Source organism: Pseudochaenichthys georgianus, chromosome 24 (genome assembly GCF_902827115.2).
Source record: "Pseudochaenichthys georgianus chromosome 24, fPseGeo1.2, whole genome shotgun sequence".
NCBI classification, from domain to species: domain Eukaryota; kingdom Metazoa; phylum Chordata; class Actinopteri; order Perciformes; family Channichthyidae; genus Pseudochaenichthys; species Pseudochaenichthys georgianus.
Genome location: NC_047526.1, coordinates 26,116,466 through 26,226,827, shown reverse-complemented (window position 1 = coordinate 26,226,827; position 110,362 = coordinate 26,116,466). Strand labels below are relative to the sequence as shown.

Genomic DNA, 110,362 nt, shown 5'->3' with positions numbered 1-110,362 from the left:
GCAAGGACTGTCTTAGGTAAGACAGCTTTTATGTGCGCAGCTCCACTTGCTTGGAACAATCTTCAGCAAGAATTGAAACTGAGCAATCTCATTCCTCTGCATGTTTTTAAAGCTAGGCTAAATGAAATGCTTGCTGATACAATGGGCACTTGTAAATGTCTATAACTATGTATCCTGTAAATATAATGTATAATGTCCTTTATTGTTTTATGTTTCATGTGGAACCTATATGCTGCAGGTCTCCCTTGAAAAAGAGATCTATGATCTCAATGGGACCAATCTGGTTAAATAAAGGTTTGAAATGAAATGACACTGTTGAGATGTCCAATCTGCCTGTTGTACACACTTTGACCAACAGGGGGTTTGTGTTCAAATGAAGCCCATGATGAAGCCTCATGAGATGAACCCTTTTGCGAACCAATTGGCTCGAAAGCTTCAAAGCTTCATAAGGCTTCATCTCGCCATCACTAGGTCCCTCCATTAAAGAGGCTGTTGTTAAATTACAGGCTGTTTTAAACACTATTCAGACTCAGCTCTCTGAATTAAAGCTTCTTTTAAATGTGGATAAAACCAAGGTAATGCTCTTTTCAAAAGCAAAAAAGACACCAGAGCCAACCTGATCTCACCAGAATGCGTGACTCCACCACGACTCATTAACACCACAATGCGTGGTGGAGTCACGAACGTTGTTACATTCACGTGTCGGCACCACGCAAACAACCCCTATGTAAAGTGAATGAGGCTCCTTTGTCGTGGTGCACACACGCATTTCTACAACGTCCCGCAGTGAGCTTTTATTCTATAAAATGGTTTTTTAAATCTACTTTATAGCTTGTAGTAACTCACGAGAGGCTTCTTTTATTTTATTTGTATTCATAATAAAAAAAAATTTTTCGTCAGAATGTAAAAATTACATTAGTTACCAATTTTTGTTCTTAAAAAACTGCATTGTGTGTAATACAACTGTGATTTTCATTAAATTAGTTAGTTTTTAAGGAAGGCCAGAGCTTCAGCTGTGTCAAATAGATTGTTCCCTTTAGTTAACGTTATTTAAAAGATAATGATCATGTCCCCTCTATTGTATTACGAGCGTCCATTGGATAACGGAGAATTGTACACCCGGAAGTAAGTATTCTCCTTACTGTCGATTGATTTTACAGTGATATCTGCACTACTCATCGACTACAAAAAAACAGATTATCCTTGTTAATTACACAACATTGATTGGTTTGAATTGTGTGCAATGCTTTTGTATTTTCCCCCTTCGATTTGGAGAAACAAATGTTTTTTCGGAGTTTTAGGATGGCCGAAGACACTACACTACCCAGAATCCTCAGCTCAGAATCCTCAGCTATCGTTTGGGACTACACCATGTGCTTAGCTTGACAAACCCATGATCAGTCCTCAACCTCTGTGATTGGATGTTGGAGTGGCAGTGTGCTAAATGTACACAGAGCGTCAAAAAGGACTTTGAAATGGAATGAAACCCATCGACGGCACACTATTCAAAACAGGAAACGAACGTGTTCTACCCCCCCCCCCCCCCCCCCCCCTAGGTCACAGGCTCCTCCAACAGTGCTACGCAATAAAACAGATAGGCCTACACAGAAAAAATAGTGAAATAGTGCAATAAGAGTCTATATACAAGTGATTGGAATATGATATATTAGATAAATAATTTCTAAGTAGCAGCCAGATGAATGTTATGGATGTTGTTTCTAAGTTCAGGTGTTTAATAATCGTATAGCCTGTAGGATGAAGCTGTCTCTGTGTCTGGTGGTTTTAGTCCGGATGCTGCGGTACCGCCTGCCAGACGGCAGCAGACAGAACAGTTTGTGGCTGGGGTGAAGGGGGTCTTTTATAATCCTGAGGGCTTTCTTTAAGGTTAACCTGGTATGTTTACTCCACTACATTTATTTTAGTTACTTTACAGATTTGGATTAATGAGGTGAAATATAAACAACCCTTAAATCAGACTTTAGTTATACCTGAGTGAAATTCAGTGAAGGTGATTGTCAAATGCCAACAATCAGGTGAGATATTTGATAGTTGGTACTTGAGAAGACTAAATATTTATCTGCAGATTCGTTTAAAGCATATTCATTATTCGTTATTCTCTAATAGTTAAAGACTGTATATAATTGCTATTTTGCACATCCCTTTCAAGATTTCAAGATTTTCTAAGGTTTATTGACATATCATATATACACAATAGTGTAGTTATGCAATGAATGAAAAACTGGGATCACAGGTTCCGCAACAGTGCATTACAAGACATCTATCAATATGTGTGTATACTTCCACCATTACACTGTCGTATTCTGCACATTTCTTATACTATCTACATACATAAGATTATAATTAATGTGTATAATATCAGTTAAAATAAGTGCTTCAACATAGTTAACATTGCAGGAAAGTTGATTGTCAAGTTCCAAAACAAACCATGCAATTTAGACTTTGTCAGGCTTAATATGTATCTGTAGATAGATACCCCCAAAGCTTTTTTGCTATTTAAAAGAAGACCTTAACCTAAAGTATTCTTTAATGTTTAAATAAAGCCTTATTAGTTAGCACATCCTCACTAAACTGTTTTATTCTAGATATCATTTGAGTATCTTCTTGATATTTTCTATTCTATATTTATATCATTGACCTTCTACTTTCCCACTATTTTGTATGTACTCTTAATATTTAAATGTTTTCATAAAATATAACACGTTCAAAAGTGCTTTACAAAAATGAAAGACATTAAGAAAAAGGCATTTTAAACAGTCATTAACAAGCAACACAATCTTCCTGCAGTGCAATTACTCTAAACGTGCAATAACGTGCTTTAACCAGTAGGTGGTTTGGGTTAAAAAGCTGTAAAGTTTACAGTGTAAACAAAATAAAATATACTGCTGTTTCCGGTTTAGTTTACGACGAATATTATTTTGTTATTGTTTTGATATTTGTAACACAAAAGCGATGGAAAAAATCCATAGCAACACAGAAAAGATGGTCTTAACATGACCCAGTGGTCTAGTAGTTAATAAAAAACAATAATATCAAAACAATATATGACTACTAACTTTATTGTGAAATTAAAACAGAACGGTAAAAGAATAGTTTCCGGTCTATTCTGATGCCCGATCTCTGGAGATAAATAAAGAACTACGACAGATGTGTAATATTTAATGCAGCCAAACCATTTATTACAATGCATTCATGTGATGACTTTCAAAGAGTAAAGCAAGCACTGCTGAATAAAGTATGATTTTCTCTTTTCCGAAACCTTTTTTTTTTCATATGCAATGCAGTTGGAGGTCAACCAATCAAAGAGCTTGAGGACTGATCACGGGATTTGTCAAGCTAAGCACATGGTGTAGTCCCAAACGATAGCTGAGGATTCTGGGTAGTGTAGTGTCTTCTGCCATCCAAAAACTCCGAAAAAATCTTTGTTTCTCCGAATTGAAGAAGGAAAATAGAAAAGCATTGTACACAATTCAAACCAATCAATGTTGTGTAATTAACAAGGATAATCTGGTGTTTTTTAGTCGATGAGTAGTTCAGATATCACTGTAAAATCAATCGACAGTAAAGAGAATACTTACTTCCGGGTGTAAAATTCTCCGTTATCCACTGGGAATGGACGCTAGTAATACAATACAGGGGACATGATCATTATCTTTTAAATAACGTTAACTAAAGGGAACAATCTATTTGACACAGCTGAAGCTCTGGCCTTCCTTAAAAACTAACTAATTTAATAAAACTGTTTTGCACTGTTTTTTGAGAACACACATTTGTAACTAATGTAATTTTTACGAAAAATAAAAATTATTATGAATACAAATAAAATAAAAGAAGCCTCCCGTGAGTTACTACAATCTATAAAGTAGATTTAAAAAAACGTTTTATAGAATAAAAGCTCACTGCGGGACATTGTAGAAATGTGTGTGTGCACCACGACAAAGGAGCCTCATTCACTTTACATAGGGGCAGTGGCGGTTCTAGAACATTTTACATGGGGGGGCAAAGGGGAGGCAAGAGGTCATGCCAGGGTGGCATAGGAGGGCGGACAGTACGTGGTATTTTATACTGTATATAACCTATTTATTGTTAATTCATGCCCTAACACAAGTGTTCTTAATGCACAAGGGTAGTGATGGCGAGATGAAGCCTTATGAAGCTTTGAAGCTGTCCAGCCAATTGGTTCGCAAAAGGGTTCATCTCATGAGGCTTCATCATGGGCTTCATTTGAACACAAACCCCGCTGTTGGTCAAAGTGTGTAAAACAGGCAGATTGGACATCTCAACAGTGTGCTCCATCATCTCATACCGAGTTCCCAATGAGTAAAGCCTTAGATTCGAATAACTCTAAACAACGAACATTAAATCATATTTTCATGTTAACAATATTGTATTTATTCCAGTTTAATGATTGTGATTGAAAAGCCTAAGGAGGCTGGTAAACATTGCAAAGAGGGATTTGTATTCCTTAATAATATTCGTAAACTTAAACATGTTGTAAGGCTAAACCATATCAAAGAATCCATTAACTACATTATCTCATTTAGCTGTAGCTTTTATAAATAAATAAAAATGACGTATTGACCAGTCGTTGAACCAGGAACCCTGCTGTCGTGAGTCAACTGCTTTCCAGCTGAGCCACAGCACACACTCTAAAGCTCCCTGAAAACACTGCACGCTATTTATTCCTGTATTTATTTATTCATTTATTTGTTCATTGATGTTTTTATTCCTACTTTTATTTATGCTTTTATTTATTTATACTTAAAACATGTTCCAACCTCTATAAGTGAGGGTCTGAGCTCTCTTAATTCCATCGTGTCACCGGGCCCGGGTACAGGAGGGGTAATATGGTACTTATTATACATCAATGGGTAATATGAGCGTTGTGGTTCAACCGATCTAAAGCACTTTCTGCTTCCAGCAAATCGGTTCACTAAAAGGTTCATCATGAGCTTCATGTGCACACGAGACCCCCTGTTGGTGAACAGGTGTAAAACAGCCAAATATTATTTGTAATCTTTGACATACTAAAAATACTGGAAATTATGATACAAAAGTGTAAAAGATGTAACATTTATTTGTAATCCTGTATTAACAGAATTTTGCACCAGTAAGTGTTTTAAAATGACTGTATATTATAATAATAAAAACAATGTATCAATACAGTATATTGTTGTTATATCTATAAATAAATGTAAATGTCTGCTGCCTTCTATAAAGACAAAAGAAGCAATATATGTTCGAAAACTGGAAAAGAAGAAGGGTTTAACTTTGCAGAGGGCAGTGAATGTGCTTGTGTGACTTTGCAGAGGGCAGTGAATGTGCTTGTGATTCATGGAACAATTGTATTGGTTTTTGTTTAAAAACAATGTTTTTTCCACAGTTTTCGGGCTTAGACGATTTATTTTCTTTGACACAACTTATCCTGCCTTTGAAAAGACCCTTTCACACGGGACTGAGGAAGCAGGTGTGCACACAAAAGTGACTGCAAGTTTATGCAGGTTTGAATAAACATGTTTTTGTGTCTGCCAGTAGTTCAGAGGGTCCTACAAGCGTCCGATATTTGGTTCGAACAGATGCGTCAGCTGTGCATTCTTGGTCTTCCTGGACATCTTCACAGTCTGATCCAATTTATGCCAGAGTTTGTTTCCTGAAAAGTATACACAGAGTGTCAGTGGATGTAGTAATTACTTCAAATTGCTTTGAAATTAATAAAATCAAGCTGTGTTAAGAATGAGTATCTTGTAACTTTCTTTTATTTGCATGATAAAGTGAAGTTAACATGGTTAAATTATAAAATATATTATTCCAAAATATTAAATGACAAACCTTTAGTAGGTCCACCTCCATGTCCCTCATTGTTCTCATGTATGGTACGATAATGCCTGTCAAGCCCTTGGGTATATTTGCAGTTTTCCCCGCTTGAAAGGGATGGTACAGTCCATAGGAGGTTTTCACTGGGTTTCACTCGTACAATGACCACAACTTTGTTTCTTTTGAGTTTTTCTTTACTTTGGTATTTGTTGTTGCAGTACAGCTTATGTTGTAAGTTGTAAGATGTAAGTTTTAAGCTGTAAGGTAAAAAACCGGCCGCTTCTCCAGCTTTTTATGGCTGCACCAGTGCTGCTTCTTTGACGTTTCTTCTGCTGGTTCGTTGCTGCTGGACGCACGCTCTTTAGTTTGTCCCTTTCCAGCTTGGATTCCTGCCCTTCTTTCAGGTGCGGTGCTTTTAAAGGTGCAGCGAAGCTGATTAGCAATTAGGGAATGATTTCAGACAGCTGCCACTCTGTCAATCAGCCCGACTTTTTAACCCCTTGATCTCCTGTGAGGATTTTTCAAGTTGACTTCACAATGCCTTAGCATGGAAGAAGTATTGTTATTATATCCCAGTTCCCTGGAGCACAATAAACACTAAACATTTGAATGAAATAGAAAAAGTAAAAAAATGAACCATACAAAATCTAACATAATACATCTGTTGTAATATACTATGTATGCAACCTACCTTATTGGGTGAAATCAGATCAAAGTATTCCCACACAGGGGAAGTCCTTCTCTTCTTTGCTGGCTCCATTCTAACGAGTTGCAAAAATATCGTGCAAACGACAGTGTTGTCCTCTCACAAGGTTCACACATCTTGATTCGAATCCCATGGTTTTTATCTGTCAGAAGCACGCGCCAAGATCTGAAGCGCTTCCTGAAGCAGTCACGTGGTATCGACAGGCAGCGAGGCTTCGTTTGTCATCGATGACGTCACTGGCCCAAAACGATACAAGCCTCGATACAGGCTTCACAAAAAACTTCGGGGATTACTCGACACACGCTCCGAAGCCTCGGCGCAATACGTAACATCACTACACAAGAGAAACAAGGTGTTCAGACAAACAATCGGGTGCCCTTTGAGTCCCCCAAGCTTACTTCGACCATTTTAAATGAAAGGAAACTACAAAATGTATTTTAAAGCAATGAATCAATGGAACAGGTTGTTTGTTTTGCATTATAATGTAAAATTAAATATATATTTTGTTTTAAAAAAAATTGGTTGTCTTGACTTAGACAGACATGTTTGCATGTCCTCACTAAGCATTATTACATTTTAATTTAATATTAAAAAATCAAAATGGCCAATTATCCCAATATGTTGCTGCTAATATAATCATATGCTTGTCAACTTTAACTGATCAAAAATCAATTCTGAAAAAATACTTGAATTATCTATGAAATTGCAATATTGTCCCTCAGTTTGTTTCAACCCCGTCACGCCATACCATTTACCCTCCTATTAAAATAATGGATCAGTCCATGTGTGATCTGCATTGAGGGAATTACATCACAAAAGTGTCAGTTTCTTCTCTTACCTATATTTCAGTTTTTGTATTTTCAGATTAAGATTGACAAACTCAACATTTCAACTATGTTGTATGAATTAATAATAGTAAATAATTAATAGTTTTGCAAAATATTACAATTTTGTAATGTCCTTGACTTCCATGTGGTGCCATATCTTAGCTAAACAAGGTCTCATGCCTACTTTTTGTCAAAAACTTCAATCCTGTTGAAATTCCTAGTAGGCCTAATTATTTATATGTTGTGACTGAGGTGGGAAAATGTAAGTAGTCCACTACCAGATGTTATGACCAAACATTTTGGTTTTATTTTTCAAAGATATAAAGACCCAAAAGGCACCCGATTCAGAGAATACTCAGAATTCTGCAATGACATCACCCATCTCTTCAGAGAGCTAAAGGTGACCTGTGCAGCAACACATTTCAATCAATATTTGTCAATACTAAGAGCTGCTAGATTGTGCTGCTGTGATGGAACATGTAAGGAGAATAAGAACATATACCATGTGGTCCAGCTGGAGTTTCATCTGCCTCCTGATCCCTGCCTCTGGCCCTCTTTCTGATACTTCATCTTTATTCCTCACATATATTTCTTCTTCTTCACTAATGTCTTCATCTCCTCCTCTTCCTCCTGCTCTGACCCTCCTGGTCTCTTCATCTCTCTTTTCCTTTTCCTCTTTCTGTTCGTCCTGATCACTTCTCATATGTCTTTTTGTTGTTGTTGAATCACTCCTATACTCTGGCCTGCAAGAGTCTACTTATGAAAAGCACTGGTACAAATGCTTTTATAACTTTACACGTTAGGACCATGTAGCCTAGCTAATAGCATATCATAAATATAACATCAGAAAGTATTGATCAAGCGCACACAGGCAGCTGTGTTTGGATCCAGTTTTTACGGTAAAGGATGTATCCTGGTTTCATTGATCTGGCCTCATGGCTGTGATGTGTAGTTTACGTGGATTTAATAGTTTAGCAAAGTGATCGATCTCCCAGCTAACGCTGTCTGCGTAGTATTTTGTAACGTAACGCCCCACACAGCGCCTGTCTGTTAAACGCTATCGATTCAAACGGCAGCGTTTTATTAATATTTAGTTTCAAGCTCTCGTCCTTAGTAAAAACAAAACTAGTGGAAAGGGAAATGCTCCCAGGGGAAGCTGATCCATAGGTGCTGGGACAGCACGCTCCCTCTCTGCAGCGGTGTGAGCCGCGGTCTGTGTGAACGCCGCTCCGCAGTTTAACGCAGGGCCGTAGCTGCGTTTTTAACAGGCCTAAAATGATATTTAAAAAAAAAAAGCCTAAAGCCTACAAATAAAGTGTGAAATGTAGGCCTGGTATTATTGAGCGATATATATTATACACACTGTTCTGCTTTCTGCACTGACCTCAGCAGTTGTTTTCACTGTTAACATCGCCTCACAATGAAAGCAGTTGTATTAAAAAAAAAAAATAGCCTCACATCCAGGGGAGATGTGATTAGTGAGTAAACAAACGGTAAAGGGCAGAAAGTCTGATGCACATTTGATCATCTTAAATAACTTATAATCACAACGGCAACAGTTTGCAGAGCTGTGCTTCGTTGACATAATTCCAGCCATGCGTCACGCCTCTTTTAAACATCACTGTTGGCTGAAATCGACTCCGGAGAATACATCGGTTATAGCTCCTCCAGAGAGACTCCTCGCCGTGGAGGTTTAATACTTTGCTGTTGTCAGATGACAAATGTAATACATTTATTGCAACTTCAATTGATAATTTTATTACAAACAATCAAAACGACAATGAACCCATCTCTTGTTCTCTGCTGTGGGAATCATTAAAAGCCTACCTACGGGGCCAAATCATCTCTTATTCTGCGCAGTTAAATAAAACTCGTTCTGCCAAAATTAATGATATATCGTGCAAGATAAAAAAAAATAGATCCGCAATTAGCCATTTGTCTCTATCCCAATTTACACAAAGATCGAGTTGAATTACAGACGGAATTTGATCTCATAACTACTGATGCAGAGCGCCTTCTTTTACGCTCACGTTCAATTATGAGCAAGGTGATAAGGCGAGCTGCCTTTTGGCCCACCAATTGCATCGTCAGGCAGCCTCACGTTTAATCCTCCAGATAAAAGATTCATCACGTACGGTGCATACCGATCCTAGTACCATTAACTCAGTCTTTGGCTCATTCTATTCTTCTCTATACAAGTCTGAATCGCCGTCCGACACTTCTGAGATGGGCGCTTTCTTTGACAATCTCAATTTCCCTACTATAGGTCCTGGTGTTTCAAAAGAACTTGATTCTCCATTAACCTCAGATGAGATCTCCCTCGCTATAAATAACATGCAAAATAAAAAAGCTCCTGGCCCTATTTACTATTTACTTACTGTACTGAGTACATTTGGGCTGGGTCATATATTTATTTCATGGATACGCCTTCTTTATACATCCCCACAAGCTAGTATTTCCACTAATGGCATTCAATCTCCTTATATTACTTTATCCAGAGGAACCCGTCAGGGATGTCCACTATCTCCTTTGCTTTTTGCGTTAGCCATTGAGCCTTTGTCAATATATCTGAGGACCTCAACCACTTTCACTGGGATATCGCGGCTGGGGATGGAATTTAAATTGTCCCTGTACGCGGATGATTTATTGTTGTATGTCTCAAGCTCCAGTAACTCTATACCAGCAATTGTATCTTTTCTTACGAAATGTGGTTCATTCTCAGGTTACAAAGTGAATATTTCCAAAAGCGAATGTTATCCTGTTAACGCTCTGGCATCACAATTGAACCAGTCCGATGTCCCCTTCAGATTGAGCCCCTCTGGCTTTATGTATCTAGGTATCAATGTAACAAGAACACTAAGTTCCCTTTTCGCTACCAATATCTCCCCTTTAATGTCTAAAATCAAGTCAGACCTTCAAAGATGGAAGAGTTTACCTCTGTCGCTTATGGGTAAAATTAACACGGTTAAAATGAACATTGTTCCTAAGTACCTATTTATTTTCCAATGTCTCCCCCTATTGCTACGTAAACATTTTTTTAAGACTCTTGATCAGGTTATTTCTGGCTTTTTATGGAATGGAAAGGCACCCATAAGTAAATCTACTACTACTACCAATTTAGGAGGCATTTTAAGTTTACTTCTGCATCCACTTTAGCTCCCTTATTGGGAAACCATTTATTCCGACCTGCCTTAGCCGACCCCACTTTCTCTGTATGGCATGAGAAGGGCCTGAGGACTTTTAGAGAGCTTTATAAGGATAATACCTTTCGTAGTTTTACTGATATATCAAGGGAATTTGAACTCCCAACATCTCACCTTTTTCGTTATTTCCAAATTAGACACTGTACCAAATCCCTGTTTCCATCCTTTCCCTCTCTACCCCCTAATCAAATATGGGATGAGTTTCTTTGTTCCGATCCCCTTCAAAAGTCACTTATTTCAAAAATATATAACAAACTCCTGACTGATGACAACTCACACACATACCACTAACATCAAGGCTGCCTGGGAGGCTGAGCTAGGTGTGAGCTTGGGTGATCACTGGTGGGACACTGCTCTTAACAGGATTCATACGAGTTCATCCTGTGCTCGTCTCACTCTCATACAGTTCAAGGTGCTGTACAGGGTTCATTTCTCAAAGGCACGATTGTCACAAATATATCCCACTGTTATTGACATCTGTGACAAATGTCAAGCCTCTCCCTGCAACCTATCCCATATGTTCTTCTCCTGCCCATTAGGGTTTTCCTTTTGGCAGAAGTTTTGAGGATATCTCAAAAATACTCACGGTGAAAGTCTGTCCCCATATTGCCATATTTGGGTGCCCAGAAGATTACAACAGATACAACTCGGGGCAATTTGATATTCTGGCATTTACTTCGTTATTGGCAAGACGACTTCTTCTTCACTGGAAATCCAAAAAAGCAGTACATACTACATTTAAATATATGTGATTTGGAATGGAGAATCAGTTAGGACCTCCCCATAACCATAGAAAACACAACTATAGATGAAAAAAATCTCCAATATTCCCAAGTAAATACTATAAGTGTGAATTATTTTAAAATATTTTATTAGGACTTTGTTTAGGAGCGCATTATAATGATTGGTCCCGAAGTCACGCTTTTGAAACCAGGGTCATCTGAAACGGCAAGTTTTTGACCTGTGGGAGAAAAAAGAAAATATATATATATCTTAGCCACTTTATTCAAAAGCCATCGTCACATTTGATAATTTGAGCCAACACGTGTAAACCTTATTGTACATTACTGGATAATGAAATCAGCATGTATGAGAGCATACCCTTCATCGTGTTGTCCTGGTCTGAACACTGCACATCCACTGGATTTCTAACATCACAGATGACCACCTCACAGTGGACAAAGACCCACAAGATATGAACAGATTTAAGGGTTGTTATAGACAGCGTACTTTTGTTTTCCAAAATCTGAACATCAAAAAATAAAAAACAAGACCATTTATTCTTATGACTGATAGTACCTGGCGGTTCAAGTTATCCTTGTCTTCAGCAAAGGCAAACATAGGGACCTCAAACCGCTTGAAGTTGGAAGGATTATGAACTCTGCCCTGAGGCAAAACAGAGTGGAAGATCACTGGGTGCGGGTCCCTTGAGTTTGCACAACTGATGGAGAAAAAATATATATTTTATTTGGGTAAAGATGTCCTAAAGTCTGCAACATTAGCACCCTATTATTTTTAAACCATCCCTTTTGTACAGTTTGACAAACAGTTCATTGGGACAAGAAAAAAATATATATACACAAGTTACCCGTTAACAATGAGGTCCCATTGAGGGAGGGACATCTTGTCCTCCTCCAGCGTCGCCCAGCAGTGCGCCAGCTCAAGAGATACTTTAGGGTTGTAAGATCCCATCAGTTCCACCTCGAAATACAGCGGCTGTTGTAGGTACTTTGTGATGGGATCGTCCTCTACGCGGTGAAACGCACTGTAGGAGTCGTCTGAAGTGAAGCAGAACATGTTAGCCCGAATTATTAAGGATTCAGACAGGAATAGAAACATTAAGGTACATAATGCAGAAGAGTTTAACTTGGATGTAGTCAACATCCCAGGTGCCAACTCAGTTCATTGGTTTAAAGAATAACTTTATGAAAAAAAAAAACATTCCAATTACTTAAAGTAACTAGATTCATATGAACTGTCTCCAAGTTACCCAAAATCCTGCATTTTGATAGAAAGTGTTATCCTGTCTCTTTGCATTAAGCTTTTTCAACGTGTTGACATAACTCTTATTTCCCCCAGTTTCTAGCTTTGGGAGGACTTCAAAGACTTCAAAAATAAATCTAATCCTTGGCAAGCATGCGAGAAAAAGAAATAAAAACACACAAGGCCTGAAGAACTTTCTTTACCCAGAGCAACTCTCATTTCAACCTGCATCTCGCCTCGTGCATCATCAGCGTACCATGGAGATCTAGCCTGCTAAAAAGAGAACCAGCATCGTAGGACCGGAAACCCTGAGTTTTCCCTGAAGTTAGCCGGCTAAGCGAAAATCCTGCTTCGTAGTACAGGCCTCTGATATTAATCCTACACTGGACAAATATGATATTGCAGCCAATAAAGAAACTGCATAGTTGTCATGACAATATTCATATCAAATAGAAAAGGCAATTTAAATGTACAAAGAGGTGTGTATCCTTCTCGTCTAGTTATGTTGTACAATGGTGCATTGATTTGGGGTCAATAGGTTACATATGGAAGCTATTTAAAAAAAAAAAAAATGTTTTAATTGTTAGTTTTATATTAATCTAAAAAAATCCACCATAAAAGAGGTTCCGACAGTTAGTGAAGCAGACCTAGAAAACACAAGTGAATATCAATCCAATATCCAACCTAAATATACAATTATTTTGACATTTATTTTGAAGCAAAGCGGAAGTGAATTTGTTTACTCTGTCAGGGTTGAAAATAACAGATAACTCTATCTCCTGTGTACTTTGGACTAAAAGGGGTCTCTGTACCCTTACCTACAGTAGTCTATAGTGGATGAGTCCTCTGTTGTAGAAAGGTGTCTCAAAGCTGCTGTCACTCTGTATCGCTAAAGAGAAGTCCTCCACCGCTTCACCTAAATCCACCCGGAGGTACTTTTTCTGTCCGCGGTTGTTGTAAGCAGTGGCCAAATGACTGGCTTTACAATCCCTGTGGAAATATGACAGCGTTGAAAGTCTCTAAAACAATACATGTAATGAAATTACAAAGTGACAGAACACGATGGACGTTAGCTTCAACCGGGGACACAGAATTTGACGGGTAGCAGAATACGCTGCAACACTAGTACACAGTACTCAAGTTGTAAAATAAAATCAGGGGGGATGGTGGATTTGATCATATGGGGACATAATTTGTGCTGATAACCCGCCGAGAGTGGGAGACCAACCAGCATAAGGATAATTATTATACTCCTAAAACAACATGCATGTTATGGATGTTCAGATACTCCTTTCATTGCTCTTGACCAAGGCACCTCAGAATTAGAGTCGGTCCCCGTCAAATGCAGAGGACAATTAGTGCAAAATCTTTTTTTCACTTTAATTTAAAGAGGAAGAGGGGATACAAAAATGTGGTTATAATGGAAGTCTATGGTACAAATCTCGTAGGTTAACAGTCCCTCATTTATTATTCAGATGGATCAACTGATTATACTAATAATAAAGTCAAATTTGTTTTTAGAATATTGAATTATAGTGTATTTTTTCAAAAAAGCAGTTACTGGTATACGATCAAAACTGGTATCTAAAGGGTTACATTTTTATCGTAATTAATTAAATCATTATGTAAATTAAACACTTCATGAAAAATTAGAGGAAAAAAAAATTTGAAAAATATTGATCCGTCATCATTTTATTGCAGTTCAAATACAAATATTTTATGTTTACATTCCCAATGTTACTTTTTTTAACAGGGCATTAAGTGCAAATTGAAATTGTTTACAAAATATGAAAATATATTAAAAGATTATACAGATAATACAAAATAGGACCAATGTTGTCAATGGCTGCCTACTCCACTCTCCCCCATCTCATAGAAGTTTCCAAAGATGTTCATAATCATGCTTTTTGGTCTCAATTGTTCTGGCTCTTGCTTTCGGATTGTTTGCTTAGCAATGGCTTTGAAGCCAAGTCTTAACATATACCTCTGGTCTGAACTTGTTCAGTGGAGGGCCAACACACTAGATGAAAACCATGGCTGACATGCTTTTTACCTCTAGGGAGATTCTAGTTACGGTTACAATGTTCATCTGACTAAACCCACGTTCACACTCAGCTGTGGAGATGACCAGAGTGTTCACTGCTTGAAGGAGGGGTTTCAGCTCTTCTGGTGCAGGTGGTATCATTTCATCAACAGTTTTGAGTCTTACCAGCTAGCTAACACGAGAGAGAAACGTAGCTAAACTCCAAACTAAGTTGTTATTGCCGCTTATGTCCATAGATTCCACCTTTGGTGACTAAAGTAATGAGTAATGATGACTAAGATTACTGACTTGACTTACCTGAAATGTTATTTTTAGTATTTTTAAATATGAAGTCCTTCAGATCGCGTTGTCCTCCTGGTCGCTTGGCCATTGTGGTGACAGTTACCTGCGCTTCTGGCATTGATCAAACGGGCACATCACGGCACCCTCTAGGGCACTCATAGTGTAGCGTCAGTGACTTAGTAAAAATGTCATTGCGTGTGTGCGTGCTCCCTCGCCCACAGTATTTTACTCAAAATGCGCAAAATTAATGTTGAAATAGCAGTAATACCAGTGCCACATTCATTGATAAAATTACATAAGGGATGGAAAGGGGGATGATTTTGACCGTTTTTATTTCAGGGGGGGGGGTGCCATCCCGCCTCAACTCGAGTACTGCTACAGACATCGCCAACATTTGAACAAAGAGTACCTGGACTGTAAGTAGGAGATACACTTTGTATACAGTTGTTCTGCACATTTGAAGTTCTAGTTTTTAAACTCAGAGTGAGCATTTGCGGAAGTATTCGAGGGTTGTCTTGCTCCATTGGCTGTGAATTCTGTTAAGGTTTGTTGTGTTCCCTAAAGGCGGAAGTGACTACATGCAACAACAAAAAACGCTCAATCATGTTTTAGTGCGTCTCAAGTAGGCGGGGCAATAATAACTTCAGAACGTCTTTCATTTAGCGCCTACATAAACTTATCATTTTTAGTTGTTTATTATATAGGATATCATTGCTACATATGTTGATGCTTCTCTGCATTTTCTTGAAATTATGAGGGTACTGGTTGACACAGAACCTGCTTTTATTAATATGTCCCTTAAAATTGACCACAGACGATGCAATACATTGATAAAAGCGACTATATAAATAAATGTGGCTATTTTTTTAAAATTCGTTTATTTTTTTCACAATACACGAGTCGTTACTGTCATCCATCAATATAAAAGGCAGTACAGTACATTCATTGATAAAACTGTTCCCCTGGTCCCAAACAAAACAATGAACACAATTACATAAGGTGCAAATGACAAAATGTAAACACTTGTAGAACATTTTCAAAGGTTAGACAGAATAATTGCCCCAGAGGAGATCTGCCTTTGGCGTGTTGCGTCGGTGCTTCTTCGCTCTGCAAAACAAGTAAAGATTACCAACTGCACATCCAGATCGACTACATTTGTTCAGACTCGGTCACTTACCCTTTTTTACACCTGCAGGTCTTGAGTAGCTCTGACCTGGAGGATGCACACACTGGCCCCTGCAGGGAGCATCTGCCTGGCTGCTTGTGTCACAAATCACTGCATCACAGTGGACATAGATCTGTGGACAGACAGGATGATTTATTGCACATGGCTACATGCAGCAGTGGCCAAAAGACTCCAGATTTGGATTTACAAGTCTTACCTGGTCTTTCAGAACCTCGTCATCTTTAGTGAAAGTGAACATCTTTACAGAGAAGCGCTTGATGTGGGACGGGACTAAAACTCTGGAGTCACTCACAACGGGATGGAAAATTGTTGCATAGCTGTCATTGCGATTCTCACAGCTAGTAAAGGAATTCGAAAGTTAATAAAGCAGCAGTTAAACAAATTAAATGAGTAGTTAGTAGTTAGTTTTGCACAACATTACCTGTCCACAATGATGTCCCAGCTTGGCAGAGATGTCCTATCTTCATAAAGGGTTGCCCAACAGTTCTCAGCAATGAGTTCCAAGTGTGGGTCGGTAGAATGCATCAGCTCCACCTCAAAATACAGAGGCTGCTGCAGATATTTCACCACTGGATAATCCTCTGCTTGGTAGAAGAGCTCGTAGGATGGATCTGCAGGAGAAGAGTCCCGTTAGAGACAGGAGGCCTGGACATTTACAGTTTCATGTCATGTCAAACCTTTATTTAATCAGATTGGTCCCTTAAGATCATAGATCTCTTTTTCAACGGAGATCTGCAAACAGTGTTTTGTATGCATGAACAAGATGTTGTAAAATTCCACCATGCCTTGGGAAAGCCTCATCTGGACCATCAGCTGCCCAGTGCCGATCTCTGCAGCGGGCTCATAGGTTCTTGGTTTAGCGCTGAAGGCAACAGTCCGAGTCTCATTGACCACATAGAAGCAGGAAATTGTTTGCCTATTAGGGGAAAAAATAATTAAAAATGCATACATTGAAGGTGTTCATCTCCAATTATACAGAATCAAATATTTTACCTGTAATCAGGATCAACTGGTGATGTGTTGGCTGCTCCTTTGGCGTTGTTGTAAGACAGGCGGATCTCATTTTCATACATCATGTAGTTGTCAAAGAACTATTTAACAACAAAAACGCATTAACATTTGACAAAAAAACCTTTTGATATTTAAATGCGATTCACACTCACCGTTCTGGTGGTTCCACAGGTATCCACACTGAAGGAGAAATATGCAACGCGATTGTCGCTGAACTGTGGTGTGCAGGACTGGTCCTTTAGCGTCAGCTGACTTGGCTTCAGATTACGAGTCGATTCAACCTTCACAGCCACAGCGGTCATTGTGCCATTGGGGTGGCACGCTGGAGGAAGAAGCAGGCAATGTGTAAAGCAACACAAATCCACCAATTAAAGCAGCAAATATACTTGCATGTTCCATCTTACCTGTTGCTTTCAAGGGGAAGTAGCAAGCCAGATAGAGATCAGCAAGCACCCAGTCGTTTGCACGATCCAACAGAAGCAGGTCAATTCTGGATTTGACTGATTCTGCAGTGAGCAGCTGTGGAAAAGAAAGTAAAGTTAGCCAATGCAGAAGATCTATGGTGGGATTTTGTAGTTTTGACATACCTCGAAAACAGCGTCCTTGGCAGTGTATGGCAGAATGAGGCTGAGGTCTGTGCCGTTCTCATAGAAATTGTAGTCTTCAGCCATCTCAGCCGTCAGCTCTCGAGGTCCAACGATAGCCTTGAAATTAGAGCCGTGACTCCCGAACTTCACGCTGATGTAAAACTGGTTCTGGTCACAGGTGCCAGCCATGATGGGTAGCACTAGAGCAGCAAAACATGCATTATCCATTTGATTGTGTAGCTTTTACTCTTATATACGTTTTATTTAATTTTAGAAAACACAATTTGCATGAAGATATTGTCAAAAGCAAATTCAATATGATCTCACCAACATCCTGCAGAGAGGCCCGCAGGTCGACCGGGAGAGCAAAAGGAGTTTCTTCAGGCAGGACGATCAACCCAAAGATCAGAGGGAGGAAGTAGGATGTAACCAAGCGCTCAGGATTCTGCAACAAATGAAATAAAAGCTCAGCAACACTGAAAATATGTTGGTACAAAGTGATATTTTGAATCTATAATGTCATACATGTTTTAAGACAACATCGGCATCAAAGGGCACTTGAAGAGAGAAGCTCTTGGAGCCATTAGCCAAGCTGTGTTCCTGGACTGTGAAGCCTTTGGCATTGCTCTCCTCAACAGTGAGGACCCCGGTGGAGAAGGTGATGTTCCTCAGCTCAACGTCATGGAGGAAGGTTCCCAAGAGAACGCTGAACACCCGAGTCTCTGGGACAGTGTCTGAGGAACAGAAAGTGGCAGGTTTACAACTTCTAAACCAGCCTCAACATTGAGACAAATTTAGTAGTTGGATTGAGTGCCATTTAAAAAAACTAAAAAGTGCCCTTTGTAAGCAAAAGTAGATTTTGTACTTGGCTTCAAATCCCATCCAAACACACCATTTTGCAAAAACTGAAGACTTTATTTAATGGGTTTAGCAGTCTTTAGGATATATCCGAGCAAGCCCGAGTTCAAATGTCCTTTTTTTCATACCTACTAGAAAATGTGACTTACCATCCTGGATTTGGGGAGATTGAGGCATCAGAGGGGTCATGATGGGGAACAAAACCTTGTATCTGGTATCATCTTGGGTGTCATCTTCTCTCCACAGTACCTCAAGCATGGGCTCCACAAAGTAGGTGATGTGGTACTGGTAATCTGGGGCATGGCTCTGCAATAATTCATGACATTTCAATAAAACATGCAAATGCACTAGTGACTCTTGCATTTCTAATCTAGAGATTTCCAACCTTGTAGTAACCATCAGGCGAGCCCACTGGGATCTCGACGACGATGTGGAAGTCTGTGGTGCTCAGTGTGTACCCCCGTGCGGCCATCTGAGATCTATCAAGCCTCTGCCCGTTGATTCCCATGTGCATTTCTGAGACTGTAATTCTGCCGTCCAACAGAGGAGTCACACGGCGAGGTACGTGCCAAGAGATCATATCCTCGGTGAAGAGGACGCCACCTGTTTGACAAAATTGAGCTGTTGAGGTTAACTGTGCAACAATTAAGCTTACTGTGAATGCAATATGTTGCTCAGGACTCACCTTTGGGACAAGCAGCTGCCAAGTTCACTACATTCAGACCCTGTGGTGCCATGTAGTAGGCGCTCACCCTGAAAACTTCCATGGGGACTCCAGCCACCTAAAGAGAGGAGAGGTTTAATATAATTGACAAGGAGGGAAAGGAAATAAACACTGTATAGGAGTGTGTTGCTTACATCCTCTGAATAAGTCTCTGCTGTATTGTACGGGCTTCGCATAACCAGACGACTAGAGGTAGTTTTGGCAGCGTAGCCGGCTTGTTCAGCCTCTTGCAACACCATGGCCACTGGTTCTGGGGTGTAAAACGTCATCTTCCAGATACCTTGTGATGCACCAGAGGCCTACAGGAAAGAACAAATAATGAAATCCTCATTGGTGTAGGGAGGAATTAAACTGTAGTATCTGAACAGTTTAATTCAACATACTTCAAGATTGGCGTTGAGCTTCTCGTCTTTACCATCCCGAGTCTGACCCTTAGCTTCAGCATCAAGGTTAGCCATGTGGTGGGAAACCTAAAACAGAAAATGGTGGTTTTAGCATTCGTTTCCATACACAAGATGGTGGACTCATCAATATAAAGATGACCTACTTCCATGTAGTTCCTGTCGCAGAGGATCTCCCTGGAGGCCCAGAGAGTGTAGCTGCAAGTCTGAGACACATCATGACTGACCACGTCTGATGGATTCTCGCCGTACATCTGAAGTCTCAAGCCAACGTTAAATGTAGCATCATCCTATAAATATATTAAAAAAAACTAAATTAAGTGAAACTCCCTAATATTCTTTGGTTCCAGCTTCTTTGTCATTTAAAATGTTATATCCTTGCCTTCAGGAACACATTTGAAGTCTAAATGGATATTTGTGTATGTAACAAACAAGTCAAGAAAGTACCTAGTAGATTAATAGAGGAATACAGTTTTGAGTGGAGCAGTGCTACTATTTTAGGGATGTACCAAACAAAAAGGGAAATGTACTTTGGGTCTTTTAACGGTAAGGGGTTACAAATAAATTCAGGGAAACACAAAAATGGGAGCAACCATGTGTTTGTTGAGCCATTAATTCAGTCACTTGACAGAATTAGCACAGCTAAACTTGGTAGAAAATTACATTGAATGCTGTTAAACCACTTTAGCTCAAAACAAACCTTGTTGTCCACAAAGCAGCCCATCAGGGAGGTGTAGATTCTGGTGTTACCCCACGGGTCAGACTCCATGCTGTATCCACACTGAGCAGCCATGCTAGGTGTTAACAAAATGTGCTTGGTGCCATCTGAGGGGAGACAATAAGCTTTGTCAGGGACCCCTTTCCTCAGTGATGAACCAATCAGCTGCATTATTAGCAGTTAATACTTACTGATAGCCTCCACCTCAAGCTGGTTTCCCACTGCTAAAGCCTTGTCCAACGACAGTCTCATTACATTTGCGGCACAGTCAGACCTTAACCCACTGCCTGTTAAAAGAAAAGGCTTGTGAGGAGAATGTAAACCGACTTAATATGCCGTGTACAATTACTTAATGAGAATTGAAGCTTACTTGACTGCGAATTTAGCTTCACATTAGGCCTGGCTTGACCCAAGATGATAGCTGCAGCCATCCATAACAAACTTGAACAAATAAAACACATCATTTAGAGACAATTAAGTACACACATAGAAATAAATCTACAAGAAATGTAACTTACATGTTCCCAAGCCTCAGCATGTTGCACTTTGTAAGAAGTAAAACCAAAAAGAATACAGTCAGTATCAGAGCTTGGCCATGTCCAGCACACCTTCCAACAAAAACACAAGTCTAAAAGGAAGGGGACTGGATGATTAACTGAGACATCAGCAGCTGCTTTATATTCCACTTAATGACAAAGCACAGGTGAGGCTTGTTAAGGATTCTACACACACACACACACACACACACACACACACACACACACACACACACACACACACACACACACACACACACACACACACACACACACACACACAGGGTGAGCTGATGTATGCCTAGTTTATTAAGAACATATTGTAAAAACATATGTATGGAAAGGAAAAACACACATTTTTAGTGTAAAAAAAAGTATTTATTGTTCAGCAAAAGTAGATTTGTATTTGATATTATACATATATTACTTTTTTATATTTGAAGAAGCAACAAAATAATCCACAGTTAATAATAAATTAAACTTTTCCTTAAAATCACATGTGCTTTTGATTTTTCCTTTGAGCCTCCTTATAATGACTGTAATCTAACACTTGATTATTGTTTGTATATATTCTCAAACCACTAAGGATGCACTAACATTTATTACAGACAGTAAAACCCGAGCTTATCGTTTCACCCGGGTCGATTTTTCTACTCTGTCCAATTATGCAATGATATATGTTCATTTATGAGGCCATAACAATATGTTCCAACTGGAAGAGTGTTGAGTCAGTGCAGAAGAAGGAATAATCAATGCTCTGCTTAACAAAAACCAAATCAAAATGTCGCACCCATCCCTGTGGGATTTCTACTTGGTTTCATAGGCTCAATCTGAATGTTTTTGCAGCAATAGTTTTATTTTCATTGTTTCTGTTCCTTGGTTATTTTGTATGTGGTTTGTGTTTACTTTAAGGTTCATCTTCATTCTGATACCTTTAATCAAAGGGTTCATGTTCAGATCAAATACAATTCCAATATTCTATACGATAGCTGTACATTATTGTAAATAATTTGACAAAACTTGACAGATTGTTTCTTCAAGCCAACAGATTTCAGGATTTATAAAAAGGTATATTCTATAGTTTATGGAGTTGTCAGTATCCCCTGTCTATCTTGTGCTGCTGGTCCAGAAGTGTCTGTTTCAGGCTCACTTTGGCATCTTCAAAATCTGGATTCATCTTCAATACTTGTTGGAAGTCAATCTTGGCGTCGTCGAAAAAACCTATAAGACATTAAAAATGTTCATAGATAAATGTCATGGTATGTAATGTACTGCCAAACTAGCTCATTAAGAGTCAGCAGTTTTATGTTCTGGGCATCATGAGAACAAGTGAGTACACAGCTCCATCTGGTGTTAAAAGAAGAACATACCGACTGACTCAAACACACACATTAACCCATCTAATGATGGGACCGCACCACAACACAGTTAATGACAGATGTTATAGATCTATATTAAAAGAGAGCAGGTTGACTTCTCAAGAAAGAGTCACTGCCACAAGGTATTCTGCTAAAACAACCAACAGGAATCTTGTGGAAAGGCTATTTAAAGAATGCTTAGTTTCTATAGTTCACTGAGCCAGCGCTGTGCTTTTTTGATTGATCATTTTACCAATCTATGTAACTATACCACAATGTGACTCCAAATCAATGCAGCATTGGATTAATACACCTCTTTTTTTTTTTATAGGATTTTAGTCATTCTATTTTATTTTGTTTCCTTTCTGGCATCATGTGAAGCATTGTCCCCCCAAAGCAAACCAGAGGCCTGTACTACGAAGCTGGTTCAACCTAACCTGGATATGTTTGAGTTAGCCGGTTGGCCTAATCCAAAACATACGTGCTCTCGCTAAACTGTACTACGAAGCGGGTTATCAAGTGGATCGCTCAAGCCAGCCGTGTCCTATCTAGTTAGGTGTGCGTTCACATGAAAGGAGTGGTATTTGGAGCATTCGACCAATCACAAACATGGAGAAGCGCACTGACAGCGCACTGACAGCGCAGCGCGTCATACTTCCTGAATGAAAAGTGAACTTTAATATTAGACATGAAGAAGTTAAACTTTAAACATCCATGACTTAAACACTTTATCCAGGATCAAAGCCACATAGCTGCACCTGCAAGGTGAATACAGCTGGTAACAGAAAAAGTGTTTGAATGCGTACATTAACAGGTTTATGATATCACTGCCCCGTCTAAGACACGAGTGGATCTGACTTGGCTGCAACAAGTCATCCAACTCATACGACCAAATGGGTAGATTTTTCAAGCCAAATATGCTTATTACGACCAAATATGTCGTTTGTTCAAGCGCTTAATACGACCTATAATTACGTTTGAAAATTGTCGGCCTCTAGTGCTCCCGTTCAATGCAAACGTTACAGAGGGTTGTTTATTCACAAATAACCCTCTCTGTAAAATCCTAAATTGTAGGATAGTTTGGCCATTAAAACGCGTTATGATTAGATTTCTAGCGAGAAGTGTATATTGTACTTTTAGAATCCACGTCCAGTCGATATGTAGGATCTATAGTTTGATAGATATATTACGAAGATGATTTGAGGTTTCATCAGGAGAACGTGTATGCGGCAAGAATCCATGTAAAGTTACGGGTTGAAAACAGTATTTCCGGTCTCGATGTTTTCATAATAAAACCAATGATCAAATGATTTAACAGTGATATCTGCAGTACTCATCAACTAAAAAACATCAGTTTATCCTAGTTAATTATACGACATGAATTGGTTTAAATTGTGTACAATGCTTTTGTGTTTTTCCCATAGGTTTTTCTCTTTCGATTCTGAGAGACACATTTCTTTTTTCAGAGGTTTTGATAGGCTAAAATCACGCCGCAATGCACGTCGGGATATGGTGTTTATGTGATATGAAATCGGAAAACATTTAAAAAAAATTAAATAATACTTTATTCCGAGTGTTCTTGCTTTTCTCTTTGAAAGTCATCACATAACGGCATTGTAATACACGGTTCGGCTGCATTAAATATTACATATCTGCCGTAGATATTTATTTATAGAGCCCTGATCAGAAGACCTTTTGACAAACTGGAAGAGATGCCCCCAAAACTGAATACGTGACGTGGACCATAAATATATCAACAATTAAACATCTTCCATTTCTTTTCACACAATACGTCTCCTTGCAGTATCAACACTAATTCGGCTGACTTTTATATTTGATCCAATTGGTAGATAGTCTGTATTTACACCATAACGGTACACAGCTGATATAAAGGGACTTTTTTGTAGTTTTTAAAGATATTACTGATTTTCTGAACTACCTTTCCAACTCCTCACGCAGTTGACTGTTACAGGTCTATACAAGTTCATGGTACAATGCATAAGCTTCACATCGAGAGACTGAAACTGTATTTTCCTTTACCGTTCTGTTTTAATTTCACAATAAAGTGAATAGTCATATTATGTTTGATATTATTATGTTTTATTAACTAGACCTCTGGTTTTTTAAACCACACCTCCTAGTGGTTAAAGCACGTTATTGAATTTAGTTGTTGAATAAGTTATATTTGATGAAAACATTTAAATGTTAAGAGTAGCCTACATACAAATTAGGGGTCAATGATAGAAATATAGAATGGAAAATATCTAGAAGATACTGTAGTGATCTCTACAATAACAGTTTAGTGCAGGACATCCAAAGATATTAACAGGAGGATGTGCAAAACAGACAAACTGATAAGGCTGAATTTTACTCAGGTGTAACTAAAGTCTGATTTAAGGGTTGTTTATATTTCACATCATTAATCAGAATCTGCAAAGTAACAAAAATAAATGTAGTAGAGTAAAAATACCAGGTTAACCTCTGAATTGTAGTGGAGTAGAACAAAGTAGTACATGCTGCTGTGATAAAAACATTTCCCAACTTGGGATCAATAAAGTATCTTATCTTAAGCTGATCGATGGCTACTGCCATATTTTCTAAATGTGCATCTGAACCTTGACAAGTGCATGTTTCAGGCTTATCAATTAACAACAGGAGGGGTCACAGACATAAGACCAGCTGTTAAATAAAGCTCTTCTGACCTTAGCTGTCATGTGGGTATATTAATGCTGCCCATTATGGACACAAGCAATTTTCACCCATGTATTAATTATATGTTTTAAATTTGATAACACCAATGTGTTTCGTGTCCCCTAAACCTCCAGGGATGTATACAGTTTAATACTGGCAACTTCTAATTGTGGGAAATACGAAAACGTCTTTTAAAACTACAATTCCCAGTAGAGATGTGCCATAGAACATGTTGCGAAACACACAATATCCAGCATGTGTAATTCTGGGGGAGGGAGGGCTGGGCTGGACCCGTCCAAGTCCAGTTTTGGATAGTCTGGCGTGGTTCCATTCCATTTCAAAGAGCTGTTTGACACTCGGCGTAACCTTGTCGCACTGCCACTCCAACATCCAATCACAGAGCTTGAGGGCTAATCACTGGGTTTGTAAAGCAAGGCGGATGTTGTAGTCCCAAACGATAGCTGGGGATTCTGGGTAGTGTAGTGTCTTCGGAAACTCTGTAGTGTCTAAACTCCGAAAAAACTATTTGTTTCTCCGAATCGAAGGTTAAAAACACAAAAGCATTGTACACAATTTAAACCAATCAATATTGTGTAATTAACAAGGATAAACTGATGTTTTTTAGTGGATGAGTAATGGAGATATCACTGTGTAATCATTTGACAGTGTGGGGAATACTTCCGGTTTTATTATGAAAACTTCGAGACCGGAAATACTTTTTTCACCCACGCTAATTTTACATGGAAGCTGCCCCATATACAGTACACGTTCTCCTGGCGAGACCTCAAATCATCTTCGTATATCTATCAAACTGTAGATCCTACACATCTACTGAACGTAGATTATAAAAGTACAATATACACTTCTCGCTAGAAATCTAATAAGAAAGCATTTTAATGGCCAAACTATTCCACAATTTAGGATTTTCCAGAGGGTTATTTGTGAATAAACGACCCTCCGGAGCGTTTGCAATCGACAGGAGCACGTTGTTTCTTACACGACCACTAGAGGTGCTACACTTTAAAACGTGACTGGGTCGTATTTAGCTGCTGAACAATCGACCTCTATGGTCGTTTTTTGTAGGAGGACAGGCTGCTTTAATTACATTTGACTCGAGTGTTTCGTCAACTTAATGTGTTGCTTAATAATAATAATAATAATACTTCTGCATACAGTATGTGACGCTGTGAGTGTTGCACGGATACGGCTCAGCTGACTCAGATAAGGAAATATATGATACATTATGATGCGATATGCCGCGGACTGTACTGTTACTTTGATCCGGTTACTTATGTTGTGGCAGATATTTAATTAACCTTTCTTAACGCTAATGTTATAATAGTCAGATTGCTCTGAAGATGGGAGGTGATATTCTATTAATGTTCACGTTCACACACTCTGTGATTTTTGCCGGCCGTCTTTCCTGCAACGGCAGTTTTTCTGTATTTCCTTTCTCCTGTAATATGACTTGATCGCTTTAAACTCCGCACACTGAGCTCTGATTGGTCAGCAGGCGGTGCTTTCACTGAGTTGATCTCTTAGCCAGCAACCTAACCTGCTCCGGGGCAGGTTAGCCGCTCAGCATAAATTACCATGGAGATCTAGCCTGCTAAAAAGAGAACCAGCATCGTAGGACCGGAAACCCTGAGTTTTCCCTGAAGTTAGCCGGCTAAGCGAAAATCCTGCTTCGTAGTACAGGCCTCTGATATTAATCCTACACTGGACAAATGTACAAAGAGGTGTGTATCCTTCTCGTCTAGTTATGTTGTACAATACTGCATTGATTTGGGGTCAATAATAGGTCACATTATATGGAAACTATTGCAAAAAAAGTGTTATTTATTGTTAGTTTTATATTAATCTAAAAAAAAAAATTGACTAAAATCCACAAGAAAAGAGGTTCCGACAGTTAATGAAGCAGACCTAGAAAACACAAGTGAATATCAATCCAATATCCAACCTAAATATACAATTATTTTGACATTTATTTTGAAGCAAAGCGGAAGTGAATTTTTGTTACTCTGTCAGGGTTGAAAATAACAGATAACTATATCTCCTGTGAACTTTGGACTAAAAGGGGTCTCTGTACCCTTACCTAGTCTATAGTGGATGAGTCCTCTGTTGTAGAAAGGTGTCTCAAAGCTGCTGTCACTCTGTATCGCTAAAGAGAAGTCCTCCACCGCTTCACCAAAATCCACCCGGAGGTACTTTATCTGTCCGCGGTTGTTGTAAGCAGTGGCCAAATGACTGGCTTTACAATCCCTGTGGAAATATGACAGCGTTAAAGAAAGTCTTCGAAAATGACACCGAAGTGAAAGAAACATCAACGTTAGCTAACAGTTAGCTTTAGCCGGGGACACAGAATTGGACGGATAACAGAATAAGCTGTAACACTAAAACGACTACAGACTTGCTATACATCGCCAAAAAACGAACAAACAGTACCTGGACTGTAAACAGGACGAGATAAACGTTGTGTACAGTAGTTCTGCACATTTGAAGTTCTGGTTTTTAAACTCAGAGTGAGCATGTTCAAGTATTTGAGGGTTGTCTTGCTCCATTAGCTGTGAATTCTGTTAAGGTTTGTTCAGAGCACTGGGTTTGTTGTGTTTCCTAAAGACGGAAGTGACGACAAGCAAGAAAACATCCAATCACGTTCTAGTGCGTCTCAAGAAGGCGGGGCTTATCAATGGGGCAATAATAACTTCAGAATTTCATTTAGCGCCTCAAACAACTTGTCATTTTGAGTTTTGTTTATTATATAAGATATCATTTCCACTTTACATATGTCGATGCTTCTCTGCATTTTTTGGAGTTATTATGAGGGTACTGGTTGACACACAACCTGCCTTTATTAACATATCACTTAAAATTGACCACAGAGGATGCATCACTTCATAAAAGTGACTATATAAATAAACGTGGCTTTTATTTAATGTATTTGTTTATTTTATTTTTAAAGATACGCGAGTTGTTATTGTGATCCATCAGTATAAAAGGCAGTACAGTACATGAATTGACAAAACTGTGTTTCCCTGGTCCTGGTGCCAAACAAAACAATGAACATACATACATAAGGTGCAAACAACAGGATATAAAAACGGATACAAAATAAGATACAAATTAAATACAAAATACAGGTAGAGTAATGTAAAAACATGAAGTCAGTTATGCACCGAGGATATCTTTCAAATGTTTTGTTGTAACAGCAGGTGGCAGACTTGACTCAGATCCTTTAAAAACCAGGCCTTAAAGACATCAAAGTCTGTAGGTGCATTCAACCAAAGATCCAGTCAGTGGCTAACTACCTGGAAAAATATGTTCCTATTTTTGCATCAATGGACGTGTTTTTCAAAAAGAAAAGGCTTGTGACCCTCACACAATGAAATATCTGTCACACCGCTCTCAGGTCAGTATGACACTCGCTGCAGTAAATACACAATTTAGCATACCCATAAGTAAACTGGTGAGAAATTCTCAGACCATCTCCCAGGTGAAAAGTCAACTTAAGGAAGCAAAGGTTGTTCAGTAGCCGCGCACTTCCCTTTTGCGGTCCATTTATCTTCAAGACGAGTTGAAGCAAATGACCCTGAGGAAGAGAGTGCATACCGCTGGCTGAGGCAAATAACAAAAACATACAACCTGTGGGAATGTGGGATAACTTTACATATATAACATAAATCTTTGAGTTTCTGCATCCTAAAATCCGGAAGCCCAAGAAGTCTGAAAATATATAAAAACAAGGGAGACATCTCCAAAATAATTCAATGCAACTTAATTTGTATAGCACAATTTTTTACAAAAGCAGTACAGAGTGTATTACATAAAACATAAACAAAACAAATAAAATAGAAGTCAAAAAATTGCAAATACAGAAAAACCCATACATCAAGTCATACAAATATAAATCATGTACATAGATAGATACACAAAGCACACAAATACCATATGTTCATTGGAGAAATAATCCATTAAAATGAGACAGTTTTACCTTGTACCACTGTGCTCATCATTAGAGGTCAGATTCTTTAAATTTGAGGTCAACTTAAACTCCATGAAGCTATGGAAAATCCCATACGTTTATGTTGGCAAGGACAGCCTGTCCACATGAAGCACAGACTGGTATGTTCAGAGCTTTTTTTGGACCCTAAATGTTGCTGTTTGCTGAGAGACTTAACACAAAGTATCAAAATCCCCTTTAGTCTGCCAGAACATAGACACAAATCCACCACCCAGCTACATCCTCTTCACTGACAGACACGCGGCACCACCACACTGAACTTTTATCACTACAGTTCACTATCATGAACTTTTCATTTTTTAAGGAAGTTATTGCTGCTACATTTTGATATTGAATATAAAAAAAGGAAAAAAAGTTGATGAAGGTTCACAAAATAAGGTTTACGAAAATACATCTGGTTCCACAGAGTCGTTAACCAGTAAGTGGATTTGGTAATAGCAGTAATAAATTCACAAGGTACGGAATGAACTCATCATAATCAACAACAAAAAACGTATTTGAAACCGAATATTTGAATTATTTTAAGGATAATTTTGACTCTTGAAATATTTGCATATATTTGCAGATTTGCCAACTGCAAACAAACTAGTACATACAGTGAAAGGTTTATTCCCCGTATTTTGTATATTACCTTCTTTAACTTCAGTCCATTTATAAGCCTAGTGTAGATTAGTGCAGCTTTGTGAGTGTTATATTGTTCATTATAGGATATTGGGGGGGGGGGGGGGTTAGGGGGGTTTAATGACTCTTAAAAGACACTCATCAATGAAAAAGTAACACTGTTAAACTGTTTTAAAGAAATATTAAAATGTATCCTCAAGTAAAAACCTGAGCAGAAACGCTTTGCACCATCCTTTATGTGTCTTTTCCACTTCTCAGAGGCCCGTGAGTCCCATTCATCTTCCTCCACAGACACACCGGTGGGCTCACCTCCCTGACCGCCTTCCCGTGTGGAAACCATGCACACTGGAATAGCGAACAAACATAAAACAGCTGTCCGGTTAAAGGAAAGAGGGAGAGGATCCAAACCAGACTCCAGGTAAACTTTGGCGTGTTGACTCTCTCCCTCTCACAGACAGAGCAGACACAGACGCTCTGTTTCAGGCAAATAAGCCAACTCATGCAGAGGTTTCACGACGACCTCTCTCTGTTGTTTTTTGGTAACACTGAAGGTGTAAAAAAACATGATGGTGATAACAGGGTTAAAAAACAGATGACAGATGAACGCTGTTAAAAATCATTCACGTCCAAATCCACTTAGGTTAGAAGGATGTGTAGCTCTGTAGAGTTTATTAAACATTTATTTAGTATGTTTGGTGACTGTAGGTGTGTTTGTGGGTAAGAAAGAGTTCAGGGTTAGGAAGTGATCTCTTCCTGACCTCAAATATCTGAGCGCTTTGATAGTTTTTGTTAAACTAGAGTAAATTGTAACACATTGTTAACAAAAATGTTAGAACGTCTATTGTGTTTACCCTTTTCTATTGACACAGAAATACATACATGGTATTAAAATGTCCAGTTATATTATATAAACTGATACAATGTCTCTCTTGTTTATGCAGAAATATATTTCAGAGCAATATGTCTATTCTGCCATATCATTTATTGGATATAGAGTTTATCCTGATCAATATTTTACAAAAAAACACTGTGGGATTTATCATGATAAGGATTTTAATTTACCTCACAATAAATAAAACCCTTTATTGCTTATTACCAAGCAATGGTATCAGTGAAATGTTTTATAAGCCTTTTAACATGATAGTAAGGTTTCATTTTTTTAAACAGAAATAAATAAAAATGTTTAGTTGATGGTCAGAAATCTTTCAAGCAAAAGCTGTTCAATGTATTTTCCCATTAGCCTTTTATTAAGTCGTTTTTACTGTTTTGGCGGTTATATTCAAATGTCTGAATAATATGTATTATAGAACAATATTAATAATGTTGTCAGTATTGCCCTACGGTTAAGAACTCAAAAAGACAAAAGTGTACAACAACTTTCTCATTTGTGGCTTTTTTATTATCCAATTGGTCTGCCTGGTTACATTTATAAATATTAGCAAACATACTTTTTTCATTTCATATCTTTCACAGACTACTAACAATTGTTATCCATGACAAGTGATTTAGTTAAACTGTAACAGAGAGTCTATAACAAACAAATATATGCAAAAATATCTAATGTAGTCAAATGTCATATTTTTTCCATTGAAATCTGTCACTAAATTCATCCAATAAATCAATTATATAAACACTACTATATACAATATGCAACTTTGTACAAACAGGACACATACATAATACAGTACAGGATAACTTATACTAATTATACATGTTCACATATATATATATATATATATATATATATATATATGGGAAATAGAATAATAACTGTAGTTAAATGCTCATTAAACTGCATAATGTTTTAGCTCAACAGTCCACTATAGTCAGTAGCTTGAGGGGTATTGGTTTATGAATCACAGCTTCACTCCATCTGTGTCTGACGTCCATACAGTAGTTATGGGAGGCTGGATGACAGGAAGCTCATGTCCGTGTCCAGGAAGTAAACCGGCGAGCTGTTTCTGCAGAAAGTAAATAAACGAAAGGTCAAACTGTGTGGTGGGTGAGAGGCTTTTCTTTTAAATCCTCCCCCCAGAGAACAAAGCAGTCACCACCTACCACAGTGCACAGCTCTTAAATGCGGCCCACCATGTTCTCCAGACGCTCGATCCTCCCAGACACATCGGCCAGTGAGATCAGTCAAGGAAACTCAAGTACAGGCACAATTAAATGATGAAACATACACAAGACACGCTTTTAAATGCTGTTACAATAACAGTGCTGGCAGGTATCAGCCTCAGAGAAATGGGCCGCTGAGAGTGTTTATAATAAAACTTCTTCCATCTGAAACAACAGAAAGGATATGCTTGGCTGTGAGCTGCTGCAGGGCGGCCTGGGTCTGCTTGGCGAACATCAGTCGGGCTTCACATTTGCAGGGATCCTCCACCACCACCGCCCTCACCTCTTCTCCAGGAGAAAGCAAATTTCACATCAGTGTAACAGATCTTTCAGAGAATGAAAAAAACATATACGATAACACACACTCTACTTTTCCAACTGGGCCTCTGAAAGCTTAACAAATAATATGTTCCCAAATATTCTACAATATGAATTTAGCATTTTCAATTTGCTACATCAATATTCAATCAATTCTATAAAATTACCCGATTATTGTCCAACATGTGCTACAGCAAACAGTGAATTATAGAGAATTGTGCACCAGTTGGTTGTGATGTTGTGAAGCCCTGCTTGGAAGCCAAACACATTATTCACAAATGCACTGTCAGTAGCATTAATTAATATCAAAGCAACACATCATGTTTGCTGCAGGAATCCATACAGTATGTTCTTACGTTTCATGGAACATGTTTTCTTGTCCGTATTCAAGATATAACCGATCCGGCACTGGCAGTAATACGAGGCATTGCTGTTGACACATATGTGTTCGCAGTCATTTCCAATGGAACAGGGGTCCAGACCTGCAATAAGCCAGGGTTAAGGGATGGATACTGGATACACTTTAATATAAGTAGGAGATCCTGATTGGTAAGATGGCTGCAAATAATTCAGGTAAAAGTTATCAGTTTCTTTCTAATGTCGACAAAAATGAGTAATATAAACAATTTGTTTACTGCGACAGCTGTTTCTAATATAATTTCTGACATCTATTTAGCTTTTACAAGTGTATATTATATTTGCAAGCTTTTCCGTTGCATTTGTACTCGACCAAATGTAACTTGATTCCTTCATAGACCTTCACCACATCTCAGCCAAGGTCATTTGCAAACTGCTTAGGTTCACTGTGTGTTGAACAACACAGGTACAATCACAGAACCCTGAAGTAAAGCAGTAATTATAAGTTACATGGATACATTACTTCACAAGTGCTAGGGGGACAAGGCAAACAACAGGACAGTAACATATGGACCAGTACATACAAGTTTACAGCAGAACCTCATTTGTCCAAAGAAATTAATCAAAATCGAGATATTTTAATAAATTATTCTGATCACTGATCACATGATATGTTCACATGTCCATATTAAGGTATATTGCATGTATTAGTTTGAATGCCTTATTTTTGAGATTGGTTTAAAAAAGTGAAGTTCGGCTATAAATCATTTCATATTTAGATATTCAAAGCATACACCATTCAGATGCTCTGAACAACTTTACGGAAGCCCAGAGTAACTTGTTTACATATGGAGGAAATAAATAAATAGATGTAATATTCATTGTGGCCACTAGAGGCTGAAGTGCACTGCTACTACTAAAAGCATAAATGGTTTCTTCAAATTTTTCAATTTCTCCATACACAACATACACTTATTGTGTGTTAGCAAGTCATGAACCAATTGCTATCATGTCCTTCTTTTGGCTATAAGATTCTGTGTCATAAACACGGGAGACGACTCAATTTAGATCAGTCTTTAACTGCTTGCTAAACATGTTGTGTCACTTGTCTTTCAGGGCTTCAGTAAACACGACTAACAATTACCATATACATTTTTGCTGAAAGAGAAGCTGAAAGTTTAGGGCCGCACAGCCCCAAGACTTTACGTTGGTTAGACTGTTCGACTAAAAGCAGGTTCTAGTGCCAACATCTGCAGTCCATGTGGGGGTTGAGGGCATCTGGCTTTATCCTCATGATTTCAGAGTTTATAATTCACCAATAACACAGTAAATTACCCTCTATCTGCAACAACCCCCCTGTAGACTGTAGGTGCCCTTTACTGAGGAACTAGAACCGGGGTTAATGGTGGCGTAAAGGTCTTGCAGGTCCCTTTGTCATACCGCACAGGGTCTCTCTGAACTTGGAGGTGAGCTTCTCGATGACGCCGTATGTCTCCACATAGAAGACGTGGTCCTCCAGGGGGATGCTGGCCATCTGCTGCAGGGAGCGCATGTCGGCCCTGTCCACCCCGACAGCGTAGATCTCGATGCCTGAAGCCCTGGCTGCGGCCGAGACCTCCTCCACCTGGTCCTGGGGCCTCCCGTCTGTCACAATGATGGCCACCTTTGTGATTTTCCTGGAGCGAGGTCTGGCTCCGGACTCCTCGGTGAAGGCTTTGTTCATCGCGGTCTTGATGGCAAGGCCTGTCATGGTGCCGGCCGCCAAGGGCTCGATGCGGGTGATGGCTTTCTTCATGTCGGGTTTGTTGAAGTAGTTTTTGAGGACGAACTCGATCTTGACCGTGCTGGCGTAGTTGACCACGGCCACTCTGGTGGCTTCTGCGCCAACGTCCAAGGTGTCGACCATGTCAGCCAGGAAAATCTTCACCTTCTCAAACTCACCGGGACGCACGCTGCGAGAGCTGTCAATGATAAAGACCAGGTCCAGGGGACGGCTCATGCACTGAGAGTCTGTCTCTGGTGATCAACCAAAGCATGGCAGGATTAGGTCATAGTCATTATTCAGAGAAACATTCAAGTGTTTTGGTGAAACTGTTAGTGACAACAAAACACAGGACACTTTGGGATACACAACACATGTTGCCATGAAGACAGAAGGAAACTGTTGTGCATCCATGTAGTGGTAAAAAAATAAAATGATATAGTATGCCTTTAAACATACTGACATCATTTCAATATTTCAGTCCATCATATCCTTTTATCTAATTTTCCTGAATGAAAAGGATGCTTGATGTCAACACAAAAAAAGTGATGTCCCACCTAAAGATGGAGACATTGTTAGAAGCCCTGCCTGTCCGTTAACATAAACATACCAAACTACATTTCTGCAGTTCAGTGTCAGATCCTCTTTGCTTTACAAAAGAAAAAATACCGCTTTTATTTAAAAAAGACATCAGTGTTAGCTCTCGTCTTATTTTAAACATCAAATGCTTAATATGAATCAAACAGATGTGAAAGTGGTGTGAATCTTCTCTAGTAAGAAGGAAAATATCTCACAAAGAATCTATAAATGGTGTGTGTTTCTATTATGTCTCAAATCAAACAGATCTGACCTGTAAAAGCATTGAAGATTTGGGTTGGAAAGCAAACCTGACTGGTAATGTTCTACCTGTCTCAGGACTGACGGTGGTGATGAAGCCGCTTTGGGTACTGACCGGTAGCGTCACAGGAGCGGGGGTCTCCACCGGCAGCACAGTGGTCACCACCACCGGCAGCATGGTGGTCACTGTCGTTGCTGGCAGAGTTGGCTGTATTGTCGGCTCTGGTGGAGGTGGAGGTTGAGTTGGAGGAAGGGGAACCACAGGCGCTGGTGGCACTGTTGGGTCTGTCTTTATGAGGCAGGGACCTTTCAACGTGTGAGGGAACTGGCCTTTGAGCCTGTGATGAGGGTGGTGAACTACTGGTGGAGATAGACCTTTGTATATGTGATGCATATGTGGAGCCACTGGGCCGGTGAATCTGTGGTGGTATGGGGGCATGGGGTGTGAGGGTCTGTGGTAGGTCAGTGGAGGAGACATAGGAAAAGGTCTATACACTACCGGTGGAGGGATCCTTGGTGGCTGGTAGTGGTAGTGATACCCTCCTCTATACGTGTAAGCACTTCTGTGGCCTACAGGCACACCAGAAAGGAAAAGTGATAGAGAACATTAGTAGGTGGAAAGTACAGGAGAGTGGTGTAAGTTGACATTAGACAACAATAGACAGACACATTATTAGTTGAAGCACGAGTGTAAGTTCAGCCACGTGGATTTGTTTTCTAACAAGCTTGGATTATCCCGTATAATAATGCTTGTGAAACACCCAGTAAACACATTTCACAATTCATGCACGTTGTGTTTAAGAAAAGTGTAAAGTCCAATCATCCACTACTGGTTACATTACATGTTCACCCTAACTAGACCAGGTCTGGCCTTTCATGTTTAATGTAATATGCAAAAAATACATAACAGTACAAAACAGTTTTTAAAGTTATTTCTATTTTAACTCATACTGATGAGATTAAAAAAGTCTGGAGTGGATATAGGAACAATTACTATTTAAGTACAGTCTTAAGGTACTTTAATTGAACAAATACAGTTTATGTTACATCTACATATGAGCGAGAAATGCAGTACTTTCTACTACATAGTTTTGAAAGTAAAACAAATAAACATATTTATATTTTTTAAGAGCTGTATTGCTTCTGGCCAAAGTATTTTGGGGCAAAAACCAAACTTGACACAAAATGCAAGGTATTTGCCTCATTAAACACACTAAAGGGGGCAAAAGACATTCGGTAATTGTGTCTTTTAATACTACCAAACTTCAAATGTTGGAGGAAAAAAAATCCCCAATGCCTCGACTTATAAAGTTATTTAAATAAAACCAGCAGAGAATTTTTGAAGGAAAATGTCACATTAGTAGATGCATAATTTTGTAAGGGGTCAGAAACCAAAACGATTGTTCATTTATAGCAGTAAATTGTTTGTGTTTTTAAAATAATAGTAACCACAACGTCACATAAACTAGTGGAGTTAAATCTGTAGTGTAGTATTAAAGTACCTCAAAACTCTTATTAAAGTAAATAATAAATGTGCTTTCCACTACTAATGCTTTCATATTGCTATATTTTTTTACTTAAGTTTTGTAAACTTCTTCCCTCACACTTAGAAAGTACCAACCAACTCGTTCAGAACTTACTGTCTGGGTCCAGGGTCCTGATCGGGGGTCGGCCATTGAGTCGTGTTTGTGCGTAGCTCTGTGCGGAGATCAGCCGCGGGTCCCCGGCATTGGGAGGGTGTGTGGCCCGGGCATCAGGCAGCAGCAGCGCGGCGCAGCACAGCAGGCTCCAGAGCAAAGTCTTCATCATGTCTGCAGAGTCCTCCGGTGGTCTGTCCGGTGTCTGTCTCGGTCTCAAAGGGTCCTCACTGACCGCCTCCCCATATGAGGGGCTCTCAGCAGAACGCGTCAAACCGATCGTCCAATCCAAAGGTGGGACACGACCTCCACCGGTAGAGACGGTATGGAGGACGGTATAGAAAAAAATCTCAAATATTATCTGCAGCGTTTCGGGCGGAGAAGTATAGCAGCACAGGTGTCAAGTATATTTACTCAAGAAGTACTGTACAATTCTGAGGTACTACTTTGTACTTCGATCCCACTACAACTCTAAATATTGTACTTTTACTCCACTACATTTACATGGTACCTTTAGTTACTTTGCAGATATGGATTAATGATAACAAATGTGATCAAATAAGACTTTAGTTACACGTGGAGTAAATTCACAAGCTACCCAGCAGTAAATAGCATAATACAGATTTGGTCCACTTTAACAAGCTTGATAAACACATGAATACATAAATGATTTTAATGACAACATATGATTCTGAAATGGGCCAATCTGCATAGCAAGTAGCCTATATTACTTTGCTACTTTGAGTATTTTTAGATGCCAACACTTTTGTACTTTTACTTGAATTACCTTTTACTTGTAACAGAGTATTCCTACACTGAAGAACTAGAAGTGTTTCTCAACATCACAGACGTTCACTTTTAAAATCTGCTTTTGAATTTACTACAGAATCTTAGACATAACAAAAGAGTCATGGAGACATAATTTTTCTGAAACGTTTATTGAAGTCAAATGTATTTCCACTAGGATAAAATCATATTACCAATAAAGAAATGGGGAGGCTTTTGATAAGCATGCAAATACTAATGTTCACAAGACTAGCTGCTGCTCCAGATGTCGGGCGAGGAGGAAGCAGAGAAAATTATCATCATCATCATCAGTGCCCTCCGCTCTCTCTCTGTCTCCGTCTGTCTCTCCGTTTCAGCTGGGAAACTAATCCCTATCTTTGCTCACACATCGGGGCAGCAGAGTGATGAAAATGTCAGGGGTGGCAGTGAACTGAACCACAGCAAAGCTAAATAAATACCAGGCGAAAAAGTGCTACAGACTCCATTCAATGACTGAGATGGAAAAGTCTAGGTGTAAATAATTAGGGGGGAAAATAACACAATTCAACAATAAGAGCTATAATAAATGGATTGTCATAATGTTTTTTACACTTATATCAATCAATAGATAGGATGGTGCTGGATTGATGATAGCATTTCAAGCAATTTATTTTCACATGTATCCCTTTTGCTAAGACATAAAAAAGGCCAGAAGGGTGGGAGCGAGGGCTGGTAGCTTCCTTTGCTTTTCAAACATCACATTCATTCATTCATCTCACACAGATTTCAGTCTTTCCCATCTTTCCCCTCTCACACCTCCGGGATGCTCTATAGACGCTCTGTAGGAACACAGAGGGAAGGGCTGAACAAAACGTTGTCAGTGGCCTTACACATACACAGTGGGTCAGGGAAGGGGGGGGGGGGGGGGGGGGGGTGAGGGTGAAATGGTGTTCAGAAAGGGTTAGTGAGGCAAGGTAGGAATGCATATGGTGGTGTGTGTGTGTGTGTGTGTGTGTGTGTGTGTGTGTGTGTGTGTGTGTGTGTGTGTGTGTGTGTGTGTGTGTGTGTGTGTGTGTGTGTGTGTGTGTGTGTGTGTGTGTGTGTGTGTGTGTGTGTGTGTGTGTGTGTGTGCGGTTTGGCAACAGGGGCTGGTGCTTAAGCAGGCATGTAAGGGGGAGGTGGCTCCTTCTCTGGCATCTTCATCGCCATCTCGTAAGTAGGCAGGATGTACTGGAGAAGAAAACAAATCAGCATAACATCAGTAAGGCAAGGCAAGTTTATTTATATAGCACCTTTCAACACAAGGCAATTAAAAGTGCTTTATATAGTAATCTATATTAATCCAGATGCACACATATTAGGGCTGCAACTAAGGAATATACACATTTTAAATGTATTCATCTGGATATCAAGAGTCTTAATGGTCAAAAATCATATTTTAAGCATCCAATCCAACTTTATTTATATAGCACTTTAAAACCTTCAGATCAAAGTGCTGTACAGAGAGATAAGCTCACACAACATAATATAAATACATTTAAAATACAAGATACAAACACAATACAAACCATGCTAAACCATGCTAAAAGTTAACTTATTTTAGCGTCTCTAAAGTTAATGCAGGTTGTCTTCGATGATATTGAAGTGAACATGTGGTGATATTGGGCTGTTTGTTCGACAAAAGTAGGGATTAAAATATGACAATTTGGGATTTTGGACCTTTTAAATATGCTTTTTACACCAAACAATTATTTTAATCATGGTCAAGGGAACTGACAGACAAATTGATAACATATTTTTAATAGTGGATTTCAATTCCATATGAGATAACCTCACCACCAGTTAAGTGTGTCATCTCATCAATATGACTAAACGTTTTAATTTAATAACTATTAGAGACATTTAAGAGTCTTTGAAAGAGGAGATTTTTTTTACTTTGATAAAAAGGTGTTAACCAAAAACATGGTAACTGGCAATAAATGTTATTTCTTCTGACAGGTTGTTCTTTTTTGAACACTTAATGTGATTACTGCCTGCTTTTGGCTTCTTACACCATCACTGCGTGGACAGCATGCCACCTGTTGGCCCAACGTCAGCATTACACATTGCTTTACCAAAAAGTGTCGAGTGTGTGACAGAGATACCGGTCGGAAAATTCACAGCAGTCAATCAGAAAGCAGTCAGACAGCCTGCATACCTGGGGAGGGGTCTCGAAGGCCGGGTAGACTGCAATCTCTGGCATGTTCCTGTTGTTGATGTACTTGTAGCAGTTCCACACACAGTTGATCAGGTAGGACTGGAAAGCAAACATTTATTTTGAATGTTATTATTAAACTTGCTAAAACAACAACATATCTTTTAAATTTAAAAACAGCACAAAAAGTCATCATATTTTTTAATATGGCTTTTAATTTGGGTTAACTTTCAATTCTCACTGTCCATGTTTTACATATTTTTTTCTGTTTTGCTTTTATTTTACATTTTTTAATTGTTTTATTTTAACATACTTGAATTTCTTGCTAGCTTTAATTCACGGGGATTTCATTAGGATCGCTGTAGATGTTTTATCTTGTTCTGTATTTATTTTAATATGGTTTTTATGTTTTCTGTAAAGCACTTGAATGAAAGGTGCTATACAAATAAAGTTATTATTATTATTATTATTATTATTATTATATACACATCATCCCTTTACTGAATCCACGGACATTTAACTAATATCAACTTCCTCACCTAAAAAAAATTCAAACTTACTATGTTTTAAGTTTGATTGGATCGAAATTAAATGAACCAAAACACAGAATAAACCGGATGTATCTGTGAATAAATAACAAGGATTTCACCTTGAGGATGATGAGGAAGGCAAAAAAGACGAGCACGAAGAGCAGCAGGCAGCTGGAGTCCAGAGAGAGCAGGTTATCTTTGTACGGGAAGTCCGGCTGAGGAGGACAAGAACAGACGGCAGATAATCAATGAGACCTTTTTAAACTCAACACACATCTCCATCAACGCTGCCACGCAATCCACAGAAAGAAACTCAACCCTTAGAGCGCTTGAGGTTGTTTAAACAGTCAAATGTCATAGGTGAATCATTTTCAGTATTTATCAACATTTGTATAACCTGATTGTTTTAGAGCGTTTCTATTTGATTCTGGTTACAATCAATGAAAGGCTGTGCAAACACACATGTTTATCCATTGGTGGTTTTCCTGATTACTTTGAGGAATTCTGTCAAAAAGTCAGAAGCTTATTTGCTTTCAGTCATGTTTTCTCCTCATTTTCCATGAACGTGGAATAACATTTAACACTTATCAAAAAGTATTTACAATAAGTGCTCTAAAGATACTAAATCAACTCTCTTCTAAGAACAACTTATAATGGTTTACAAATATAACATTGACATTCAAATACAAATATCTTTACCCTTCTACATAAACCTTAAAATCGTGTAACTTTTTAATTTATTCTATTTTGTATTATATTGTAACTTTCTTTTAACTTTAAGGGTGTGTTCACACCTAATAGTCCGCTCTCTGGTGCGCACCAGACCACAGTTTGTTACATTGTTTCATTTTTCACAAGGTTCGGTTTGCGTTCACACTGGCAAAAACTCAAAGGGACTATAAACTTTAAACACAAGTCATGTGCTCGGAAATGCTGTTCGACCATTGGTCAGACATTAAGGGGGTACAAACGCAAATCCCGGCAATTTCTAGCGGAGCGACAAGAGCGACAAGAAAACAGCGGAGAAGTAACGGGTAGAAACCCTCCTTTTTACGCAGCGGTCCAGACATAGGTTAGACGGCGACACATATTCAGTTGCCAGTTACTTTGGCATTAGGGCAGGGATATCTAGATACTTCCCAAGGTTTGACATAATGAATTGTGCTACTTTTAAAGCAAGCAACGATTTTTAAATCTGTAATCAAAAAGCTCCTCAAAAACGCTATCGAAGCAGTTCCTGCCGTTGCTACGTTAGTTCAAACAGTAACAACGGACTATTTTTCTTAGCGGATGCATGTACATTTAGATACATAGGCTACAACTATTTTTTAAATCAATAAAATAATTTTCTAAATCCACAAAAGCATTTCAATTAATATTGGGAGTCATGTCGTTACTTTGTTGGGAATGTGGCCGTGTAATAAGCGGCATAATGTGCAGCAGCGCGGTCATTATGGGGAAAAGAACACCTTCATGCCGATCTAGATCCCTCCGCTTCACGTCGGGCTCCTGATCAGCCTGTCGGTGTTCTTTTCCTGCTTATCCATGAGAGACGTTCTGCAGAGGAGGGGCGTTTCACCGACGACAGGTGTTCTTACTTTTATGTAGCTGACGGAGAATGTTTACTTTACACGACACTGTTCAACACTTAATTCTGCTTCACTCTTTAACTAAACAACCGCGGATGTCTTGAAAGACTCTTTCGCTAAAGATTTTGAAGATATCCGCGTTCTTGTGACACGTAAATACTGCGCTTCCTATGTTTTGGTGCGGACCGAGTTCACACCAGCAATGAACCGCTCCAGAGTTCGCAAGCAAGCGCTCCGAGACCACCTATTTTAGCGGACCAGAGTCCGTTTGTTTAGTTCTCTTAAGAGGTCTCGGACTGCGTTCACACCGACCCAAATGAACCACACCAAGCGGCTAAACGCACCAGGGTTCGATTCAAACGGACTATACAAGGCAGGTGTGAACGCACCCTAATACTTAATTTTCCTGCATGTAACATTAAGCTGTCTTTGGCTCTTTTTCTGCTGTAACATGCAGGGTTTGTACACTTTTTCAGCAATGACTTTTCCATGACCTTTACCTAATGTTCCATGACCAAAAAAATTACTCTTACGGCCTGTCCACACTACAGCTTCAAACAAAGCTTGGAGCTGGGCGTGTCTGAAGCTCGACCAACAACCAATCATATGAATCTCCCGCCCCTGACACATAAGCAGCGGTTTGATTGGCTAGATTGTACTGGCATATGATTTGATTGGCTGACGCTTCCACCGAAAGCTTCAGAAGCTTCAAAAGTTGAACATTGCTCAACTTTTGCAGCCTGAAACGCCAGGAAAGCTCCGCTCTGCTTCCCACAATGCAGTTCGAAAAGTGACGTCACCCCATTCAAAGTGAATGGAAACCGTTTTTGAAGCTGTCGAATGGTTTATTTGAACATGGAACAGGAAAATAAGGTCTGCATCTGAAACATGTTGTGCCTATCTAAAACAAATCAAATAGTAGGCTTACTAGCTTCTACACGCTAAAGCAACTAAAATCTCTCACCAGCAAAATACCTTGACAGTTAAATGCCATTTTACGTTGTATTACTATACAGTATGTATTATCATTATAGTATTACTATTTTGGCGATTAGATAAAATATAAATTATATTTGATGCAACATTAGTTACATTTCCATGACTTTTCCAAAAACTTTGGGAAAAATATTGTTTTCCATAACTTTTCCAGGGCCTGGAATTAGCATTTTGAATTTCCATGACTTTTCCAGGTTTTTAATGACACTGAACAATGTACATTTCCCCTCTAATAAAGGGATTCTGAGGTATTTTTAGGTAAAAATGACATAAAAAGGAGAGCAATGAGGCTTAGTATTAGATGCTGTTTTCTATTGTCAGGGTTAATAACGGTGGTGTCATGAATTATAACGCCACGGGATCAGACTGTTGACAGAGGAATGTGTTGGCACTGACCAGCTGGTCCAGGTAGTCCTTGATCCGGGGAAGGTAGGTGAGAGAGCTGATGGCCACCAGGCAGCTCAGAGCAAAGTCAAACAGCTGGTAGCAGAAAAACGGGATGAGCCAGCCGTCACGATGCTGAGGAGAACGATTACAGGGGGAGACAAAGAATTATACAAACTTATCAGTTAGGCAGAGGCTGTTTGAGGTCATTGAGCACAAGGAACATGTTGCATTAATCAACCTTATCCCCCAACACATGTCTTTGATTAACATTTAGACATATTTGTATCATGGAGATATTACCCTCTACAAGAACTACAGATAAAGATGCATTCACAGCCTGCATCAAAACAGCTTTCAGTGCTTGTTCCATTCTAACCCTGGGTTTCTCAGCTTAAATGTTTAATTAAGATCTTTCCTGGATTGAAAAAACGCGTTTCGCTCTGCGCTCAGGCTGCATCATCACATGTGGTTTGGGGTAAATGAAAAGAGCCTGCCTACAGAGACAGAGAGTGCTGACGCTGTAGCATTAGCAAGCCTCACTGTAACGAATACAAAGAGAAGATTGAAGATCTGCAGCGTTCCTTTAACTGGGTCACTTTACAAGAATCTCTACAGGCATTCTGGGTGTTTTTTATGCAAGGACGATACTTCTACTTTACTCTCCAATCTTAGTTAATGTAGCAAAGTACTAAGTATATTTCGTACATTATGAACATGAAACATTTAGGATATTGAATTGGGACACTACAACAACTGCGGCTCTGCACCGCCACACTGCATTGGAAAAGGGGTTTCTACTACTGTTGTCTGGGAGATGTTCGTGCACAGCTAAAGCATAACCATTGCAGACCGTCAGCATGAACAGATCCTGCAGATGCGAGTCACCCTTTAACTGTGCAGACATCCTAACCAGCAGCTTAATGCAGGGCCACGACTAAAGGCTATCAAACCTGTCAGTGTTGATGCCATCGGGCAGGCCTGTGAGGTAAAGATGACAGGCAGTGAGAACAAAGAACGGAGCGCTCAACTCCCACTGCACCAGCACTCTTTTGAACATCCAGCTGAAATGAACTGAAGTTTAAAGAAAAAGGGAAGGGTGCTTTGGTATTTCGTATGACGTCTTGCTTAGCTCTTAAATCGGGTGCTATTATTAAACAGTGTGAAAGCAATGTTTTTTTTTCAATGCATGCAGTCTGGGATTATATATTAGCATAAGAAACCATGACGTCGCTTTAAAGTAAGTACACGCTGTCAAAAGAGAATTAGAAACGGCAGAGTAGCCACTGTGCAAACTTACAGTGATGGCTCCATACACCATCATGGCACTGATGGTGAGCATCAGCAGAGAGATGGCAAATCCCACACAGGCATTCTCTGTGGGAGAAAAAGTGAGAATAAAGAAAAAGCATGGAAGCGTTATTACAATTTGAGTTTATTCGCACATAAATCATTACTTATCAGTGAGTGAGGATGGATTGGTCGGCTCTCCTTGAAGCAGCAGTGATTTACATTCTGCAAGTGAACAGTTCCCACGGCTGGGCTCTTTGCAGCTAACTCCGTTTTAAAGGCAGGCTCTGGGGAGCATTAAGCCTCTCCCTCAGAGCTATGTAGCGTGGGTAAATACACAATGAAACTCAGACTGGGATAATTAAAAGGCATGTCTTTCATATCCTCTTTTATCTCCATCACTCAGTTGATCGCTTCCTCAATCAATGGTGCCTGTTGCACAACTGACGATGAGACGATGCTGGTGAGAAAGCTACAGCAGCACTGCGGCCTGGAGGCTTCTCTTTGTTATTCAGCAGCTCCAGCGGAACAACCTAAACATGGAGGACTGTCTGCAGCTCAAGTTGAGGTTTTAGAAAACAAAACAACAGTCTCAAGTTCTGGTTAATGAATACAAAAAAAGGCTTGTACTTTGGAGAACGCAAATTCATGTTTTCAAACTGGCAGTTCAAGGGTTAAAATCAAGAACATAAGTTAACATTTGTTATTTTTGATCAGGACTGAAGTTGATTGAAAGATTTAACCCCAAAACGGTTTTTTTAATTAATCTGTTGTCATTTTAGAGCAGTCTTTGGAAGTGGACATTTTTGTCCCGAATGACTAATTTGTAACTTTTTTGTTCAAAAACTAATAATGCAAAAAAATCTATTTTGTTGCTAATCTTTGACATATCCAAGACTGTTATAAAAAAAAAAAAAAGAGCTAGTCCCCAGATATGTATTTCTTGGAAAATAACTCATTTTCTCTGTTTTCATCATGAAAAAAACCAGCGGTTTCATGTATTCAAAATTACATTTAAAGGGTTAAAATCCTGAAAATGATTACATTTTTGGTATGTTATATTAGAGTGGAAGTTGCTTTAAAGATTGAACCCAAAAAAGTTGTGAAAAAAACCTTTTAATATAATATTTTTATCAAAGTCTTTTGCAGCGGACATTTTTGTCTCGAATGACTCATTTGCGTAGTCGATTTGTTACACAGTGAATTAAAGACCGATTTGAAAAATTGAAATTGGAATTCCAAAATAGATCGAGAAAATAGCCTTGTTACAAAAAATCGGGCCATTTGCACCAACACAACCAAAGTTATTGCAAAATGAAAAGTGAAAAATGACCCATATAGACAAAAACGTCCACAGTAATACTGGAGGGTTAAAGCAATGTTTTTTCAATGAATAGCAGAACATTGTGCAGCTTTACAATCAGTTTTCTTAAGCCAAATGTTACATCTTTAAATGGTCTGTTTTGTCTGATTAAACAGTCTAAGTTCCAAAGTTATTTCATTAATTTACACATAAGATCAAGAGGGGGACCAAAGAGATTTGGACAAACTGCAACACAATCATTTGGCATTTTGTTATAGACTAACTATCGACAAATCATCAGCTTAATCCAAACTTAGAGCTAAAGACCCTTTCCTCATGTTATCTCTTAATATCTTGGACACTTTCAAACATTTTGTGGAATAAAGAGCGTGCAGCCTGATGAAGCTGCACTAACATGCTAACATTACACTCCTGTTTGCCTGCTGTGGGAAGGTCAACCCACAACGATTGTTTCCTCTTCTCTCCCGCCGAGTCAATGTTTCAGAAAAATGAAGAGTCACCAAGCCAAATCAACAGAACGCCAGATGGAAAAAGCACTCCGATAGTCCTGCCAGCCCTGCCCTGGTACAAGCACCTCAGCTAAAACACAAAACCTCAAGGAAATACAAAAGAACGATACAAGTGACGCCAGTCCAATAACAACATGAACACAGTTGCTTTGATTTGCACTCCGTGGGGAGGTTTTCTCCCTGAGGAAGATGAAGCACATGTTCCACCTCACATAATAGCAGCTCATCTGTTGAGCACATATCTAAATCCAGAGCATATGTTTGATGTTTCCGTGGGCAAAACATCTTCACCTGAACACCATGGAAGTAAGGCCTACCTTGAATGAATATATTCAAAAAGGTGTAAATGCCTCTCAATAAACTAAAAAAAAATTCTATGTCTTTTTATAATGCTGTTTGAGAGCCCTTATAGTATTTCTTATGTAGATTTAACCGCTTACCAGACATCCTGTCGGACGCAAAGTAATGGTCGATGACCTCATATTGCAAGTCGATAGTGGGCACGTTCTCCGGGTGGGTCACAGCTACCGTCAGCAGGATGCCCATCAACAGGTTGACTACCTGAAAAGAGGAAGGAGGGAAAAGAGAGAGGGTTTTTAAAAGAACAATTATGCATGTCTTAGCACATTACCAACAAATTGTTTAGCCTTTAAATAATTAACAACATTTTTGGATCAAATAAGTCCTTTAAGGTCAGGCATTAGTTTTCAGTTTAAGGAAGTTAACATGTGGATAAGATAACAGTGAATCATTTATCACAGTTTTTATGTCAAGGTTACTTTATCATCACGTGGTAATGAAGGCGTGAGGAGCAACCATTTAAGGACCTGAGGACGCTCCAGCATTCAAGCTGCTACATTCATAAGATACAGAATATTGTGGTAAATGAAGGGAAATAGACATACAGTAGCACATGGTGTCATGACCTGAAATAACTGGTTATCTGGAAGGAAGAACATCCAAGTTAATATAATCTTTTATAATAGATGGAATTTCAAATTAATGTGAAATACTATAAATAAATTATCCTAGTCTATAATTTAAAAACTAGCTTTTTAGAGCTGGAACTAACTTGGAACCAGAGCATCTGCGACAAAACAAAGCATTATTGTTTGACACTGACCTCAACATTTTATCTAAAACGTCTCCAAATTTAACTGCAGAAAAGTGTAGCGTGCAGGCTGCTCATGTCTAGTTGTTTATGTGTTCTGACAATATTAAGGAGGATAGAGAAGGGAACTTATTGTGCATTTTAAATTATTTATCTCTCCTCCTCCTGATATCTGGCTGTAGCATCATTAAATGCAAAAAAGCCAAATTAACCACATTATCAGCTTCTCCCAAATATACTAAATCTTAACGTTAACTAACTGTATCGCTGTGTCTGGTTGTTGTATCCGATTTGTTGTGTGTGTTGCATCTAGCTTGAGACCTAGTGCTACATAAGATAAGATGGACCTATATTGATCCCCTCTGGGAAATTTAGTTTTTGTCAGCAATAGAATAAAGGAAACACATATAGTAAAAAATATACACAGGGATATTAACAATAGGAATTAGAAAATTAAAAAAAACATATAATAACAGTATGAATAGAAATAACAAAACAATAAAAAAGGACTCAAACTCTGATCAGGGGAATTTACATGTATACAGATATGTGAACAAGAGTAACTATATATACATCAGTGTGATTTCGTGAAAATAGAGGAAAATGCTCATGGGTTTTTGTATGAGTCAAGTAGTGTCCAGCTGGCAAAAAGCTTGAAATGCAACCGAAAACATGAACATCTGTTCTGTGACGTGGTGGAGGGGATTATTGCAGAAGTTAATGAGAAATGTGCAGAGGGCAGTAATAGCTGACCTTAGCAAACAGTTGTAACTACTTCAGCCTGTATATGAACTAATAGAAACTAGATAATATTATGTTAATACTTTTTTAACAACAGAAATAATGTCAAAACCCGTATCCCTTACAGCATGCTACTGTGGATTCCCTCATTGCCAAGCTTGTTATGATTTGACAGCCATTACGCTATCAAGTTAGCGGAATGTTGCCTAGCTTGCGCTTACGTGCAACATAAGTCCAAATGTGACACATTTCATACCCTCTGAACCCAATCGGGTATGGGTAACTAGCAGGAATATGCCACTGACTGTCTTTATATCAATTAAATAACCGCGTTTTCAAGGTTGGGTGAGTTTTATCGACATAAACACTGAGCTAGTCAAAGCTGTAATGCTAGCAGGCTGCTAACGCTAGCTCTCTGTACAGTTATAAGCGAGGCGTGTAACGGCTGTTTAAAATGTTCAAAAAGCAACACCTAGCTTACATTAAAGTTAACGAAAATAGTCGTAATACTAACATTGATATGTGTATCGAAAGTCTGGTTGACATTCATAATGTAACTTGTTACTTTTATCGAACTTATCACAGAACTTATTGACAAGCATTGCTAGCTAGCATTAGCTCGCTAATCCCCATCAACCATTTTACGCACCATATACCAAGTTCCCAGAATGATGGTCCCCGTCCGGACGTGGCAACATCCGCAACACCGGGTGGTGTACAGTCTGTCTCGAGTTGGCTTAAAGTGATGCATGTCCTCCACAAGCGTAGGAAGAAACATCGGGAGCTGGTCGTGGAGGATACAATTCTTCACAGCATTCACTGTTCACAACAGTCAGTAGACGAACTCGGAGGAGGAACGCCCACCCAGCAAACTGACGAGATGCGAGACACCGCGATAACAACACACTGGGAATAGAGGGTAACTTTGACTGACAGGAATCTTAACCAATGAGCGTGAAGACATTTACAGAACAGGGCTGCAAAATATGTCTGCTCTTTTAAATCACTTTTAACAACTCACTCTTTTAGAATTGCTTTTATGTGACTTTATTTTTATATTTATTTATTCTTTATCTATGCATTTTAGTGTTATTATTTTCAACCTGTTTTTATGTTAAGATGCTGTTATTTAATTCACTTGCTCTTTGTGTATCTTTATGTGAAAGCACTTTGTGACTATGTTTTGAAAGGTTCTATATACATAAAGTGTATCATTATTATTATTATTATTATTATTAATAGGTTTGTTTAGGTTGTTGAAAATGATCTTTTATCCTTGTCGTTTTCTTTTACAATTACACATATGTATTGCAAAAGACAATATTCTCTATGTGGTGTCATTATTGTCAGTATTAAGTGTGAGAGTTATTCAATTATTCCTTTAATTAACAACAGTTCAAGTGGCAGTTCAACCCTCATATAGTAATCAGTTGCCCTTTTAAGTGTTATGGTGTTACATTTAGGAGGGTGTACATTATTTTGCAACTTCATCTTTTACCATTTGAAAATCAATCACATTTTCCTGATTAGTACATACATATAATAAATAAACATTATACATACACTCTAGTTATATGCTAGTAAAACAAACAAAGACATTCAGGATTGATATTTTTTATCAACAATTATCAAATACAAAAATAGTAAATATCTAGGGTCTCGATGACATTACGAGATAGTTACATACAGTAGCAGCTCATCATTATTACCAAATTGTATTATTTACATGTATTATGCACCCTACAATGAGTTCACCCTAGATTGTTCATGTCACATGTATTATTTAACGCACTGTAATGGGGGATAATGCTGAGGTTTCCCTATTTAGCACAGTTAATCAAGTATGTCTGGTTAAACCAGGACTCTAGTCAGGGATTTATAATAATGAGGTCATTAGTCCTGCATGCTGCTTAAAAGGCCCTGTTACACCTGGGTGTAACAGAGGGGAGAGGCTCACAGCATACATTCTGAAGTGTTACAGTATTAAAAGCAGTGGTGTTACTTACAACAATAACAATGGCTAAGTTTCATAAAGCCATTCCCATAAAGTGTATTTTTTTAAATGTAAAAGCTACAAAAAAGTGTGCATGGAAGCAAATATAGCTGCCACTTTAAAACAATTACATAGCAAAGTGTATTTTACATGGTTGATAATTAATCACATACTACATCTATGATCTTCTTTACACACAAACAATGCCAAATAAGATCATACACCTGCTAACAACCCATCATTTATAAAGAAATAATGCAAGTTAAAATGAGTAGCAACGATACCTTTGGCCCTGTGTAGAACGAAGCAATCTCAAATCCTTTTTAAGATAGTAAACAAAAACAATTCTTCATAAATATAAATACATTATCAATGAACAACTGCAGATACATTTGTATTAGGTGGGATAGTCAGCGATTCACCCCCAATATTAAGAGAAGACAAAACTTTTACAGTCGCTCCCAAGGTACATACATGTGCCTGGCAACCTCCCTTTAAAAACATTGGTGTTAAAATGTTAAGTTAAACAATCACTTCTTCCCTGTTGGGTCTGTGATAATCTCCATGTGAAGTCGTCTGCTGGGCCAGGACGTTTCCTTCATTATCTTTCTGCTGCCATGTATAGATTAATATTGCAGCCATTGCAGCTGCAAGTACCACTCCTATCAATCCTCCTGCAATAACAGCTGAACACAAATGACTGAGTTAGAAACAATCATACAGTGTAAAACTCTGTCAAATATGCTTAATGTACCGTAAGGCAAAGTACCAGCAAATATTTCTTTGTTGTCCAAAAAGATCTTGCTGCTTGGCACAAGAACATATTCTGATCCCATGTTGTCGTTCAGGTCTGAAGTACTCTATAATAAAAAAGAGCAGGATTAAAACCTTATTTTCTGCTCTGCCATCTTCCTAATGAGGTTAAGAAGAAGTGAGACTCTACCGTACATCAAAGTTAGTCTGGGTTCCACCTCCTGTTGCTAAAATGTGGATATCTTTGCTGTTGGTGTTTTTAATTTCACCTGGTGAGACAGAGAGTAGACATGTATTGTGTTTGGTTTTTGAAAAAGAATGAAAAGATACTGTATTAAGTAACAGTCTTTGTTTGTGGTTTTCAGCATTACCTTCTTCTGTCCAATCTCCTGAACCAGAGCCAGAATCTTCCAAGTCATATCCTGATCCCTCCAAGTCTTCTGGAGGGCCAGGAAACTGATTTCATGGAGAAAAAGGGATGAAGATATTTAAAGACGCAGTTCAACACACTGTTTCCTGTTGCTGCTATTATCAGACATGTGAAAACAGACATTGGGCTAAGTAAGCCTATGAAGGTACTTTCCTTAAGAGGACAATAAAGAATGAATCATATCTCGGATACAAAGTCCCACTGACGCAATGTCAAAACACACTGTGGCTGACAAACCCATAATGATACAGTTATCACCAATAAAGTGTAATGAGTACATATTATAGCTTGAATTACATGGTAAAATAACTCCACCCCTTTAGCAAAGCCGTGAAGGTAAAAGAACACATGATCTGTTGTTTGGACTCAACACAGTGTATGTAGCAGCTCAGCACAACAATAAAAAGCTCCTAAAAATATGTCTCTTTAAATAAATGACAAGCTAGACTCATTGATAGAAACGTAATGGTCTTTATCAATTGTAAACAATGTACATTACATAAAGCTGCTGTTCTTAATGAAATAAAAACTATAATGTTTTACAGCCTTGAAACAGGGGCAGAAAAGTATTGCTCTTGATTGTATTGAGTAAAGAACAATCTGAACAGTCATACTGTAAATATCCCCACCCAGAAATAAAATGTGGCTTGGTTACCTCCCTGGATCAGTGGACTTGTTGATGTGTCATACTGTGCTTCCAGCTGTAATCGTGGACACTTATAATGTTTACAGCTGGAAGTAATTGTCAAGCGGCACTATTGCTTAAAAGGGATGCAGTGAACCTAATTGAACCTTATCCATGGTTTGTTTCTCCTGATGTTTGCAACGGTTTTCTACAGACATGAGTGAAAGATGAACTTAACCCAAGATGCGAATGCTTTCTGTCTGTGTGTTAGCCCTGAAATGGACTAGCCGCATTGTACATAAGACGGTCTTACTGCACTTTGACTTGGAAACCACATCAAAGTGTTTGCTGCATATGATGTCTATCACCAATTGTGAAAGAATTTCCGTACCAAGAATTAAAGGCCAACAGACATCAGAGCAGCAAAACTGAGACAAAAAAAACCCAATGTGGGTCAACCACACCAATAAAGACACATCCTTTCACTTACTTTGGACTTCTTCAAAGAAAATAACGAAAAACATGTAAAAGCAATGAGATGACAGAGATATAAAAGTGCTATTAAATATAATATTTTAATAATTTTGTTTTGAATTCATCTTAATTAATGACAACATGGATATGGAAAAGTGTCAATTTATGTTGACTTGTAAGAGATAACATTTTTTTTTTAATTGTGATGCTGCCTTAAAACATTATTTAGGAAGTAAAACATTTGTATCCAATTTGTATAAACTTCAACCACTTTAGTCTCCGAAGACTTGTTATGTTATAGAAGAGACTTTTAGTTTGGGGTTAGTCCACTCCTTTTTGTCACAAAATGCATGTAGCCTACTTTTTAAGACATGTATCTGTGGACGTATGAAATATCTGTAAAATAAAAATAAATGCGGTTCTTCTTGTTTATATAATTGCTACTAAAAGCCACATGACGTGTTGAAACCACAAAATGGGAAGTGTGATGTCCTCTGTTGAAACGCACCTGGTTTTCATTTTCATATATAGATATGAAATGAGTACATTATGATTATTGATGCTTTAATGTGTTCATCACATCTGGTAAAGGTGGAGCTAATTGAATTACTTTATATATTGCTGCTGGATATCTGTACCTAAAATTATATGTTTATAACTAGTTTTGTTAAATAAATGCAGTGGAGTGAAAAGTACAATATTGGCTTAAAAAATAAATTAGAGTAGAAGTATAAAGTAGCATGACATTTAAATACTTAAGTAAAGTACAAGTAGCCCAAAATCGTACTTGAGTAAATGTACTTCAATACCTTACACCACTGAAAATCAACAAATTCGATTAAATGTATATGTTGGTCACTGTAACTAACATTTAAAAAGATTCTCCATTAATCTCAAGGCTTAACAAACAACAAGGTCGTAAAACAACAAACACACCTTCGTGAAGTAATAAGCACCGGGTAACTTCAGGAAGTGAGAAGGGTGAGCACGAGATTGACGTAACGTCTACAATGTCAACATGTGTTTTAAAGATTAAAAGTGACTTACCGACATATTGACAGGATGTATTAATCCCAAAATCAAAAACCAGGAAGCTTTCAAATAAATCCTCATGTTTGGGTTGAGTTGGTGTTCAGTTTATTTTGTACTCTTCCTCGAGCCTCTACCTGGCCGCCCAAGCCACGCCCAAGCCACGTTCAACTGCCTTTAGATGCTACCCTGATAAACATCCACTCATGTTTTTAATTCAAAAAAGAATATTTGAATCAGTTAAAATTATTGAATGGGCCCATGTAACTTCAGAAAATATTCTTAGTTGCAAGAAATCATAATTACGTACATACAAATATATTTGGCTTCCTTAATCATTTATAAATGTTTTACAGAATAAAATACCTATGAAGCAAAATCTCTGCGATCAATTTTAGTGCAAGGATAAAATAACTTTTAGTACAAATTGCTACTATCAAAAGTTACATTTGATCAATTAGCCTATTATTGATGCACTAGCAGTATTGTATTATTGTAGCAGGTCAAGGTGAGCTTCTATACCTTGGGAAGTTTCATGTAAAACAATGCAAAGTATTTTTTAAATGGTACATTTTGTCTGAATATCGTCTGAATTTCAATAATGCAAAGTTGTATTACACAAGATTTGGATGCAGCTGTATTTTGTACTACAATCAATTGAAATCCCTTGACTACAATCAGCTCATTTAAATGTTATTAATTATACAACTTCTACAACCAATTAAAATGTAGAGTAGCGATATGATGTAAACAGTATGCATTACCACTGGTCAATATTCCTAACAATCAAGTGCTTAGGCTAGTTTTTTTCAACCATTAGTGCGGACAATTTGTTTAAGGGTGCATTCACACCTAATAGTCCGCTCTCTGGTGCGCACCAGACCACAGTTTGTTACATTGTTTCATTTTTCAGAAGGTTCGGTTTGCGTTCACACGGGCAAAACTCAAACGGACTATAAACTTTAAACACAAGTCATGTGCTCGGAAATGCTGTTCAACCATTGGTCAGACATTAAGGGGGTAAAAACGCAAATCCCGGCAATTTCTAGCGGAGCCTCCGCCATGGAGCATCGCACTTTCGGCAGGTTATTCTCATGCTGCTGTTAGTCTGGAGATCAACAGACACTAGCGGCCCGCGCATATGATTATATAATCAGACAACGTCCGTTAAAAAACATTATTACATGGCATTGTTGAATACTCGATTCTGATTGGTCAATTCAAAACACGTGACACGTTTTTAATTCTGAACAGACAGACCGCTGTCAAGGATTTATTGACCGTTGCTAAGGACGCTTACATCTGTACAAAGAAGTCCGTTCGATTTAACTGTATATACAGTTTGGCTGAAACTGACAAGACAAGAGCGACAAGAGCGACAAGAAAACAGCGGAGAAGTAACGGGCAGAAACCCTCCTTTTTACGCAGCGGTCCAGACATAGACATCAGACGGCGACACATATTCAGTTGCCAGTTACTTTTTGGCATTAGGGCAGATATCTAGATACTTTCCAAGGTTTGACATAATGAATTGTGCTAATTTTAAAGCAAGCAACGATGTTTTCAAATCTGTAATCAAAACGCTCCTCAAAAACGCTATCGAAGCAGTTCCTGCCGTTGCTACTCAAACAGTAACAACGGACTATTTTTCTTAGCGGATGCATGTCAATTTAAATCAATACATACAACTATTTTTTAAATCAATAAAATCATTTTCTAAATCCACAAAAGCATTTCGATTAATATTGGGAGTCATGTCGTTACTTTGTTGAGAATGTGGCCATGTAAGCGGGATAATATGGGCAGCGACTTGGTCATTATGGGGAATCCGACAGGATCTAGATCCCTCTGCTTCACGTCGGGCTCCTGATCAGCCTGTCGGTTTTCTTTTCCCCATAATGACCGCGCTGCTTCACATTATCCATGAGAAACGTTCTGCAGAGGAGGGGCGTTTCACCGAGGACAGGTGTTCTTACTTTTATGTAGCTGACGGAGAATTTTTACTTTACACTACACTGTTCAACACTTAATTCTGCTTTACTCTTTAACTAAACAACCGCGGATGTCTTGAAAGACTCTTTCGCTAAATATTTTTGAAGATATCCGCGTTCTTGTGACACGTAAATACTGCGCTTCCTATGTTTTGGTGCGGACCGAGTTCACACCAGCAATGAACCGCTCCAGAGTTCGCAAGCAAGCGCTCCGAGACCACCTATTTTAGCGGACCAGAGTCCGGTTATTTAGTTCACTTAAGAGGTCTCGGACTGCGTTCATACCGACCCAAATGAACCGCACCAAGCGGCTAAACGCACCAGGGTTCGATTCAACCGGACTATACAAGGCATGTGTGAACGCACCCTTATAATTCAGATAGAACAAAGCACAAGAGAATGAATTGTGTGACTAACCCAATGCAAGGTTTATTAGAAAAAGAAACTATTATAAAGTAGTATTTGATTTAGGCATTGTTCCAAAGAGATAAAACAAAAAACGATATATGTTAACACTTTTCTCGTTCTTAATAGAGACTATATTTAGGGTCGATATGTGTTGACTTTACTTTAAAATAGCAGATCACAGTAACCGGATATAGTTCGGCTTAGTGAACGTGTGTCTCTCATGGGTGTCTCTTCCTTGGAGGAGCAGCATCCGCCGGACTCCGCTGCTGCTCCCTGCAGAGTCTGCAGCGGTGTGTGTCAGCGACTTTCAGTCAGGGGAGGCACGGATTGGCTATCGGGAGAGTCGGGATTTAAACGCCGCGGCTTTTTGGCTATTACTTAGCATGTGGGACCGGACAGCTTTGATCCCCATCGACAGTGGCCATTCTAGAGTCTGTGAGCCCCCCGAACCAGCTTTCATCACCATCAGTGGCGCCCCAACGAAACTTAACAATTAAAGGGTGTTTCATGTTGTCGGTGCTGTGGACCTTCTTAATACCTTGGAAAATGCCGTTTAATACTTGTTAATAAACTTAATTTTCGTTAAATTCATTCATCAACTTTTAATACTTTTTAAGACCCCGCGGACACCCTGGAATAGGAATTTGCATCAAGTTGGGCAGTGTTTAGTTATATTGTGATTGGCCTACCATTTAGTAGAGTAAATATTAAAACCAGTTGAAGATGTATTGACCCTTTCTCCATCTGGACACAGATTATTATCAGGAGTAACTCCAAACATTTGTAAACAAGATAAAAAGGCTTACAGAAACATGAGAACAAAAACCACAACAATGCAGATCAAATGTTAGAAGAACAGTTTAATCATTACATAGTCACAATTCTGCTTCCAAAAATGAGTTTGTTTTCTTCATCTAACATCTGGAAATGTACATAAGGCCACCTGAAAATGTACATGACTTTGACAGTGTGACAAAACTCATATGTTCATATTTATATAATTGACAATATTTTACATTGCTTTTGCTTACATGGTAGAAGCTGTTCCAAAATACAGCACTCTTCTGTACAAAAATAATTCTTGTCATATCCTGTGAAGTTTCCATGGTAGCAGAGAGGACTAAATGCAGCCTCAGATTTAGTACAGAGTGTTTTTTTTCTTCTTCTTTTTAAACTGTCACACTTTAGAAAGACTAACAGTGGATGTTTCAGCTCCAGTACAAATAGAGGCTGGCCTTTCCCATAACAGATTAAAAACAAAAACCATGCCAGATTGTGAAGCCATAAAGTTCTTTTTTCCTTTAAAATAACACTTGATCAAATAAAACTGTATACATTATATTCAAGGGGAAAGGAGTGATGAATATACACATCAAAATGCACATCTTTGCCTTCATCTCCCCAAAAAAGTGTAAAAGACATCCCATTTACAGCATAAACGTTTACAAATGTACAACTGTACAGACGAAATAAAAGCATAACTACAAATTTAGAGCAAGGCCTGTCAAACACCACGACTAGTCGTTTTTTTTTTTCAATTAACTAATAACATTACACTTATTAACTGCACATATACTACATGTATTCATTTGAAGCAAAGAAGCCGTCACTACGAGCATTATAGGTAAATCGCATAGCTCTCGATGGCCCCACCAGCCTCCACCAACGCACTTGCATACCCAACCAAATGAAAAAAGGTTTTAAAAAACAAAAACAGAACCATTAAAAAAAAGGTTCCTTCGGCATCCCTTTCTTCAACTCCTCCCACTACTTCTAGTTCATTTCTCCTCAGATGTACAAAACTGGGATAAGCTTTACAACATTTTTTTACTCTACTCTGACTTTAGGCGGTGGGGATCCCATCGTCGCTTTAAGCCCCCTACCCAAAAGCAACAATTTACTCATACATAAAGATGCTATACATCGCTAAACTACTTCTACGCAAGAGATGATTATTCAGTACATAAAGATACCGTTTCTAGGGCAGTGTTCATCTCAAAGTACAAGACAGATAAGATGTTACACAAAACATGATAAAGAAAAAAATCATTCCAAGGATTAAAACCTGTCACAGCATGCCAACACATACCCCACCCCACTAAACCCACAAAAAGCCCCCCCTCCCCCTCCCTCACTACGGTCATTTCCTGTTAAGATTATACCAGGTTACACGTCCCGCTGTACAACCAAACCTCATGCTCTGCTTCTATAAGTTAAATGGTAGCTTTCGTGTTTTGCATAAACCCCGAGTGATCACTTGGATGAGGCTCAGTGGATGCAGCAGCTCAGGTTGGTCAGTCTGTAATATTTAGTACCGAAACTGTTCAGATAGTTACATCAGGCAGACTACAAGCTGCTGGGGTAAACAAAACGCCCGCCCCCGATTGGGAAAGGCGGCAGGAAAAAGCCACCACTGGGAAACACCGCCCTACACTGAAGCACCAATCCCGAAAGCGGAGCTCGTACTGCGGTCTTAAGAGACGTCTGATTCACTGTGGCACAGGACTCATCGTATTCACCTGTGGGTTGTATCCTTCCACACTATGTAGTGCTATCTGAAAACTAACCCATCAGCTGCTTTGGCATGGGAAAACACTTTTACTGTGCACGGGAGAATATACAAATATAATCATCAATTGTCTAGATCTCATTAGAACAGCTGACATAAGTCTGGTTACAAAAACAAGTGGAATTGTTTCTTTTAAAAGGATCACTCAGTTTAGCCTTATAAAATCACTTGCTGGTGTTAATTGTAGGAATTGGAAATTTCAGCAAATGTGTATAAGTTTTTTTTCTACAGAGAATTTACAAGGTAAAAAACTAAATGTACAAGATAATATGAAAACCAGTCAAATACATCAATTACATCATTAACAATGGGCTTGTGCTTTACCCAGGAACGGAAAAAAAGAAAAAAGAATCAGCCTGCCGACTGAGCGCCCCCGGGGGCCGCGGGACGGGCCGGCACCAGGGGGCAGAGCGGCAGGGGTCAGTTGTCACAGCGTTCTTAGGTGAAGTTGACTTGTCTGTGTTTTAATTTTTTTGGTAATTCCCCCAAAAATGGGATAACAGAGGGTGTCAAAGGCTAACCCCTATGGCTAAGGAGCATTTCTCACAGAACAGGGGGTTTGGGGCTCGTAGTCCTCCGCTTCTCTCCGGGGGGGCCCGGGGTGTCGACGCGACTACATGAGGCCGTTAGTGGGGCCACCGATGGGACCCAGCTCAGAGCCGCTCTTCATGTAGTATTTCTCCAGCTTGGCCAAAATGTGCTTTCCGTAGGTGTACTTACGTAAAGTGGCAATGTGAGGCCGGATCTGAGAAGGGAGAGAAGGCGCAGAGGTCAGCAGAGCAGAAACCATTAGTCCATTCTAGGGCTGTCGAGTTAACGCGTTAATAACGGAAAAAAAAATTAACGACACTAATTATTTTAACGCATGTGTATTTTTTTTCCTCGGCCGCCCCGTAGTTTCAGAGCGTATCGAGTTTAAAATACCATCTACAAGCTGATGCTGACAGCCCCGCTCCTGCCGCCCGCTTGTGGCAGACCACACTTCCACGCTCACCGGCAGGCACCGACTGGCTATTGAGAGGACCGGGAGGGTGTGTGTATGTGTGGCCCGAGCGAGCGAGAGAGAGACCTTACTTGCATTGTTGTTGTTGGCATCTGGTGCTAGCTAGCTGCGCTAACGGATAGAAGGAGCTATTTAAATGAAAACAGAGGAGCGACATTTCGCCACAACTGCGCCGAGCACTTGACTTTATGCAGGAAGCCAGACAGTGGGACATTGTACGAGAAGTCAGCACACTCAGCACGGATAGTGCACACACACACACCCACTTTGTATTGTATTATTGTATGAGAGAGGTTCCAGGTTGAATTGAGGCGAATATTTGTAATGTTCAGAGGTTGTTGCGTTTAATATTCATGAGAATATTTGTCATTGTTCAAATGATAATAAACATTAGCATAAAGCATATTTGTCCACTCATATGTTGATAACAGTATTAAAAACTTGAAAAATATTCCTCTAAGGTACATTTAGAACAGATAAAAAATGTGCGATTAACTATGGACAATCATGCGATTAAATATTTTAATCGACTGACAGCCCTAGTCCATTCATTATTGAGTTAAATCAATCTAGGTCAGTTCTGAGGCCATAAAAGCCAGATTTTGTATTTGCAGCTTCTTATGTGTTATAACTTTATGATAAGGAAAACAAATTAACATTTGAATATAATATTTTAGATCTTATTGGTCAGAACACCATAATGTACAGGCATTTCTTACAATCAAAAAATAAATAACCCTAGCTCATAGTCAGTGTGGTTTCATGTAAAAAAACAAACAAGTCAATAACTACATTTTAAAGAGTCAACACACATACAATATGGATTAAAATACAGGAAGATAACAAATAAAATATATTTGATGTTCTATAATCCCTTTTTGGAGGGAATGTATAAGGCCATAAACCTTGTTTTCACAAGTTGCTCAGACCCTCGCATTGTTTTGAAGTTAGGGGAAATTAGTAAGTTGTAGTTATTGTTCTATTGCATAAGAGGTAAAGTACTTATTTAAAATCATTGGCACACTGTATTTATGGAGAAACAGATTTGTAGTTTACCAACCTTGTGCATGATGATTTTGCGCTGAGCAGGTTCTGCCATGTCAATCATTCTTTGGACGACATAGTTGGCGTACTGGTCCTTCATCATGGTGTACAGGGCGCTGTGGGGCCCGTCCTTCTGGCAGCACACTTCATCTATCAGCAGAGCTCTCTCCGCACGCGAAGAGTGGATCACACACTTCTCCACAACGTTACTGAAGGAGAAAAGAAAGAGAAAAGCTTCCGTTTCATCATCTGTGCTGAAAGAGTTGCACAGCCGTTGTCCGTCATGGTGGATCCATCCATTGTTGGAAAGGCTGAATAATTATTACTGATTTTTGAATTATCATACAACTGCAGGGCTGCAACAAACGACTAATTTGGTAATCGATTAATTAAACGATTAATCGACTATTCTGACTATTATGCCTTGCACAATTTCTCAAACGCTCTTATTTAGCCATCAACTGTTAGATTTAGCTTGAGGTTGTTTTAGGCATGTGGAAACTAACAAAGACAATAAAGATGAATACTTGATTTAAAAATACATATATTATTAAATTAACTAAACCCATTTTGAACAAAATTAACATTGCTTTTTATTTAAATGAAATAAATAATATTTCACATCAAAAGAAACAACAGTGTTTTAACAAATCTTATTAAATAATGTGATGACAGAACTGTAAACAGAATAGCTGAAACTTTAACAAACTAAATAACTCTGTTACCTCTAATCATTAACCCATGTTTGTATCCTTGAGTTAACTCTGTGTGTTGCTGCCATAGACTGTATATATAAAGGTTGCTGCTAGCATACATAACACCTGACGTGGAAACGTTACTCGTGGATGGGGCTACAGAGCTGCTAGAAAGACAGTCGAACCCGGTGCATTTCTCCGTCTGAATGTGGAGCACTTTTGCTAAATGTTTAGACAAATTGCTCGTGTAACCGCCCTTACATGCTAAACTCTTATTGCACTTTTGGCAACGAGCATTGTCCACATCGAGAAGGGTAAAGTTTAACCACACCTCGGAGCGAGTTCTCTCCGCAGTGTGTTGCATGCATGTAGCTGCTGCGTGAGTGTAAACGGCCCCGCCCCCTCGCACACAGACGGGGAGAGAAAGATCTCTCTCTCTTCTGGATTGGAAAGGTCGAGAATACATCATAGACATTTTTTTTTGTCTTTTTGCTTATTAGAAACGAGTTGGCGACACTAAGACTGCGATACAATGCTTATGTAGCAATAATACATGACATATCTTTTTTAAATGTCTCCAGTAGCCTAGCGAAAAAAAGACCAATAACGTTGGAGCTTAACGGCGCGTAAAACACACGTGATGACGTCACCAACGAATCGACGACTGAATTAGTTGGCGACTAATTTGGTAATGGATTAAGTCGATTAGTTGTTGCACCCCTATACGACTGACAATACAAGTTTAATGTGTTTCACTGCGAGGTACACCTCCTCAAAGTGTCTACATTAAAAACAAGACAACTTACCTTGCAAATTTGTGTTGGCTGAGGACAAGAACCTTTCCGCGAACCTCTGCGACGATCTTGCTCTTGTCTTCTGGTCTGCCGTGCTCCAAAACATGCTGAATGACGTAGTTACCGTACTGATCCTGTAGGAGGCAGTGGAGGTGTGAGCTCAGGGTGAAAAACCATTTCAATATAAAATAAAAGAAGAAGAAAATCATAAAAGGACCCATGCAACACCCTTTATTGCGATTGATGCTCATGCAACACTATTTAACATTGATTTAAATTGTTTGCGAGATAATCATGCATCTCTAGAGTGATCGATAGATCGATGAGTGACACTCCCATTTGGATCTTACTAAAAAAGTTATCGTCATCACTGCGGAAAATCAGACAAAGCAGATGCTGCTGGTTTGATGAACAAACATGACCAACAGCATCGTTGCCCCTTCAGGAATGGGTGATGGACAGTTATGGTGTTATTTTAGTGCGACAAGAACTCACCTGCCCAAGCAGCAAATAACACCACTCTGATTTGATTGTGTTAAATTAGTAGTTTTTTTGGTAGCAATGAGACCACTTTTAATTTGGTAGCCTTCAAATCCATTTCCTGTCAATCTGTTTTGAACAAGAACCTGCATTATTAATTTAAGCCAATTTCTTCCGGTAAGATGAATCTTTTACTTGTCCTATGAGTTTCAAATTCTTCTATCAAACAATAGCAGTGAAATCAAGACGATAAAAAAACCAGATTGATGATAGATGCTTCGGGCAGAAGAGAGGGATCATCAGACAGCAGGTGTGTCTTTTGAATCCTCTGTGGCATAAAGCAAGAAGGAGAGAAAGAGGCGGCTCAGTGGGTTAGAAGAAGGCCTGTAGTTGGAAAACTATCTAAAATGTTAAACAAGATTCTTTACACAACAGAAGATAAAAAAGGGAAAGAGGAAGGGAGCATAGGGACATCCGCGAGAGAGAGGCAAGTTGCTCTGACCTTGAACAGTGCATCGCGGGACACTGTATAATATGTTTTGGGTGTCATCTCCAATGATACGCCTTGATATTTCTAGATGGAATAGGTGAGGGGGCAGGGTGGATGTTTAAATAATCACATACATCAGATGTAATGACAGCTAACAGTATACATACATTCATCCTTACATTTGACAACACAGGTACAATGACAAGCTGACAATATGAAATGCTCAAACATGAAGGAAGACATGCAAATACACATCAATAATAATCTGTCACATCTAACAAGACAAACATCTAGGTTCACTTAGAAATGAGACAGATGTGCTCACCTGGCCCAGCTGTTCAGAGTGCTGATGCAGCTCTTCCAGGATGGGCAGAGTCTGCTCCTGGGTGCAGTGCTCCAAGATCCTCTGGATGACTCTGCAGCCATAAGGGTGTGTGGAGAGCACAAACACCTGCAAAAGGAAATAAGGGTATCAGTATAGAGGTCATTTCATAAAAATAAAGCACGACTGAAGTATAAACGCTGCGTTTGACTGGACTAAAAAGCTTACAGCTGTATCAATATCCAGGATTCATACACTTTTTCACCAATGATTTTCAATGACTTCTCCATGACTGTTACCTAATTTTCCATGACCAAAAAAATTACTTTCTCAGCGGTACCACTGAAAATAGTTTATTTTAACAGGAAAATAAGGTCTGCATATGAAACATGCTGTGCCAATCTAAAACAAATAGGCTTACTAGCTTCTACACGCTAAAGCAATTCAAATCTCTCACCAGCAAAATACCTTGTCAGTTAAATGCCATTTTACGTTTCTTTACTATACAGTATTTATTATCATTATAGTATTACTATTTCGGCGATTAGATAAAATATACATTATATTTGATGCAACTTTAGTTACATTTCCATAACTTCAGGGCCTGGAATAAGCATTTTGAATTTCCATGACTTTTCCAGGTTTTTAATGACCGTAAGAACCCTGAATATCAGATATTTACTTCACAATATTGTGGTATCCATAGAAATTGGAAAAAGTGTAAAAGGTGGCTATGGATTTTATTACTAACCAAAAAAAAAAAGGCACTAGCTTCGAAAAACAATTATATGCAATAATACCATTAGTATTTATTTTTAACACTGATGGTAAACAAAGTAATGCCTTTACTCAATACAGAAATAGATTGTTTTATTGCCTGACAATTAATGTCATAGGATCATGTTAAACTGAAAATCTGATCAACTCGTTTCTTTTTCATATTACCTTCTTGCATAAAACAATGCCATCTATATATTGAACGCACCTGTCCTTGGAAGGCATCAATAATGAACTGTAGGGCCTGAGGCTGGACGCACTCGATACACTTCTGCACCACATGGTTGCCATTCTGGTCCTTGACACACTTCAACACGTGGCCATCCAGCTCGCGGACAATGTCGCTCTAGAGAGGGGAAGGAGGGGAAACATGTTAACAAATGTCCCCATGTTGGCGTATGATAACAAAATAAATAAATAGTTAGCAAGAACTTTGTTTAAAAAAAAAAAGTATCATCTCACTTACAATTACCTGCTGGTCAGAGGAAATGGACTCCAGGGCTTTCTGAATAACTCTGCAGCCGTACATCTGCAAAGCCAGGGGAAGGACGTGTCCACGGATACGTGTTGCCAAAGCCAGCTTCTGGTCTGCACTCCCAAACTGCATCACACAAAACAAAGTATTTAGTACACATACTCAAGAAAGTCTCTCTGGTCTTGTATCTGTTCAGATCTAGATCGACTTTAAAAACAGTTCTTACCTCAAAGAACTTTTGTATGACATAGTTCCCAAACACATCAGTCATCAGTTGGTATGCTGCTTGCAGAATCTCTCCGAAAACCATCTGCCTCTCAGCTGGAGTGGCTCTCTCTAGCTTCTGTTGGATAAATCTAGACAGATGAGAGGAAAAGATGTTTGTCAGATTTTGGTACAGACACAATGCAAGGTAAAAGAGTTAAAATGCCTTTTTCAGCCAAAGAGCTGAAATATCTTATCCACCTGGATCCATGCTGGTCCTGAGAGAACTCCACCATGTGTCCCGGCAAGTCACGGAGTTGAAGGTTGGGGAAGCGATTATTCCTGAAGTCTTCCAGTAGGCGACTGCGTCCGGACGGCATGACATCAGAGCGACTGTAGCGGGGCCGAGACGGAGGGAACAGCTGGCTGCTGGAATTGAAGAGACTGGACGTCCCGCCGGCACTCCGGTACTTGGCCTCAGCTCCAGGCGCTGCAGAGATGTAGCGGCCACTGCCATTCGTCAGGCCACCTAGGGTAACAGGATGAGCGGATACTGTAGTGGTGACAGCAGTTGACCATGATTGTTATTCATTTTAGAACAGTGTACACATTGGTCAAAAGAAACCTTTAAAAATGAATATTGAGATAAAGTAAAAATTAAATAATGTAAAACATTAGATAATGAATGAATATAAGGCATACCTAGGTGAAGGCTGGAAGAGGATCCATGCGAGGAGGGCAGAGAGGGTGGAGGAGTGAGTGGAGAGTGACCTGGGGTGAGGCCAATGGGGCTGGGCGAAGAGGAGTAACCCAGGCTGTTGTAAAAGGGCTGGCCGATGGGAGTTAAGTTGCTGTTGCCGCGTTTGTAAAGGTCAGCACTTGCCAGCAGGGAGTCCCTGCGAGATACACTGCTACTAGTAGAGCTTGATACTGCAAAAAAACAAAAACAGAAACAGTGTGAGAAAACAGACTCCTAAAAGTAAAGTTTATCTTTGTCTACCTTGTGGCAAAGTTACTGACCAGAGGAGCCGAAGCCCCCGAGAGCAGAGCCCAGGCCGACGCCGAGCGAGCCGCCGGTGTTGCTGAAACCCAGGGAGGAGTTCTGTTGCTGTGCAGCGGAGGTGTGTGAGAAGAGGGAGCTGCTCTGAGAAGTGTTGGGGACCGATCCAGAGCCGTAGAAGGAGCTGGAGGGCAGCCCGCCGCTGGGTGGGGGGGCCTGCTGCTGTTGCTGCTGCTGTTGCTGCTGCTGTTGCTGCTGCTGCTGCTGCTGCTGTTGCTGCTGTTGCTGCTGCTGCTGCTGCTGCTGCTGAGGCATGGAGCGGTACAGCCCGTTGCCTGGAGGACCAGACATGTTGTTACCGGAGTTAGAAGCTGACACCGCAGCTGCTGGTGGACGGAGAGAGGAGAGTGTGAGGGGCACAAGGAGAGCTGAGGGCAGAATGACCCCGGGTGGTACTGATTGAGTAAGAGCAAGGAGGAGTAGATATACATATATATATATATATATATATATATATATATATATGAGGTGACGTGCAACAACATTAACCTTTCTGTTGGTCGCTTGTTAGCAGACCCTTCACGCGATGGCAGAGCGAACAGTCTACAGGCAGGGCCCATAATGATAGCCCTATTGTTTAAATCTACTACCCACACATGAACATATGGAAATGGGTTACTATTTAAAAAAATAAATGTATTTATAAATGTATTTAGGAACCTATCCATGTGATTTTTAGTGGGGGTCGACCTCAAATCCTCTAGGGGGTTCAGGGGCATGACCCCCGGTAAGATTTTATTTTTTATTTTGGAGTTAAATGCATCAATCTGGTGCATTTTGAGGGGGAAATATAGAGACTAGATCTATGGAAACACCTATATTAAACAGAACTGTATACATTTCAATAATCATAAAATCATGGCCATAACCAATAACATACCATTTCCAATATGAAAAAAACACTGAAACTTGTTTATTAATTTATTTTTGGTTCATTTATAGTTGCGAGTGTGTCTGTGCTCCTGAATCAGCCTCTCCTCTCCCCCCTGCTCCTCTTTGAGGCAGCAGCAAAGACTAGTTTTCTCTCAACAAGTTTTAAAAGTGTATCTTACCTTTTTTCACCCAGTTAACTTTTTATTTATTTATTCATGCATATTTTACTAATCACATTACATTTCATTTAGCTGACGCTTTTATCCAAAGTGACTTATAATGACTGATTACAGGGACATTCTCCCTGGAGTAACTAAGGGCTAAGTGCCTTACTCAAGGGCACACTAGTGGTGGTGCTCCTGGCGGGATTTGAACTCACAGCCTTCCGATCTTCCCACCTCACTATCCATTAGACCAATCACTACCCTCTCAAATGGAAATATGTGTTTACATAAATGGTGACCACACCGTTTGAGACCCACTGAGAACTTAGACTAAGTTAACTATCTAAACACTCAAGAGTCCTTTACCTCACCTGAGCTGAGCTTATCCCGAGCTTGAATGACACACAGAGACCAATCAAGGGCTTTGATTTATGATCTGTATGACAGTGGCCATGTCGGCAGGCCACATCATGTGGACAGCCAGTCACCCTGTGTGAGGCAGGCCACTTAACAGGCCAGAAGGAGGCGAGATCAGTGGGATCATTGTCCACAAGTTAATCGATCGCAGATGGCGTCGTGGTCACGGGCGAATAAAAAAAATAATAATTCTAAAAAACAAACAAAACTAAATGCGAAATATACTTGGGCGGCCGTTAATATACCTGGGCAGCCCGCCCAAGTATAGTCTATGTGTGGGAAACCCTGTACACATATTGAAAAGGATGACAGATGGACTAGTACTCACCAGCTTGTGCTGCTGCTGCAGGGTTGAGGAGGAGAGGAGTCTGGACTAAACGAACGGGACCACCGAGGCCAGCTCGACCTGGGCCCATCACAAGGGCCCCATTCTGGTCATAATAGGCTGCAGGGGCCAACACCTGGTATCCTGAGATGAAGAACATGAAAAGGGTGTTACTACAAATGAAACAACTTTAAGACACTAAAGAACATGAAACCAAAAAAAATATATAAATAAAAAACATACTTAAAAAGACAATTCAAATGACTACATCGAGCAGTGAAGTTAAATGTATATGGCTGTATTGTATTTGTAAGAACTAGTGTACTTACCAGACATACCTGCGTATGCCAACGCAGGGTTTGCGGCAGCTGCTGCGGCGAGAGACTCCTGCTGACTCTGCTGTCCCTGCCCCGGGGTGAGGGGCCGCTGGTTGTTTCCCTGCCGCATCACCTGGGAGGGGACGGGGAGGACATCGTCACAACTACAGCTTCCCCAAAGGCACTCGCAGAGTTTAACCATATTTAGCTTTTTATGGTAAAGTTGAGCTAATCTGCTTCATCAGGACTGTGTGGCTTTGGTTCTAGCAGTTCTGATTGACAAATGCCTAGCAACATAAACAAACAACCCCCAAACTGGCATCAAATTTTGATTCAAATCTTCCTCAATTCTGATGGTGCACAGAGAATGTGACCATTTTTTTCCAATAGCGGCAAAACCACTTTTAACACAGGACAGGAAGATAATACAGACAGTTATTACTAATTTGAACTGTATATTGACATGAACTTGCACTTGAATTTATAATCTAAGATCATATGTGACCTGCTCTATCGAAATCAGTCGCATTGACCCGAAGACACATTTTGAGTTATATACACTGCTGGAAAGAGGAGACTCCTAGCTTTCTAATGATATCAGGATTGTTTTTGTACTCCAAATATTAAGCGAAATATGTCACATTATATAATGACTGTCACCGAGTCATCATTTTGAGAAAAAGGCCTTCAAAGTTTCCTCTTCTCTGGAATCCATCGATCCGATTGATTATTAGCAAATGATCAAAATACTACGGAGGGAAGATATTTTCGTTTGGATTACTGGTCTGGGGGAAGCTCGCGAGTGTGTGTGTGTGTAATTTTGCATTTGTGTGTATTGCGTTTGTTTCCCGGGGAAAACCCTCACGAGAAACACCGGCTGTTGTTATGCCTGCTGTGACGTTAAATTACTCCGTTCTGCGCTTGTAATTATACCGTTACAAGCTTCAAAGTTGTATTTATCATCTGAATTTACAGAAACAAGTTTAATATTCGGAAAGCCAAGACTTTGTTTAATTGAAATCAGATGAAAACAAACTGTAACGGACCCTGCCGTGTTATTTATGATTACTCTACGCTTACATCATAATGTCAGCCGGAGGGAGGGGGGGGGGGCGGCGCTGCGGATAAGAGCAGATTGCATGTCTCGTCCCTTACAAGCTTAAAGAATGTATTTATCGTTGTGAGTTTGGAAATAAAAGTTTTCATATTCTGAAAGCCAAGACTTTGTTGTTTAAAATCAAACAAAACACCCAAAACCCCGAAAAAATAGTTTTTTTACGCAAACTCCAGTTTATTTTGAAATGAGCCGTTGCGACTTCCGACTGATTTCGATTAGAGCGGGTCACATATATGATTTTAAGTCTTAAGCTGAACAGCATATGATCAATATGTAATTTAAAGAAACCCACACCCAGAAATCTGTCTAATGAAGAGGGCAGCCATCTTTGAAGTTAGTTAAACAGTGGCAGTGTTTTCATTTGTTCCAACTATAATATTTGAATCTCAATATAATATACTTTCACATGTTGCAGCTCGGTGTCATGACCTTATAGTCAGGGGTGCACATAACTATGGGCTCAGAACAGTCTCATAATACACCACATGCACACAGAAGGATTCAAACTTGTATTTCCGGATCCACACTTTTTTCTGTGCACACACAAATGTGTTCCGTTTCATATACATGTAAATAAAATCCAATTACAGAAAAAAGTTTTACATATGTATTTTTGATCCTCACATTTGTTTTCCATTTAAAACCTCTGCACCTGCAAACACCAACAGCTTTCCGTGCACGGATCGCTGTGCATTCGTGTGTGGGTTTTTTGAGACTCCCCTGACGCTCACCCGATTCGTACTTGTAATTTTTTCTATCTACAGCCAATCAGATGTCTCCTTCATTCTAAGCCAATCACATGAGCGCGCCCCCACGAGGGTAGGATTTCTTGCGTTCATGACGTAGCGCTTCATATAGGCTACGCATTTTGCGCTGTCCGGTCAGCTCGCTAAACAGAGGGCGGAGCGTCTCCATCAGACTCAGCCAGCTGATCTGATCTCTCTCTCGCGTCCGGTTATTATACTTCACTCGCGTTTATGTCCATATCGATCAGGATCCAGCTCTCCTGATCGGCCTTTATAGAGAGCACCGATCAAACTATTAAGAGCCGATAATGACCCCCGTTGACTGTTCACTGTCTAGCACTGGCTTCGTAGTGCACTGATCGATTAGCCTAAGCAGGGTATATGCAGGAATCCTGAAGTCAAATTATTAATACCATTTAAGACCTTTTTAAGACCCTTTCCATACATTTTAAGACCTCATCGCAACTTTGAGTTCTAACCGGTTACATTGGCGACACAATTTACCTCACATTTACTATATTGATTGTAAGATAGCACAACTAAACCGAGTGCAGACAGACTACTGAAGCCTCCTCTCCACATGAACTTCAACCTCTCTGTGGGTTAGGGTTAAGGCAGTATGCTGCTTTGTTGCTTCTGTACTCTTTCATTCCAGTGAAACTCCTCAGAAACCACTATTTGACCAATAAACAAAACAATTGACAAACGTTGAACTATGAAATATATTAAACTTCATGAGCTTCAGCGGGGGTAATGCCATATAGGAGCTCCCCTCGCAAATACCCAGGGGTTTAAATTGGGCTGGGGCTGTCCGGGGCTAAGCCCGGCACAGAGGACGATGCTCTGACGTCATCACCCTCACACATTTGCCATATGTTTACAAAAAACAATATATATGTTAAGACTTTTCTCGTTCTTAATATAGACTATATTTAGGGTCGATATGTGTTGACCTTACTTTAAAATAGCAGATCTCTGTGACCGGATATAGTTTGGCTTAGACCCCGGCCCCACGAGGACGCATACAGTAAAACGCAAACGCAAAAAAGTCTTCCATTCACACACATTCGATTCATTAACATGTCCGTTCACACTAGACCGCTGGAAACGCTGTAGTACATATGCCAGGCCTGCAAGTGGCGCTGCTGCCGCCACAAAATACACCAAAAGCAGCGAAGAAGACCCCGGAGCATGGTTGTCATGGTCGCCCTTCTGTTTATTCTCCGCGGTGGACGGCGTGTTCTCCTGCTGTATATCTCTCAGGTAGTCCACCAGCAGATAAATGTAATGTTACATGTATATGAAATGGAAACATTTGTGTGTGCATTGAAAAACACAAGTATGGATCCGGAAATACAAGTGTGAATCCTTCTGTGTGCATGTGTGTATTATGAGACTGTTCTGAGCCCATACATAACTGGTACGCATGCGCGGCTGATCACAACGTTCATGCTCTGTGGTCAAGCTGCTGCAGTTTGATTTACAACAAAGTGGAGTGAAACACACAGTTGCAAACTTCCTCAGGGTGTTAATGGAAGAGTTTGGAAATCAGACAGAGGTGGAAGAAGTACTCAGATATTATACTTGAGTAAAAGTAGAAGTACCAGAGTGTTACCCTGTTACAATAAAAGTCCTGCATTCAAAATGTTACTCAAGTAACAATAATATATATGATATGTTTTGTAATGATTGATCATTAAAGTGTTCTCAAAGCTGGTAAAGGTGCAGCTAATTTTACAAATTAGATCAAAGTCAAGTAAAGTACAAATATCATATAAGTACAGTACTTGAAGAAGTGTACTTGGTAACTTCCCACATCTGAAATCAGATATGACTTCAAGTCATGTGATCATTTCTTAGTATTTGATCCTCCAACTTGGCCTCAGGAAATGCAAGGACTTCACAGTTTTGGCAACAAGTTTTGGAGAAAGCAAATCGGAGGCTTAAAAAGAGACAGGGAGGTGCATCTTCATCATCTAGCATGCAAGAAGTGTAAATAGAGGACAGTGAAGGAGACACTGAGGAGGACCACGCTTCGTGTTGGGTGAGTACCAAACGCTGTCTCCTGGTACTCATGAGTAACTCACTAAAAAAGTTATGTGCACCCCTGTTTATAGTCCATCTGTACATGGCCATGTTCTTGCGTGTGAAGTTAACTAATCCGTGCTTGACGTATTGAGCGCATTTCAAAGTCATGACATAAACCAGACTTGCATAAATCTGCGCTAACTAGCTTTGAGTGGTGTTTAGGAGATAGCTTAATCTGGGTGCAACTCGTCATTCAGGTGCTTTTTAGGGCCACCTTTGCAAAACAACCCTCTGATCAAATCCACTTCTTACCTGTTGTTGGCCTGGCCCTTGTCCCTGATTGGATGCTTGCTGATTAGCTGAGTGATTGGCATTTGAGGCAGCCTGCTGCTGGAAAAGGTTGGCCGGGTACACGCCCCAGGGAACACCATAGTACTGTGGAGGGACCACTGTGGGGCCTGAAGGAAATGGTGATGTTACATACAGATCAACTGAACTCAATCAGAACAGAAGAGCATGTCAAAGACAAAAGCCTTAAGAGCTCAAAAAAGGCTGAAAATGGTTTTTGTATGATCACCTGCAAGCGAGGCTGCTGCTGCCAGACCAGCGGCTGTGTAGGGGTCGGTTCCAGGGGGGCCAGCATTAATGATGTAAGGGTTTGGCACAAACGCGGGAGCAAGGCCAGCTGCGTATTATGAGGAACAGTAATTATTTTATATTTCCATATCAAATGAATATGCAGCATTGAAAACAGATCTCTAGAGACAGAAAAGTAGTTGAACGATATTACACAGCACACTGTGGAAGATGCACAGTCCCACTTACCCAGATGCTGCTGCTGGGCTGCAGCCAGGGCATATTGCTGCTGCTGAGCTGCACTGAGCTGCTGCACCGTGAGGGTATTTGATCTCTGGAACAACTGGACCAAATAAAATAAGAAAACAAGAAAAAGGATCACAATCTGTTGAATGATCTTACAATCATCCCTCTTTAAGGATGTGTTGTGAGATTCAACCAACCTGCTGCTGAGAGTTGTAGTCAAACATTCCTACTGGAGTTCCTGAGGAGTCCACCTGAATCTGGTTCCCGGCATAGTCGAACTGGAGGGACTCCACTCCGGCCTGCTGCTCCATGCCTCCCATGTTCTGGGGTTCCTGGTTCTGGAAGTCCTCAGGTCCCTTGTTCTGTGCGGGGTTGTGTTGTTGGAGGACATGTTGGTGGTGCTGTGCCATCATCTCCATACCTGGCTGACTGGGACCCATTCTCTCCACAGCCTCAGTGGGGGAAGCTTGGCGGCTTCCAGGGGTCAGACTGGAAAACCAAAGAAGCACAAATACCAAATTAGAAGGAAACTTTTCCTTAGGAAGGTCTATTATAGTTGTTAAGACGATTAGCTTTTACATTTAAATTAACTTGCATATTTGGACAATTTTATTATGTTTAGGCTTGAAATGGAAAGATAATCTAAAACAAGAGCTTCAGATGAGGATTCAAAAAGGAATTTACATCTCAATCACATTGGATAGCCATTTGAGTTATGATTGAAGAACAAACATACTTGAAATCTTTGCAGTCTCTGTCCATGCCGTTTAGTAGACCTCTTCCGTTTGCTTTAGCGGGATCATTCTCATCTCCCACCTTCTCTGGGCTCTTGTCCTCTTCAAAGGGGGATACTTTCTCTTGTACATCAATCTTCTCTCTCCCATCTTGATCAACATCTGCTCCACCCTATATTCATAACAAAAATAAAGGTTAAGACTATTTGCCTTCCAAGGCAATAACTTTTAATGAGTAAGAGATGGCCCCATTTTGAAACAAAAAGCTAAACTTACATAGCCTCCATTCCTGTAGCGACCGTCCATCTTGTCCCCAGGAGAAGAGCTAAGGACGTACTCCACCATGCTCACCCCCAAGCCTCCGCCTTCTGAGCGAGGTGAAAGCACAGAATTGGCATCACCATTCCCATGGAAACTCTGGCCTGGTCGCCGCTGCACCATGATTGGCTGAGACACTGAATGATCTGAATGAAAAGCTGTGATCAGACATAGTAATAGTCGTGTACATAAACCAATCTGGGTAAACAACCCAGTCATAGTCATGCAACAGTGAAAGTCAAAGTCAATAGGTGATCAGTGGTGCTATTTTCAGCCATGAAATGAATTCTTGATCTTGAAATTATAGCTACTTGAGAATACAATAAAGACATAGGAGCCACTCACGTGATGTTCCCCATGCATTGTCCCTCCACTCCTCTCCAAGAAGCATCCCTTTCCTTCCATCCTTGGCCAGCTCATCAGAATCCCAGAGCTTTTTTGCTGGCAGATGCTACAAGTAAATTGTAGACATTCGAGATGAGTAAGTAAGATGTCTTATGCCATGTAATATGTAAAATATGCAAACCATAGTTTATTTAAAATCTGATGTTTAGGGATAAACATTTTCCCATTACTAATACTCAATCAAAAATCTCCCTTCATTATGAACACTTATATACAGTTATTGTGGCTGCAGAGATCATGAAGAAAAACATCCCTGCAATACACTGGAGGGCCCTGTTCAACCCAATCTGATGTGTGTAAAGGCAGCCACCTACAAATGTCTTACGGTACGTCCATACAGCAGCTTTTCAAACATCTTGAAAATCTTGGAGCTGGGCGTGTCTGACAGCTTGGGGATTTTTTGCGAGCAATGCGACCAACAACCAATCACATGAATCTCCCGCCCCCGACATACAAAGCAAAAAACCCCGGGGATTTTATGCGAGCAATATATATATATATATATATATATATATATATAAACTCCCCAAACAGGCGAAAACCTACCAGTTTCACCCACTGTCTCTGCCACCTCCCTCCATGCCTGGTTCCTCCGGATTGTATCCCGTTAATAGTTCTGGTCGTAAAGAACCGGGTGATTTGCTACCGTAATTTCTCGTTTGGAATATGAGGAAATGAACTGCGGTCTGGTTCTCCCTGCTTACACGCGGTTTGATTGGCTAGCGCTTCTACTGTCAGATTTGCATATACGTGATTTGACTGGCTGACGCTTCCAGCTCAGCTTCAAAAGTTGAACATTGCTCAACTTTTGAATCCTGGACATCCTGGAAATCTTCGCTTCGCTCCCCAACAATGCAGTTCGGCAAAAAACGAGGCAAAGTGACGTCATCCCCATTCAAAGTCAATGGCAGAGAAGCGTTGGAAGATTCGTCTAAAGCTGCTGTGTGGACGTACCGTTACTGTTAACTTTCAAGCCAAGAAAAAGAGAGTGGTGCATATCGATTCCTACTTTAATTTAAAGCTGTACTGCAGGGTTTTGTCAAAACCGTGTAACAGGGGCGCTGCGCCCTCATAACAAAATGTCAATTCCTCCGTAAAATGTTAAAGTGATGCCAGAAAACAATATCTCGGTTTGTCAAAAACTATGTAATTACTCCAAAAAAAACAACCCGTGTCAAATAAACTGCCAGGCGGCCTTGACAGTTTTGTTTTTATGGAACTCCGAATAAATAGGGGATGGATGTCCAGCCGGTCGGCGGACGAGTGGCAGGCAGAAGGCCTACACTTAAACTGTGAATTCGGAATAAGATTGTTTCTTTTACCATCCTTTTTTTCTGTAGAGGAAGTAACGAAACCATAACTCTGGATTAATTTGTTGTTTGAGGAGCAATATATGACTCAGCAGCTTTAAGACATGAAGAATCTATTATTTTCCAGTTCGCTGTAATGCATTATTTTCACCCGAAAGTGGACGGGCTCGTAATTTTGGCTGGAAATTGGACGTTAGCCCCCTCATACTATATTTTTCTATAAAAAACCTCGGTACTGTAATTGAATATAGACAGACGTTAGGAGGAAAACCTCTTACCTCTCCCATGCCCCTCGACTCCAAAGCAAGAGCCTGGAAGTCGTAGTTCATTTCATCTGCAGCACGGACCTGAGACATAGGAAGAAAACATGGACTGTAACCAAAAAGCTTTAAGCACTAAATAAGAGGAGACAAAAAAGACATGTTCTGATCAATAAGTAGCAATTGGTATTTGCTCAATGTTACCCTGAAAAAAAATGAGGTTCTGTGAGAAAAAAACTAAACAACCAGAATATTTCAAGAGGCCGCTCAGCCAACAAAAGCATGTTCAATACTGAGGATTTCAACAAGGTGCTTTATAAAATAGGCCACAATACATCCTCATTTCCTTTGAAATGTGTAAGCCTAATTAGCTTTCCATAAGTTATCCTAATCACCAGAGTACAGATCCAGGAGGATTTTCATAAACTGAATGAGCCATTGTTCAGTTTTCTGCACTGAGGCTGATGATGCTGGAAATAATTTGGATGTTTAAATGTCAAGATAACAATCATAGCACTCGAACACTAAAAAGGACTTAACAAAACAGAAGAGCTGCGCCCAATTTATTTTCCCTCCGGACCATCCTGATTCTGTTACATATGATAAGTAGGGTCATATTTTAAGGCAAAAAACTGATGTAATGCAACATTAACCCAGACAGACACAGCTGTAAAAATAAAAAAACACACAGAAAACAGGTTACACCGAAACATTTTTCAACAAGCCCTTATTAATGCATACAATGGACCTGACATGGGTTTATCTCTCGGCCCCATGGCATGCGTCTCAATAATTAGAAGGTTGGCCAGAAATAAGTGTTAGAATAGATTAAAATTGTAAAGAGAGATCCTTTTCTTTTAAATCACAAAAACATATCAAACCTTAACCTTCTTACTAGCTTATTGGTTGGGTTTTGGTTGGATAGAGCGAGTGAAATAATTCCAGTCTATCCTAATAAACATACTTTACGAGCGATAGAATTACTAACAAAGAACTGCTAACAGAGCACTTATATACTAATAAAGGACTGGCTCATCTATAGCCAGTTGAGTAGCACTTGAAATGTTTGGCTCTATGAAACCTGATGTACTTATATGATTCTGTTTTCTTCAAGCTTGTATTTTGTTGGTCGAACGCACTTATTGTAAGTCGCTTTGGATAAAAGCATCAGCTAAATGTAATGTAATGTAAAAAAACAACAACATTAACTTATTTTAAATGTTCAGCATTGTCTTTTTATAGCCTAAACTCATGTTGGTTAAGTGAGGTGGATGTGACGCTACAGGTACCAGTAAGAAGATCAAATTCAATGCAGGAAGTAAAGTTTGTGCAACAAAGAAAGAAATCTCAAAACTGTTTAGATGCCAAAACACTGCGCAGCTGTTCAATTCTGGTAGACAGGGTATTAGAAGTTAGACTGGTTATCATAGCGACAGTCACTCTGCAGCTGTGCTAACAGTGGACAAAGCTCTGGTCTGACTAGATTTGCCTTCTGCAAATGAGAAAGTTGCATTTTTTTAACAACCAATGCAGTTGCTGCCCTAACACACCTGGGTCTTGTGGTGGCCCAGTGACGGACTGGTGATCTGTCCAGGGTTGACGGCACCTCTCAACCAAAGTGTGCAGGGAGAAACTAATCCTCAGTCCTTTTTGTTAAGACGCCTCGATTATTTTTATTTGGCTGGTAGCATTAAGAGTGTTCTACAGAGAAGACCTACTGGACCGACAGTCCTTTCCTCTTGATGTATTATTGCCTGAATACGTCTGGATCGTACCTAATATAAATTCAAATTAATGAATGAATAAGGCACCAACACAACTGTAGTGAATATTTCTATTTGATTTTTTGTCAACAAATACAATTGACTGTTTTAGTCAATAGAACCTGCCAGTTGTCAACAATGTTCTTTAACCAACAACCCCTCTTTTTTTTTTGCATGTAGAAGTCCTTTATATTTAATGAAAGTTGAACAACCCCTTGAAATATCGGAGACAGATTCTGCACCCTAAAGCATTACCCTCTACCAACAAAAGCCTGTGATTTTAGATCAAGAGATCCAATTTCAATAAAACAATATTGATGGTTATTGATGAATGTCTGGCATTTGGTGTAAAACATAATGGATCAACAGAGCATGTGACATGAATTAAATCAAATAATGTAACACTAAGTGCAAATGCTTTACCTGATCAACATGATTAGCATCACCAGTTGGCCAGCGATGCTTGCTGGGCGTGCAACCTCCAAGTTGCTCCCCGGGCTGCCTCTGAAAGAAGTATCCAACGGTGGCGTCATCCTGAGACCGTCCACTCAGTGGAGGCTGCGGGGTACCCGGGGTAGGGTGAACAACCCTTTCCATTCCCTGTAAATGTGGGACTACAGCAGCCTGTCCAGCTACTCCAACGTGAACTCTGACACCTACGGACTCAGGAGCGCCATTTGCATGCAGCATCCCACCTCTTGTCTCCTGCCAGGCCACGTCATTCATACCTAGGATGCTGCATGGAACGCTCATTCCACGGTAAAGCCTACACAAAACAAAGATAGACAAACAAATGTTATGTTGACATGGGTACTCAGATTCGTTTCATCCCCCTTTTGTGCTTTTCTGCATAGTAATAACATTACTTTTAATAGACTTTAAGTCTGACACAAGTAAGTAGGTAATATGGTTTAAGTACCTTCTTTTTATTTATATAAAGTCAATGTAGCACCAATTTACACTTGACAGTTTACCATATACAGTAAGGCTTTAAGGAAATAAAATGCTGCAAGTAAAACGTGTGGGCGTTATTGCTGAATTTATTGTGAGGAAAAGTACACCTTTATAAAAGACTAAAGGGAAAGTTTCCACCCAAAAGATTACTACACGTATAACAGGTAGCTACCACTTATTTTCTTCGCCGGGAAATGACTAATTCCCGAGATGCTAACTTCGTGCTACGACTATAACAATAGTTTATGTTGCACAATATTTCAAAATGTAGTTGACGGATGAAACTGGGCATTTACATAAAATGGGAAGTCTAATTTCGACGGTTTAATCATTCACGAATGGGTAAGGCAAGAACAAAACAGGTAACTGACTAGCATGTTGATGCATGAATGCTAGCTAGCGTTGTCTTTAGGCTAGTGTTAGCTGGTGATCATGGCAAACGAAACGCTACCGTTAATGTTACGAGTGATGCAAAAACACTCGATGTTATCGCATAACATTGGGTATTGTATTCCCACTGCAAGAACCATCGGTAATGTTTTACTAGCTGCACTGATATATCCAACATTACTAGTCGATGTGACAAACCGATGTGCAAGCAAGCCTTCAATCAAGCTAATGATGTTAACCTAGCCTGCTAGCCCGTTGCTAACAAGCAAGCTAGCCTAGCCGCTTTGACTTATTATTTACGTTACTTATATTTCCAAATGTTTAATAGCTAGAAATTCCTTGATGTGTTGCATAGCATTGTATGTTTGTTACAGTGCACGTCTTCGTCGGTACTAGCTGATATCGCTTTTGTTTATTGTTCTCAAGTGATACTTCACTGGAGCATTAGCAGCCAGCTAAAAAGCTAACGCTAGCGGGGCCTGCTGTTTATTATTGGTTTGGCGATCAAAGTTACATTTGTGAATTCACGATTGTCTTACAGTAGCGTGTGGGCTCACCTGTTCGATGGAAAAGCCGTAAATGTTCCTTGGTTCGTAATAAAGCGTTGGTTGAATGCAGACACGCCTAATAAACCCAAATAGCTCGGAGCTAGCACACGCTTATTGCCAAGTTGTGTGAGCTAAAACATGAAGCAGACACTGAGTGGCTAAACAACATGGCCCCCCTTCAAGTTCCAAACAGAGGGGCCTTAACCGCTAAACAAAAGGGGAAATACTCACAGCACGGCAGTCGCGTTTAAAATAGTCGCGTTGCACAGCTTTTGCCCTGAACACATAACGAGGAGATACTCACGCGTTGTCTTGTCGAGAGAGGGTCTCTGCTTGTAGCACGCCGTCAACCCAATTATATATTGTTTTGTTTCCTTGGAGAGAGCGGTGATTTAGCAAGGCTTGATAGTCAAAGCTAAGAGTTTGCCTACGCTAGTGCCCCCTCCCTGTAAATAGCGTGAACTACGTAGACATGCGTATAACAATGTCGAATTGAATTTGCCTTCCCCACGTACCTTTTTTACACCATGGCAAGATGTATTTTATTTGATAAGCAACCTGACATCCATCATTTTGTTCAAATAAGCATTTCCCATAAAACTTCTTATTTAAATATATATTTTAGAATTCGAGCGTATTGAATACTAGACTTGTATGGACAAAGGATTATCTTTAACCAAATATATAATGTTTAAATTCGGATATGGGGAATGTTTAATGACGAGCAGCCCATAAAACACGTCGTCTTAGAGAGGAATAATAAAAATGTAAAAAAGCCGTGTTCATTATGCAGTTTGATTCGGATGATTTAAACTGATCCTGGGTCGGGCTTGTCCTCGTGGTCCATGACCCTCCTCTCCATAAGGGAACTCGGTGAGATCCAATCACCTCTTCCTCTACAAACTGTGAGCTCACCTCCCTATTTCCGATTGGATTGCTATATTTAGGAAACCACCCTATGCTTTATAAAGAGATCGCACTGTTCCTGGTCGATTTTCTGGAATTAGGAGGCAGGAGTGCCTTACGGGATACGTCTCATTTAGACTTTAAAGGCAGAAGGAGTGACTACAACGGGCACATCTGTGTGTTTGATGCCACGTTTAAGCGAGCAGTAGGAAAAAGGAAGGAATGGCAGACATACGGAAGAAACTTGTCGTGGTGGGGGACGGCGCATGTGGGAAAACATGTCTTCTTATTGTATTTAGCAAAGACGAGTTTCCCGAAGTGTATGTTCCGACTGTGTTTGAGACATATGTGGCGGACATAGAGGTGGAAAACAAACAAGTCCAGCTAGCTTTGTGGGACACAGCTGGACAGGAGGACTACGACCGGCTGCGCCCCCTCTCCTATCCGGACACCGATGTCATTCTGATGTGCTTCTCCGTGGACAGCCCGGACTCGTTGGAAAACATCCCAGAAAAGTGGGTCCCTGAAGTCAAACACTTTTGTCCGAATGTACCCATTATATTAGTGGCCAACAAGAAAGATCTGCGCAACGACGAGAACGTAAAGAACGAGCTGTCCCGGTTGAAGCTGGAGCCCGTGAAGGCAGAGGATGGCCGGGCCATGGCCATGCGCATTGGCGCATATGACTATTTAGAGTGCGCTGCCAAAACCAAGGAGGGGATCTGGGAGGTATTCGAAACCGCAACACGGGCTGCCTTGCAGAAACGCAAAATACCATCAGGAAGTTGTCTCAAATGCTGTGTTTTGATGTGAATCGACGCAGACAACTGTGACGCGCAGACAATATGCTTCCCCCGCTGGGATCTGTGTCTTAACGTGTACTGGCAGAGACAATGGTTTGGATACTCCCATGTAATCACACGACCTTGGTCGAACCAAACCCAATGACTGCAAACAGGTTGTTTTCAACACCCTCGATGATGGGTTGATATCGGGGCGTGTGTCTGTGAAATGCACTGGTTACAGCATGTTATTTGTTGTCACATGATCCCTGTCTGGCAGGTTAAGAGGTAAAAAGGTCAAGCTTAATATCAGTGGATGCCTTATTTATCCCCTTTGTAATAATGAGGACATGTCCTTTCTAAAGGCCTGCTTTCGAGCCAAGGTTACAATTGCTTACTTTTTGTGTTTCAAAGTGTTTGCATAGGCCACTGCCTTACTGCCAAGGTTATACTTTGTAATAAGCAAAGCAGTAAAAAAAATTGCACTCGATATTAATGTCCACTTTGTATTGTAAACAATGACTATTAGTTTGTGAAATTGCACAGCATCGGGACACTACAGTGAATCACAGAAAGTGTTATGAGAAGTTAAAGTCAGAGCAAGGATGCCTGAGGTCTTCTGTATAGTTTCTTGTGATGTTTTACGCCATTCTGAATAAAGACATAGCTTAAGTTTACAGTTAAAGAAATCAGTTGTCTCAGGTTTGTTAAACGTATGTTGTCGACTCCAGTATTAAATGCCTAGTTTAGTAGTTCCTACAACAGGTAAAATAAACATTGAAGTTCAAAGAGACTAAACATTGGCCAGCATTAAAAAAAAAAAAAAAAAGGCCAACCACATTGTCCAGTGTATAAGTATCTTGTCAAATGTACAAACAGTTAATAGAATTGGTATGTTTGCTAAGCATGTTACTACCTTCCCTTATGGCTCACCTGATCCCAACCTTTTTAAGCACTAAGTATCTCACCATGTTTCTGAATTTGATATCCAGGTCTAGCTGTTTTACAGGCTGGAATATCTCAGCTGTGTTGTAGTAGACATTTTCTATTTAGCTAAAGCTTCCTTTACAGTTATGGTGTTGATATGTCCAAGAGAAGATTAAGCATGTGTGATGGTTTAGCATGTGAGTGCTATGCTCAGTTAAACTTGTTTTCTTGGAAAGTGTCAAGAAAGAAGAATGTGCTATGTCAGAGCTCTATGAGCCGGTAGAGCAGGGTTATGTTTGGTAATGGAAGGGTGTGGTAATTAAAAAGAAAAAAATTGAATTGTTTCATATGTTATTAAACCACAATCTTATGATAATTACACAAATGGGTATCCCTTTGACAAAAACAGTACTGTTTTATTTATGAAGATGTTAAAATGTGTTTACAGGCGTTAAACTGAGTTATTATTAAGAGAAACAATTCAAACTTTCCATATCAATGTCTTCCATTATGACTGTGAATGTACCTCAAATTTGTTATGTCAAAAATATTGTTGGAGCTTTGAAGTTGGCATCAGTATTTAACGAATTTGAGCCAAAATTCCATTTTGTGTAATAAATTAAACTCATGTTTAATCTGTGTCTAAACAAAAGTGCTGTCCTCTTACAGGATAGTGGGAGTGCTGGTTTAAATGACAACTATGAACATCAATTACAGGGGGTGTTGCAACACTGTGAATCCAGGATATAAATCCTTGTTGGATTTACTATACAAGTTGTTCTTTTAGTGACAGAGAAACAACATTTTTATTAAAACATGTCATTTTTCAGTGGTTAATTAAACAACAATTGCTAAGATAAATCTTAATAAGTTTATAAAGACTATCTTTTATAAATCAAACCAGATACAATGGTGTAAAAGTCACATTCCTCCCTGCCTTCTGTTGCTGGGCTTTTTGCTGACTTACAGGACAGGAATGCATTGTGCTCGACTGGTTAATTTTCCCACACTGGCCCCCCTCATGTGCCTCTGATTTCCAATGTTGTAAGGTTATTATTCAGTGATCAGACAGGTTCATGTTTTATGAAAACAGAAAAATGCTGAAATGTGCCAAACACATTTGTTTGTAAAAGTTTATGACAACTTTATTGTAATGATATAATGTTTAGGTTTGAATGGGACAATGCACATTTCTTTTGAAGAAAAACAATACAGTATAAGGGAACAAGCGGTAATGTTTTGGGAAAGTCAATAAAAAATCAATGTGTCACCACCTTTTACTCTCACTTTTTTGCCTAATTTTCTCAAACTAAAGACACACACTTAGTGTTGGGGTTAAGCTGGCATATGTTTCAACCAAGTCAGAAGTAAAATAATAAATGTATCTACACTTATGTGACCTTAATGTTTGGGATTTTTGTTACTTTAAACAAATATAGGTATTATGATTATTGAAGAAAAGCAACAAAAGTATATTTACTGATGTAAATATTGGAGGTAGTTGTACTGTACGAGTATTTCCGTATACTTTATTGCATATTTAATATGGTTATTTAATATTTAAAATAATTCTCTTTACTGTAACTATATTGAGTTGACTTTTTATACTTTTGATATTTTGCATACATTTAGCTGATATAACTTCTGCATTTTAACATAAGTGAGATTTTAAAAATAATGTACAATGTATTTTTCCAAATGTTGTATTGCTACTTTTGATTAAGTAAATACACTGAACACTATTGATTATAACAAATAGCCAATATCCATCACAAAGAAAAACACAATTCATGCATTACAAAGGGTGAATCAATTTTAAGACTTAGCTTTTACATATAATAGTATATTTACAACAACTGTCAACCTGACTCACTTGTTCTCATCGTTTTGTGATAAGGCAAGTTTATTTATATAGCACTTTTCTGTATGCGACAATTGAAAGTGCTTTACAAAACAAATTCAAATACTTTTTAGGAATAAATACAGTAAAAACACATTATATAATGGCATTTTACAACAGGCATTACAAAGCAAAGATAATAAAATAATAAAAATAAACACCACAGGTATACAATACATGTTTAAAAAGCATACTGTAGTTCGAATATGATCATCTCAATTAAAAGCAGCGGCAAAAGATATATGTTTTTAGTCTCGATTTAAAAATATTAAGCGTTTCTGCGGACGTGCATGATTTGGGTAGTTTGTTCCAGGCATAACAGCTAAATGCTGCCTCTCCATGTTTTGTTGTTACTCTCGGAACCGATAGCAGACCCGTCCCAGAAGACCTGAGGCACCTTGATGGCTCGTAATTATGTAGGAGTTCAACAATATACTTTGGTCCTAAACCATGTAATGATTTAAAAACTAGCAATAGTACTGTAAAATCAATTATTTGGCCGACTGGAAGCCAATGTAGAGATTTCAGAACCGGACTGATGTGATCCACTCTTTTAGTGTTAGTGAGGACACGTGCAGCACCGTTCTGAATCAGCTGCAGTTTTCTGATGGATTTTTTTGTCAGCCCTGTGAATACACTATTGCAGTAGTCGAGTCTACTGAAAATAAAAGCATGGACAAGCTTTTCTAAGTCCTGTTGTGACATTAGTTTTTTATTCCTCGATATATTCTTCAGGTGATAATAAGCAGACCTAATGACTGTTGTAATGTGGCTGTTGAAATTCAGGTCTGAGTCCATCACTACACCTAGATTTCTGGCTTTATTAGTGGTTTTGTAGTCTGCTGACTGAAGCTCTGCGATTACTTTTAATCGGTCCTTCTTTGCTCCAAAAACAATGATCTCTGTTTTTTGTTTGTTCAGTTGGAGAAAGTTCTGAGTCATCCAGTCAGTGATGTGCTCAATGCTCTTGCTCAGTGTTCTAATCGGAGAATAGTCTCCTGGTGTAATTTTAAAATAAATCTGGGTGTCGTCTGCATAGATGTGATAGCTTAGATCGCTCTTTGTAATAATTTCAGCCAGAGGTAGCGTAAGAGAGCATGTGTTTCACAGATGCTATTTGTGTCTCTGCTAAATTTAGACCCAAGGATACAAATGACTAATGGGCATAAGACAGGGCATAGTGAGCTTTTTCAAATGTTACTTTATTGCGACCTGTTCAGTAGGCTGTGTTGGTTTTTTACCCTTCATATAGTCTTTTTGAGGGAAGCAGCTTGAACTCAAACTGTTTTTAATGTGTGGAAAATACCAATTCATACATTAGCTGGAATAATACAGCTGAAGAAATGTTATTGTGGTGTAAAAATGTTAGCACTTTAAGTCATTCTGTTACTTTTATAAGTCTATAAAGAAGTTTTGTTTTAGTCTTATGTTCAATTATATAAAATAAATACAAAGAAATGTAAAATATGCAGTACAAACTGTCTTTATTGAAGGCCACATATTTTTTTTAAATAGTACAAGACACAAAGGGAGCACGGTAGGACCAGAACAACTGGGAGTCTACTGTGAAATAACAAACAAAATTAATAATTGGAAAAACCAAACGGAGATAAACATTATGGTTACACAACAGATACAGTCAATACAAACACTGACATATATACTGGTTAGCCATGGTCAGTTGGTTGAATTATGCGGAAAATGATAAAGGAATGTTCACCTCCAACTGTCTATCACCTACTCTCACATATGGTTCAATACTTTGGCTTTTCTCCTTAAGTGTCTTAATGACATTGTTGTGGAAAGTGTTCACACGTTTTGCCAATAAGTCAATCCAGGACTGGATGTCGGCTTGAAGCTGTTCAAAAGACATGTCAGCCAAAATATTCTGGAGCTCAGCTTTCACAGCTTGAAGATATTCTACAACAATTTTGCGGGCCTCTTCAACCTGCCGGGTAACATCAGCCAGGACCTGAGAGTTGATGGCATCATCGTATACTTCAGACACAAAGTTTAAGAGCTTTTCTACGTTTTGAGATTTAAGGGTTTGCAGAAACTTCTCACTTTGTTCAGTGGTAAACTGCACAAATCCAGATAATTTATTAATAACATCTTCCAGCTGGATTTCCCCAAGTTTCCTAACAGTGATAATAACTTGGTCCTGAATTTTCTTCAAAGCTACAAACAAGTCATCAAGAACTTCTCTACCAATGACAACGTGGTTAGAGCCAGGAAGAGTGAACTCAATGGCTTGGACATAATCAAGGACTGCTTTAAACATGGAGGAAAAATACTCTGGAACTCTTTGAACAGCCTCCTCAGATACATCAGCAATAAAAGTACTTAATTCCTGGTAAGCCTCAAGCCCAGACAGCCTCTGTTCATACCCAGGGAGCTGGAACTTGGTCTCTCTCAGGAATTTAACAACAGCATCAAGGACAATTGCAACTTTCTTTTGGTACTCTTGGAGGATCAAAATGGTTTTATCTGTGACAGTTGTCATAACAATAGAAGGGTTTACTGCTGCAAAGTTGTCAATTGCCCTCTTGAACATCTCTTTACCCTGATCTTTAGCCTGCTCAAAAGAACCCTCAAGGCTTCTCGCTTGTCTGTAGATGGTGTTATATGTGTTGACAGCAGGATCAGATACCAATTCCATTACTGCGGGCACCTGTTTCTTCAGGCCCAGCACCATCTCATATGGCATCTCCATGTTCCAGGTTGTCTGAAGGTTCAGCTTCTCAGAGTTCATCACAGACATCTTCAGACCGAAGATATCAATGTCGTTTGTTGGCTCGGACTGGGGGTAAAAGGAAAAAAGGTTAAATATATTACTAAAAATAAATATACTGTTTTTTAATGAAATCACAATGAAAGGTTATTAATAAGGAAAAGTTATCTTACCGGGTAGCGACCGTAGACTCTTGCTTTAATTTGAGCTGGGCGCTTAGTCTGCATCTGAAGTGCAACAAGTCCTGCAGATGGAGTGGACATAGAGACAACAAGGCCTTCCTCTGGATTTCCAGTAATCTCCTGATAGACTTCCATGGTCAGGACAGGTAGAGTGATCTTTGCTGAATTGGTGATGGAAGTATCCACATTTTCATAGCTTAAGGTGATAGTGCTCTCATGGTTTCCCTCAAACATTAAATGTTTCACAGACAGGACAGAGGTCATTTTAATTCCACCAGCTTTGTTCAGGTTGGCGTTGCCCTCAATCTTTCCATTCAGAATCTCAAACTCAGAGGTTGAAGAAGCATCAAATTTAACGAGAATGCTTTCCTGGTTAAGGATGCTGGCATCAGTTTTGAGAGTAACCATTGCTGTTTTCATGGAGCACTCGTAGGTCAGATCCCCCAGTACTGGAATTCTAATGTTCTGAATTTTGGGCAGAGTGATTTTTGGAAGAGTCAGCTTGCTGAGGGCAGATGGAACATGCAGAGCAGGCATTGTGATGAGACTGGAGTCGGGGAGGGGAATGGTGAATGAGGACACCTCGACATTAATCACAGGAACTTTGTATGCAGGAATTGTAATGATTTTGGGCAAATCAATGCTATACTTTTCATACTCTGCCTTGGCTTCTTCATAAGTTGATACCAGGACAACAGCAGCCTTATCTTTGTGGATGAGCGCTTTCTTGTGCAGAGTCTTGACATTCTTATTAATGAAATTGATGAGTGGCTCCACATTGATGTCAATTGTAATCACCTCAGGGTTCTTCATGTACTTCAGCTTGGAGTTCATGTCAAATGTCTGCTGAGTAGTGATCAGGAGGTTGCTCAGGCCAGTGTCTTCCCACAGAGAGTAGTCTTCCACTTTTGGTGTCGTCAAACCAATAAATGGCACAGTCATTTCTGGAATGGTGATGGGCTCTTTTAGCATATCCAGATTTGCTTCTCCATTGATCTGGGACAATATGTTGATTTCACTGTCACCATTATCCATGGTGAAGTAATGGGAGTATTTGTACTGATTAAATCTAGCCAGACCGTTCCAGCTAGCCTGCTGCATTTCAGAGTTCAGGGTCAAAGACATGTCATTCTGGAGATCCATCTTTCCAGACAGCTTCAATGGAAGGATAACCTTGACATTTCCCTTGTTCTTTGTGTCAAACATAAGCTCACTAGGTGTGATCAAAGCAAGTGCAGAGTTTGAGAGAGTTCCTTCGACCTTTCCTGCCAGCTCAGCACTGTGAGAGGCAGTTAAATCAATTTTCATGTCTCCAGCATTAGCCTGGAACTTGACCTCTGCAACGCTTCCCTTCATGAAAGGTGTTTCTGTCTCAAACTTGGAATTAATAATAATGTGGCGGAAGATGCAGATTTCGGCATCCACATTTTGATTCAGTTTGAAAAAGATGCTATCTGTTGCTCCAGTGAAAGTCATTTTGGAAGTGTGGAGATCCATGACCACCTCCATGTCACTCTTGTGGTTTATCTCATCTGCGATGTCCAAAATTGGCGCTGACCATTTTTCATTGGCCACATTGGTAACGGTCAGACGGGCAGTTCCAGCTTCAATCTGGAGGACATTCTTTTGATTTATCATGATTAGGGAATTTCTGTAGAGGGGCACTTTGAGGTCATGTTTGTAGACAGTCTCCACAGTGGCAGAAACTCCATTTTCCATTGCAAAGAATGCATTGTTGACCAGCTCGGCAACAAAGACCTCAGTGTTCACTTTTCCAGTAGTGTCAGCAGAAGCTTGAGCTGACAGGCCATAGAGAGTCATTGATCCCTTGTGGTCAAGTGAGAAACATGACTGATCGAGTTTAATGTTCTCAGAGAAAGACAGGCGACTCATCTTCGGCGCAGCCAAATGAGCACTGGCATCGATGGTGTAGTCGAGGATTTGCAAAGTAGATGTAGCCTGTGAGTTAAAGTTGATTTTGAACTCTGGTGTGTCTGATGTCATTGTGGTGTTCTCAAAGTCAGCAGAGGTCTTAAGTTTGAGTTGTGGTATGTTTACTTTCAACTCTCCGGAGAGTTTTCCAAAACAAGGAATCTTGCTCATATCTGTCACTTTCTCTTTCAACTCCACAGTGAATGTGTCATAATCAAAAGATCTGATTTTCTGAACCATCCTCATGAAATAGTCTGTCATGTCATCAATCAGCTGTTTGAAGTTAAAGGTATACAGTTCATTCACAAGGTCCTGAACAGGTGCCATAACTTTTTCGAGCAAGGGCTTGATGTCAATTGACTTGATAGCAGCAAATGCAGACTGGATCTTTTCCCTTACCTGATACTGCTTCATAATTTTAACAACCTCATCCATAATGGCCCCAATCATCTTCTCCACCTCATAGCTAGAAAGGATCTCCTCTACTTTGGCATACATTATATTGAAGTTGTTAGCAATGTTATGCTTCTTGATCCAAGCCATGATGGCGTCTTTCACTGATTTGATCACATTCATGACTTTGTCAGTTGGGAATTTGCCTGTGAGGTTGGACATGTAGTTTTCGATTGAGTTAATAAACTTTGTCAGGTCTTGGATAAAAAGGTTGAAGTCAAAGTTGTCAATGACATCCTTCAGTTCTGACACTTTGTTCTGGATTGTGGCACTGATCTCATACTTGGTGTTGATGTCATTCAGCATCTCAATGCTGTGGTCCATCATCCTCATCATTGTGGTCTTTACATTTTCAATAACTGCAGGCAGATGCTCAATGAATGGGATCTGGATGAAGTGACTGTCACTGTTCTTGTCGTATTTCACAAATCCAGAGATGGCGTACTCTTGATTGGCCTCACTGAAGAGGGGGGTTGAAACAGCTCCTGACATCTCAATACCCAATCTCTCTGCGTTGTTAAAGGCATTAATTTCTTGATCAAAACTGTGCTCATCCACGGAGGATACCATCTTCAGGCTGACACTTTGCTCTTGGAAACTCAGCATGCTGTTGAACTTGTTGTCCATGTTGGTGTTGATAATGGGTCTGTCCTCCAGTTTATGGCTGGTTGAGGCTCTGTACTCAAATGATTGTGTGAACAGCAGGGGTTCAGCCTTCAGGAGGAATTTGCTGTATACTTCGCCGCTCTGCTCACCATAAAGATACGCTGCACCATTCGAGTTGAAAATGGCATCAATATTCAGAGTGAAGGGTTCAGCAACAGTTTTGACTGTACTGTCGAAACGAAGTGCTGGTGAGTTGAAATTAGCCACGCTGTCGAATTTCACGGTCTGACCAGCAACCTCCATATCAGTGGTATGTGTCATCTGAGAATGCAGGAGTTTACCATTTGTAGTGCACTTTGCAGAGAGGACCATATCGACAAACTTGACTTCGTAAGTGTGCTTCAGCTCTTCCTCTGAAAACGCTCCCTTCATTGTTCCAGTCAGCTCCAGGTTGTAGGGCTCTGCCTTGAAATGGGCATCATTTACCAAGTTAATCTCCATGATCTTCAGGTCATTTTTCACATTAACTGCAACAGTAAAACGCTCCATGTTAACTGTGATGTCATGCATGTATGAGTTGCTGTTGTCAAGGAAGTTGTCAGTCTTTGAGGTGAGGGTGAAAGATCCCAGTGAGAGAGACAGTGAGTGGATATTTTCGGTCCTCATCTCATTGCGAGATCCAACAATTTTGTTGGACATGATCAAGCCATCTTCATTCAGTCTGAGGTTCACTCTGTTCAGGGTGTTGATGTCAAAGAGATCACCCTTGAGGATGGAGTTGAGATACACTTCTTTGCTTGCAAGCTTTCCTTCAACAGTGAGCTCTGCCTTGTTATCTTTAATGGCTCCCTTGGTGGTGATAGACACGGTAGCACCAGATGTGTCAACTCCACCATGGAAAACATTCTCGAAGGTCATTGGGCTATACTGAGCAGTCGTTGTACAGCTGGTGGTCAGGCCATTCTGGTTCAGGGCCAAGGTTGCCTTGTGAGAGGCAAGGCTTGAGAAGATGTTCAGGGATGCATCAGCATTGATCTCCAAGCCGGTGGGGTTCAGGGACCCAGTCAGCAAAGAGTAGGCACGGTTCTCGCTGTCATCAGCTTGATTCTCAATCCTGAGGCTGGCCTGTCCATCAGAGGCAGAGAACTCCATCTGGCTACGAACCATGCGCTCATCAGCCTTGGTCACAGAGTCAGACTGGATGGTAAGCTTGACCTCTTTGTAGCTAAGGCTCACTTTGGTGGTGTGCTTGATTGGTTCAGTGTTCATGTTGGTGTTGGACTCAATCAGAAGTTCCTCGTTTGCATAAGATGCCTTGATCTTGTTGGCAACCTTCAGGATTTCAGAGTTCACCCTCAGTGTACTCTCCAGTTTAGCTTCTTTCTTCGCTGGCTCAACAGAGAAAGTGTGGAGATAAGTGGTGCTGGCAGCCATGGATCCAACAGTCAGGCTTCCGTCTGTGTTGATATCTCCAGAGAGTATGTTGGAATCTATGGTGACCTGGGTGGTAATAGTCAGAGATGTGTCCAGACCCACAGGAGAGGTGGCATGAATGTTATACCTTCCTGTTGACAATACTCTCTCTGTGACGGCAATGGTTTCAAGCACATTAAAACCTGTGTCCAGGAGCATGGTTTTCAGGGAACCATCAATGTTGAGTTTCATATTGCCTTCTGTTGTGTCAGTGATTGTTGCAGCTCCTTTAAAAAAAGATAAAACAGTAAAACATTCATTAGCATCAAATGGGTTGTTGTGTCTATAGAATTGAACTGAAAATGTAAAAAAAACTACAAATTAAAGCATGAATAAATATTAAATTACCCTCAGTTGAGAAGGAGAGAAGTTTGATTGGACTTTCAGCCATGACGCTGAACTTGGCCATGTAGCTAGGAGTCTCTTCACTGTTGTTACCAGCAGATGCAGTTGCTTCCCAGTCATAATAGTTGCTGTTGAGTTTGGCAAATGCTTCCATTTTGCCCATCAGAGGCAGGCTGAGGTCATATTCAAGAGGGATGGTAAAAGTGGGGATTTGGATCTCCCGTGAGGCAAAGTCGATTTCCAGCTGAGGCACGGAGATGTGTGGAGAGTTGACCATTGAAGGTATCCTTAGCTCCTCAGATGATTTGCCTCCTAGAGGCAGGGGGACAGTGATGGCCAAACGCTCCTGGTTGAACTTGTATATGATGTTACTATCCCTGGTGAAATTATTAGAGAGGAACATTTATTATTATGTAACTTTAAACAGACATTAAACTTTTAAGGACATTTACAAAAATGTATATACATTCATACTATTAAATATGGTGTTTACTTACAGGTTCATGAATAGATTTTCAGGCATGGAGGGCATTTCCACATTTGCAATCTTGTTCCTCAGAGTCTCAACATAGGGAACATCAGCTGAGATCTTGTTCATCCAGATATCACTGGCCTGATAAAAAAGCAGCACAGTTTTGATGCTTTAGTCTAGAACAAGAACTAGAACAAGGTCTGCTCAAATAGTTGTAACTATTATACTCGTTTCACCTCGACTGCCTTGTTGATGACATGACGCACTTTCATGTCGGTCTTGACAACCTGCTGGTCCATGACATCCTCTGCAAGCTGCCTGAGCCAGGCCTGGACGGCTTCAGTGTAAGGCACCAGAATCTTAGTATCTGCATTCATGTTGGAAGTGAGCTGAACCTCAGCCTGGTCTTCACCTGAGATACAAACCATTTCACATGTTATGTTTCCATTTGAGACATTGTTTTGTTAACATCTATCTTTAAAGACATTTTAAAATATTTTTTTCAAACAGACATACCATATTTGAATATGACTGCCTGAATGGAGGAGGTCTCTGGGAGCTTGACATCACTCTTGATCTCAAGGGTTAGAACATCAGCATTTCTCATGGTAGCAGTGATAGCAGCGTCAGTCTTCAGTGAGGGGACCAACAACTGAACTTGCATCATGCCATCAGTCATGGCCTGAAGCCTGTGATTATTTAAAACAAAAACAATTCAGTTAATACCACTATATAAAAACATGCATTTGCTGTTGTTGACATGCGAGTGTAACAGTACTCAGCTCTGAGTTATATTAAAATGTAGATGTGTTAAGCAAATATTTTAGCTTGTTTTACTCACTTGGCACTGCCAATCAGAGAGAGCTGGGGCACGTTCTTGCTGGAGATCTCGAGGACAATGGATTGGCCTTTGGCAATGCTGTCAGTCATGCCAATCTTAACACCGGCCTCAACATCAAAGTCAGGTACCTGGATCTGGGTGGTGAAGACATTCTTGTTCCTGTTGTACTTCATAGTGGCTGTGGCCTCGGATGGCTGAGAACCTATAGCAACCAAAAGTATAACTTGATTACTAATGTAAACCTATAAAATGAATAAGGACGTTAGAATGCCACATAAAAACTTTTATAATTATGAAGGTTTTTCCCCAAAAAGATGATCATACCCTCAGCTCTCAGAGCCAATGTCAGAGAATCGATTTTCTGGAGACCCTCCTCTCCTTCCCTGAGGAGTTTGTAGGCGATGGTGGCTGTGTACTCAGAGACCTCGTCAGAGGGCTTGATGTCCAAAGCAAACCTAGGGTGATAAAAACAAAGTTTAAGTCTCTCTCTCAACTTCTATGAAGTTGTACTGTGGGTCTAGAAGTAATTGTGTATTAGACTTCTGACTGATTGCTTCTACTAAACAGTATATATGTTCTTACTGACAAACGAGTAAATTACAGAGGAGATATTAAAATGATATGAAATTGACATATTTTTAATGAACAACTTACTTGGTCTCTCCATTCAGGGGGAAGTAAGGAACAGCAGTCTTATCACCAGTTGTGGCACGGATTGTTTCGGTGCAGTATTTGACTCCAGAGAAGAGAGGTCTGCAGCTTGATTCACCCTCTGTGTGGGGGATCACTGCAGACTGGCCAGCGCCCACAATCATCACTTTATTGCTATTTCAAAGAAAAAACAACAAACATCAGTTTCCATTTTCCAATATTGCTGTTTAAAATGCAGAAATAAATGCTGCCATTTACTTCTAAAACTCTTTAATTTATGAAATATAACATGTATTTATGTACTTTATGGTTTTTGTTACCTGATGCTCAAAACCCTTGTGGTGCCCTGTGGGGCGGGGATGGAAAGCTTGACCTGGCCTTGCTCCATGGTAATCTTGGCATTGAGTGTGCTTTCATGGTAAATGTTGGTGTGCATCTCAACAGCGGACACAACAAATTCAGGGACATGGACTCCCATCTGAGTCACAAACTCAACTCCAATAGAGGGCTTGAACAACAGCTCCTGCTGTTAAATAAACAACATGTTTGATTTAATACATTACAGTCATGAAATAATGTAAAATGAAACTGATAATATAATAGAACATCAATTGTTATTGATATATATATAAAATACAACATAATTGAGGAAGAACATCAATAAAGGGTAGGTTTAAAATGTACCATGTTTGGAGCCATTCGAATGCCTCCCTTTGCTCCAGGAGTGAAGGTGCCAGACAGAGCAAATGTCAGAGGCATGCCGGCTGCTGTTGGCATGATGAATTTGTTGTCCATGAAGATGTAATGGGCAAAGAGCTCATTGTCAGTGTTGGACATCAGTTTAGCCATAACCTGATTTAAAAAAAGAAAAATGGTTAACATGAAATCTATCTTGATGTGGAAAAATAAAAAGACTATATTAAGTTGACAACAACAACAACAATAACAACAACAACAACAACAACAACAACAACAACAACAACAAGAGTATAGAACAGTACCTTGGAAGGAATGCTCTTCAGGAAAATCTCTGCATACATTTGTGCATTATCAGCAATAAACTTCAGTTCGCTGCCCTTGATGAAGCCAAGCTCAGCTCCCATAATCTTCAGGTAGGCCATGGCCTCTGGGGACTCTTGACTCTGCAGATCCTTTACCAGCTTGTTGAAGTTGCGAACAATTTCTCTTACAAGATTTTCGGGAACCTGAGGGAACATTTGTATTAGATGTGGTGATATCAGTAAAAATTACAACTTAACTGATAGAGTTAAGCATACATTAAAGTTAAATATAAATTAAACACAATATATACCTTGCGCCCCTCTGTGTCCATGGGAGATACCCATTTATCCATTTCCTGTTTCATCTTTGGTGGCATCTTTTCCAAAGTCCAGTACATAACCTTTCCAAATGTGTCAGGGAAGAACCCGTTCTTTCCAAACAAAGCATCAATGGTTGGCTCAAGGCCCTTTCCTTCCATGCCAATCTATTAAAAAAAAGTAAGATTAGTTCAGAAACAGTGTGGGTTTAGTGTGTTTAAGTCTGCCTCATGGACGAATAATATTTAAGGGGCAGATTGGTATACTGTTAAAATGTCCAACAGACCAAATAGTAATAATACACCTATTCTATAGTTTTCTGCCAGTAAGGGTAAAACAACTATTTGAAACAGCAACACATTGATGATTATTATGACCTACAGTGTTACATACCTCCCAAAGATCCATGTCAAAACCAAAAACTTGCAGGGTAGTTTCCAGCAGCACCTCTCTTGGCAACTGGCTACTGGGATCGAAGATCATGTTGCCCTGAATGGCGGCCTGCATATTCTCATTGGCCATGCCCAGCTTGTAGTTGCGAGACTTTGTGCTGTAGTCACTGTGTGTGGCGACTTCAGTGTCCTCCAGGGCATCCACAATCCTCTTTCCAAGCCTGGAGAAATAATGAAACAGAATATTAAATATCAGCTGAATTCAGGAAGTTTGGTTGTTACATGACCACAGTATTTCCATTAAATAAAGTATATATTGTGCTGTTAGTTGAAAGGTGTTCCATTCTTACTTCATGGTCTCTGGATCAGTGGAGGAAATGATATTGTAAATGTGGGAGGTAACAAAGGACTTGATCTGCATGTTCTGCTCCTGATTCAGCAGCTTCTTCACTATCTCGATGTCAGTATCCTGGGGATTTCTCATCAGGATCAGGTAAGCTGCCAGGCGCTTTTGCACAGCACCCTTGGGGTACTGGCTGACCCTCTGGAGGTTAGAGCGAATCTGGATAGAAAAACAACAGTGTTAGTCATTGCGGAATCTCGATAACACTATAAAATTGGGACTCAAGCAAGTGTTCATCTGTGGAGGGGGGCGTTAGTTACCTCATCAGTAGGAGACATAAGTCTGAAAGCCTGGATGGCAGCCAGCTGCACAGACAGTGTCGTTGCAGGCTGTCTCATGCACTTCAGCAGGGTGTTCTTAATTGCAGGGTCGGCTGCCTCCATTGCATCTCCCATATTACCAACAACCTGGATGGAATAGTATAGATAGTAAGAAAAAACGTGGAACTGGATGGTGCCTTTTTAAGTTTTTAAGGGGCCTGTGTGTACAAGATGGGTACATACCCTCAAGGTCAGGAAGGTCAGATCTTTATCCCCAGCGCAGTCTGCGCCAAGCAGGGAGGACATGAACTCAGAGACAGCAGAGATCTCGGGGGTGACACCTTCAATCCTGTACAGTCTAGAGACAAAGTTTGACATTAATTTTCAACAGAAACCACCACTCACTGCTAGAGTATTGCAGAGGACTTAAAAAAAAGAAACAACTAAAGGTTTACTTACTTCCTCACTGCATTGCTCAAAGCATACATGATGGGTTTGCTCTGCTTGTACTGAGCCATTGCCAGCATGTCCTTCACCATGAGAGAGGAGGGGTTGTGCAGCAGTCCCAGGGCGTAGACACTGGCATCAACCTCAAGAGCAGCATCATCGAAGGTCCTGAGAACCTTCAGCATGGCGCTGGTGCACTCTGGGGTGCCGCACTGAGCCAAAGCTTGCCATGCCAGAGGTGCGGACATGTCCATCATCTCAACAGTAGCAGATCCGAGTACGTCGACCTTCAGGCCACGCAGCTCAGACACCAGCTTGTGGAAGAGGCTGGCGCGTTCCTCACCATCAGTTGTCTGTGACAGGGTGTTCAGCTGCTGCATGGTGGCAATGACAGCATCCTTGGTCTGCACAGGGGACTTATCGTCAGCAAAATCCATGGCCAGCTCCACAAACTTGTTCTCATCTGTAAAGAGTCATCACAGAAGAAAATGTGAGAAAATGCATGCAACAAATGTAACGCATTTAAAGCACTGAGCATTTTCTATTTATTTTTCTTGTAGCACTCACCGCGTTCAAAGATTCTGTCATTGATCTTGGAGGTCTCTCTCAGAGTCACAGTCTGCTTCACCACAGTAGAAATTCCATATTCATTCCTGTTTGCGGAAGATGAGACAAATTCAACAAATTAGTCATAAATAGAAAATTATTACACTTCATTTTACATACCAATATTACTTTTTAAGTGTATGACTATGGACCTCCCATCAGACTAAGTTTAGAAAAGAGCCCACCCCCCTTAGTTCACTTACTCAGTTTCACTCATTCCTGGATGCCAATGGGATCATGACTACATTCTTTGATCCCATAAAAACTAGTCAAGATATTGCTGTTTGACAATTATCTTTACTTTACAATACATTTTCACTTCTATTCACTGAGCCTTTGTGTACCAATTCGGAGCCTCTGTTTAAAGCATATATTAAATTAGGAAATTCCCTAAACTATGTACAAAAGGGATACAAACAAAAAAATCACTTGTCGAATGTTTTTGTTAGCATGGCGCTCAACCCCCTTTAGAAAAAACTCACTTTGATACCATAAGATTTTGTGAATAAGATACTCCTCAATTGTTTCCTGCATTATTTTTCTTAAACGTACTGGTAGGAAAGGGGCAGGAAGATGTGTTTCTCTGTGCAGGTTCCGCTGGTCATGTGCTTCTTCTGGTTGTCAAAGTGGTAGTTGCAAGTCTGGGTGCTGCTAATCATCTTGGACAGAGGGAAGTTCTGATGGTGAAGAGACAAATACATTTGTGTTAGATTCTCAAGAGCAGACTGTTGGAAAGTAATGAAAATAATATGAAAGTAGCATCTCAAAGCTTCGTGTTTATTTTACTAGCTTTGTAAGTGGATTTATACCATGAAAATGTAACTTAATCACTTACCATGCCTGTGATGAGAGCCAGAGGACTGGTGACCTGCCTGCGGGCAATGAAAAAGTCACATTGGGACAGATCCCTGCTGAGAGTCACATCGGTGGCGATATCCTCTGTGGCGATGACGCTGAAGTTGGTGGGGCAAATTCCATGAATGGTGGCCTGAAAATTACAAGAGGCATCATCAATACTGAGGAAACAATTCAAAAACACCAAGTTGCTTGTTGGTCCTTGAATCTGATTATCAATTGATCTGAAAGATTGCCCCCATTATGAGAGCAGGTGCGGCAAGATAAACTTATCTAGGACTTTGCCCTGCAGTTGAAGAGTGTCATTGAGAGAACATGATGTTACATGAGGTTTTATCACCTGTGACAGGCGCCGCTTATCTTCTCTATTATGCAATTTTTTTATCTTAGCATGAGCTTACAACATGATCAGGATCAAGCTCTACCCTGTCCTGAATTGATTGGAAACTGATGTAAATACTAACAAAACAAAAATATGGCAGTAAAACAGTAAGATGAGCTACCATTTGTTTGTTCTTCTCCTCTTCCATTACTGGCACGATGAGAGCAGAGACGATTCCTCTCTTGATGTTCAGGATGTTGACAGGCTCGTCATCCTCGGGGTAGAGTTGAACACGGAGGTGTCCTTCAACTGTAATCTTCAAAGCGTTCCTGTTAACGTGGACACATAATTATTGACAACCTGCCATTCAGCCCATCCCTTTTCTTTGGTTTTCCTATCATTAGCCACTTTTCTGATCATACAGCCCCAGATTAAGAGCTAAATAACACAGATGAGTTTTACATTTTAGCTGGACACATAACAACTTACTTGGCCATGGCAGATGCTAAAGCCTGATTTTCATCGGCAGGACGATACACTGCGTTTCCTTCTGTGTCCACGCCAGAGATCTCGCTCAGAGAGCACTCTGTTGTGCGCAGGATGAAGCTACAGGTCTGGGGCACTTCAACTTCAACCTGTGCAGCAAATTAAACATTTCATTAGGACTATTGTTTCTACTTTAGAGTCACAGCTAGCAGTAATGGTCATGACATACTTTGCAGGAGACTTTGGGGCCGCTCTTGTTGTCAGTAGCTCCGTTCACGCCGTTAGAGGTCTCAGCTTCATAGTCGTACACAAAACGCCGGAAGTTCTTGAATCGTTTTGCCACTGAAATGTTTTAAAACATCAGTTAGATCTCTGTCATGTTAAAGTTTAATACACTGAACATCTCTTTGACATTCTATAGGAAATACACATTTGATATGCCTTTAAATACTTGAAAACTAAGAATACATGACAAATGGTTATTAACATGTTATCGATAGGATTCAAAGAGGCAAATCACTTTTTTTTGTGCATTTACCAAGTTAAATCACATCTTATAATAATCAATAAAACTATTTTGATATTGAAAAAGAAACTCACATGGGCAAACAGGGGATTGTTCTTCAACACTTCCCACATCTTGCTCTGTTAAGGAAGCACACATTGTTTATATGACATTTAAAAAACTGCTACGAAGGTTCAACTCAAGACATTCGAAAAGTTAAGAATATTTTAAATCATTATAAAGCTCTAATTATTTATATTCGTGCTCTAAACGTTGAATTTAGCTTGTCGTCAAATTTGAGAAGGATTTGAATAAAATTAAAGCAGAGTACAAAACAGGCTATGAAATATTGTCAAAACAGCAACATCCTAAAGGGAATGACCCGTTAAAAGCCACTACATGTTTCTCTCAAATAAACCAACATTAATAATGTAAAACTGTATCCTTAACTTCTATTATCTTTGAAATAAAAACACAATACTTACGGGCTAGTGTGGATGTGCCCAGCAGCAGCAAAAGGCAGAGCTTGATACTCCCCATGTTTGGCTAGTATAAAGCTCCTGTAGAGTCTTCCTCTTTCTGTGAAGACTAATTCTTATGCCTTTGTCCCTTGGCTTTTATACTCCTCCAACCTCACTGATGTGACTACCAGGACTTGCGAATGTGTTGCCCTGGTTCCAAAGTTTGAGTAGTCTGTGTGGCAGGCCAAAGGTTAAAACATTTCACAAACTAGTAATGTGAACATATATTAATGTTCGTCACATATCTTGATTTTCAAAAAGACAACTTTAATTGCTTGTCTGAAGTGCTCAAAGGGCAGTTCACAAACAAACTGATTTCAGAAAAGCAATGGGATTACTTATTTAATATTTGTATTTCAGTTGTGTGTGCTATCCTGTTTTTATTTTGTAATGTTCCAAAACCATTATCTTTAAGTCAATTAATTGTTAAAAAAGAAGTGAACCCTCTGTAGTTCTTTACTGATTTTTTTTAACAAAGGTTACACTATAACGTTCACAAATACATGAAGGCAAGTGAGCCTTTGTCCCTTGAGTGCTGAACAACATGATTCATATTCACACAGAATCTAAACCTTAGTCACCTGCTTCTTTTTACAGCACTTGGAGTTTTATCACTACATTAGCGAATGTCTTAAAGCTGACATTCGCTGACATTTTTTTTACCCTATATATGATCTTATTCTATGCCGTTTCATGCCATACTGAATTATATTTTAAATATTACAGCTGTATCAGATAACGTTAAAATGGCTGCATTACATTTCAGTGTCTCAAATGTTTTATTCATACCTAATCATTTCTATATCTAGTTTACTTCTGCAGCATTTTCAGTGACTAACTTTGCAGGAAATAGTAATGTTGTATTTTTATAGTGTGGTATAAGTACTTCTGCTAAAGGAAAATATCTGAATACAACCAAAATACATAAGATGTCTATCTATGAGACAGTTAACGCCTAAGGTCAGACTAAATGCTGTGTCCAATTGTACAGTGTTCTTCATAACTTTTATTTAATTATAATTTGGCTGAAACTACATTAACTTATTTCTCGGGCTCAGGCTTTGTCATATATGTTCAAAGGTATGCCTCAAGTATACTGGGACACTCAGGCACACATTCTTCTGATAAACTTTGCTGAACAAGAGACTGATGTTTTTTTATTGTTGATTAACCTTTAACCTAAGAGTGATATATTACAGCTGTCGGATCAGGATTACAACAGAGGTGAACTAGAGATAAGTTAATCAGGCAGAAGAAGAAAGCCTGACAGTGACATTTCACAAGAGTCACAGCAGCACTGAGTACAGTGATTACAGTACGTACAAAATATCTTATTGGCCTCGAGCAAATGGCCATAAATGGGGAGAAGTTAGAGCCCGACTCAGCCTGGTTGTTCAACATAATTTGTTGAATCAATATAAGTGAAAAGTGGGATTTATGAAAAGGATTTGATTACCCCATAAGGACCCACCATGACACGGGTGTCACATGAACTTTAAATGTTCTGGAAAGTTCCTTGTACCGCTTTAGCCTTTATTTTATCTCATGAAGTCCCTTACACACTGAACAGTCTGGTGGGTCATGGTCCAGGTCATGTGATTGTGTGTTCCCATAACAACATGTCCAAGATGTCCATGTGCCAGACTAACACATGTGACCTAACTAGCTGCATTTCAAAAGCTTTTTGTTGTTGTTGCTAAAGATCAAATTCAAGCCATTTAAGAATTAAAATGCTTACATAACATGTCCTTTATTACATTTAACCTGTTGTGGAAACATTTATTGATCAAATTGATATGAAACAAATGAGACAAACATCGCTGTAACACTGGTGTCACATCGGGACTTTAACCCTAAACTTTCACAGTAAACCCAAAGTGACATATATTTCTAATCACAATTAAAAATATGATTATGATCTGCTCAGTTAATTTAGCTGATTCAATTATATTTAGTTAATATATTCTTTATTCTTCAATTCAAATAATGTTCAAACTAATTAAAACCAAAAAATCATCCTCAGTAATGAAGTTATATATAAGAGTTATTTTATCATTAAAGCCCAATGTGACATATATGTCACATTTCAGATAGTTGACACTAGGGGGGGTTACTTGTCAGAAATTCTAAGTGATCTATTTAGTCTAAATTATGTTCCCCTTCATTTTCCCCAAAATAGAAATGGGTCCGGGTTCTCATGCTATTAAGAGCTAATTACATAAATGAGCACTTATATGAACGAGTTTAGGGAGTTCATTTCTACAAGTCAAAGTCATTTACCAAATGTATGCAAAGTAGCCTAAATCAATAGGGCCTGATTATGTCTTGCATGTCATCTGGACCTAGGTTAGAGTCAGACCACTCATTGCTTCAAAACGGCTCAGCAAAATCTACTCTCCTCTTCAACTGGGGTGACACAGTCAGTTGATGTAGTAGGTTTCATAACCACTGGACTTGGTACGAATTAGAGATATGATTATTGAGACTGAAATACAGAGAAATGACAAAATGATACAGAGAAAATTCCTACAAAGAAAGTTTTAAAACCACAAATCATATTTTCAAATCACAACCAGATGGAGAGGAAAATGTTCACAAGCATCAACAATAAATACATCATAAATATTTACTGTATGATACCCTAGATTTGCACCTTACAATACATATCAATCTATATATAGCTGCAGAGTACTGTATTGTTGTTTTACGGTGATGATTTGTTTTAACTTTCCATCAACAACTGTACAACAAAGCCTACCTGTCATGGGAGTTTTACTTTTCACTTTTTGTTCAGAATCATAATATAATTGTTGATATAAATGAGGTTGATTAAATATTAAAAAAATACTGCAATAATATGTAACACTACAACTGTACATTAGGCTGCAGTATACCCTTCATGTTGGCATTAATATTTCAGGTATTAATTTAAAAAGTGCAAAATTCACTTTTTGATGTCTTTTATTCATAAATATGGGTCCCCGGTGTGTCAGGGAACTCACGCAGCGTCAGAAAATAAAACCCTTTCTCTTTTCCTCCGTACCCATCCATCCATCCATCTTCTCCCGATTATCCGTGGTCAGGTCGCGGGGGTAGCAGTTCCAGCAGAGAGCCCCAAACTTTCCTTTCCCTGGCCACATCAACCAGCTCTGACTGGGGGATCCCAAGGCGCTCCCAGGCCAGCGAAGAGATATAAAACCCTCCCAGGGCCGGTCCTGACCAATTTGCTGCCCTAGGCAAGATTTTAGCTGGCGCCCCCCCCCCCCCAAATGCAGGCACTTACACTTACTATGACTCACGCGTGCATGGTTGTGGTGTATATTGTGTAATATTGAAGTTAAAAGCATCAATCTGGTGCACTTTGAGAGCATCATTAGGAAATCTATGGATACATCTCTCAACACCCATATGAAACAGAACTGTAAGTAGATTTTCTTTATCTTTATGGATACTTTACAAATCACTCCCCTTTCAAACTGTATTCTTGTTTATTAATAACAACTTTCTTGTACTGTCATATAGTATTTTATACCTGTTTTTCATCTATTCTCTTATTTGTGTATAACTATAATGATCATATAAAGGTGTGTCTTTACCTCACTGAGCTGAGGTTATCAGAGCCTCTCAGTCTTTCAGGAGAGAGCTCTCTAATGGCGCGTTTCCACTGCAGCGGGTAGCTCGCTTTAAGCGTGCCGAGCCGTGCGGGGCCCGTTTTTGGTCGCGTTTCCACTTGGCCTAGTTTTGGTCCTGGGCTACTTTTTCACCTTTTTTCTGCCCCGACTAAATCGTGGTTCTAGGGCCAGGAACAACCAGGCTGAGTCGGGCTGAGTATGCTAAACTAGAGAGAGAATCGCTGGCAGGGGGGCTACAACTACAACAAGATGAACATATTTGACCGTGATTTAATTGTAATACACGTTTCAAAATGATGCCGAAGTAACAATATACTGATACCGGTTAGTAAAAACCATGAATTAATGCTTTGACAAGTCTGCAGACAGACGGAAGGCGAAAAACCCTTTTAAAATGCGTGTTTTCTAAATGTAGCTTGGCTAAGCTAACGTTGTATATGCTGCGACCGTCCACACTCACAACAACGGCCTATACAGACATAAATAAACCAGCGACTGTATTCGCCATGACACAGGCAGTCTGTGGTTTGTACTTGTTTAACTTTTGTCTAGTTTCTGAACAGATATGAAGAACTGTGAGCTCTGAGTGCTAAGAGCTAACGGCTGTGTTGTTTTTCTGGGGCTCTCATTGAAGATGACGTCACGGCTCCGCCTACACTGCGTTACTATAGTAACTGCCCCAGTTCCTACACTGTAATGGAAGCGCAGCATTAAAGTGAGCCGGGCCTAACCAAACAGAGCGAGGCCTGCAGTGGAAACGCGGGTTCAACTTCATTTGGGGGGGGGGTGCGCCATAGTTTATGGGCGCTGTACGCAATATAGGCGAAGTTCTGTTAGTATAAGATAATAAGATGTACTTTGTTGATCCAAAATCGGGAAATTGTGTTGTTATGACATTTTAAAAAATATATTTTTTTAATTTCTAACTTTTTTTTTTTTCTCTCTCCAATTTTCGGCGCCCCCTATGGGTTGATGCGCCCTTAGCATTCGCCTATACTGCCTATGCCGAGGGCCGGCCCTGATCCCTCCACCTGGTCCTAGGTCTACCCCTTGGGAACACCTCGGCGTCCAGGTGGCATCCTAACCTGATCCTAATAGGTGCCCGAACCACCTCAACTGGCTCCTTTCGACGGGAAGGAGGAGCGGTTCAACTCTGAGTCCCTCCCGGATGACCGAACTTCTCACTGTATCCCTAAGGGAGACCCAGCCACCCTGCGGAGAAAACCCATCTCGGCCGCTTGTATCCGCAATCTCGTTCTTTCGGTCATGACCCATCCTTCCTGACCATAGGTGAGGGTAGGAACGCACCAAAATCTTTTAAAAACGGGGGTACAACGAACGGATACAGATTTGCTGAGGAGGAGGACCCACAGAAACTTGCTATCAGAAACAATGCCTGACGTGTTTGGACGTAATCTCGTCTTTGTTTACATTAGCAAGTCTCGCTAACACTCAGAGCTAACCTGTACTGTAGAGCACATGTGTTTTTAAAAGCAGGAAATAAAAAAAGGAACTCACCTTGTGATAAATCCGCAAGAGAAAAAGCATTTGAGCTTCATACTGTTTCAGAAATAATCCTTGATGTGGTTTAGAACAGGATGGCGTTTTATGACAGCAGAATTTAACTTTATCTCCGGTGGTGATCAGGCATTAGCTCCGCCTCCTCTTTTTTAAAAGCTAAGGACCAAAAATCCGAGTTTCTCTAACGGAGCGTCCACACTACAGCTCCAAAAATAGCTTGGAGCTGGGCATGTCTGGAGCTTGGGGATTTATTCAAGCAACACGGCCAACAACCAATCACATGAATCTCCCGCCCCCGACATACAAAGCAAAAACCCCCGGGGATTTTATACGAGCAATATATATATAAACTCCCCAAACAGGCGAAAACCTACCAGTTTCCCCCACTGTCTCTGCCACCTCCCTCCATGCCTGGTTCCTCCGGTTTGTATCCCGGTAGGTGAAGAGGGTCTGGTCATACAAAACCGGGGTGATTCGCTACGGCGATAGTTAGTTTCTCCTCCGACTTTTTTTGAAATATAGAAATGAACGGCGGGATATCTCTCCCAGCTTAGACGCGGTTTGATTGGCTAGCGCTTCAGCTGTCAGATTTTGGGAAACGGGATTTGATTGGCTGGCGCTGGCTACTCCGGCGTCCAGGCGACCAGAAGTTGAACAATGTTCAACTTCTGGTCGCCTGGGACGCCTGAGGACGCCTCGCTCTGCTACCCACAATTCAGTTCGGCGAAAAAGCGTCGGCTACGTGACGTCACCCCATTGAAAGTGAATGGGCAGCTTGGAGCAGCTTGGAGCTTTCGACGCTGTCGACGCTGTAGTGTAGACGGGCCGTAACAGGGCTTCAAAAGAGAGAAGGGTATGAGCATGGATGTATAATAGAGAGGCGAAGTCACGCCCATCTACTTCCGGCCCATGGGACCCCGGAAGCGAAAAATTAACATTGAATTCAATGGAGAGAGAACACGTATCTTTTGATCCCGTTTGAATTGTGCCACGAACTACACATATGATGTTTGTCAATCTTAAACAATAAGTTCCATGTAAAAAAAGTCACATTTTGTCGTAAAACTGTTGAAATATAAGACTATGAAAATACGCGACTACAAAGACTACAAATCCCATTCTGGCTCGCATAAGTGAATGTCACAGGCGATAATGCTCCAAGTGGTTGCGACTCGTAATTAAAGCGAAGAAGAAGATCTCATAACTGATTTATTCCCTCCAATAAATAAGAGATTGCTAAAAATAAATTCACTTTTACAAGATGCCTGTGTGCTTTGTACCAGGTTGCAATCACATAAGTGATCATACTTATAGATCATAGCTCGTTCTATCGCTTCCCGTCTGATGAAAGGACCAGGAGTCGCTGGATCAGAGATCTCAGGTAATACACATGTTGTGCATGGAACACAGTCAAGCTAGCTACATAGCTAGTAGCGAGCACGTTAGTTAGCATCACATTACTTAGCCTTGTCATTTGTATTAGCCTTAACATGAAGTGAACCCAAATGTTAAACAGTAAGAGTAGTCATGATGTTAAGTATTTTCTGAAACATTTGAAGAGGAACCTATCGCCAGGTGCTAAGGGGGCGGGATGTAGGCTAACGGCAGATTAGCATCTGCGATCTTTTCTACTTAATGCTATCTGCTCAAATGGTTAACATTGAACATTAAAAGATCAGGCAGTTCAGGGAGAGTCGAAGGAAGGAAGGCAGGCAGGCAGCTTTGCATGACATGTATTTATTTATAGAAGGACCATGCATACAAAAACATTAATCTCAGCAAAGAGAAGAGATGCAATATGCCAGATTATAGCTAATAGCTAATTTCCATCTGTGGTCCATTCTTCTGGATGTGTTTCATTGTGATGATAGTGAGTCAATCTGTTTGTTGGAAAGACAGTAGTTGAGTGATTACTGATAGAACATTATTAAAAGAGATAATTATTCAAAGTGTTGTTACTTCAAAGTGTTGTTACTGACCTTTTTCTCTTTTATTTCCTTTCCCTCACCTGTAACTGCTGAGACCCTGAGGAACATGCACACTGGACTGACCTGCTCTGGCAACCTGATTTCCACTGTACGTAATAGTATTTGGTTATGGTATATTATTTATATACATCAAAGGCACAATGCACCCCCCAGAGACACACATGTATTGAGTGTGATATTGTGCATAGGTCAAGTGAAATCATCTTTACACACGAGGAAACTGTAGGAGCGGCAACTTGTTTTGAAATTGAATTTTTAATATCCGATAATGAAGTTGATCTGTTTTCTTTATTCTTCTCTCTTCCCAGCTCCATCCATCACCATGCTCTGTTCCTGCAGGTCCTGCTTGCTAATCAATGCTTTATTTTTTTACACAATTACAAATAAAGTCAATGTGTTGTATGACATGAAGTTGTGCTTCATTCTGAGTCGATAATACATTAATTCTGCCTTCAACTGCACAATGATTGTGGACTGCACCGACATCCATGTAGCTGCCCCTCAGTAAGATGAACCAAGCAAAGAGGGTCAACATCATGCCTAAGGACATCCAGCTGGCCCGCCGCATCCGCGAGAGAGGGCTTAGACTGACCTGAGACCAGCACACCCAAACACAACGCTCTTTTAAGAGCCACCTAAGTTTCAAAGAGTTGCAATCCTACGTTATTATAATTATTAAACTGGTTCATGTATCACTGTAGTTTACTGAACCGTGATGAAAGAAATGAGTGAGGTCGTGGTTTACTGAAGTTACAAAGACATTAATATATGAGGTGACAGGTCAGTGTAAACACAAGCTTCTGTCAATTATGGATCACTCAAACTATTTATATAAAAATATGTAATAAAGTTCTAAAACAAGTATTAGGGTATATTCCTTGATAGCTTTTGGAGAAGGTTTGTTTTTAAGTTTACTAAAATCTATCATTTCAACTGTTTCACTTATAAAAAGGAACAGGGTGAGTAGAGCATCATTGAGTTTCTTATTCTGTCAGTAAATTATCCAAATGAAATGTTTATCATTATTTTATTCAACCCTAAACAAATTGATTGTAACTTTTTAATAATGACCTTACATGGTTAAGTTAAATTAACTTCAGAAAATCAAATCTGTTCTGAGAAAAAACTAATAAATGTTTAAAGATAGGAACTTGCCATCCCACTGAAAAAACAGTCCGTAGAGATTTAAAGGCGTAGTTGTAGTTCAGTCCAACGTTTCATTTGGATTCATTTCTCCAACAGTCAACTATTTTCATAAAGAATATATATATTTTTCAAAGTCAACTTTATTGTCAATCTTGCTCAGTTTGTGTTTATAGACAGAGATCAAAAATACTTTTAAATCAAATAAAATTATACAATTTACAGATATGTATACAAATATATATATATATATATATCCTATATAATGATGGTGGACACTTCACCTCCTGCAGGGCAGATGGCTGCACAAGTCCATCGGGGGATGCTCCCAAAACACCGACTCACTCACAAAGAGACCTGACTCGAACACTGTCTCCTGATAGGCCTGCACAAAAGCCTTCACCGCTTCGGCCTTGTTTACAACCCCCCAGTTGACAGCCATGACTCTGTCCAAGTTGTACCCCCCCGAGCACCCTCTTCATGAGGGACGCGCATGGAGTGGATGAAAGTCCCGACCGCAGCACAGAACCAAACTTGCTGGCTGTCAACCTGCCCCGCCTGTGTAACTGCCACTTTGTCCGCTGTCCTCCGGTGGCTGTCTGGATGGCAGCTTGCTGGTCTCTGCTCAGTCGCATTGAGGCAAGAATTGCCTCAAGCCCCCGACCCCCTTCACCAGCTCCGGCACGGTGACAATGGCCTGATGTTGAGGCCGCGGCTCTAGCTCAGGTGACAAAAGCCATGCCATGCCACACTGTGCGCCCCTCAGTGCAGACCTGAACCAGTCTACATCCTGAGTGGCGATGTCTCTGGCCAGTGGGTTGTATGTCTCCTCTCACTGTTGGTAGAGTTGAGACACCGGCTGGACTACTTTGGAAGTGCCAGGCTTCCTCCACTGGCACTCAACATCTGTGGAGCTGATCTGCCACATGGCACATATTGCCAATGCTGCAGCGTGGCTGCATTTGTACGTCCCCCGTGCACAATCACAGACAGCGCTCTGCATCGCGCCATCGCCTCCCATGCAGATCTGTACAAATAAAGAAAGTACCATGTTTGTTAGCATGCTATAATAGATTGAATGAGCAATAATACAAGGATGGTCCGGATCTGGGGTGGGAGGGGTTATTTTTCCATAGTTTTGTCTGATTGTTGTTATTGTTTGTTTTTTCTGTATTTTTTGTAATGTGTGTTGTACTGGTTGTGATTGTACATTGTATTTTTCTAAATGTGTATGAATACATTTTTGAAAAACATTTGATCAACAATAAAAAAGGACTTGGTCAGGATCTAGACTCAGTGTGTAGTTAATTAATTAATCAATGCTCTCTACATTAGGAAAACACATACCAGTGTACCCGAGGGAGTCACACACAGCTGTGCCTGGATAACCAAACAAATTGACAAGATAACCAAAACCCTTGAATCTACACACAGCAAATAAACTCAAATGACACAACGAGATGTAAAAGGAGATCACACATACAGTATAGTCGATATAAAACTGGCCGTTTCAATCTGAAGAGCAACTAAAACAAAACACGGGAGTATACCTTGTTCTTGTGAACACTAATGTTATCCACAGCATACACAGAGACCACGAAGTTCTAAAGGAGAACACTAGTTACTGAAACAAAACACGTTAGTGTACCTTGTTAGCTAATGTTAGCTAGCTGACATTAACGTTACACATTGCACTCATATTACTCACCAACATCTTGTAAAGCCGGTCCCGCTGCTCATACAGAACCGAATAACTCCCCTTTCGTGTATGTACAGCTCTCAACGTGTCCAGACTTGTAGTCACCTCGTTTTATACTTTTATTCTCATTCTGAAAGAAACAGGTGAAATTTGCTAACGTGACGGCCATCTTTGTGATGGTGACGCGTATTGTGCGAGACCAAGAGACCTGTAGTTCACTCAGCGGTTTCACACAAAAAAATGTGTAACTTCACAGTTTTACGACACATTTTAATTTTTTTGACTTGCAAAATATTCTTTTAAATTGACAAACATCATATGTGTCATTCGTGGCACAATTCAAACGGGATCAAAAGATAACCTTTCTCTCTCCATTGACTTCAATGTATAATTTTACGCTTCCGGGGTCCCATGGAGGCTCACGGAAAGGGAGGGACTTCGCCTCTCTATAAACCATGCAAAGGTTGCCAAAAAGAAATGCAGTTGTTCTCGATGGGAGAGTTTGCGCTGACGAGCCACATGAAAGGTAAGCCGTAGTAGAGCATTTTGGCTTAGGCTAACGTTGCATGTTACGTTTGTTTAAACTAGTAACGTTAGCGAACTCTATGTGGGATAATTGCTTATGCAGGTGACAATAATTTCAGAGGAGCTTACCTATGTCAGTCGCCTCCTGTGGTGTTTCATGTCACACAAAATGATTTTAAAAGCAATGTATTTCTACTGGTAGTTCGTGCCTAAACTTGCTCCATCGAAATCAGTCGCATTGACCCGAAGACACATTTTGAGTTCTATATACTGTTGGAAAGAGGATATAGCTTTCTAACGGAGGAAACATATTTTCGTTTGTACTGGTCTGGGGGAAGCTCGCGAGTGTGTGTGTATGTGTGTGCTTGTGTATTTTTGC

The 110,362-nt window shown here is 39.8% G+C and overlaps 9 protein-coding genes and 1 long non-coding RNA gene across 20 annotated transcripts; 1 reads left to right on the top strand and 9 right to left on the bottom strand.

Annotated features, from left to right (window-relative positions):
• Nucleotides 1-11,418: 11,418 nt before the first annotated feature.
• LOC139433141 (uncharacterized) lies at nucleotides 11,419-11,755 on the bottom strand. Its single transcript, XR_011642719.1, has 2 exons — nucleotides 11,670-11,755; nucleotides 11,419-11,529 (listed from the first exon to the last, which is right to left on the bottom strand). It is a non-coding gene; the product is annotated as an uncharacterized lncRNA (long non-coding RNA).
• An 18-nt stretch (nucleotides 11,756-11,773) lies between these two features.
• Nucleotides 11,774-12,801, bottom strand: LOC117440153 (zona pellucida sperm-binding protein 2-like). Its single transcript, XM_071201921.1, has 4 exons — nucleotides 12,755-12,801; nucleotides 12,157-12,346; nucleotides 11,868-12,009; nucleotides 11,774-11,797 (listed from the first exon to the last, which is right to left on the bottom strand). Exons 1-4 carry the CDS (start codon nucleotides 12,780-12,782, stop codon nucleotides 11,774-11,776), a joined length of 384 nt encoding a protein of 127 aa, XP_071058022.1. The 5' UTR covers nucleotides 12,783-12,801.
• Nucleotides 12,802-15,740: 2,939 nt separating this feature from the next.
• Nucleotides 15,741-20,996, bottom strand: LOC117440148 (uncharacterized). Its single transcript, XM_034076429.2, has 21 exons — nucleotides 20,881-20,996; nucleotides 20,733-20,803; nucleotides 20,554-20,649; nucleotides 20,345-20,469; nucleotides 19,791-19,934; nucleotides 19,627-19,713; nucleotides 19,378-19,542; nucleotides 19,205-19,301; nucleotides 18,905-19,122; nucleotides 18,669-18,825; nucleotides 18,187-18,395; nucleotides 17,989-18,106; nucleotides 17,662-17,861; nucleotides 17,479-17,593; nucleotides 17,227-17,396; nucleotides 17,057-17,154; nucleotides 16,849-16,979; nucleotides 16,485-16,674; nucleotides 16,260-16,401; nucleotides 16,055-16,175; nucleotides 15,741-15,984 (listed from the first exon to the last, which is right to left on the bottom strand). Exons 1-21 carry the CDS (start codon nucleotides 20,898-20,900, stop codon nucleotides 15,914-15,916), a joined length of 2,745 nt encoding a protein of 914 aa, XP_033932320.1. The 5' UTR covers nucleotides 20,901-20,996; the 3' UTR covers nucleotides 15,741-15,913.
• A 286-nt stretch (nucleotides 20,997-21,282) lies between these two features.
• On the bottom strand, nucleotides 21,283-27,565 carry ttc32 (tetratricopeptide repeat domain 32). Its single transcript, XM_034076436.2, has 3 exons — nucleotides 27,393-27,565; nucleotides 27,043-27,209; nucleotides 21,283-22,119 (listed from the first exon to the last, which is right to left on the bottom strand). The coding sequence occupies exons 1-3, from the start codon at nucleotides 27,506-27,508 to the stop codon at nucleotides 21,992-21,994; spliced, it is 411 nt and encodes a 136-aa protein (XP_033932327.1). The 5' UTR covers nucleotides 27,509-27,565; the 3' UTR covers nucleotides 21,283-21,991.
• Nucleotides 27,566-31,381: 3,816 nt separating this feature from the next.
• On the bottom strand, nucleotides 31,382-36,804 carry matn3a (matrilin 3a). The gene is made up of 6 exons (XM_034076431.1): nucleotides 36,622-36,804; nucleotides 33,823-34,398; nucleotides 32,382-32,507; nucleotides 31,894-31,992; nucleotides 31,648-31,718; nucleotides 31,382-31,550 (listed from the first exon to the last, which is right to left on the bottom strand). The coding sequence occupies exons 1-5, from the start codon at nucleotides 36,788-36,790 to the stop codon at nucleotides 31,663-31,665; spliced, it is 1,026 nt and encodes a 341-aa protein (XP_033932322.1). The 5' UTR covers nucleotides 36,791-36,804; the 3' UTR covers nucleotides 31,382-31,550; nucleotides 31,648-31,662.
• Nucleotides 36,805-37,540: 736 nt separating this feature from the next.
• Nucleotides 37,541-48,927, bottom strand: laptm4a (lysosomal protein transmembrane 4 alpha). Its single transcript, XM_034076432.2, has 7 exons — nucleotides 48,701-48,927; nucleotides 46,640-46,760; nucleotides 44,377-44,453; nucleotides 43,089-43,211; nucleotides 40,227-40,322; nucleotides 39,581-39,679; nucleotides 37,541-38,613 (listed from the first exon to the last, which is right to left on the bottom strand). The coding sequence occupies exons 1-7, from the start codon at nucleotides 48,827-48,829 to the stop codon at nucleotides 38,539-38,541; spliced, it is 720 nt and encodes a 239-aa protein (XP_033932323.1). The 5' UTR covers nucleotides 48,830-48,927; the 3' UTR covers nucleotides 37,541-38,538.
• Nucleotides 48,928-49,715: 788 nt separating this feature from the next.
• On the bottom strand, nucleotides 49,716-53,445 carry LOC117440154 (syndecan-3-like). The gene is made up of 5 exons (XM_034076435.1): nucleotides 53,374-53,445; nucleotides 51,169-51,253; nucleotides 50,993-51,066; nucleotides 50,814-50,904; nucleotides 49,716-50,730 (listed from the first exon to the last, which is right to left on the bottom strand). The coding sequence occupies exons 1-5, from the start codon at nucleotides 53,437-53,439 to the stop codon at nucleotides 50,567-50,569; spliced, it is 480 nt and encodes a 159-aa protein (XP_033932326.1). The 5' UTR covers nucleotides 53,440-53,445; the 3' UTR covers nucleotides 49,716-50,566.
• A 3,151-nt stretch (nucleotides 53,446-56,596) lies between these two features.
• On the bottom strand, nucleotides 56,597-79,908 carry pum2 (pumilio RNA-binding family member 2). 11 transcript variants are annotated; one of them, XM_034076414.2, is made up of 23 exons: nucleotides 79,463-79,906; nucleotides 77,690-78,032; nucleotides 75,522-75,590; nucleotides 73,874-73,979; nucleotides 73,487-73,674; nucleotides 73,213-73,382; nucleotides 72,674-72,965; nucleotides 72,480-72,573; nucleotides 72,232-72,339; nucleotides 71,967-72,112; nucleotides 67,776-67,896; nucleotides 67,450-67,590; nucleotides 65,628-65,993; nucleotides 65,310-65,537; nucleotides 64,869-65,160; nucleotides 64,630-64,759; nucleotides 64,401-64,529; nucleotides 64,137-64,274; nucleotides 63,155-63,280; nucleotides 62,842-62,913; nucleotides 61,872-61,993; nucleotides 60,387-60,579; nucleotides 56,597-59,068 (listed from the first exon to the last, which is right to left on the bottom strand). In XM_034076414.2, exons 2-23 carry the CDS (start codon nucleotides 78,017-78,019, stop codon nucleotides 58,937-58,939), a joined length of 3,693 nt encoding a protein of 1,230 aa, XP_033932305.1. In that variant the 5' UTR covers nucleotides 78,020-78,032; nucleotides 79,463-79,906; the 3' UTR covers nucleotides 56,597-58,936. The 11 variants fall into 11 exon arrangements, with proteins under 11 accessions (XP_033932305.1, XP_033932307.1, XP_033932304.1 ...); XM_034076416.2 differs by having other exon boundaries at nucleotides 64,395-64,529; nucleotides 64,869-65,136; XM_034076413.2 differs by having other exon boundaries at nucleotides 64,395-64,529; nucleotides 65,628-65,990.
• A 195-nt stretch (nucleotides 79,909-80,103) lies between these two features.
• Nucleotides 80,104-83,043, top strand: LOC117440152 (rho-related GTP-binding protein RhoB-like). The gene has a single exon (XM_034076433.2). It carries the CDS (start codon nucleotides 80,287-80,289, stop codon nucleotides 80,875-80,877), a length of 591 nt encoding a protein of 196 aa, XP_033932324.1. The 5' UTR covers nucleotides 80,104-80,286; the 3' UTR covers nucleotides 80,878-83,043.
• Nucleotides 83,044-85,172: 2,129 nt separating this feature from the next.
• LOC117440143 (apolipoprotein B-100-like) lies at nucleotides 85,173-99,494 on the bottom strand. The gene is made up of 26 exons (XM_034076410.1): nucleotides 99,440-99,494; nucleotides 99,050-99,094; nucleotides 98,679-98,791; nucleotides 98,453-98,598; nucleotides 98,145-98,292; nucleotides 97,622-97,774; nucleotides 97,339-97,463; nucleotides 96,748-96,833; nucleotides 96,193-96,643; nucleotides 95,977-96,091; nucleotides 95,734-95,880; nucleotides 95,421-95,632; nucleotides 95,072-95,291; nucleotides 94,672-94,845; nucleotides 94,361-94,564; nucleotides 94,044-94,211; nucleotides 93,680-93,885; nucleotides 93,363-93,533; nucleotides 93,033-93,163; nucleotides 92,709-92,910; nucleotides 92,384-92,556; nucleotides 92,104-92,279; nucleotides 91,893-92,008; nucleotides 91,399-91,772; nucleotides 86,578-91,277; nucleotides 85,173-86,473 (listed from the first exon to the last, which is right to left on the bottom strand). The coding sequence occupies exons 1-26, from the start codon at nucleotides 99,492-99,494 to the stop codon at nucleotides 85,364-85,366; spliced, it is 9,921 nt and encodes a 3,306-aa protein (XP_033932301.1). The 3' UTR covers nucleotides 85,173-85,363.
• Between the last annotated feature and the right edge of the window lie 10,868 nt (nucleotides 99,495-110,362).

Coding starts and splice junctions, on each gene's coding strand:
- LOC117440152 (XM_034076433.2), top strand. CDS start 80,287: ATGGCAGACATACGGAAGAAACTTGTCGTGGTGGGGGACGGCGCATGT.
- LOC117440153 (XM_071201921.1), bottom strand. CDS start 12,782: ATGCAGGTTGAAATGAGAGTTGCTCTGG. Junction 12,010..12,156: donor TGGGACCTCATTGTTAACGG/GTAACTTGTGTA, acceptor TTTCTCCATCAG/TTGTGCAAACTCAAGGGACC. Junction 11,798..11,867: donor AGGATAACTTGAACCGCCAG/GTACTATCAGTC, acceptor GGAAAACAAAAG/TACGCTGTCTATAACAACCC.
- LOC117440148 (XM_034076429.2), bottom strand. CDS start 20,900: ATGCTGAGGCTTGGGAACAT. Junction 16,980..17,056: donor CCAGTTGATCCTGATTACAG/GTAAAATATTTG, acceptor TTCCCCTAATAG/GCAAACAATTTCCTGCTTCT. Junction 15,985..16,054: donor ACCTGCAGGTGTAAAAAAGG/GTAAGTGACCGA, acceptor CTTGTTTTGCAG/AGCGAAGAAGCACCGACGCA.
- LOC117440143 (XM_034076410.1), bottom strand. CDS start 99,494: ATGGGGAGTATCAAGCTCTGCCTTTTGCTGCTGCTGGGCACATCCACA. Junction 97,464..97,621: donor TGGCTCTCATCACAGGCATG/GTAAGTGATTAA, acceptor CTTCACCATCAG/AACTTCCCTCTGTCCAAGAT. Junction 93,164..93,362: donor CCCCTGAATGGAGAGACCAA/GTAAGTTGTTCA, acceptor TTATCACCCTAG/GTTTGCTTTGGACATCAAGC.
- matn3a (XM_034076431.1), bottom strand. CDS start 36,790: ATGATGAAGACTTTGCTCTGGAGCCTGCTGTGCTGCGCCGCGCTGCTG. Junction 34,399..36,621: donor CAGGACCCTGGACCCAGACA/GTAAGTTCTGAA, acceptor GTTGATCACCAG/AGACAGACTCTCAGTGCATG. Junction 31,719..31,893: donor GCAGCAGCTCACAGCCAAGC/ATATCCTTTCTG, acceptor GACTGATCTCAC/TGGCCGATGTGTCTGGGAGG.
- ttc32 (XM_034076436.2), bottom strand. CDS start 27,508: ATGGAGCAAGACAACCCTCAAATACTTGAACATGCTCACTCTGAGTTT. Junction 27,210..27,392: donor TCGTCCTGTTTACAGTCCAG/GTACTGTTTGTT, acceptor ATATTTCCACAG/GGATTGTAAAGCCAGTCATT. Junction 22,120..27,042: donor ACTCATCCACTATAGACTAG/GTAAGGGTACAG, acceptor AATGTCTTATAG/GTTTTTTCGACGACGCCAAG.
- laptm4a (XM_034076432.2), bottom strand. CDS start 48,829: ATGTTTCTTCCTACGCTTGTGGAGGACATGCATCACTTTAAGCCAACT. Junction 46,761..48,700: donor TTCTGGGAACTTGGTATATG/GTGCGTAAAATG, acceptor TCCTCTTTTCAG/GTAGTCAACCTGTTGATGGG. Junction 43,212..44,376: donor TGGTGTATGGAGCCATCACT/GTAAGTTTGCAC, acceptor CGTTCTCCTCAG/CATCGTGACGGCTGGCTCAT.
- pum2 (XM_034076411.2), bottom strand. CDS start 78,019: ATGAGCGTTCCATGCAGCATCCTAGGTATGAATGACGTGGCCTGGCAG. Junction 72,574..72,673: donor ACTACAACTCTCAGCAGCAG/GTTGGTTGAATC, acceptor TATTTGGTCCAG/TTGTTCCAGAGATCAAATAC. Junction 67,591..67,775: donor GGCATACGCAGGTATGTCTG/GTAAGTACACTA, acceptor TCTTCATCTCAG/GATACCAGGTGTTGGCCCCT.
- LOC117440154 (XM_034076435.1), bottom strand. CDS start 53,439: ATGAGGATTTATTTGAAAGCTTCCTGGTTTTTGATTTTGGGATTAATA. Junction 51,067..51,168: donor AGGAGATTGGACAGAAGAAG/GTAATGCTGAAA, acceptor CTGTCTCACCAG/GTGAAATTAAAAACACCAAC. Junction 50,731..50,813: donor CAACAAAGAAATATTTGCTG/GTACTTTGCCTT, acceptor ATTTGTGTTCAG/CTGTTATTGCAGGAGGATTG.